Consider the following 121,896-nt stretch of genomic DNA (forward strand, 5'->3'; position numbering starts at 1 on the left):
GCCAATTACATAAATTAACTTTTGAACTTTATTAATTTAATCTTGTATACTCTTAACTTTTACTTTAATCCATCAAACACTTTGATTTATAAGGTTATACGTGTTAAACACTCTAATTAAATGTATTCAATTTGTAAAATTAAATTAATCAAACACTATTTAAAAAGTTTAAATTTATATAAAATTATTATTCTAAAAGTCATATTAACTACATATTAAGTTGATATTTTACAGATAAAAACTTAAAATCTTAAACTAATTAATATAAATACTAAAAGATATGTAATATCATCCAAATTTATTTATTCACGTGTATAATAAATCATCCTCAAAGTTAAGGCTTCGTAATATTAAAATTACACAATTCTAAGCGGAGTTTACGTATTCAGCCGGCTTTTTCTCCACTGCTGTTCACAGAATTATCGAGAACTTTTCAAATTATTGGATTTCTAATGTAAAAAACAAATTTTCTACAAAGGCAACTCTCTCTGATCGTGATGGGAACTTTGATAGCTTTGTTTTGATAGTTAGCATGATATGCCACTTTCTTGCTACATAAATCTACTTCGCTGAACCTGAATATCGGACCACTCAACAGGTTTGTTGAAGAAAACTAAAAGCCAATGGCTCTCTGGCTTCAATTTACAAATGAAGGCTTCATCAAAACCTCCTTGCTTTTCGCCTCCATTTTTATAGTACTGATCATACATCTGTTCCTGTCGAAGAATAAACACAACAAAATAAAGAAACTGAATCTCCCTCCAGGCCCGAAAAAATTACCCATCGTAGGCAACCTTCACCAACTGGGTAACATGCCCCACATATCTCTTTATCGCCTATCTCGCAAGTACGGTCCGATCCTATTCTTGCAGCTTGGCGAGATTCCAACGGTTGTGGTTTCATCCGCTAAATTAGCTAAAGAAGCTCTAAAAACCCATGATCTTGTACTTTCTAGCCGTCCTCAACTCTATTCTGCTAAATACCTTTTCTACGGTTGCACTGATATTGCCTTTTCCCCTCATGGTGCTTACTGGAGAAATATAAGAAAAGTTTGCGTACTTGAGCTTTTAAGCGCCAAGCGCGTCCAATCTTTTGGCTATGTTAGAGAAGAAGAAGTTGCTCGTTTGGTTAGGCGGATAGGGGAGTCTTATCCACAACCCACCAACCTAAGCAAGATGATTGGACTATATGCAAATGATGTTCTCTGCCGGGCTGCGCTTGGAAGAGACTTTTCGGGAGGAGGAGAGTATGATAGAAATGATTTTGAAAAGATGCTCAATGATTACCAGGATTTGCTTGGCGGATTTAGCCTTGGAGATTATTTTCCTTCTATGGAGTTTGTACACAGCTTAACGGGAATGAAGTCAAAATTAATCAACACTTTTAGACGTTTTGACCGGTTCTTTGACAGCGTAATAGCTGAACATAGCAATTCCGAAGGAAAAACAGAAGAAAAGAAAGATTTAGTAGACGTTTTACTTGATATACAGAAGAACGGCTCTTCATCTTCTGATTTGCCTATTACCATGGATAACGTTAAAGCAGTAATCTTGGTTAGTAGGTTATAGTTTTAATTCTTGATAATTTTAATAAAGTCAATTTAAGTATTGTATACTAATTAGTTGCTATGGTATGACAGGATATGTTTGCTGCAGGAACTGATACGACTTTTATAATTCTGGATTGGGCAATGACAGAACTAATGATGAATCCAAGAGTTATGGAAAAAGCACAAAAGGAAGTACGAAGCATTGTCGGAGTTAGAACGGTTGTGCAGGAGAGTGATTTGCATCAGCTGCAATATATGAAAGTTGTTATTAAAGAGGTTTTCCGACTACATCCCCCGGTCCCAGTTTTAGTGCCAAGAGAATCATTAGAAGATGTTGTGATAGATGGGTATGATATTCCAGCTAGAACAAGGATTTATATCAATGGATGGGCGATCGCAAGAGATCAAGAAATATGGGAAAATCCGGAAATTTTTGAACCGGAAAGATTTATGGATAGCACTATAGACTATAAGGGGCAGGATTTTGAGTTTATACCATTTGGAGCTGGTAGAAGAATCTGCCCAGGCATTGCATTTGGATCAGCAGTGGTTGAGCTCGCTTTAGCTCAACTACTCCATAGCTTTGATTGGGAACTTCCTGCAGGAGTAAAAGCCACTGATATAGATAATACAGAAGCTTTTGGCATATCAGTGCACAGAACTGTGCATCTGCATGTCATTGCCAAACCTCACTTTCCACTAAGCCAGAAATGAGAAATGCCAGTTATAATTGTAATTTTTAAAGTATTAGCATGCTGTTAAAATAAAAATGTATTTTGAGCTTTGATCGAACCTCTCTCCTATTTATCTGTACTTACTCCACATTTACCTCTAATTGCATCTTCCACTTACAGAGCTCAATTTCTTCATTTCTTGTCATGTCTTATCATGGATTCTTGTTTTGCTGTTGTATGGCTGCTATATGTCTATATCCAATTTTACTGGAGAAAGCTACCCACACTTGTTAATGTTTTCCTTCAGTATGATAAGAGTATTTTCTTTCTTTCTTTCTTTGGTTCTCTATGCAGTTCTCTTAACTACAGCCACGTGCATTTCCATGTGCTGATAATATTTTCATTTATTGGTCTAAAGTTGCATTTAAAATGTCTTTTTCTATATCCATTTTCTCGTTTCCAGTCTAAGCCTATTATTCAATTTCTATTTAATTTTATAGGCATTTCATTTGGATTGATTAATTTCAATTATATCCATCAGCCAACCATTAAAATTCTCTTGCAGTTAAAAGAAACAAATAGGAAAAAGTTTCAATTTATACCATGAACTTGGGTTAAATGTACAAAATACCCATAAACGAACTTTTGGGTAAAAAAATCTATGAACTTAGGTATTTTGTTCTCACGGGCCCAATTTTTCACTAAGGGTTAAAGTGTGTACCACACGCGATCAACAAAAATAAATAAATCAATTAAAATTTTTTTTCTCGAGTAAATAGTAACAGTAACTATTTCACTTAGCCCAATCTCCTTAGCCAAAATTCCCAACTTCAAACTTATATCCCTAAATCTATTATCTGTTAAACGAAATCTACCAAGTTGGAGAAGGAAAGCGACAGAGAGAAAGAAAATGAGTTATGCTACTCGAGTTTCGAGAGCGAGTAATCATCGAAGCAATCCAATTCACAGCCAGAGTAGATTAGAAGGGAGTGAATCATATTGTATTTGTGGGTCGAAGGCTCGTTGAATTTCTTAGAGCGAGAAGAACATAGGTAGAAGAGTTTATTCCTGCAGATTCTTAAAGCTAAATGTGAATTTGTTCTTTTTGTTAATCAACTTCTTTTGTCATTGATTCAACAATAAGCATAATTCCATACCCTTTTCAATCTTCTTAATCTTCCTTTTGTTATTAAACATTTATTTAAAAAATTTTGTGATTTTCCAGCTAAAGGAATGTGACTTGTTTGAATGACATGACCCAAAAATAGACCCAGAGAGCTACATATATGATTAACCAGCTGAGTTCCAATCAAATCTAGATCCTCCATTCCCTAAGAACGAAGGTCTACCATGCAGCAGAAGTTTGTTATGTAATCCTAATTCAAGACCATGGACAGGGAGATGGAATCACTGACAATGGACGTAAGAGAACAAAAAGGAGTATAAAAGGGCAAAGAAAAGGGAGTTCTGATTGGTGTTTGCTTTGTGTTTTACATTAGCTGTGTTGATAATCATTTTGTTGTATTGAAGCTTTTGTCTTTAGGAATGTTAACAAAATATTGTAGTTAACAAAAAATAAGCTTTTGTGGTAAGTTAACAAGATTAGCTTTCAATCGCTTAGGTTTAAGTTTGCTTTTCACGCATGGACGTGGTGAAAAATTGAGTAAATGAGAATAAAATACCAAATTTATAAATTTTTTAATCCATGGGTTTTTTTGTTCTTTTTAACCCAAGTCGAGGTACAACTTGAACCTTTTTCCGAACAAATATTGGAGCACTTCATGGGATTTTTTTAAATTCTGTACATCAAGGATCAACCGGCGGAGAATTATCTAGCACTTGGATTGGGGCTGGCTGGCCCTTAGTTTTGGAACATGAAACATAGCGGCAGCGCGGCACTTTTTTCCCTCAAATAAAACGGCATCGTTCCGGAGAGAAGCGATCGTTTAAAAATGCATCTCCCAGTCTCAGAGTTCGGTTTCTTTTTCTTGCGCCACCACTCTGCAGTCTGCACCTACAAAGGGTACGGTTATTTGGCTTAGTTTAAGGAAAGAAGAAAAGATAAATGGGAAAGAAAACGAAGAAACCGGGAAAAGGCAAAGAGAAAACAGAGAAGAAAACTGCGAAAGCTGAGGAGAAGAGAGCTCGCAGAGAGACGAAGAAACTCTCTCCTGAAGATGACATTGACGCCATTTTGGTATAACTAATCAATTCCTTTTTAAATGCTTAATTTCCATTTAAATTTAGTGGTTTATGATCGATTAAATTTAGTTACCTTAGCAAAAAGTTGGAGTATGCGGTTTATGGAATATCAATTAAAGGACATTTCTAGGTGAAGACGCTGCGTCTCGGTTGTGGAATAATGGCCTTGTTGAATAATAACTGAAGCAGTTTTAGCAAGTGAAGCAATGGAAAAATTGTGTAGTTTACTCTTTCTGTTTTTTCCTTTTCTTGTTTTTTCTTTCTCCTGCAGTTGAGCATACAAAAAGAGGAAGCTAAGAAGAAGGAAGTCCACGTGGAGGAAAATGTCCCTGCTCCGTCCCCTCGGTCCAATTGTACGGTAATATTCTCCTGTGATTGTTGCAATTCTTAATTGAGATGGTTTATCATTCACTATTGTCCTTATAACTTGGATGCGTTCTTGTGTTATTGTATAGTTAAACATTAATCCATTGAAGGACACTGAGTTAATTCTTTATGGTGGTGAATTCTACAATGGTAGTAAGGTTAGCTCTCAGGAAATTTTAATGTTATTCCATGAATGTTACCATTTTTTTTCTTGAAGTGAATGAGTGTTGTCACTTTTATTTAAATAGATTATGGTGATGTAAATCATTGCAGACATTTGTATATGGTGATCTTTACCGTTATGAGGTGGAAAAACAAGAATGGAAGATGATTTCAAGCCCCAATAGTCCACCTCCTCGTAGTGCTCATCAGGCAGTTGCATGGAAGAATTTTCTTTATATATTTGGTAGATTCTTTAATGCAAAATGGAAAAAATGGTCCCTGATATTTTTCTCTTTGCCTTAGCAATATGCTTATAAGTGCATTTGTTTGTTAATAGGAGGTGAATTTACATCCCCAAATCAGGAGCGGTTCCATCACTACAAGGTGAAACTTGTGTTATCTTCTTCTTCTATGCTTAATTTCAAAGAAGAAATAGTTTGTTTTGTTCTGGGCTTTAAATAGCCAAAAGTAATATTTGCAACCATTACACTTAGAATGAGTTTTTTTTTTTTTTTTTTTTGCCTCACAGGACTTCTGGGTCTTGGATCTGAAAACAAATCAGTGGGAACAGTTAAACTTCAAAGGCAGTCCTAGTCCACGTTCAGGTCATCGAATGGTTAGTACAAGTCTTCTCTTGATGTGCTTATTGCTTGAGTAGAAAGGATGTTACATTTGTGCATCTCCACTTCTTTCCTTTCATTTTATTGATTGATTAAAATACTCTGCCGTTTCTTAATTTATGTGGATTCTTGATATATGCTTAGTACTGGATGCTTGGGATGGTTGGCACTTGGAATAGCCTGTATTTTCATATATTAAGCAAATAGTTCTATCTGTATCATGGTAATGCTGATTGACTAGAATAAAAGATATTGAAAATGGATCTTATAAGAACTGACTTTCAAACAAAATTTGGTTGGAAAAGAAGAGAAAATCGACAAAGGTTAGGAATCTTATTTGATACTGTTGATTTGGTCAAACAAATTAAAAAGTTACTATCTCAGATGATTTAACATTTATCATGGTGAAGATCATTAAAATATATGATATATAGGTTAGAAACTTGCATGATTTTGCTGCAGGTATCCTGTCATTCCTGTGACATTTATCATGGTGAAGATCATTAAATGATATGATATATAGGTTAGAAACTTGCATGATTTTGCTGCTCATATCCTGTCATTCCTGCTTGCTTATCTTCACTGAACATATGACGTTTTACAACTCATTTGAACTTTTCTCCTCCTGCCTTTTGGGTTTTTTTGCAGGTTTTATACAAGCACAAAATTGTTCTTTTTGGTGGCTTCTATGACACTCTTAGAGAAGTGAGGTTGTTGATCAGTTATCATAAAAACGGCTTATTGATTTTTAACCAATAAGTTATTTGCGCATGTCATTTATGTTATCCATCTACTTGAATTATTATCTACCTTGTCCCAAAACATTACGCGGAATTAGTTTCAAGTTTATTGTGGTGTAGTGCTTTCCTGGGCCTATTTACTGTCCCTCAAAGGACTTCTGGTCTATGTATTTGTTAGTCGTTTTATGGTTGCAATGAAGGATGATTCTTACAGGTGAAATAAGTGTAGTTTAGATTAACTATAGAAAAAATTCACAATCTACAAGTTTTAGTTATGGTTAGTTTGAAGCATGTGATATGTTGGACCTAATTTCCCTGGAGAATTTTCTGCGCATTAAGCATACTGGCATCTGAATTAAGATACTAGATGAGCTTTATATTGGAATGCTCATTTAGCTGGCACTGGAGAGAAAGATTGGTAACAGTTGGAGTTAGGGTTCCAGTAAAAAGTTTTGATATGCTGAAGGGATTTTTTTTTCCCCTCTCTTTCAGCCTTTTAAGTTTCATCCTTATTTGAGGAGATTAATACTTATTGGTATAATCAAGTCATGTAATGTCTGTGGGTTGTTTAATCAGTGATGATAGATTGTTCTCTGTAAAGGCCCTCTCCAAAATTGCTGTATTCTTTCATAATAGGAGATTGATTGATGGGTGCTTGCAAATTTGTAACTCAGAAAATAAGCAAAATATATCCTGTTTGCATAAGATTGAAAATTTGTTACTTAACATATCCCTGTAAGCATGGTTTATCTTATTGCTCAAAAAATTGCCTTTTTATCTTTTCTTCTCTCAAAAATTTTGAGCAATTCCAACTTTATGGCATCTTGAGATGTTTGACATAAAATTAAGATTCTAAAAGAAATGATATCAAATCTGGGTTGAAAAATACTTGCTTTTTAGCTTTCATGGTTTAAGTAGTTGTTTGCAATATGATTCACCAATCATTTTTATGACAATTCTTTGGTTTTCTATACTTGTGTTTTCCATGAAGTTTTGCATTTTTTCCCCCTTAAATCTTGTTATTGATAAACTATAATTTGAAAATTGATGAAATTTTTCTTTCTTTGCTTGTGCAGATATTATAATGATCTGTATATCTTTGACCTAGATCAGTATAAGGTGCACATGGTTTGGCTGATAATTTGATGGTCAACTATTGTGATGTTCTGTTGTTATGTCTTAAGAGCAATTTTTTGTTGCATTGTAGTGGCAAGAGATAAAGCCTAAGCTTGGAGCAATGTGGCCAAGTGCACGGAGTGGCTTTCAGTTTTTTGTATATCAAGATGAGGTGAGTTAAAATGCCAATGGAAACTTATGTGTATGCTGGTTCTAATTTCTAACAGAAGTTTCATTTGGTACTTTTAATGTTGGTTTTTTTTTTTCAGTAATCTTGATTCTGTCCAAGATGTGCTGTAATTTGTGGGGCATATAATACACCAATTACTCAAATTTTATTTGAGCTGAGGATGAACTTATTTTATTGAGATTGTACATGTTTGATTGATTTGAAAATTGATGGACAAAAGCTCTGTGATGATAATTTATTACATAGGTCTCAATTTCATGATTCCTATTTCCTAGATTCTTGGAGTGAGAATTTGATACCTGTTGTAGGTCGATTGCATAGGTGATTTGTATAATTTAAAAGCTGTAGCACAAGTTTAAGTGTGAATCAGGATTCATTTTCACATGTATGCTCTTTTATTGCCTCAATAATGAAAATTCATTGATGGATGTCCAAGGTGGTTGTACCCCATTTTAGTATGTGATAAGGATCCATATCTTTGTTGTACAAGTAACATGCAACCATCTGCATTGAATAGTATAGTAACTTCTTCATGGCTTTTAATTAAATGTTTAATATAACTAGGAAATCAAATTAAAGCTCACTTGATTAGGACAAGCTTTAGTCTTTATGTTTGAGTTTGATGTGCGGAAATGAATGAAAGTTGGATTAATTCTGATAACTTTGCTTCATGATTTCTCTGAGGCTTTCCTGAATGAATTGTAACACATCTTACTCCTTGCTTCTCAGGGCAGACGTCACAAGGGGGGCTGTGGCTCCCCCGCTCCAAATTTTTTTTGAAATTTTTAGTGTAAAATAAGAAATTGAAACAAAAGTAACTTGCCCCTCTTAATTAATTAAAATTATTTTTTGGCCCCCCTTAACCATTTGGGTGGGTCCACCTGCTGCTTCTTAACTACAATGCTACTTGGCCGTTGACCTGTTCATTGTCATGCTTGCATAAGGTATTTGCTGACTGCCTAAAAGAATATAGCTCCCAAAAGCAGAAATTTGTTGACTGCTCTGGTCTTTGTGGCACTCTTGCAGCATAGGTCTTATTTTTATTATTTTTCTTAATTCTTAATATATCATCCACAAGTTATGATGGATGTTATGCTCGTTCTTTGACATTGTAGATTTTTTTATATGGTGGCTATTCGAAAGAGGTGTCATCTGATAAGAACAGCTCCGAGAAAGGTATTGTTCACTCAGACATGTGGTCGCTTGATCCTAGGACTTGGGAATGGAACAAGGTTGGTCTGTCTTCGTTTTCTACAGTAATTATCAAAAGTCATTTTCTTGTGATACTTCTATCCTTGTTCTTTATTTTATATGGTCAACATCTTACTCTTACTGCGTTCAATTTGGATGCGCTGTGGTTGTTATTTGATCACATTGTGCTATTTATACTGTCACTATTTTAAGACGTTCTCAATTCTAAAGCTGCAGACACCTGAAAGTGGAGCATTTCTTTTGATAAGCATAACATGATATCTCCTGAAAACTTCTTCTCTAAATTACTTATCTTGTCAAACGCCACTGTACCATTTCATAAAATACAAGAGCATGCCACTTTTTTATCTTTTTTTTAACCTTTTCTAACACCCACCCCCCCCCCCCCCCCCACCCCCCAAAAAAAAAAATAAATAAATAAATAAATAAATTACCTGTCATCAATGTTTTTAGTCTCAATGTAGTTTCCTTGTGATAGGTAAAGAAAAGTGGGATGCCTCCTGGTCCTCGTGCTGGGTTCTCCATGTGTGTTCATAAGAAGCGTGCTTTATTATTCGGAGGTGTAGTGGATATGGAAATGGAAGGTGGGTTTCTTCTTTGGTGTGTTGTGTATATGCATGCCACTGCTTCTACATATATCTTCTTTTAGTTTCTACTGTTTAATGCCTAATATTTTCCAATGTGTCATCATGCTTAACATGCAGCTACATGTTTATGAAATTGTGCACATCTGAAGCAACATGTTATTTAATCTGTGATCACAGAGATGCATTTCATTTTTCTAGATGGATATAAGGTGAACAAAAGAAGTACATTTTGTTTGGCATACCATCCATCATTTCTCTGTTTTTTGGCTTTTTGCATAAGTTGTGGATGTGATATTCCATTGACTTTTTCGTCATCTTTCGTTGTATATCCTGAGGCCCGACTCAATATGTCCTGAGTCAGTTATTTTATTGCTTTAAGTAAAATCATTACTTATAATGAAATCGCCTGTTTGTATCAGTTATTATCCTGCTTTATTTCATTCAAATTGTAATTTATTCCTGTGGCCTCTGCCTCTTCATTTGTTTTCTCTGAGCAATAGTTATTTTATTTACTGGCGCAGGGGATGTAATGATGAGCTTATTCTTGAATGAACTTTATGGCTTCCAATTAGACAACTATCGCTGGTAATCCTGCTCGCTAAGTAGTTGATATGATACTGTCAATTCCTTAAAGATAGAGTGTTGCTTATAAGAATTCACAACATAGTAATGAGTTTTATGTTCATACCAGACTTATTCTGATGATATGTTTCTCCTCCCTATGATTATTTTGGAACATGATAAATGGTGTTTAATTTGGCATTTAGAATTAGAAACTTTGGGTAAGGTATTACATTGTTTCTTTTTCGCTATGGAAACTTATGCTTCATGTGGTACAATACATTGTATCTTTCTTCAATGGAAACTTGTGTGTCTTTCACCTTTTTGATGTAGGTATCCCTTAGAGCTGCGGAAGGAAAAGTCAACAAAAGATAAGGTACATTCATGAATATTTGTACTTGGAGATTTAGTGTCAAGGCTACTTAATATTTATACAAGGGGAAGGGCAGTACCTGAAATATAGTCTTACTATTGATATAAAAGAAAAGGATATTTGCTGGTGTGAAGTCTTGCTCCCCCTCTCTCTCTCTGCTCTTCTAGAATTGCAATATATTTTTCCGTGCTATCTATGGGTATTTTTTACCTTTTTTAAACTCTATTTCTGATGGCTTTTCATTTGATGCTAATTGAGTGCCTTCAATTGTTGCCTGCAGTTAAAAAAGAGTTCTGAACGAAGGTCTAATGAATCTGCTGCAGACAAGATGGATGCAATGGAAATGGTGTGTCCCCCAAATGATGATGATAATCCAGATTACCATGAAGAAGCAGCTGATACAGAAAGCAGCATTGATGCAATATCTCAGAGTATGAAAACAAACATGGTTATTCTTGATGGTTCTTTGGATGCCAAATTTGATGAAAAGCCTGAAGCATCTAAAGCTAAACTAGTTCCACAAAATTCTGTTTCGCCAGAGGTTTGTTGAAGTTTATTAGCTCATGCACTTAGTTCATTGGATTAGTGATTTATGGATCTAGCCTGAACTTGTAGACAGTGAAGCCGTGTGGACGTATAAATTCCTGCATGGTTGTTGGCAAAGATACATTATACATATATGGTGGCATGATGGAGAACAAAGACCAAGAAATTACACTTGATGATTTGTATTCTCTTAACCTCAGCAAACTTGATGAGTGGAAGTGTATTATTCCGGTTTGTTAAATTTTCATCCCTACTTCTAGTACCTTGTTGATTTGTGTTGTTCGAGATTGCACATCTTTGTATTTATTAGCCCTAAAATCATGACCATTTAACTTGAATTCCTCTTTGGAGCTTAAAGCTTGTCATTTTATTGCAAGTGACAATTATGCCCCAGAAGTCTTAAATCTAGCAATAAAATGCACTTTCATTCACTGGCTTTCATGTTAAAAACTTAAAATTATACATACTCTGTACAAGTTCAAAGACAAGGATCAAAGCTTGGTTCCTAGATAATCTTATTTTTTTGAGGAGTAAAAGGGGGCAAGAATGCAGAACCATGATTCAATGCACCTATAAATTTGAAGTTGTTAGATTGGACTCTTTCTCGATTTGAGATAGAAGTTCTTGTCTTCTTTAATTTGAATAGAGAACGATATGGTCCTAGGTAGATTTTTTTTTTCAAATTTGAGATTTTTTCAGTTAGCAGTTCCCAGTTAGATGCTTCCAATGAATATAATGAAAGTTTTGAAGTTGTTTTTGTGTTCAACTGTATTATGTACAATGCTTAATTATCAAATGGATCGCAAAGATTCTGTTTAGCAATATGTCATTTTATTGATTGCATTTTTCTTTCTTAACTTAGGCATCTAAATCAGAATGGGTGGATGCATCAGAGGATGAAGATGATGATGAGGATGAAGATGCAAGTGATGATGAATGCAGCAGTGATGACAACAGTGATGAGACTGATGATGACGACGAGGATGATGTTGATGATGCAGAGGTGTTTCTTCTTACATTCCCATTTTATCAAAATCAAATTTGTAAATGTTAATCCTTTTCACCTTCTTTGAATCTTTTGTGGTTGAGACTTGGGAGGATTACACATTTTCTCTATCTCTTGCTCAAACTTATTTTTTATACTATCCATGTTGCTTCTGTTTTATTTTCCCATCCTCTTTTCTTCCCTTTTTCCAGCTTGAATTTGGAATATGCAGAATTACATTATGAATTTGACATTTAGCTACATATCATAGTATCTAAAATTATCTTTTCCATCCTTTAATTTTCAATTGCTTCATTTTTTATATGTTTTCAGTCATCCAAATAAGCATTGACAAAATAGCATGCATCAAGTGTGTTGTGTTAGCAAGTCTGTCAGACATTTTTTCTATAATGTGCCAGAAACAATGGTTCTCCATTAATTAAAGCGACTTTGACTTTGTTAGCTTGCTTTTATATTTGTGCTAAGTTGGTTTGTCCTTTTCTTTGAATATAGACTAGGAACACTGGTGCTGCATCACTTAAAGTGGGAGATGCTGTTGCTATAATAAAGGGCGAGAAAAAAAATCTTCGTAGAAAGGAGAAACGGGCCAGAATTGAGCAAATCAGAGCTAATCTTGGCCTATCAGATTCACAAAGAACCCCAATGGTACTCTTTTTTATTGTTTTTTGGATTGTGATTCTGGATAGGAAAACCTTGACTTTAGAATTTCTGAGTCTCAAGTTCATGAGCATTTCAAAATTTTGTTCCGACTTATACTTTGATTTGCATTGACATTAATTTGATGAGTGCATATATTGGAAACAAAGGATTCATATAGCTGGCCCCAACTAGTTTGGGACTAACGCTTAGTTGTTTTTGATGTCTTTCACTGTGTAGCCTGGAGAATCTTTGAGGGATTTTTATAGGCGGACAAATTTGTACTGGCAAATGGCAGCCCATGAACACACTCAACACACTGGAAAGGTCTGTTTCCTGCTTAACTTTTTTGGTTGTGTTAATTTTATACTAAAGTTACTAAAAATCAAGTATATGCATATCTGCTTCTCTATAATTCCTATTGGTTAATTTACAATAATTCATATAATCTAAGCTCCAGTCACTCATCAAAGGTTATAATCCCAGCTAAAAGGACATTTAATAAATGGAATTTATTAATTACGTTGAATTTGATTGATTAGGCATACAAACCACTCGAGTTTAATTCACCTATAATTAGGATGAAGTTAGCTTTCCAATTTAGTTCACTTGCAAAGGACCTTTGCCATGCAATGGGGATCCTCATATGTGACTTATTTAAACTATGTTTGGGGAAAAAAAAAAGACAAGAAAGGGATGGGTGTTTTGCTTGGGGGAGGTAAGGAGGAAACATAAAGAACTGAAATAATCACTTGTGAGCTGTTCCCGGTATAATACTTCATGTTTTAGGAGAGGATTCACTGTTATGTGCTATCGTTATCACTTGTATGTGGGAACAAAAACAAAATGTAGAGAGCTGGAGGTGTTTATGAATGTCTATATGTGACATAACTATGGCATTGGCATTGCAGGAGCTTCGAAAAGATGGTTTTGATCTTGCTGAAGCTCGGTATAGGGAACTCAAACCACTTCTGGATGAGGTAATCTTCAGTTTCTATCACAAGGATTATATTATAGAAGCCTTCTACCTAAAAGATTTCAATCTAGTTACATTTGCAAAATTTCATTCTTGTTTGTGTGTACATTGCAGTTGGCTATATTGGAGGCGGAGCAAAAAGCCGAGGAAGCAGAGCCTGAAGCTAGTTCAAAAAAGAGAGGCAAGAAGAAAAACAGGTAATACAAATAGTGTCCAAATAGCTTTAAGCTATCAAATAATGTTGATAATTGTTCATTTAGTAATTTTGTTTACTGATACTAATTGTTTTCAAATCATCGCAACCCATGTTTAATATATCGTGCTTAATTCTACAATTTTAGCTTAAGCTATTTAGCTCCTATCTATATTAATTGCTATCCTTTTTGCCTCACTTCTTTGAACTAGTGTCAGCCTCTACTTCTACTTCTTCAGCTTTTTGTTCCTCTTCTAATATAGCCAACTGCAATGTAAACACATAAAAATGAGACTATGCAAATATACTTAGGTTGAAATTTTTCAGGCGGAAGGCTTCTATAGTATAATCCCTATGATAAAAACTGAACATTAGCTTATCAAGAAGTGGTTTTGAGTTCCCTATACCAAGCTTGTGCAAAATCAAAATCATCTTTTCAAAGCTCCTATAATATGCCAATGGTATATTACAGGAGTTTTGGAAAGATCATTTTGATATTATTCAAGCATGGCATAGGAAACTCAAACTACTACTTGATGAGGTAATTTTTATTTTCTATCATAGGGATTATTACACTGTAAAAGCCTTCTGCCTGAAATTTGCATAGTTTCATTTTTTGTGCGTGTATATGGCAGTTGATTACATTAGAGGCGAAACAAAAAGCCAAGGAGGCAGAGACTGAAATTAATTCAAAAAAGAGAGGCAAGAAGAAGAGCGGGTAATATAGATAGCATCTGAATAGCTTAAACTATAAAATAACATTGAAAAGTGATCATTTAGTAATTTTGATTGCTGAGGCGTTTAATATATCATGCTTAATTCCACTATATTTAAGGGCTTGAATTATCTCAAAGTTGGGAAGGAATTTTGATACATCCAGCGAATTATGGAAGTGAGAATACACTTGTTTATGGTTTACGATGAGTTACGAGATATCTGCAAGAATGATTTGGCTGTGTGCAAGTTGTCGTATTTAGTTAGGTTTGCATCCCTTTGCAAAGATGTGGATTGAAGGACCATGAATTTCGGACGGGTAGAGACAATCATCAATGCAGGATAAATGTCAAGGCTTGACAAGGTCTAAGTGGCTTCCCCAACTTCATCAGTGGATTTCATTGATAGAAAGCTATGGAGGAACCATTACAGTTTAGACCATTTTGGAACCGGACAGTGGAAATGTAAAATTTGGAATTGTATCTAATTTTCAAATGTTATCTTGAGTTTACTAATAAACCTAGTTCTTAAGCTTCAATGTTTTATCTCTAAAAATATCAATGCATGTGATAATGATATGCTCCAATTAACCTAGCCACGGAAATAAATAAGATCCACGTGGGCTTTGTGGCATTGGCAAACAGAAATTCCTTCTGGTCTATAAGAGTCTGTGCAAGACCACAATCACACATGGAGGAAGGAATGGGTGAAATGATGAGTAAAACATAGAATCAGAACTCTTAAAAAGAAGAGCCTTCTCTTCCATCGCTTTCCCCTACTGGCACTGGGAGGCCCTCTGCAGTCTGCTCTTTTATATGAGCCCTTTCTTTCTCCTTACTAAACTAAATAGTGCCAAAATTAAGCGTCTTGCAGTGTCTCTTTATCATTTCTTTCTTTCTCACTCTTTCTTTTCTCCTGTCTCTCAAAAGAAGAACCCACTGCAGCTTGAAGTTCCAACGACACCCATTTACAATTTATATATGCATATACCCTTCACGCATGCAACTTTAAAAATATTTGTATGACATCTGTAGGGTTTTAAAGTTTTCCCATCTGAAACAATTGTCCTATTGATTGGTACATATGGTACATGATACAAGAATTTATGAACTACTTTTGTAAATGGTTAAAAGAGAGAAGAACCAAAAAAAAAAAAAAAACTAAAATAAGGTTTATTTGTCATCGGAACACCCGAAAAAGGCAGTCCAGCCATCTTACATTACAGGCAAAGTTGCCGCAGGCATGCATGGAGCCATCTATTTCTATGGCCAACTTCTTTTTATTTATATAAAGAAAGAAATGAAAAAGAGAGGCTTTTCTTCGAATTTAAATTGTTTACATCATGGAATCTTGCAAGTAACGAGAGAAGAATGAAAGCTTTTGATTAGATCGATATGCATGCGCTTATAAAGTATGTATCTATATGCTCATAGCCTAATTAAGTATTTCATAATCTTGTTTAAAATTTGCACCTAACATACAATTTTTAGCCTCCATTCCACTAGTCAAAGTTCGTTGAATTCGAAGACACGATAATATAGGTGCTCATTGCCTAGCTAGAGCGTCCTATCGTTTTAATCGTGTTCATGTTTGGGACTCAGTGTCTGACTGTTTTATGAATTATTTTTCCTTGAGATAATATATGATACTTCTTCTCTTTCAAAAAAAAAAAAAAAAAACATACAATTTTTAGAGTTCGAATTTTGTTTTAAAAAACAAAAAAAAAAAATAATAAAGAAAACTATAAATAAATGGTACCTAAAAGGCAGTTTTTTCGTAATAATCCTAATGGTAAATAGATAATTGGTTTTCTGAACAAGATAATTAGACTGAGCCATGTAAGATTTTGATTTGGATAAATAGTTAGATGATTTTGATGCCTCGCATACACAGCCAAAAGCCAATGAAATTTAATAGATTCTCTGAAAATATATCTTGTGATTATAAAAAAAAAGTGGTTTTAGATCATTCAAAGATATTGAGTTTGGAAGTTTCTAGCAATATGAGTATATACTAAATAGAATATATTGTGGGTCTAAGCCATTTCCTTCCTTTTAATTACGTATTAGTTGGCAAGCATCCACTAAATTTGAGAATTAAAATTTTCAAAGCTTGAACATACATAATTAATTAATGGAGCCGATTGAATAACAAGACTACCTCCATCTCAGCAGTTGGTGGTGTATATTTATACCCAAGCAAGACCCCCATAAATTTTGGACAATGATGCCATGCCAGCTCATCCAAATATATATATATATATCATATATATTTGTTGATGCCTGGACCTATATGCTCGAGATGACCAAATGTATTTATATCGGTCTCTATATATATAAAAATTTATGGGAAATTGGTACATAGATAACATGTATAAGTATGTGAAAATTGGCTAGTATATTACATTAACCATTGTCAAACTTATCGGTTGGATTCACAGAAATAACCTCTTTATAAAAATAAAGAGATGACAATTTCAAAAATTGAAAGTTAAAGAAAAGCTATATAGATCAATCTTCTCCGAAACTCATAAATGTTGAATGTTTCGTGTATTGAATCACCTTTATTATATTTTAATCATTTGTATAATAATTATTTCTGAATGGGGATAATTATTCATTTTATTTAATAATTTAATTAATATTAGTACATAAAGGATTACAACTCCATCTATGCGAAATGGATTATATTGGATTTGTGTTGCTGTGTGAAAAATTTTCATACCTGATAGATATATATACTTAAGGAATACATTAGATAATAGTCAACCTGTCAAACAGAATCTTATCGAGCATTCCTAATTTATTATTAATATATAAGCTTATGGTAGCAATTCCCAATAGAATATATAATTATGGGAAGACAGGTAAAGAAAGACTAAGGGTTTGCTTTTATATGCCATTAAAAACAGGACTGGTCTACCTGATAAGTCATAAACACTATCCTCCACAGCAAGTAAAACAATCCATATTTTCTCTTCCTAAACCAAAAGAACATGCATCTCCTAAGTTGTAACGCATGCATATCCCTTAAATCCAGTGGATTTGCCCTATAAAATCTAACATATATTCCTTTTTTCACTCCATATAACCTTTCTTAAACACGCATACTCACAAGAAAAAAAGGTAGAGAAGCAAAAATGGGAGCTGGTGAGCTTTGTCCAAGATTATCAAATTCTTGCAAGAAAATAGAGACAACCTTGAATGATACAGTGTCGAAGAGCAAGATTGGTAGATATTTCAAGATTGAAGCAAGAAAGAGCTCTTTTACAAAAGAGCTACGTGCTGCTACTGCTACATTTCTTACTATGGCATATATCATCACCGTTAATGCCACCATCCTTGCTGATTCCGGCGGCACTTGCTCCGTCGCTGATTGCTCTGTTACGCTTAACCAAACGGTTAGTCCAGATTGTGTACTTAAACCCAATGATGGGTATCAAAAATGCCTTGAAAAAACTAAGAGCGACCTTATTGTAGCGACCATATTGGCGTCTATGATCGGGTCATTTGCTATGGGAATTCTTGCAAATTTGCCTCTGGGTTTGGCTCCAGGAATGGGCGCCAACGCTTACTTGGCTTATAATTCGGTGGGTTTTCATGGATCTGGACCCATTTCATACGACACTGCAATGGCTGTCGTCTTAGTTGAGGGTTGTGCTTTTCTTGCAATATCTGCTCTCGGGCTCAGATCAAAGCTTGCTAGGCTCATACCTCACTCGGTCCGCCATGCTTTCGCAGCTGGTATTGGGCTTTTCATTGCATTCGTGGGCTTGCAGGTCCACCAAGGTGTGGGCCTTGTTGGGCCTGATCCATCTACATTGGTGACCGTCACAGCTTGCTCTAGTATAAATCCGGTGACCGGAGAATGCACTACAGGGAAAATGCGTAGCCCAACATTTTGGCTCAGTGTAGTTGGGTTCCTAATCACATCTTATGGGTTAACGAAGGAAATTAAAGGTAGCATGATATATGGAATTCTTTTTGTCACACTAATTTCATGGATTAGAGGCACTTCTTTCACATATTTCCCTTATACTCCACTTGGTGAATCAAATTACAATTACTTCAAAAAAGTGGTAGATTTCCACAAAATCAAATCCACAGCTGGGGCTATTAGTTTCACCAATTTCAATAAAACTGAGGTTTGGCTTGCTCTAGTAACCCTACTGTATGTTGATGTCCTAGCCACCACAGGAACATTATACACCATGGCAGAAATTGGAGGATTTGTGAATGAAAAAGGGAGCTTTGAAGGGGAGTACTTGGCTTACATGGTAGATGCAGGCTCTACAATTGTAGGATCCACATTAGGAGTATCACCAATAGCAACATATGTAGAATCATCAGCTGGGATTAGAGAAGGTGGTAGAACAGGATTAACAGCAGTAATTATTGGAATTTACTTTCTACTATCATTGTTTTTTACCCCTCTATTGAGTAGCGTACCTCCATGGGCAATAGGGCCTTCACTGGTGATAGTTGGGATACTAATGATGAAGGTGGTGAAGGACATAAACTGGGAAAATATGAAAGAGGCAGTGCCTGCTTTTATGACCATAATTCTTATGCCTTTAACTTATTCAATTGCAAATGGGATTATTGGTGGGATTGGATTACATATTGCTCTTAATTTGTATGGTTATGCTGAGAGGTCAGTTAGATGGTTGATCAAGATGAGAAGAATGGTGGTAAAAGAACAAAATCAAGTGTCTGGTGTAGATCATTCAGTTGAAGTTGTTTAAGAGTTTTCAGTTTGTGGTTAATTAGGTACTGTATAATTTGATATTTAGAACTATATAGTTTTGTTAAAACAGTGGATCCCTTAAAGCTAGCTCTAATGTTGGTAATACAATACATGGAATTGGAGAAAGATCAACAGACATGATATTATATAGTATTTGCAGAACTCGTGTCTGGTTTTTTACTCTCTTCTATGTTGCTATTGTCCAAACATCTATGTTTTCTTAATCCAACTGTCTCTTAATTCAAATTCGTTTATGTTATTGTTCTTGGCAGTGCAATGTTTTCTATCTGCTCATCTCTTAATCAAGGAAAAGGGCTTAAATGCAATCCAATGTCTACTTACCCACAAAAGAGAAGGTCAGTGCCAAGAAAACATAGCTTTCTTCCAATTAAGAATGCCAACTCAATCAAATATGATTCCGTCATATTACCCTATCTGCGACTTTTCTAGCTGTACAAGTTTCAGAAATGACAATAACATGGGATATCGATAAAAGCCATGTCCCTTAACATTTATTTCCTATTTATTTTGGTGGGTGTGTTAGTTGATCCAATGCAAGTCAAATTGGGTAGCTTTTGTATAATACAATGCACCTCCATTGTTGGACTATTTGAAGGTCTCTTTCCACATTCTCTTCATTTTCGAAATTGGCTTGCCAAGTAAAAATTTTTTTTTTTTTAATTTAGTATTCAAAAGTTACTCTCCGCTTTACATGGCTCTGCTCCTATTTTAATTAGAATTTAATTTCAACGTTCTTCATTTTCATAAATGGTTTTATTATCACAGAGAACTTATATTTGATAAGGCTCTCTATTAAAGAAAAAAAAAAAAAAGAGCATGCATGCAGAATTATTTTTGTAAGATAAGCAAATCTCAAAAATTAGCTCGATTGGAAATAAATAGGCAGTGATGATGATTACGTAGGTGGTGAAAATTGACTTTGTGGCTTTAACTCAGCCCATCAAGGCCCAATATTAACATTAAATATAATATTTTATTTTAGATGAATATTAATATTAAATTGAATTTTTGAAATGTTAAAAGACTAAAACATTATTAAAATATGAATTGGTGAAGGTGCTGTATCTTCCCCAAATCCTTTGACCAAAAAAAGATGGGTTTTGATTGGAAGAAGTAAGCACCTACTTCATCACTGCAAAACAAAAGCAATGAAAGCAGTCCAAGAACTGAGTCAAAAAGTCAATTGCCAAACGTAACTGTTACCAAGAAATAATAAAAGTAATTAAAATCAAATCCAAACTTCAAAACCCAGATTATGGTGTAACCGTGTAAGTAAGTATTTCTCATACTACCATCTTCTTTGACCTGAAAACAAATGGGCTTTGATTGGGAGAAGAAAGCACCTACTTTATGTTTTTATATAGTGTTTTAATGGGCAAATCATCATATGATCGAGTTGCCTCGTACAGAAGCTCACCCCTTCTAGAATCCAAAGAATTTTCCTTTTCTTGCCTCTTCGTTCAACAAACAAGAAACTTTCAGGGTGGAGTCCGCCAATTCTTTCCAAAACCAGTTCTTATTCCTTCTTTTTATACTTTTCCTTTGATCTTTTTTTTTTTTTTTTTTTTTTTTTGGTATTGTTCTTAATTTTGTTGTAAAAAGAAAAGCTTAAATAAGCTTAGAACCGGAGACAAGGGAGAGAGATGATGGATTATTATGAGCTTGCTGAAAGGGCCTCTTACCAAGACTCTCTCAAGGTTCTCGAGGCTGATATCCATCACGCTAATGTGTTGTGAGTTTTCTTTTTCCCATTTTTGTTTCACTTTCATCAATATATGGTTAGGTCTTTTGATTCTCTTCCGTGTGATTGTGACCCTTTTGGAAATTTGATTGTCACATGGATTGCTTTTTGCTTGTTTTTTTTTTGGGTAAATTTCCCTTTTCTGGCACTAAAACTTGTAATTAATTGGGATTTTTTGGAAGTATGCTTTTGTTGGATTTTGATTTTATTTAAATTTATTTGTGTAATTCTTGCCGTTACAGCATTTCTTTTACTACACTCTTCATTTTGGGCAATTCTGGAATATGTATAAATGCCTGTTAAATTATATTTGATTAATTGCAGGGTTTCTTTTTTCTCTTTTGTCCTTTTTGTTTCTAACATACGAGATAGAAATAATCCAATTCCTCTTTTCATACTAAATCCGGCTGTCATTGTCCTTGTCTCTTCCCTCATTTGATCAGTTAAGCTATTTTTATGCTTACAGTTCAGTTTCTTAGTTTGTTTAGGAGCTGTGTGAAGCAGGATTGGATTGTCGAACTGTGATATGAGTATGTTAAGCTAAATTATGCATTAATTCTCACTTTTGGGTTAAATTTGAATTACGTTTGCAGGGCAGCTTCTATGCCAAGAGGCAAGGATGGTTCTTGTCTTCAAATGAAACTTGTTTATAATCACTTGGCACCTATTTGTTTGCTGTTACTCCAATGGATGGATTGTTCATGTACATGTTTATTTTCAAGTTATTTAAACCTTTTCCACATAGTTTTATATCAGGTTAGTCTCACTTGCCTGCGTATAACTCTTATGAATTGGATGGCTTAGTTTTTTAAAGTTGTCATTTAGAATGATCACATTTGTCTCTAGGTATGCCCAGATGGGAAGCCAAAGATCTCTTCATGCAGAAGGAAAGCAACAATTAAAGAATTCTATGGTGTGTAAAGTCTAATCTACTTGTATCTAATATCAGTTGGTTAGATAGGGACATTTACATGGTCAGGAAGGTGGAAACTTTTTCATTTATTGTTCAATAGAACATTGGAAATCATGTCATTTAATTTTGTCTTCCATTTGGAGAGTTATGCTAGCATTTACTTGAGAACATTATGTTGTTTAATGAAAGAAATGCACTTTCCTTGCTGATGTGAAGTTTTAAATAGAAACACATATGATATTGCCCTGAATCTTCTGGTTTTTGCATAATTTGATTTGTTCCTACTTTGGTTGACTTAAAATCACAGCTGTTATATTACCATCGCTTCAACGTCTTCATGGTGATTCAATGGAGCTGGACTCGACTCAGGAAGATGGTTATTGTGTGGAGATGGTTGTCAAGAGGAGACCAGATGATAGAAAGAAACTTCCAGATATGGACTTAGAGAGGGAAGATGAATGTGGTATCTGCTTGGAGCCTTGTACAAAAATGGTTGTGCCAAGCTGTTGCCACACAATGTGCATCAACTGCTACCGTGACTGGTACAAGACATCGCTTTTCTTTCTTTTAATTTGGTCAACTGTCAGTATTTGATGCTCAATCTTCCTCTCTTCCCTCTTCAAATGTTTCAGGAGCACAAAATCAGAATCTTGTCCATTTTGCCGGGGAAGTCTGAAAAGAGTGAATTCAAGTGACTTATGGGTTCTGACACGCAGTAATGATGTGGTTGACACTAAAACTGTGTTGAAAGAAGACATGTTGCGTTTCTATCTTTATATTAACAGCCTGCCTAAGGATATCCCTGAGGCTTTGTTCCTGATGTATTATGAGTACCTGATCTAACCTGATAAAGAAGAAGATTGGTGTACAGAGTAAAAATGCTGACTATCACTTGTACATGTAGTCTGGTGAGATTTTCATATTGAAAATTTTATTTCTACTTGGTAATTGTTCTGAATAATATATATGCTTTCGGTCTAAGAGACCCATTCTGTAATATATCGAGCCATTGTCAGTTGTGTACAACACTATTTTTTTTTTTTTTCCTTAATATGAATGCACATGGAAGAAGTGAATCTAGGGATAGTTTGAATTATGAATTGTGAATTTGTGATATATTTCGTATATTCTATTGAGAAGCTCATTAGTATTAGTGATCATGGTGTCATGAATTGAATGCTTAAAACTTTTTGAATGGATTTTAAGCAAGTTGCAAGGGTTTTCCGTTTGCTGGAAAATTAACCAGTCTATCTAGTATTTGCTATGGAGTAAGTTTACTTGCACAAATCCATTTGCAACTCCTTTAGAGATATTGCCTGAATGGTATTTTTTTCCTGTATTTCAAATACTTCGTACAGTACCCTGAAGACTAAGAGGAGATTTTGGAGAACAGCTTGTTTACTTTCGTAAATTGTGAACTCTAGGAAACAGCTTTTCAGTTTCATCTTGTAAACATGCTATTGGTTTTTGGTACATCAAAAATTCTTTTAAGGGGAGGGTGGACTGTTAGGGTTTGGTTTGAATTCCTTTTTGGGTTTGGTTTCTTTTGGTATTTTAAGGTTGATTTTGTGGGTTTGGTTTGGTTTTCTTCTGCTCTGGATTTTTGGTTTGTCTTCGAATAAATTGGGACAAATTGACTGATCTCGTGATTTATTTGGCTGTCATATGTGCTAAAAACTTGTACAGACATCAAATGACTAAGTTCTAATTTTCAAATACTACAATGTCAAAATGATGAAACTGCAAATGTCAAAATGTGAAGACCAGTTGATCCATAATGTGCTGTTCCATATATGTAGGAGTAGTGTCTGATGTGTAGGATGCTATCAGCCGAGGAAGTAGTTGAGTAGTTTTATTTCACCAAATTAATGGCTGGCAATTGTTGTTGTGAGTTGGGCCTAATTTATGTTCGGGGAAGAAAAAGGATCTGTCAGCCAGTGACTATTACCGATTTGGTAGTAAGCTAAGAATGTATCTATTTCTGCTGATCCAACCGCTCTCTCTGTTGGTATTATATTCTGTATTTTAATATTCCAGATGAATCATTGACGAATTATTTCTGTTGCAATATGTTTATTAGGCTGGTGACCATGCATGGTAGCTCTCACACATTAAATTGCTATTCCTCAGAACAGAAGTACTCGGGCTGTCTAGAAAGTAAAAACTCTAAAGAGCCATGCTTTAAGAGCTACTTCAGTTATTATGCCCAAAAAAAATGGAATTGTATGGCTTCTTGATCCGACATATTTTTCCATAAAAAAAAAATAATAAAAAAAAAGCATATATATAAGTTTGATAGATGATGGTTTTAAATTTGCTTTGTTAAGGTCTTAGTTTTTGGTCATTTCATAAAAACTTGAAAGAAATATTCTCCATTTCCCTTTTTATAGATTGCTGTCTAATTTGTGCCAAGGTTCTGCAATAAGCCAAGAATATATAAAGTCAAGGGAAAAATGAGGATTCCCATATATATAACCAGTAAATATTTCTACTAATTACTCAACCACGCATGTAGATATCATTTGAAGGAAACACCATCCCGTGTCGAGGCCGATACGGTAGTATCAGAAGATTCATCCTTGACGCTGCTTTTTGTCCACCAAGTACTTAAATGGAGGATTACTGTAACTTCCATTAAGAAACATACCAGCAAGCACCTTATACATGGCTTCTGTAAGGTGAACTCCATCCCAGTTTATATACTGAGCAGGATTTCGACATGCACGTGCAGAAGGCGTGCCACATGTAGCAAACACATTGAAGTTGTAAGGCGGATCTCCTGATCCACAACATGCCTTCAAGGGTTCCATAAACCCATAACCGCCTGGATTCTTCATAACTGCGCGATAAGCACCCCAGTAATCAAGATAGGCAATTGTAGTATTGGGAAATTTCTTCCTCAACATCTGCAATTTGGCTAAGTAAATAGCATTGTGAGTTCTGGTTTGATTGTTTACACTCTTGACGCAGCCTATTTCATCTCTGTCATCTTGAGGAGCTAGTGTCATGGAAAGTGGCAAGCATCCTGAAGGAGGCAGGCCTTGAACAACAACATATTTCACACCTTTGCTCAACAATTCCTGCAAGTTCACAAATATCAAGCTAAGAAAATAACTGGGAAGCTTTGATTATGAGTTTGAATTCTAATTAGAGCCTAACTAATGGGAAAAATTTGTCTTATTACCTGAAGAGATGAAGTGATGCTACTGATTGCAAGTTTCTGAATAGTATCACCAGAAATTGAAGATCCAATAATATATGCATAATCATTGACTCCAATTTCACCAATCCAGATCAATGCATCGTCTAATGCTGCTTTACACTCAGGGCTTGATGATGCGGACCCTTTACACCCTTGCTTCTGTAAGAATGCATTGAACCAAGTTATCTGACTTTGGATAGACTGAGGAGTAATGTCAAGGGTAAGGTTGTTCTTAACAAAGAATGCATGTTTGATCGCTGTAGAGCCAGCAACAGCAAAATTCACCCCATTAGTTGCTGTTTTGCCCTTGAGGTGAAGGTATGGCGGCAAATATGGTAAAGATAGTGCTTCAGCTAAAAAATCAATCACGAGCCGCCCGTCAGAGTATCTGTTGGTAGAATGGTTAAAGAAAGTGCTGCCATATGGAAAGTTAGAGACATGGCCGAAGCCATTAGGACCTGTGACAGACCTAGTGTTGCCTGTGTCAGTGAATGAATCGCCAAAAGCATAGATTTTGTTGAAAGGATGCGAATTTGTTTTTGTTGTGAAAGCAAGTATTGTAGAGGAGAAGATGAATGCGGAAAAGAACCAGATTTGGAAATAGAAAGAGGTAACAGAACAATAAGTAGCCATCAGAGAAGGCTTACTTTCTAGTGTAGCAGCTATTTCCTCTTCTGCTGCATATGCAGCTTTTATGTGTGTGTGTGTATATATATATATATCTATATGAAAACTGATGCTCTCTGTCAAAAACACTAATTAATAGGATTTTACTGAATGTGCCCTTGTGGGTGAAGAGATTAAAAAAATAAATATAGCATGTATAGTTGCAAACAGCATAAAAAATTTGGATCCACAAATAAAATAATAATTATAAAAAAAATTATAATAAATGAAATCCGTAAAATAAATGAAGTGTGACATTGGAGGGTCACGGGTTATGAATTTTGATGGTCCAGTATCTTGCGGGGCCTCAAAAGTAGTTGGGGCCTTAAATCGTATGATCAATGTAAAAAATAGAACTTTCGATGTTGAAAAGAGAGAGAGGTTGGTTGTTGAATTCTAGAGAAATGCATAGATGTGCGGTGCCGGTGCCTGTGCCTGCCTCCATCTATTATTTCAAGTTCTAATCCTTAATTATATTTAGCAAACCTCACTATCTGAGTCTTAATCATTTTATTTAATAAGCGATTTAGATTCATGGAATGTGAATTCATCGAATTTATAATATTTATGGAATGTATAATCTAGAAATTATAAAATCATTTGATAGAAAAAATATTTTTTAAATCAATTAAATTACATTATTAATAAAATTATGTAATTGAAAATTTAATTATGATGAATGTATCATTTCACGAATTGTACTCTCTTCAATGAAACGAATTAATTGGCAAATATATATAATGTATAAGTTAGGTCAATGTTATTTAAATATTAGGTTTTCAACTTCCAACCATAAATTACCAAAATCAGTATGTATAATTAATTCCATTTGATTTGCTTTAATTGTTATTATTCATTAGAATTGTGTATATTATAAACGGATACAAATATTAAAATTCTAAATAAATATAGATACAAATAATTAAAAATTCACGGGTATCAGTACCGCTTCTATCCCTCTGCTCTAATCACGAGCTTATTCAATAATACTATAATACTCCCGGAGTGGAAAAAATTATTTGGGGGTCCAAGCAAAACTTTTTAGAATTTTAGGAGGTTAAATATGATTTTATATATTTTGAATGATCAACGGCCACACTTTTGCGGCTGAGCCCTGAGCTTATAAAGAGTACGAATTTGAGGCCTATTGGGATTTATGTTTCGGACGCAACGCGTGACCCGTAATGGTTCCCATCCCTATGGGCCCTTCGTTTGCTGGAAAACCACCTAGCAATCCATAACCATTGAACATTATTGGAATTGGGCCTAGAAACGTAGGCCAGCCCGCTTCACCTTTATTTATTTATTTGTTTTAGAATGACAACCAAAGTTTCTCCTTTTCCTGTTCAAATTAGTTCTCCTTCTTCGCATTAGTTCCAAGCTCACGAGGACGTAGCAGGGAAAGTGGATCAGCGGTTGGACTGTGATTGGCGAAACTTGGTTTTTGAGTTAAAGAACAAGAACAAGTACAAATACAAAATTTTGGTTTTTTCGAAGTATCACCTAAAATGCAGGGGCGAAAAGTAGAGCTACATCACTGCCTGAAAAGTGGTTGAACTGAGTGGTAATACCTGTCTGAAATTTTATGTTAAATTTGCAAAGCATTTGCTTAAAAGGGCCGTTGCGCTTGAAAAATTGGTGATTGAATTACCTTGTTCCAATGGAAGGCAAAAAGGATGGGTAAATCCAAAGTTTAAGTTAGCTGTTTATTCTAAGCTAGAAGCAAGCTTACCTCCTGGATCTGAATTGGTTGTACTCTGATCTTTGAAAGTTCAACATTAGGAGTTTTAGTGTTTGATTTGTTCATCACACCTAAAAAAGTAGCATTGTAGCTGTTCTTCTTTTTTGTCCAGAGCAAAATGTTGGTTGTTTGAATGTAGAGCAAATAAATTGGTAAATTTGTTACAAATAGTGTCGTAATGTAATGTAATCAAAAATGCATTTTGATTACATTATATTTTTGCTTACGGCTTACCAATAGTTTAAGTTATTCCTTAATAGAAAATAAATTTTACATGACTGTGTTAACCTCTCTCGTGATTTGGGATTTTTAAATATTGTTAATCCAGGTTTTGAAGGAAGGTTTTTTTCCATTTAAGAGGTGTAAGCTTAAAACTGATTAATCCCAGTAGTGAAAGATGTAAATTTTGTTTGGTCATTTAACTAAATAATTGATCCTAATGGTTCGTAAGGGCTGCAAGAGTTGGATTTTTGATTTGAAGTATTAATGATGGTTTGATTGATCCTTTTTTTATCTAATTCAAATTATCAAATTCGTGAATTCAAATATTTAGATCGAGAATTGATTGAATAAAAACTCATGTATCAAAATCATAAATGTGTCAATTGGTCTTTTTATTTATTTGAGAAGTGGAATACGTCCATTTTGATCAAAAAATAAATCATAAATATTAGGTCCATTTCATCTTTATTTAAGGGCCACAGGACACGGATGGTCTTCTAGCCCTTTCCATTTATATGAGTCATGCTTTTTCCTAATCTTCTTCATTTTAATTTTGATTAAAAATTAACAGAAAAACAAAATGCAATTTTGGGGTGTTTGTATACAACGACAACCCCTGTGATTGTCAATGCCGTTTGTCCAAAATATGTGAACTTTTCAAACAATGGCCTGCCGTGTGTAATAACAATAAGTAAAGTAATAACCTTCACTTTTCTTAATATGTAAGTATTAACACGACGACGCTTGCCCATAGCAAAATGTCCTTGCACGCGGACTTCCTCAATCAGGTGTTCCGCGCCCAGAAAATTTAACATAACAAATCATGGTCCACCAAAGCTATCAAACCATTAACCTGATCTCATCCAAGGGTCCAAATAAAATAAAGATCTAACACTACTATTCGACATCCTACATACAATCACTTTTAAGGGCAAAGCTGTAAATTCCACGTCTGTGTTCTCTTCTTTCTTCTCCGTTTCCCGCGATCTCCGCGTTTCATGACTCGTAGCTATTTTTGGGTTCAACCTCATTTTGAACACTCTGTAGATCTAGCTTATCCGTGTAGACGAATTGTTCAATTTGGACTGAATCATTGCCTAAATATTTATTGTTTTGCATGATATTATAGAATTTGATTGTGCGGATACGCTGCCATAGTAATGGCTAGGGTTTACGATAACTGGGAAAGGCTGGTGCGAGCCACCTTGAACAGAGAGCAACTGAGAACTGCTGGCCAAGGCCATGAGAGAACTCCTAGTGGCATCGCTGGAGCTGTACCACCATCGCTTGTCCGTACAACAAATATTGATGCCATCTTGCAGGCTGCCGATGAGATTCAAGACGAGGATCCCGTCGTCGCCAGAATTCGTGAGTTGCATTTTATGGTTTTTTTTTTTTTTTCTCCTAGCTTAGGTGACTCAGATTATTGTTATTATTATTATTATTATTATTATTGTTTTTATTTTAATTAGGTGCTTGCTTTTGAATTGAGAGATGGATAATTATGCAGTAATTGGAAATGTTATTATGTGATAGTTCCGTACCAGTTGGTAATATTTTAGTGCGATAGTTAGCCTGAGTATAGAAAATTTAAAATTTTTTTCCCTCCTGCTCTAAGATAAATTTCATTATTGTAGTCCAAATCCCAATAGATTGTAGTTCCTGTAGTTAATGACTATGCAAAAGCACTTGTTTCTGTTTATATGGTGTATTGGTTTGAGAGATAGATGAAGTAGCGGCAGAGGGGAAGAAGCAGAATGGTTACATTCTTACGATCCTGCAAACTGCAAGGAACGTGGGGCTCAAAATTATTTGTGGCATTAACTTATGATCTTTGTTATTTTAGATTAGCGATTTGATCCTGTCGCAGATGAATGTTTTACTGGTCAATTGACTGGAACTGGTTGCACTTGAGAAAGTAGAATGTAACAAATTATGAATTCTGGACACGGTAAGGAAGAAAATGTTGAGGCTATTCATTACAAAAATAAGCACATGGTACTTCGTGACGTGCTTCAAGCTGTAGGGTATATGAGGGTCTTGTAAGTGTAGCAAGAAGATATATCTGCACATTTTATTAGAGACTAGCTCAAGTTGGTGAGGCTTTTGGTATGCATTCAAAATTAGGTATTTTCTGTTAATGTTCAGAAAAGTTGATCACAATCAAGTATAGACATGTAGATCAAGTTTAATCAAAGTTAATGTTTGCTTACTGCTACATTTTTAAGGTTTATGTGTATTCAAATATATCAATATGGGAGTCATGGATATGCCTTTGAATTTGGTCTTTTCTTGTCAGAATTAATCTTTTTAATTTTATTTTGGGTATCATTAATTTGACATATTACAAATTTCTGGTTATTATTTTCCCATCAAATATTGTATCTATTCTTAACTTTCGGTCAATTTGTACTTGTGGATAACTGGATATGAAAATTTTCTTACCAAACATATGGTTCAAGGATTCTTTTCTTCATGTTAACCTGGTAACTTTTATGAAATTTTACTGTTTCAACAGTGTGTGAGCAGGCATATTCGATGGCTCAAAACTTGGATCCAAACAGTGATGGTCGAGGTGTCCTCCAATTCAAGACTGGTTTAATGTCTGTTATTAAGGTATGGCCCAGCTTTGAATCTTGACATATATAAATTGGGCAGTTTCATTATATTGCCATTTTGAATTCAGTAATCTTAAAAAGTCAATCAGTTCAGTCATGCTGTTTTAATTTTGAATTCTTAGTTTGAGTTTTGATGAATTGCTTGTTTGTTGCAGCAAAAACTCGCCAAAAGGGATGGTGCCCCAATAGATCGTAGTCGTGACATTGAACATCTGTGGGATTTTTATCAACGTTACAAGAGAAGGCATAGAGTGGATGATATCCAAAGAGAGGAACAACAATGGCGGGAATCTGGAACTTTTAGTATTGCTGACCTTGAAGGGTATGGTCAAATTTTCTGAAAAATTTGTTCCCCGTCACCTTATCAGCTTTCTCACATCAACTATATTCCTTTCTGCTTGTGGCAAAACTGTAGTCTGTAAGCTTTGGAACCAATGACCACAAATTCTTTTGGTTAAGCATATGATGTGACTACAATGATGTGTCTAATGAAATTCAAATGATTTCACTATAATGTACCATGCTTATTTTGATTCATGTCTCTTCGGTTTCGTTTCTTAACCTTTTTCCACATTTTCTTAATTTTTTGGTGTTCGGGTGCTTAGAAAAATTAGTCAATGGAAAATATTTTCCCAGTCAAAGGATATAATAGATCATTTTTTTTAAGGAAAGGACTTCCTATTTTAAGAAAAGAAAATATTTTCCGAACTTTGACAAATTTATTATAATGAAACAAGTAACATATAAATACCCTCTTTAATCCACTGATTACTGGTAATCATCATTGTGGGCCACGACCAACCAACACCTCATCATCAGGGATTACCATCAGCAGCCACCACAATTTACCATGTTTTCAATGTATTTCTCTCATATTTAACAATAAATCTTCTTAAAAAATATGTATACTTTGAACAGTATTTTTTGAGGAAATTCTAGACAAGTTATTTTCTGCAAACAACCAGAGCCTCAATGTCTTTTGATGATTGCCTACTAAGGTTGAGTTAAAGTTGCATCACTTGATTAAATATTTTGCATGCAAGAGAAAGTAAAATGATAAGGATGCTGTGTTTATGAGTACACTATGTTATTAGCATATTGTAGGGAAAAAAAGTAACTGTATTGTTAATATTATTACTAGTAAATATCGGTCTAAGTTTTCATCACATATGGATATGTAATTGTTTGTTTTAGGTTGGAGTTAAGATCTCGAAGGATGAAAAAGGTGTTTGCTAATTTGAAGGCCTTAGTAGAGGTCATGGAGGCACTTAGCAAAGATGCAGATTCTCAAGGTGTTGGGAGACTTATTAGGGAGGAGGTAGTGGTCTATAACCTGCCTTAGATTTGAATATTAAGCTGTAAAGTAGTTTGATATTTTTACAGTTGCATATACAGGACGCAAGTTCTCCTTTACACTCGTATATCGTTACTGCTGATGATTTATATTTTTATTATCGTACCATTGGATCATAGTATAGGCATACCTAGTTGAATTAAAATTCTGAGCCTATTATTGATGACCAAAAAGCTTCTCTTTACATAATTATTTTTCACCTTTTACTGCTTACACTGCATTTTGTTTCTAGCAAAAAAAAAAAAAAAAAAAAAAAAAAAAAAAATGAAGATCATGTCCTTACATTCGGAGCCTATTATTAACAATCAAAAAGCTTCCCCTTATGGAATAATTTTGACCTTTTACTGTTTATATTGCAGTTTGTCTCTAGAAAAAAATAAAATAAAAAAAAAAAACTAAAAATGAATATGCTCAGGGTAGGACTTATTATAGGGCTTGCGGTACTTGTTTACTTAACTTTTGTTTTGTGCTTTTCTAGTTGCGAAGAATTAAAAAAGCTGGGGAACTCACCCCATATAATATTGTCCCTTTGGAAGCACCATCATTAACCAATGTTATTGGAATTTTCCCTGAGGTAAGCAGGTCATTAATATATGTAATCTTTTATTGCTGATATCTTTTAGCTGCACTGTTATATTATTTCTAGCTGATACTACCTTTGCTTCACATTTTGTGCCACTGAAAGATTGATAATTATAGATGTATCGATTAGGTCCAAATTCAATGTCAGTCTTCAGAAAAAAATCTCATTCTTCTGCATTGGGGTTGGGTGATTTTTCTAGGTTAGAGGTGCAATATCTGCGATTAAATATGCTGAGCACTTCCCCAGACTTCCTGCTGATTTTGAGATTTCTGGAGAACGGGATGCGGACATGTTTGATCTTCTGGAATATGTGTTTGGTTTTCAGGTATGGATAAATTTTTGTTTATTAATCTGCTTTGAGATAAGTTATTATTGGTTTTAGTTTATGTGAAAATATGCATATAGAATTTAATTATGCATCTGAACTTGATTGCTCTTGTTTTATGTTGTTTGTTTGAATTGTCTAACTACTTTGTCGCTTCACTTATTTCCCGTCTTTCCTTCACCCTAATAAATTTAACTGCTTTTGTGAATGTTAAAAAGGCATGACGCTGGCACAACTCATTATGCAAAAATCATTTGTAGATAGAGATCTTCAAGAATGATAGTTTATTTGATGGGCTTCTTCCTCATTAAGGTTGATTGAAACTGGGTTGATCCTACACTTTTAAAATCATATATTGGTGTGGACGATGCATTATGTCTGAAATAGCATGGCATGAGTGCATTGCCAATTGTTCTTATGCATCTTGCTATTGTTGATGGGTTGTGATTATATGTTTAGCTGAATTACCTTTCATTTCTTTTGCACATATGCTTGTGTTTGTGGGTGTATATTTCTAATGGAAGGCATTAAGAGAACTTGCAGTTACTATTGTGAATCAACTTTAATGGCGTCTAGAACAACAATAACAACAACTAAGCCTTAATTCCGTACTAGTTGAGGTCGGCCATTTATATGGTTTATATAAAATGAAAGATAATTTAACAACATTGGATCTAGTTTTTCTGTAAATTTTGAGTTAGTGAATTAAATAACCTAATGTTTTGGCTGAAGATGTGAATAGATAATTGCTCCCTTATCATTTGTGGTTGAATGCATCTTCATATGGTAAAGGACCTTAACTTTTTTAATGTTTTTGTTTCTTTATCAATGACTTTTTCTCTCTCTTTCTTGCAGAAAGACAACATAAGGAATCAACGTGAAAATGTTATCCTCACAGTAGCAAATGCACAGTCCCGACTTGGCATACCTGCTCAGGCTGATCCAGTGAGTCTTTTCAATGATCAAACTCAAACGTATAGCTGGTGCTTTGTTTTTGTCAATGGGCTTGTACATATATTATCATTTATTAGAAGGAATGACTTTGGTTGCTCTTACCTTTGACAAATACTGCGTTGAACAAATCAACTTGACTTAATTTGGTTAAGTATTTGTCCTGAACTAGCTGGGGTTGTCTGTTTAGCTCTATTTATGATCAAATTTCCTATCAGATATGCTACAAAATAAAATGTTGGCCCTTTTAGTTCATGCTGCATATGGTCTAACCTTCATTTTTCTTCTGGCCTACTGTTTGGATCCACTCAACTTTTCTGTACTCATATTCCACAGATTCACATTAATGACAATAAATCATCTTATCGAACTCCTCTGTGTATGAGTGTATGAGAAATTTAAGCCAGTGTTTAGGGCTATAGTGCTTGATTGGAACTCGTATGGGTGTCAACACCAATATTTGGTTTGTCGGTAGTGTATGTTTTGCCCTGTGAATGCTTCATGAATAAATTTTTGGAGGTTGTGCTTATTTTGAAGTTTACTGGGACAGAAACGGGGTTTCTTGTGGAAATTTCGAAGGTTAGCATGAAACAAAATTGGTTTAGCATAACTGCCAAAATATCCTGAGTTTTAGATCAATTTTCAAAATCATAAACCTTTCAGATTATAAAAATTTTAGCCTTTGGATATTTTCCATCTGAATTGTAGCCAAAATCAGACGAGTTGATATAAACTGTTAGGCTCTTTTAGTAAACTGATTAAAAACTATTGTTTTTTGTGGCTATTACATGCTCTATCTGTTGGTTGGAGGTTTTGTACTTTGTGTGGTTCATATTTATCAGCTAGGACGAAAGTGGTTGCTGGGATTCTTCTGGAAGTGGGTTTAACTGATGCACTCTTTATAACCTTTTCTTTTTGCATAGAAAATTGACGAGAAAGCGATCAATGTAGTTTTTTTCAAGGTGCTGGATAACTACATTAAATGGTGCAGATACTTGCGGATACGCCTTGTATGGAATAGGTTACTTCTGCAACCTATTTTTATTCTTCAGTTTTATTTTCACTTCCTTTTTTGATAAAATTTTTGGCACTTATTTTAGTGTTTAACCTTTTCAGTATTGAAGCAATTAATAGGGATCGGAAGCTTTTTCTGGTTTCACTGTACTTTCTCATATGGGGTGAAGCTGCAAATGTCCGCTTTCTTCCTGAATGCATTTGCTATGTATTTCACTATGTAAGCCTGCTTCTTCCCCTATAAGTTTCTTTATGTTAAGATTGCGGTTGGATTTCCTATTTTGCTTGAATTGAGCTTTAAAGTAGCTACAGTACCTTGCTGTGTGTAATTTTTTCTTTTGCACAGTACTTGTGTTCCCCTCACTGACTACATGCTAAAAATAGCTGGTTACTTTACTAAACCATCAGTTAACACCATATTCAGAATTATGCCTGATGACTTCTCCACTTGTTAATTTGACATTATGGGCACGTCTAAATGGCTGAATCTTGGATTTTGTGTAGTAAAACTGAAGGTTTAGCACTGAAAATGATATAACTAAATTGTTTTAAGAGCTAAAATTGCAATTTAAGAATTTCTATAGTAAATCATAAACTTCATATTATTTTTTCGCCTCACCAACATTTTTAAAGAAAAAAAATAGAAACCACAAAATTCTTTCAATAACCGAATTAGATAGAAAATCATAAGAAAAAAATCTCAACTTTAGAAGCCAAATCACAAAAATATATATAAAATAGAGCAAAATGATAGATAAGTATGAAAAGGAAGGAGCATAGAAAGAAGTTAATGAGACCCACAAAGGACAAGAAAACAAAGAAGTAAAAATTTTGGGGCTTGCAGGTGTCAAACCTGCAACTTTTAGTTATTAACACATCAAGCAAACCAACTGAACTAAGGCGCTACTTAGCATTTAAAATAAAAATAACAGTATAAAATGGAAAAAGGTTAAAATTGGTCCCTAAATTATTAGTCAAATTAACATATGAGACTATTTTTTAAAACTAACTATGAGGTTCTAAGTTATGATTCCGTTAGCACTTTGTCTTTCCATCCAAAATACCTTCTTTGACTGTTAATTGACTGAGAAATTGGTCCCAAATTATATTCAAACTAATTATGAGGTCCTTAACTTATGATTTCCGGTAAAACTTGGTCCCTTTGTTTTGAGGCGGAAAGACCAAAGTATCAGAATTAGTTTTTGAAAACAGAGGTCTTCATGTGGCAATTTGACTATCATATTTGTGTTGGCAAGGGTGGGACCACGGTTACCAAGTTCGTCATATGGTTGTGCATTCCTATGTCAAGTTTTTAATATTTTTTTCCCTATGAAAATATTTGTGTTGTATGGTCCCACCCACAAATAGTGTAACTCCAATCCTATTTTAATGGATTATATAACTCTTGGCCTAATTGGGGAAACAAAAAATTCCAAACCTTTGAACAGATTTTCTAATACAAGGATCTTCTGGTAATATGATGCAGTGTCATTTTTTCTCTAAGGATGTTTTACTGATATCTCAATTTATATGCACTTTCTTGTCTGCTATGTGTTTTGGATATCAATGGGAATGAGAACGTTTTCAATGATGCTTTTCAGATGGCCAAGGAGTTGGATGCTACATTGGATCACAGAGAAGCTAATCATGCTGCAAGTTGTATAACTGATAGTGGTTCTGTTTCCTTCCTCGAGCAAATAATTTGTCCTATTTATGAGACAATGGCAGCGGTCAGTAGAGCCTTATTTTGATGTTCTGTTGATCAAATTCAGTACTTCCATATTTAAGCCTACATGAACATAAGATGTTTTAGGGGTGTGGTTTTTGGAGCAGATATGTGAACTTTGCTTTTCCGAAATTCTGTTTTAGATTTTACTATTTGGCACTTAATAAAGTTTTTTAAATATTAATGGAGATTTGATGGCAAAAGTTTGATTCATAGCTTGTAGAATTGAACTTCTTTGTTGTGATCTTATGCTGTTGCCTATGGCAGGAAAGATGTAAAGTTATAGTTGATTGGCATCTGAATAAAATTATGTTTATTTTGTTCCCTTTTAATGGCTTTGATCTTCTATGAGGACCTTGTTTTCCTATCTGTGTTTCTTCTTTTTTCTTTCTTTTTTTCTTTTTTTGAAATTTTTCAATGGACTTTTTGAATCTGGCTTCTGCTTGCTTTAGCTCTTTAATGCCAAAATTTCATTCTGATGTCTTTGTACTATATCTACAAGGGCTCATCTATGTGAGTGCGTTTTGATGGCCTGATTGTTAAATGTGTCTAAGTGAATTGTGAAGTGAAGTTTTTTTTTTTTTTTTTTTTTCTTGCTATTATGTTTCTGCATTTTCAGTATGGATTGGTTGGTCAATCTATCATTGTTGTCTTGTTGATATGCATGCAGGAAGCAGAAAGAAACAATAATGGAAAAGCTGCACATTCAGCATGGCGGAATTATGATGACTTCAATGAATATTTTTGGTTTGTTTTTACGGGTGTTTCATTTCTACTGCTGCCAAATTCTTCTTTAATGGAGGATCTTCATCATCAAATTCAGTGAAGACTATATCACTTTTTTTTTCTTATCTGCAATATGTTATGTAGGTCACCTGCTTGCTTTGAGTTGAACTGGCCTATGAGAAAGGATTCATCATTTTTGTCTAAGCCTAGAAAGCGGAAACGGGTATGACCTTATTTTCTGTTATGTTTTGAATTTTCTTGTCCCATTTCTAATATTTTGTTGCTGAAATTAGAGTAGAGGAAGTGGCAATTCTCTGATTTTTGTGCTTGAAAAATTTAAATGAGGAATTCATGTGGAAGTTTGTGATCTACATGGACATGCATTGTTCAGCATCAAATCATTGTGATAATCAAAATTCAAATTAATTTGAGATGTATTTAGATAGATCACTGTAGGATAATGTTTTCTTGTAGTTAATGTAGCTCTATGCTCCACAGCTGATGCCTTTTCTTGGTATTGAACTTTTAGCAGATTCATCCCTTGCTTTTAATACTTTTGATGTTAATTTTCAGGATTTTGTGAGTATGTCATTCTTGTATAACTCCTGTATTTACAGTTTAATGACCTGCTTAACAACTTATCTTGATATTGGAGTCTATTTCTTTTCTGAGGACATTTTGAAATGGTAGTAGTTGAAGCATTCCATTCAGAAATAGCTGTGTTGAGTATTGTGCATGTATGCTAAGGGGGATTGCTTTAATCAATACCTTCACTAATAAAATTTTCAATTGCTCTCTTGAGTGCAACAATAGTCAATCTTTTATATTATCACTAGTTGCGGCAATTGTGACAATGCAATCATGAAGTGTCCTAGTTAGATAATTGGGTACTGCATGCTGATTAGATCTGATTTCACTTTTATACTAGTGATATTTTTTAGGCTACTGAAGTATGGTTGGCAATCACTAATTTTGTGTTAGGAATTGCTGACAAGCAATGCTCTAACTACAATTTGTTCACCGACAAAATGAAAGAATCACAGAGAAAAGAGAGGGGGGGGGGGGGGGGGAAGAGAGAGAGAGCAGAAGAAAGGATAACTATTGATGGTGAAGTTACAATTCTGTCTTCCAATAGTGAGAGTTGCTCATTTACACTGACTGAGCAAACAACACTGCCACACGCACATTTAAAACAACCTCAGTGAAAATTACAAATAAACTGAGTGAAGATTACTATCCACTCCTAACTTTTTGTTATTGGATAGTTGAAGCATATTGCTAATCTTGTTCTGCACAAGTGGCAAAGTTGGCTGCCTGCTATCCCCTATTTACAGTTCTTTGGAAATGATTGTATCTTCTAGACTCTTATCTCCATTAGGTACTATTTTGCTTATTTTATTTCATTTCTCAAATTGACAGACTGGTAAAAGCACTTTTGTTGAGCACCGTACATTTCTCCACCTATATCGGAGTTTCCATCGACTCTGGATCTTTTTATTTTTGATGTTCCAGGTGAAGTTTATGCTTTCAAATTTCAGTTATATATGCATAACATGCGTTTTTCATCACTCAATTTAATGTGCTATTTTCCTTATTGACACACAGGCATTGACAATTATAGCCTTCAACCATGGGCGTATCAATTTGGATACCTTTAAAGAAATACTTAGCACTGGACCTTCATTTGCTATCATGAACTTCATAGAAAGTACTTTTTCTCAACACCATTCTGGAATGCATGAACCTATGCCATCCATGCAGTACTCATTTCCTTTTGTTTGTTCGTTTGGTCAATTGTTGGTTAAACAGGCTGCTTAGATGTCCTGCTTATGTTCGGGGCTTACACTACAGCGAGAGGCATGGCTATTTCAAGGCTTGTTATTAGGTTTTTCTGGTGGGGCTTGAGTTCAGTGTTCATTATATATGTCTATGTGTAAGTTTTGTTATCTTTTTTTAGGATGCTTTTCCATGGACTATGTCTATTGTCTTCTTGTCACATGGAAATGTATTTGTTCATAGTTGTGTTAAATTATTGCAGGAAGGTTCTGGAGGAAAGACATCAACAGAACTCAGATTCATTCTATTTTCGGTTATATGTACTTGTGTTGGGTGTTTATGCAGCTTTGCGCTTGGTCCTTGCACTGTTACTGAAATTTCCAGCTTGCCATACTTTGTCCGAGATGTCTGATCAATCATTCTTTCAATTTTTTAAGTGGATTTATCAGGTAACCTAAGTTCATTTGCTTCTTCAAGAATGATTACCTAATTTCTTATAGATAGGGAATAAATACTGTAGATCATGTTGATTGATTCTGTACTTAACATGGAATTAATTGTTTATGTCAGGAACGGTATTTTGTTGGGCGTGGTCTTTTTGAGAAAATAACTGATTATTGCAGGTTTGTTTTAATGTTTTACAGTCATAATGCTTTGATGACAACGTCTTGTGACATCCTTTCTTCTAGTTTTCATCGTTAATCATAAAGAGTGTCATCAGCCAGCCTTTGCTTATCTTCTGCAGCACTTAATTTGAGCTATTGCTATCTCTGAGGCTAAATTAAATGCATTTATACTATGTTGCACGAAAACTTTCTTTGGCTGAAACGTTTGGAAAATCCATGGAAACGTTTCGGGGCCGTTTCCGTAAATTGAGTAATTTGGAAACACATTTCCCCTCTCGGAAATATGTTTCTGTAAACTGAAAACTCTCAAAAACTTCCCTCCATGTGGTTCTAGGCCTATCTCTTTCCTGTTTTATTGGTCTTAAGAATGTTATATAGGTAACCACATAAGCAAATAAGTGAGTTTCAAAGCTTAATGTCTTATACTCTCATTAGAGAGCACCAATCATTAGAACTTTTGCGATTTGCTATACTTGGTAGGATTAATATTTATGATGGAAACATGACTTAATCCAACATCTATTCTTAACTACTGCAGGTATGTCATGTTTTGGTTGCTAATCCTCGTTTGCAAATTTACATTTGCATACTTTCTCCAGGCAAGTTATTATATTTCAGTTCTAAAATTTAATTGCTTGAGCATGAGATTATCATGTGCTTTTATTTGTCATATGGAAGTTGACAGATTATAAATATTGTTTAACATATGATGTTTACCAATTCGCAGATTAGACCTCTTGTCAAACCCACCGATACTATCATAAACCTTCATAGTGTGGAATACTCATGGCATGATTTGATATCAAAGAGTGAGTTCATCATTTTTACCCATAATCTTGTTCACCTTCCTCACCTTCCTCCATTGTCGCTGGATAATGCCACTGCATGATTATATGACAATGGATCCTTTGGTTTGATTATTTTGCCCTTATCTATTATCATGTCAAACTCAAACCCGGTCTTGTCAATTGCTGCAGCATCTAAAGGTGGTTCCTTATGATTTTTCCAGTTTGTATTTTACTGAAATTTTCTAATTAGTGGTTTCACTACATAGGATGTTTGTTAGCTCATGCTGTATTTGTAGCAATGACAGCATGGAATTCTCTGAAAACGACAGAAAGGGAATGGTTAAAGATAAAAATGTTTTTGTAATCTCCTTCTACTATTGGGGTTGGGATGTGCCTTCTGTGAGGAATGCTCACGGTTGGGAAATGAAGACCTATGCAAACTTGTTAGCTTTTGTATAAAATAGCAGTGGTTAGAATAGGGAAGGTAAGATTAGACAGAAAAGATCCAAGAACGATTTTTGAGTTGAAAACCAATGTTGAGTCATGCATATGACAGCTGTATTGGAGGATACTGAAATTTTCCTTGGACATGTGCATCTTCCAGGGTTGCGGTCTTTGCTTGTGATTGTTAGGAAGGGTTGCAATGATTTTTTCCCTTACTGATTCATTGTAGTGAAGCTACTTTGAGTCTTTTGAAGTTCAAAAGCACTGTCGGATGCAACTTCCTGTTTGTTGGGGGTTATCACATAGTTGGTGGAACTTTTTGTGAATGCCAAATTTTATTTGGTTCTTCGATTGTTTTGTAATATATGACATGACCTACAAATGTCTGCCTATTCATTTTAGCTACTCCCCTCCCTGATGAAAAATTTTCCTTTTTGGGTGGTGATTACTTGAAAAGGTTGGGATCTCTTGTTGACTCTGCCTAACTTTTTTGCAGAGAATAATCATGCCTTGACCATTGCTAGCCTATGGGCACCTGTCGTGGCTGTGAGTACTTCTATAAATTTATTATTATTATTCTTATTATTTTAAGTTTTATGCTCCCGGGAAGGAGTTTGGCATTAGCTTGCTTAGTGGAAATAACAAACCCTTAAATTTGTTGAATCTGGATTGCATGTTAAATAAAACAGAGCATGTTGGGGTGAGACTCGTCTTGCACTGGTGCAAGACATTGATAACTAGCATGATCAATACTGAATTTGAGCATGCTGACTTGGTAATATCTCATTCTTCTACTGTTTTCCAGATTTATCTCATGGATATCCACATATTCTACACTGTCTTATCAGCAATTGTGGGAGGCATAATGGGTGCACGGGCTCGTTTAGGCGAGGTATCAAATAGTCTGAATACTTATATCAATTTTGACTGCATGTTCCCCTTTCATCATGGTACTTCTTTGTGGCACTTGCTCAATGCTGATGACAGATACGCTCACTTGAAATGGTGCATAAACGTTTTGAGAGCTTCCCAGAGGCATTTGCTAAGAATCTTGTCTCTCCTCAAGCAAAAAGGTGGTGATTTCCTGTTTATGAATTGATTAGGAATTAGTGTTGTATAGGCATAGAGATTTGTCAAATTTCTGGGCTTATACATCAAATACTGGTTGTGCTCAGGAGTAATGCAATCCTCTTGTAAATGCTGCCCAATTTTTCAGCCATAATTAATACTGTCTCAGAATGTATTACTTGGAATGCAATCCACTAGATATATGCCATCAATATCTCACTCAATTAACAGAATAGGATTAACTAAGCTGGCTCCAATAATTTCTGGAGTTTGCTAAGTTGAGTGGCCTATATTTGCTTGTTGGTTCCTATCCTCGTTAGCTCACTTGTAGGGTACTGTTAATTAAATTTTGGGTTGAACTATATGATTAAGCATAAGTTCAGGCCTGATTTGATACTTCCATCTATAGGGATATTCTACCAACTATAACAATACTATGGCGTATGCAGTTTGTTACTTGATGTCCTTATTTGCTGTTGGAGTTTTTTTTAAGGTCAATTTTTTTCCTCTCCTATATTCTAGTTTCTAAATAGTTTGGTGTCTTAAATGCTGGATGTTTTTCTTTGTGAATTGATATTGTATTTTACAGTTTGATGTCTATGCTTCAGTGGGCTGAATTAAATTTTTGCGATTTTATCTATCTTCTCTATTTTACTAACTTCTCAATCAATGTATTCTTACAGGATGCCATTCAATAGACATGCATCTCAGGTAAACAATGTTTCTCATTTGTTGTTCTGAGTTTCTTATTTTTTGTGTTTCTGGAAAGTCTCTCATATTGTTTGTTCTAGGTTGTTCAATTTTGCAATTATTTCTACTTCTGAAGCCCTTAATCCTTTGGACACATGCTGTTTTAATGTGATAGCACTGAGATCATTGGTAACAAATACAAACATGATAAGTATTCTGTAGGACACGATTACCACTTGAATCTGCTGCTTTTAAGCTGAACAAGCCATTTCATTTCTCATCATGTTATAGCTGGATCAAATACTAAATTTATCCTTTCCCACGTTTAGCTTCTAATTTCAGTAAGAACGGAGCAGCAGCTTTTCTTTTAAAAGTTTTTTGATAACATCAATTGCAATTTTTTTTGAACAAAAGATTTGCTTGCTCTTTCAATTTGAGTGAATGTTGTGTGTGCATGCATTGCTTTTTGAAATAGTTGCATATGGCATGTGTTGCATGTGAACATTGGCACAATTTAGGCAAGTATCAGATTGCAATCAGAAACTACGGTTTGCTTCTGTTATTTTTTCTTGAGAATATTTGTGGTTATGTGCTCTTGAAGGCATATTTGAACATATGTGAACTGTGTTCTTTGTGCACTATTTGTGTCTGGGTTTATTTTCTGAGAAATTTTCAATGTTGTTCAATTATATTTTTGTTTCTGCTTGGAATTTATCGCATTTTTCTTATCTTTTTCTGGCTAGAAGCAGAATGTTACTACATGAGATAATTTTCTGCCATTCATGATCTAAATCTTTGGGATGTAATGATTCTGGTTTTCCCAGGACTCTCAAGATACAAACAAAGAGTATGCAGCCATGTTTGCTCCTTTCTGGAATGATATAATCAAAAGCTTGCGTGAAGAAGATTTTATAAGCAATAGGTAGATGACAGACATATACTTTATAATATTGCTATTAATATTTTCATTTATTCTGTTATATTCATAGGTTACTGGCTGCATATTTGTTATGTTTTCAGGGAGATGGACTTGCTTTCAATTCCTAGTAATACAGGAAGTTTGAGATTAGTTCAATGGCCTTTGTTTCTTCTGAGTAGTAAGGTGCAGCTTATTCCTGGTCTTGAACACTTACATCACTAATGGACCTAAGTAGATGACTTATTCTGTTATGATCTTGCAGATCTTGTTGGCAGTTGATTTGGCTTTGGACTGTAAAGATACTCAGGCAGATTTGTGGAACAGAATATGCAGGGATGAGTACATGGCATATGCAGTTCAGGAGTGCTACTACAGTGTTGAAAAAATTTTGCACTCTCTGGTTGATGGTGAAGGGCGACTATGGTACAAATCTTTCTTCCGTAGTCGCATTGACTAGATTTTTCTTTCCTTTTCTTGTGAATTTTTTTTTTTCCGTTTACCATGTTGGTTGGCACAGTAACGGATGATTATGTACTTATTTTGCCTTACACTTCTCTTATATGATAGGGTTGAAAGGATCTTTCGTGAGATCAACAATAGTATATTGGAGGATTCACTACTTGTAACTTTATCACTTAAGAAGCTTCCTCAAGTGGTGCAGAAATTTACTGCACTAACTGGACTCCTGGTATTTTTTTGTGTGTTTGTATTTCTAAATTAATGCATTATCATTATGGGAATAAGTTTGCTTGGATGTTTCACTAAAGTTTTGAACATGACAATTGAGGCAACCTCAGTTTGCAACATCTGAGTTTGCTTACATTCATGTTATCTGGGCATGCCAGGAATTTATTTATTTTGTTTTAATTTTTTCCCTTCAATTCATAAGGTTTTGGGTGTTGGTCATGATGTTGAGATTCTGTTTCTGTATCTGTTGATGTTCTCAATGACAACAAATTACTTGTGTCACAGATACGAGATCAACCTGAACTAGCTAAGGGTGCTGCAAATGCTTTGTTTCAGCTATATGAGGTTGTAACGCATGATCTGATGTCAGCTGATCTGAGGTATTATTGGTATCACACCCTTACTTGAAAATTTTATTTGAAGTACATTTTAGTTTATCATCAATTTAGAAGTTCTGTTTGTACTTTAATGATGCAGAGAGCAGCTTGATACGTGGAACATTGTGGCAAGAGCAAGAAATGAAGGGCGCCTGTTTTCCACAATTCAATGGCCTACAGATTCAGAAATTGTAAAGATCTTTGAAGTACCAATTGTTTGGTCTTTGTTTGTGGTGCTGTGTGCATTTACATGTGTAGTTTTATCTATTTGTTGGCACAGAAAGAGCAGGTGAAGCGGTTGCATCTTCTTCTTACCGTAAAGGACAATGCTGCCAATATTCCTAAGAATCTTGAAGCCAGAAGAAGATTACAGTTCTTCACAAATTCACTATTTATGGATATGCCTCAAGCAAAGCCAGTTTCTGAAATTATACCTTTTAGGTGTCTATGATTTAGCCCCCTAGTTGGCAACTGTGCATTAATAGTGCGATATATATATTTTTTTGTGTGTCTTTGTGCGTTTGCATTTAACTATTCATTTTCTTCTGTTTGCATATAGCGTCTTCACTCCGTACTACAGTGAGACTGTACTTTATAGTTACTCTGAGTTGCGAGATGAAAATGAGGATGGAATATCAATTCTTTTCTATCTTCAGAAAATTTTTCCAGGTATCTTTTTTTTTTTTTTTTTTATTCTGTTCTGTCAAATCTCAGTAGTGAATCCTTCTGCATCTCGAATAAGGACAAACATTAAGGAGGATTGTGAAGGAGGAAGCTTGAATAAGAATGATATGCCCTTGAAGAAAGAACCATCTTTACAGACTTTAGCAATTATTGTGTCATGAGAAGTGGTTCACTTTGGATTATCATCCAAGGGGCTCCAAATTTAATGGTCAATCTTGAACCTACATCCTGATAAAGTGGCAGCATAAAACATCTGGGTGCAAATTAACACCTACCGAGCCACTTTTTGATGTATTAATCTCCAAGGTTGACACTTCTAAAATACATGCAAGCAAACTAAAACATCTATGAAACTATTCCCTAACCTTTTGACACTATACAAGCTCCTCTACCTTTCTCAATAAACTTGTTGGATCATTAGCTTTGGAATCCAACACATTTAAGCAGGCTTCCTCAGTTTGTGTCTCTAGTTAATGTTAAGTGCAGGGAGGTCTGAAAAAAATAGGAAACATATGAACAGTCGTCGTGACTCATGTTTGTTTATCTTTACTCTAGTTGCAGACCTGGCTCTTTTCCTTCTCTTATGTTGGCATCCTATTTCCTTTTATTACATTCTTCGTACATGTGGAAATCTTTTCTACACTTGAGAGGGTGCTGTTTGATACTCTACTAAGTGCTTACATTCTTTCTTCATTACTCATCAATGTTGTTCTAGTTGATAGCTGTGTATATCTATTCCTTTTTCAGATGAATGGGAGAATTTTTTGGAAAGGATTGGTAGAGGAGAGTCTACTGGGGATGTTGATTTTCAGAAAAATTCTGGTGATACTTTGGAACTTCGTTTTTGGGCATCCTATCGAGGGCAGACTCTTGCTCGAACTGGTTAGATGTTGTTTATTTAATTGTTCCTTGTGTCTTCATTTTGAGTTTCGTCTCATTGTGTTATATTGCTCATAGGATAATACTATGTTTAATTTTCCTCTGATAATTTTATTTTTCTTGGGGAGGCAGTACGTGGTATGATGTATTATAGAAGGGCTTTAATGTTGCAGAGCTTTTTGGAAAGGAGATCATTAGGAGGTACTTTTTGAGGCACCCGTCATGTTCTCTTCTATAAAGGGCAAGATATCAATATGTTCACTTAATTATCTTGTTTTTGTAGTGGATGATTATTCTCAGACAGAGTTCTTCACCACCCAAGGTTTTGAACTATCACGTGAATCAAGGGCTCAAGCTGACTTGAAATTCACTTATGTAGTCTCATGCCAAATTTATGGGCAACAAAAGCAACGGAAGGATAAAGAGGCTGCTGATATTGCTCTTCTGTTGCAGCGGTATAATATTTTCTTTCAATTATTTGATCTCTAGAATGGATTGATCCAGTTTTCTGGTAACTATCGGTTTCTTTGTGTTGTTTTTTCTTCAAAATGGAATAGTGTCTTTATTGATGTAATGCTTTACATTACACAATGTTTATGTGAGTACAAGGATGGGTGTGAAGTACCTGTTAGTGGAAGAAAGTTTCCGGATAGGAGAGCTATGCTTTTGTTTCTTTTAAAACTTAATTAGTTTCTAATATTTCTTATTTGTGTGAACTAATATTTAATTCAATTGTGTTCCTTTAGAATTCTTTAATTTGCTGTTGCTTATCCAGTGGAGGACTTGGAAATGTGTGGGTAAACTAAAATAATAGTTTGAGTATGAATAATTATTAACAGATTTGATAAATGTTTAATGAAGACAAGGAGAGGCATTGAAAAGTTAATTATCTGTTAACAATCTTAGGGGTCAAGGTGAGACAAAATGTGCCAAGTATTCTGTATGAACATGTAAAGTTTGATATCTTGGCCTACTTTTGACTGTTTCAAGTTGTCAAATTCATTTATTTCTTGCTTTTGTGTTTGTTACTTCGATTTTTTGGAATAACAACGGGAAAATTTGCAATTAGTCAGTAAAACTGTTTACTTCATATTAATGCCTATAGGTCATAATTCTAAAGTCATCAGGCGGCATGACTTGGTAATGTAAGTCATTGAGGTTCTGTTTACATGCTTATGCACTTTAGTTTCTGCTTTTAGGAATGAGGCACTTCGAGTTGCCTTCATACATACAGAGGAGAGTGGTGCTGCTGATGGAAAGGCTTCTAAGGAATTTTATTCCAAGCTTGTTAAAGCTGATATACATGGAAAAGATCAGGTAGATAATTATTTAACTAATATTTTGTAATGCTTAATTTTCTGCACAGAAAACGTCTTTTATCAATCATACTTTCTGTAAAATGTTATTTTTATTTTGTGTTACCACACAGGTTTCTGAGTGTTTTTTCTCCCAAAAGCAATATAGTGACAACTTAACATGACCAAAAATGTGATTTTTCTGCTATATTTTCCTTCTGAAATAAACACTAGGGCTCTTGGAGTATACCCTGTGTTTAGAGGAATAACTTTCTATTTTGTTTGGCAAGTTTTCTGAAACTGCCGCGCTGGATGGTTGTGGTTTTGTTTTACATTTCCACTGGATTTAAGCTTATATGATATAGGCTTATGGCTGCTTGGGCATTTCCACTATCTATAGTTTTATATAATTTGATAATAATTATTTTGCATGATCATGTGTTGACCATTATTCTTGAAGCTTCTTTGTAATTGCCATCTCTTTTTTCCCGCTAATATTGGATATTGCCATTTGCTTAAATTATTTTTGAGGTATTTCTTGTTGTTTTGCTATGTCATAAAGTGGTTTTATGAATGTTTTCTTTACTTACTATCTGCTTTATAGTGGTGATCTTATTTTCCTTTTTATCTTTAAATGTAGGAAATATATTCGATAAAACTTCCTGGAGATCCGAAGCTTGGAGAAGGGAAGCCTGAAAACCAAAACCATGCTATAATTTTTACTCGTGGGGAAGCCATTCAAACTATTGACATGAACCAGGTTATATATATATCTATATTCTCCATCTACATATTAGACAATGTATTAATTGGTATTATTTCTGGTGTTGATTTCATTGCAAATCTTTTGCAACATTTTGGAACTCAACTAAGCCTTAATCTGAAACAATTTTAATTGACAAAGTACTTTTACACTTGAAACACATGATGTTCGTGTCTTGAAGTCCCTTAACTGATGGGTGTGCTTCTTAAAGGTCCCTTAGAAAGTGTTTGTAGTGTGTTATATCTAGGCTTACCACTTACATTATCAATATCTTTTTCTATTTGCGGCTGGAGTCGCCTAGTGTTTTGTAGGTTTTAATGTTTTTGCTAGGAGCAATATTATGCTATCTGATGCATATGCCATTGTATAGGATAACTATCTTGAAGAGGCACTGAAGATGAGAAATCTTCTTGAGGAATTTCAAGCAAAACATGGCATTCGACCTCCCACTATTCTTGGTGTAAGGGAACATGTTTTTACTGGAAGGTTTGGCATGCACTTTCTCACACAATTGATTACTCTTATTTTGTCACTCTGATGATCTTACCACTCATTGTTTCGAATGTGTTTATGCAGTGTTTCATCTTTAGCTTGGTTTATGTCCAATCAAGAGACTAGTTTTGTGACATTGGCACAGCGCGTGTTAGCAAACCCTCTCAAGTGAGTAGTTTACAGCCTCTTTGATATCCTTTTAAGATAAAATTTAGTTGGTGACTTATTTTTTAAGATAAAATTTAGTAGTTTATTCAAGGGCTTAGTTTACAGTGTTAGTGTTCAATCATTTATTTATAATCTTCTTAGTGGAATTGGATTGAATGATGAAATCAGAATATGATTGAACAGTTAGGTTTGAGAATATATTATTTTGTGTAAACTCTATTATGTCTTTCACAGCAATAACCAATTTTGTAAACAGAAACACCAAATGCCATTGCCCTCAAGAAGGCAAAAAAAGAAAAAGATGAAAAGTATTGTTGTGTAAATTGATTCACAAGGCAAAAATATCTGGTTAAAGACCATCCTCTTATCTGGATTCTTAATGATCCTGTTAATATGACAAGCATGTTACTTATTATATGTGCTTCACATTGCTTTGTGAATTGGCAATGTAAATATTTATTAAAGGTTGTTGACTTTTTGTTACTGCAAGAAAAATCAGTGGAAAATTCGGTGAGTACATTCTTTACTAAATTGACTGATTAAGGTGCTTTTACTGTCATAAAAATATGGATTTATATTTCAGACTAAGCACTCATATATTTCATATATGTTTGGCTCAGTTTATATTCTTCTTAATTTTTTTCATTATTGCGAGCCAGCAAAGTCGTCCTTTTGATAAGGAAAAAAAAAAATCAGATAGTCTGTGGCAAAATATATTCCTTTTCTATTTCAGTTTGTGGGTTTGGTTTAGCTAGAAACAAATTCTTTATTCTGGAATGTACCATCACTCTTCCATAATTGTATAGTTGCATAGTCATCTTCATGCCTCTGTGTGTGTGCCTTCATTTGGCTCTGTCATAATATTGTCTGCAGGAGCATTAGTGTTTTCTTCTTCTCTTAAATGAATCTTTGATGAGCAACTTTTGTGCTGTTAAAAAAAAAATCTTGCAGAGTTCGCATGCACTATGGCCATCCAGATGTTTTTGATCGAATATTTCACATAACTCGAGGTGGCATTAGCAAGGCATCACGTGTAATTAATATTAGTGAAGATATATTTGCAGGTAAGTGTCATAGATGACAATTGTTTTGTCCCCTTCTCTGTGTCCATTCTTCTATAATTTATTAATTAAAATTTATTGTTATTCGCGATTGTTGTATGGCTGTCTTTATTAATGACTGAATTTAAAATATATAGATATTTAGGACAATTGATTTGTGGTGTTACAATTGATTTGTGTTGATGACTTGACTATCTACTTGTCTTTTGAATATCCTAGTCTTTCAAAAGGATATTGAACTGATAAGTATGACGCATTTGATCAAGGCATCCTTTGGTTCGAATTTTGCCTTTTGCCTTCTAAAAAGTAATTTTTATAAATTGATTTCGCAATTGAGCAAATTAATAATAGAAAAGTATATTTACTTTATAAATTACTAAATATATTAATTTTACTTCACTTGAAAACATAAAAAATACAATTGTAAAAAAATAAAAATAAAAAAGGCCTTTCTGAATGCAGCCTTTGCTTTTAGATCAGCGTAGATAGAACCTCTTCAAGCTTAAAAAGTGTGTTTTGCTTATCCATCCAAACCTTGCTGTTTGCTCTAGAATAGCAAAAGCAGAAACAGAAATGAAAGCTAAACTAATTAATAAAAGTCTTGGCTTGGAACATAGATATATTATCATATTACAAGACTTACCAACTCCCTTCTTGTTTAGCACCTGAAACACATTACTCAAACTATAATTGTCATGTCTGTGTTCTCATGTATTTTGGACATTAGAGTACTGGGAATTTTAAGAGCTTCCTGAAATATTTGAAACAAATTTTTGTTTCTTCATTTTTTGATACAATAATGCTAATTTTTTGTTCTTTTTTTTTTTTTTTTGCCCCTTTTGGGGCCTGCATTAGAATTTTCCTTTACTTTTTCCCCTGCCTTGTCCCCTTTCTTCTAGATCCCCTTTATTACTTCATTGTCGGTGAATCTTCTGATTCTGAACAAGGAGTTGCTTATTTATTCTGCATAATTATGTATAAAAGAAAGTAAGAGCTCAAGGATTAATCAACTTTCCTGACTGTGCTTATTTCTGAGTTTTTTCCTGAAATATTTCTGAAATTCTAAATTCTTCTCAAAGACTTCACTCTTGGGTTGGGTTAAGGGAGTGATATTTTATGTGTTGCTGCTTACTCAAGTAGTTCCGAACTATTTTTCATTATATAAAATGGAATGCTGCAGGGTTTAACTCCACATTAAGGCAAGGGAATGTTACTCACCATGAATACATTCAGGTTTATATTCTAGGTCATATTATTTTTCTTTATCTTTGGTACATCATATTCTTGGTTTCTTGATACCCTGCTTGATGTAGGTTGGAAAGGGAAGAGATGTTGGGTTGAACCAGATTGCTCTTTTTGAAGGGAAAGTGGCTGGAGGAAATGGAGAGCAAGTCCTTAGCAGGGATGTGTATAGGCTCGGACAACTTTTTGATTTCTTCAGAATGCTTTCTTTTTATTTCACAACTGTTGGGTACTATCTTTGCACAATGGTATCGTTACGTGGACTCTTTGTTTTTTTGTCACTTCAAATAATTTGATCTCCTTTAATTAACATATCTCTCAAAACATCCAACAAAAAATTTGCTTTATTGCAGATGACAGTCCTTACAGTGTACATATTCTTGTATGGAAGGGTCTACCTGGTACTTTTAACTACCCTCATTTTTTCCCTCTTAATTTTGAGCGGCTGTCTCAATTGTTGTTTTTGTTTTTATTTTGAGTTTTACTATTTTCCCCGTTCATTTTATAGTTGCTGAGATGTTGGTTGGTTAACAAAGATTGTTTATTGGTAACTGAGCAGACAATCTCTGCTTTAGTGAATTTGCAACCAAGTAGCTGGACTAGAGTCATTTCATTGCAATTGACACACCTTTCTAAGATTATTCGTACATATGGATGGAATATTTTATTAATATGCTATCAAAATTTCAGGCTTTCTCAGGGCTTGATAGTGCAATTGCAACTGAAGCGAAGCTATTAGGTAACACAGCTTTAGATGCTGTTTTGAATGCACAATTCTTGGTCCAGATTGGGGTTTTTACTGCAGTCCCCATGATAATGGGCTTTATACTGGAATTAGGATTGCTGAAGGTGAGTAAATGTATTTCTTATTGGTGTTTTGCTAAGATTAATTTCTCTTCAATGCAGTTAAGCTTCTTCCATCTTATAATTCTTTGTAATTTATTTTATGACTTGTTCTTAACATACTTATCTAATGATTTATTTTTCCAATGAAACAATTTTTTGTGGTTGCAGGCTGTGTTTAGCTTTGTTACAATGCAACTTCAGTTGTGTTCAGTCTTCTTCACATTCTCTTTGGGCACTAAAACTCATTATTTCGGACGTACAATCCTCCATGGAGGTGCAAAAGTATGTCTCTCTCCCTCTCTTTCTATTTAAAAAAAAGTACATGCTTTATTTGTTTTGGAAAATGATATCTGTCTAATTTCACCAACAGTACAGAGCAACTGGTAGAGGCTTTGTGGTCCGTCACATCAAATTTGCTGAAAATTATAGGCTTTACTCAAGAAGTCATTTTGTTAAAGCGTATGTGATGTCCACATGATGATTGATTGTGATTTCGTTTGTCTAATGCCAGTCATTATCCTTTTCCTTGCTTTCATTAATCATTTATTTGTCTATATCAGGAGTCTCAAATTGACAAGTCCTTTTGCTTTGAATCTTCCAAATTGTTTCCTCAGGCTTGAAGTGGCATTGCTGCTTATAGTTTACATTGCATATGGATACACAAGAGGAGGTGCCACATCCTTCATTTTGTTAACTTTGAGCAGCTGGTTTCTTGTCATCTCATGGCTTTTTGCTCCTTACATATTCAATCCGTCTGGTTTTGAATGGCAAAAGTAAGATTTTTTTCCCTATTGTTTATGTTTTAAGCTTTTAACCTGAAGAAGTTGTTGTGTGCGGCATGTCATTATATAACTTACCTCCTCTCTATCACAGTCTTCTGATGCTGATGGCATATGGTTTATTAAACAGGACGGTTGAAGATTTTGATGATTGGACCAGCTGGCTTCTGTACAGAGGTGGGGTAGGGGTAAAAGGAGATGATAGCTGGGAATCATGGTGGAATGAAGAACAGGTCCTGCTTCTATTCTATTATTATAATGGGGTTTTAGCAACATTGTGCTTTTGATACGGAAGTCCTCTTGCTTGAGCTGAATCCTGTTTCTCATTTTAAAATGGATAAGAGTTTGTGCTGCTAGAGTTTGTTTGTAATTTCATTTTCTATCGTATGCATCACTATATGTTGTGGCATGCCATCATGCTAACAGGTTAGGAGAAGTTTCTTCTGAAAAATGTTTTATCATGTGGGTTGGAGCTTAATCTGCTTATCCTATCTCTAGTGACTTTATCATTTGTTTTTTCTGAAAAATGTTTTATCATTTGTTTTTTCTGCAGATGCATATCCAAACTTTGAGAGGCCGCATATTGGAAACAATATTAAGCTTACGGTTCTTCATGTTTCAATATGGCATTGTATACAAGCTCCATCTCACAGGAAAGGACACATCTCTTGCGGTAATCATCTTATCCTTTTTTTTTTTTTTAACAGTTTCTTTTTAGCATTTCCAAAGACAATTTTAGTGAAACTTGCAAATGTGAAAGTGGGAGTGTATTCTTATTATAACAATATTCGGGTTATGCTAATTTGTGACCAGTAGTCTATTTGTTCGTTTCTTTTCTCAATTAAATAACTAAAATGAAGAATAATTTAAAAGAACCATTATTATGCTAATAAGTGTTCTTACTATTTCTGGTGCTTGCTGGTGGGCATGGTTGCAGAGATCACATTTTACTTAAAAGGCAATATGAAATTTAACAATTTAGATTTAGCTAATGAAACTTTCTGATATTGACAACGTCCTTTTTTGTCTAGATCTATGGCTTCTCCTGGGTTGTATTGATTGGCATAGTCATGATATTTAAGGTTTGTATCAGTTTTAAACTGACTTCTGATCTTCTATCCACATGCTAATTGTTTATGTTGTACTCATCATGTGTTCTGTGTTGCATTTTCTTGCAGATTTTTACCTTTAGCCCCAAAAAATCAGACAACTTCCTTGAGAAATATGTCAACTTTAAGCTATTCATGCGATTCATGCAAGGAGTCACAGCACTAGGACTTATTGCTGCCGTTTGCCTTGTTGTTGCCTTCACCAATCTGTCGATTGCAGACCTTTTTGCTAGCATACTGGCGTTTATTCCTACTGGATGGGCCATGTTATGTGTAAGTTGAAGTGGCCCTTCTCCAATTTTGCATAGTATGATGTGCAAAAAACAAACCGCACATATAGAATTCTTTTTCTGAATTATACTTTAACAAAGAATTTTGTATTTTGGAGTGGCAATAGAAGTAGCAACTAGCTAGCTGTTTTGAGAGTGAGCTGAAAAGAGATTTGAGAACATTATCCTTCCGCTGCAAATCCATGCAATGGTAGTTGCTGCCAAATCTAGCACTATTTGTCTCAGCCAGGATAAAAATTGTCCAACTCTCTCTCTTTTTAAATGACCATAATGCTCCTTTTAGGAGCATGGACATGCTGAGCAATGGAGGATTGACTTTCTGATTGCATTTGGAAGAACGCCTTTCTTCCTTGATCTAAATGTTCCTTATTATCCAGTTCTAACCTACATATGTTTCAAATATTATTTTCTGACTGTTGTATACCTTCTGTGCTTCTTTTGAAACAGTTGGCTATCACTTGGAAAAAGGTGGTATGGAGTCTAGGGCTGTGGGACTCGGTGCGGGAGTTTGCCAGAATGTACGATGCTGGGATGGGTGTCATCATTTTTGCTCCTATTGCTTTCTTATCATGGTTTCCATTCATTTCTACCTTCCAGTCTCGCCTTCTCTTCAACCAAGCGTTTAGTCGTGGGCTGGAGATCTCTCTTATCCTTGCTGGAAACAAAGCCAACGTTGATGCCTGATTTTTTACCTTCCTATTTGTTGTGGATTCTAGATGAAACAGCTCTTGCTGCTTTTTTTTCTATTATTATTAAGTAGGATTCTGTATGGCTGTGCATATGTAAGAAATGGAAATGTACAAGTAAACTAGAAAAGTTTCTTTTTTTCCCCCAATTTGGTTGAAGATAAATATTGAGTCTAGCAAAACAAGCGCATATGACGGAATATTACCTATTCAGGTTTTTTTTTTTTTTTTTTTTATTTTTCTTCGAGGAAAAGTCTTTTCGCAGTTGTTTCTAGAAGACTTGGAATAAAGAACAGTGTCAAGTGAAGAATATAACGGTCCAATATCGATCTGGTAGCTTGGTTCAAATGTGAGAGGGTACATTTATTGATTACATAAGCTAAAGAGGAAGACAACTCATTTCGTGTGTGAGAGAAATTATAAGATAAACAAACGTCGTATATGGTGTGGCAATCTTTTATGTTGGGTTAGTATTTCCCGTTTTGTTGATCTTTTAGCAAAGGTTCCTGTTAGTGGCTATTGAAACTTGTAAGAGACGTTTGTAAAAGAATTAATAAGAATTTTATTTTAATTTTTCACTTGTAAGGTCAAGGTGGAAAACTAAAATTTCAAATCCAAATGCCACTTTACTCCAAGTGTGGAAATATGTCTGCAAACTAAAATACATAACTATATTACAATTATTATTATTATTATTATTATCATTACTACTAGTTCTTACTCTCTCTATGTAACTCTAATCTTAGTTAGGCTTATGTATTATGTAGTTTCAAACCCTTGTAGATATCTGCCCACCCTGTTTTCAATCTTTGATTGGTTGCTTTAGTTGGTTAGGTTACTTCCAGAATTAATAGCATTGCTTTTGCAGCAATTTTATAGTCTCGCGAATTTCGGTCCCATAATAATATTGCAAGTGGATGCTTTAAATGACCTGGGAAGAACTGAAGATATGTGGGGATTATAATATTATGAAAGTGAGGAACAAATGGTTGATCCACAGAGATTGCCCGTGCTTGCTCTTGTCAGATCATCGTCATTATTATATTCAGTATATGGATAATACAAATATGCTGTGTTACTTATCCACCATTTATTTTTGTTGGTTATTTGTCGGTATATGGACATCACACTTCACCTACCCACCTGAATTGACAAGCTTAGTTAAAACCACTCGAAGGGTACTTCAAATTCTTTTTGCCCCGTTACATTACATGAACAGAACAGGTAGCAAATTTTGCAGACCCATTTTTCAAGCAATATTTTGTATTTCAGATTGTAATTTCCTGGGAGCGTTCAAATTTTTTTGATCAACAAAACAACAGATCCCTTGGCTTCCTCAATTCATCAAAACAGGGCAGAAAGTAGCAAGATCAACATAACTCAGGACAAAGTTTTTTAAGAACAGATGTAAGAATGATAGTTTAAGCAAAGCTGCTTGTGCATTTGTTGGTAATGACAAGGTTAATAAACAAAGCCGGTAAAGAACATAAAATAGAGAATTTACATATCCGGATACCACTTTGGCTGGTAGTAACACAACACATGATAATATATAATGCCACCATTCCAAAAGCTCGTGGCAGTTGAACCAGAGTGAATGTTAAATAAAAGATCCACTTCCATGGAGAAAACTTAAAATCCTCTGTATCGCTTCGCCCTAAAAAGCTAGACTGATTGATGCAAAAAGTTCTACACAGACTTATCACTTCCATTTCCGGTTTCAGTCATTCTAGCTTCTTCTTTAGCCATTGAGTCACCATAGAGAGTACCCTGATCATCAGCAAGCCCTGTTGTCGAAGCTGGTTGTATTGAATGGTCAAATTTACAAGCAGGTCCAAACTTGCAAATGCCATAGCGCTTGTAGTAGGAGCAAACGCTCTGACCCTGGATTGGAAACACAAATACAATCACAAAAGAGAAAACGAAAATTTAAATTCCAGTTAGTGCTCATGGCTTAGAAAATAAAACCACACAGAAATATCTCTTCTTGCTATACGAACCAACAATACAGCAGCAAATGTATCATTTCCTTTCAGCTTGTGCTTCACTAAGGTTTATTTGCTCAATAGAATCCTCACGAAAATCAATTCTATCTATTTAGTAAGTTCCATTTCTACTGAAAGAGACACCTAACCTTTGTCAAAGGTTAAGTTATATTCTGGAAATTTTTCCAATAAGTTTCTCCAAACATCATGGCGAGGCATCAAAAAAAAAAAAAAAAGAAAAAAAAGAAAAGAGGTAAGCACTTGTACAGGAGGTGATGTTACTTCTGACATTGGTGTTGCATCTAATATATGAGTGGAAATTATTAAGTGCATTCTTGGTTGTTTTGGAAAGCCATGGGCTACTCCTTGATATGCTGTCTATTCTATTTTGTCTCATCAATGGGAAGAACAACAATTTTGAAGCTACTTCAGAAGATTATCTATCCTTCACAAGAAGAAGGCAATAAGGGGAAGGACAAACTTACAGGTCTCAGAGGAAGGCCCTTGTCACTAAGTTCACATGGAGGTGATTTTGATATCTGATTCTTTGGATGATGATATTTGCAGTTAGATTTAAACTTACAGTCCCCAGTTTTCATATAATAACTGCACTCTGGTTGACCAGGACGTTCGGGGAATTCATCAACTGGCATCTGCAGCTGATGAGCATATACATTGGTGTCTGTAGCTGGACTTATAACATATGCTGGAGGTGGATGTAGACTTCTTTCCGGTGGATATAAAGGAGCCTTGGCAAACCGCAAAGGAATTCAATTAATGGGAAAAATAATTTCAATTAATAAAGTATACAATTTATTTAAAGAATGTAATAACTTCCATATTAATAGATATAAAAAATAAAAAACAAGCTCTACTAACATCACAATTATCTTCAACGACTACATCAAAATGGAAAAGAAAAAGGATAAAAAATGTTAATAAACTCTGAACACCATCTTGAACATCTTAAGAAACAATTACAAAATTAATATCAAGAACAGCAAAATGTGAAACCAATGAGAACATTTAATACTTTGATAGCTCTAAATAACAAAAACAAGTAAACAGCACTGCACCAAGGAAGATAACATACCTGATATCCATTCCATTCTGGGCTTTGTGATGGAACCCCTTGAGTTGGTGGAAACATAATTGGCACAAAGGGGGCAGTCTCATTTAGTCCTCTTGGTGAAGACCAAGATGCTACGCTCGGTTGTGACGATTGCTGTAAAGAAGCAGACCCACCATTACTGTATGGAGCATCATTTCCTCCTACAGCTGTAGGATCTGGATGATTAAACCGGCAGTTAGCTCCATACTTGCAGGATCCATTACGCATATAATATGGGCACTCTTTCTCTCCCTATGATGAATGAAACATGTCAGAATCTCCAGTGTACATAGCTAAAAAAAAAAAATAAATCCCTGTGGACGATTAAACAAATATATGTCGAACATTTAATGCACACATAGAAGACATACTGGTCGGATTGGGAGACCCAGAAAGTTTAGGTCCAAAGCAGGGAAAACTGTTGTTTTTGCTGGAAGCACAGGAGGTTTTGCTCTCGAGTGATTGTATCTACAAGCTTTTCCATACTTACAGCCTCCTGTCCTCAAGTAATACTGCAGTAACTCAAGAAAAATTATAGGACAGCAGAAACTGTTATTCATGAGCAATGCATAAAGCCTACACATGAACTATTTGTCTTAAGTTACAAAAGATAAAGCAGTGCCCATGATAAGCACTACCAATTGAGTTGAATAAAATCTATCAAATCAGCAAATCTCAGTTTTCCTATGATGCAAATTAAGTTCAAGGAAATCCTACTCAAAACCATAGCTTGGATCAGGCATTAATCCTTTTTGGTAAGTAAGGCTATGAACCAAAGGGAATTTAGGTCGATCAAAAGGGAAATAAAATGTTTGCACGTGTTGTGAAGCTAAACAAGAAAGGTAGTTGCAAACACTCGACATGCTAATAAATGGAATCTTTTCCTCACGAAAGGTGATGCAGGCCATGCTTTGTGCGGGATTTCCCTATACTTTCACTGACAACAAACAAATCCTTTGGAAAAAGATAATTAATGGTTCAACTCAGAAAAGTCAATTGCCAGAACCAGCAAGCGTTTACTTCATGCATGACAAAGCAGAATGCAGACAAAGAGGTCAAACGCATACTGAAACTGCAAAAAGACCATTAAAAGGAGTAAACATTAAAATGTACGCTTAACTCACAAAATAGCCCCTTTTATATGTAGATTAATAATGCAACATATTTCAAAGATAACCTTGCATTCTGTCTGGCCTGGCCTCTCAGTTGGTTCTTCCCTTTCCTTCACCTTGTCCTTGGTAACCTTATAAAAGTGAGATTTAAAAAGAGAACTTAAAAGTTAGCACAACTTATACAATCAGAAGCTTTCAACAGAGGAGACAAAATTGCCATACGCTTAAAAAAGAAGAAAAAAGAAAACAAAAAACAAATCCCTTGTGCTATCTTAGTAAAATACTTAGACCCAAGAATTACTTTCCATCAACTAGAGCAATTGCACCAGATAATAACTGCACAAGCCACTTTTACCATTAACAATAAAAAGCATACAGCCCAGTCTTTCATAATTATATTTCTTCCAAACTCAGAAAATCCCTCCACAAGAGCACAATAACAACAAAATAAGGCCCATTAAAAGGAAAAATCCCCGCATCTATATAAAAAAGCATAAGCAACACAAACACACATTTTCTCATTCAAAGAACCGAACTTTAAATAACATATAGACAAAACACAAAGAAAAAATGCATATACAGTACCTGGTTTTTTCTTCTAACGGGATGATTAAACTTGCAATTAGATCCAAACTTGCAAGTCCCAGTTTTCATATAATAGGAGCAATCTTCAGCTTCAGGTCTGACCGGATATTGATACCTTCTATTACCATTACTTCCCTCATCCTTCCTCTCCATCTCATCACTGAACTTGTCATCACCATTATCCTCTTTATCGTCCATGTTATGTTCTTCTCCATCATTGCTGTCCGCACTCTTAAAGTCGTCATCTTGGTTCCATTCTATCGAATGTTTGTCCTCTTCATCCTCTTTCAAATGGAGCTGCTTTTCTAGTTGTTCTTGAACTTTCTCCACCACCACCGCTGTCACCTTATCAGGTTTAGTCTCCGCATCCCCGCCGTCTTTCAAATACAGCTTTTTCCTCCCCTCTTTGCGTAGTTCCACAGTCTGATCAGATGGCTTAGTATCTGGATCAGCATTGGAAGCGTATGTGGGCGATTGAAACCCTATAAGAGCGTTTGTACTGACTAAATTGGATGTTTCAGAGAATTCCATTGTGCCTGCACATCTCAATTTTGAAAAACCCTAATTCCAGATGTGAAGTTGAGAGGGACAAGGATAGAATGGTAAAGGACAAATTAGTATTTCGCCAAATCGAATAAAAATTGTAGAAGAAGAGCTGGGAAAAGAAAAAGTATATAAATCCGTCAAATGTATATTTATACGATGTGCGCCTATACGTTTATTTTGTCCAAACGTATATAATTTACACCCTCCTCCAGTAAACTACAAAATTATAAATTTTGCATCTAATTTTATCAATAATCTATAATATCTTGTTTAATTAAATAATACATACTAGTAATTTTTTTTTTAGAAGCATGGTAAATTATTCTTAAAAATAATCAAATTTTAATTTTTTTTTTAAAAAGAATCAAAGCCATAAAGGATGTATTGTTAAAATTGATGATAATAATAATAACGATGATTTTATCATGGAAATTACATTAAAATCGAAATAAAATAAAAAATTTGAAAATTTATTTTCTTTTAAAAAAATAAAAATATATAATTATAATTTATAATAAATAAAAAAATTTGTAGGACAGATGAGTTTCGCTAATGAAGTGGCTTATAATATAAATTATTTAAATTAATAAGTTTGTTTTTTCAACTAAAAATATTTGATCTAACCATTGGGATAAATATTTCCTCTCTCATTTATCTAACTTTATTTCTAAATTATTTACATATTCAACCAAGATCACTTCCATAAATATGTAAAAAGAAAAAAACACAGTGGTTTTTTAAATTAACAGATAGATTCACAATTTATAGAACTGATAAATAGTCTTAATTTCACTATTTCATAGTAAAGAAAAATCTGATTATTTATATAAATATAAATATATATATTTCTTCCTTTTATCTTAAAAATAAATAAAAGCATTTAACAGCAAGACATTTCTTTTCTGCGCGGAAATGAAAAATGATTGATGTTTGATTTCGTAGGCGTCCTAAAAGCAATACAAAGAAGCAGAAGAAGAAGCAACTTTCTAAATTTTATGCTCCATAAAGCACAAACGCAGAAACAAAGGAAAAAAAAAAAAAAAAAAAAGGATGCAATGCACGTGTCTCCCCTTTTGATTTTTCCCTTCTAAAAGATTATTACAGACCATAGTTTGCTCTTCCGTTATGTAGATTGTAGTCATCAAATCTATTTTGCTTTTTCTTCTGAAAGGGAAAGGAAAAGTTGAGCTCAATAAAAGATCTAGCTAAGTTGTAAATCGATCAAAATATTGAAAAAGTAATAAGCTTTTTTGTATCAAATTGTGGTGATTGTGTCTTCTTTCCTCTGAAGGGGAGCTCGACTAGGTTAATTGAAGATTATTCTTTTTCAAGATTCAAGCAATAGGGTCAGCTAGAAGTGAATAAATGGGTCTAATTAAGACCCATGACAAAAGAAGGATAATTAAATGTTAAATCAGAATGACAATTACAGGGATAATGATCTACACCTATCTTTAAACCTAAGCGCTACCCTGTCAATTGAACAATAGTTCCATTAGCAATGTTAAATTGTACATTTCTCAAACTACATCAACCTCTGCTTTTCTTCACCGAATGGCCTGTCTTCCTTTTGTGACGACTGAAATCTGATACAAATCTGAATGTCTGCCCGCAACCTTCCTCTGCACACACGTAAGGACGAGCACCGGTGTGAACCCTGATGTGTTCAGTCCGAGCCCATGCCCATTTGAATGCCATCTTGCAGCCCTTCCAGGGGCACTTAAGGGGGCGGTCATCCAAGTGGACTCTGCGGTGCTGCACTAGATACTTATGTGAGAGGAAAGTCTTTCCACACCCCTTGACTGGACAAATGTTTCTTTTATGCAATGCTAGCTCTTGTTTTGAGCTAAAACTCATGGAGCAACCCTCAATGTCACAATGATATTCTGCATCCTCATCCTTATTTCTCACATTCTTCCGGCTAGTCAGAGGCTTCATAGCTGAAGCATTCTTCACCTTTTTCTTATTGTTTTGCAGCTTCTCTTTTGGCTTTGTTTCAGGATCTTTTGAAGGCTTTGAAGGCCTTTTTCTAAGGCGTGTGCTAGGTCCACCATCTAGCTCCTCTTCAAAATGTGACTCGACCTGTCTGGCATTCCGGAGCTGAGGAGTTTCTTGCTTCATTTGCTTACCTCGTTTGATTGATTGGGAATTCTCTTTCCTTTTTGGCCTAGCAGTCCCTTGTCTCAGTTGCCGAGGAGTTTCTAATTTCATTTTGGGAACAGCCACTGGTTTGGTCTGCTTGCTTCTCAGGATCTTACTCTGCTGCTTATTAGGATTATCCTCCAGCAAGTCATCCGAAACTACATCTTCCCTCTCCATAAATTTGGCTTGCTTGCCTCTAGTAGTCTTACTTGGCTGCCAACAAGTATTGTTCTCCCCCATATCATCTGAAACATCATCTCTCTCAGTATGTGTTGTTTGTTTGCGTTGAGAGGTCTTCCTTGGCTGCCAATATGTATCCTCCTCTGGCAGATCATCAGATACATCCTCCCTGTCAATAAATTTGGCTTGCTTGAATCTAGGAGTCTTATTTGGCTGCCATTTAGCATCATCCTCCTGCATGTGATCTGAGACATCTTCTCTCCGCATAAATTTGGCCTTCTTCCTTCTAGGAATTCTCTTGCGCTTCAGATGAGCATCATCTTCCAGCGAATCATCAGAAACTGCATCTTCACGCTCAAAAAATTTGGTGCTTCTGCTTCTAGGGACTCTTTGCCGCTGAATACTGTCCTCAAAGGAATCATCTGAACCAGCACCAGCAAATTTGGCTTGGTTGCTTCTGAGAATCCTCGTGCACTTCTGATGAGTATTTTCCTCTTGTAGTTCATCAGATACCTCACCTTCCATGTCCATAAATTTGGCTCGTCGGCTATGGGATGCTGCATGCTGCTGATAGGTACTTTCTTCCAGCATATCATCTGAAACTTCATCTTCCCTCTCAATATATTTGGTGTGGCTTCCCCTAAAACTCCCTCTGTTCTGCTGAAGAGAACTATTTTCCACTGAATCATCTGAAATTGCATCTTCCTTATCAATATATGGGCCTTGTTGGCCTCTGTGAGCCCTCCCTGGTGTCCTGTGAGAACTCTCATCAAGTGAATTATCTGAAACTGTGTCTTCCCTGTCAAAATACTTGGCCATTCTGCTTCTAGGAAGCCTCCCATGCCATTCATGAACTTCAGCTTCCAGCGAATCATCTGAAATTTCATTTTTCCTCTCAACATATTTCACTTGCTTACTCCTAGTTCTAGGATTTCTGCTATGTTGCTTTTTAGAATTATTCTCCACAGAAGCATAAGAAACATCATTTTCGCTCTCAATAGACTTGGCCTGTTTACTTCTAAGAATTCTTTTATGATGCTGATGAGAGTTGCCCATAAATGAATCATCAGAAACTGCATTGTCCCCATCAAAAGATTTAGCCTGTTTGCTTCTATGAATTCGGTCAGGCTGCTGATGAGAATTATCTTCCAATAAATTATATGAAACATCTCTCTCAATTCGCATAGTTTGCTTCCTACTATAAACTCTTGTTTGCTGCTTATGAGAAACATCCCCTTCTGGATCATCTGAAGCTGCACCTTCTATGTCAGGACATCTCACTTTCCTAAGTGGCCCACTCGCAGCTGTTATTTTCCTCTTCCTCCCAGATTTTCTAGCAGCTGATGTGGTTTCAATTTTGTGGATATATTGTGGTTTTCTATCAAGCTTCTCATCTGGCATTGTCAAACATCTGAAGCTTCTTTCTGGTTCCTGTTCTTGATCTTGATCCTCAGAATCCCGTTTTGCTAGGAAAGGATGAACTTGATTAGACATCCAAACTTTCCCACACCATCTCCCTGCCACAACTTTTCTCTGCTTCACAGTCCTCCTTCCATAAACATTTAACTTTGTAGGCGAGCTAGTTGGAGAGCTACGACCAAAAGCATTGTATATTACAGAATTGTATGGCATCTGCTTACTGTAAAGAGGGGACCGGCTAAGATTGGCACTATAAAAAAGATTGATCCCCAACTTTACAGCCCAGTCCCCATTCCCCGGTATGGCTTCCTCACTATCCAAAGCAGACTGGATATTCTCCTCATCCTCTTTGGTGGCGTCCCTGAAAGTAATATCATTCCAGACACAATCAATTCCCAGTTCTTCTGACACTAATCTTGCCGCAGCTTCTATCCTGCGATACTCTGCAAATGAATACATAGAAATTACAAAGAAGCAGATAAACCATAACATAAATAACATGTGAGAAGCCTAGAACACAACCATGGATGTATAGATCTGCCAGAAAACTGTTTCGTAGAAATTCCAAAGTTTTTGTATTGATTATAATCATGATTATGGTTTACCAGACTTTGTTGAGTAATTTAATAAGAGCTTTCACTGCAGAAGGCTAGCTCATGGAGCTCTTTTCTTTATAATGTTAATAAGTATAAACTCAGTGTTTCCAATCACGACCGACGACAACTAAGCATTTATAAAATCAGAAATTCCTCTTAATCCACAGTAAAATGGCGCCTTCTAAATGAAACACTCTCCATTACACGCCATTCTCCCTTCAAAGAAATAATTTTCAGTGTAAACAAAATGTGGAGCCAGAAAACCAAAAGTGGAAAGCACATTCCTCTTGTACAATTCAATTGAAGTTTATGGGAACTAAGTGTAACATGCAATTCACCATATGGTAAATCCCTGAAGTCTAAACCATGGAGAGAAGACGTGACAGTAATACAGAGAACTAATGTAGATTCACTTGAAAAAGAAAAAACAAGTGCAATATCCCTACACAAGTGGGAAAACTTCATTAAATCAACATATTATTGGGTGTGCATTTACCACACTCAATTATCTAACAACTAAGATCATACATGCATAATCCAATGTCAATGCTGCATAAATTCTGCATTGATTTTGGCCATTGAAAAGCATTAGTGATCCTCCTGCATCAATTAGGAAAGAGAATATGGAAAAAACAGGGAGAAAAAGTAGAAAGGCAGTCATTGTTGAGGTAGATCGTATTACAATATACCTGGATGACAGAGTAGCAATATATGCACTCCTCCAATTGGACGAAATTGCTGCTCCACTTCTACAGCATGGTCAAGACAGAAGACATGCATACGAGAAGAATCTTCATCAGATCTTTGAGCAAATGATGTATCTGTATTCTCTCTTGGAGCAACTCTGCCAAACTTTGCTTTTTCAGTATCATGGACAGCTGGTGAACAATTTGAAGTTCTGCGTGGCATTGATATTGGATCTCTAAATGTATGCTCCAAACCATTTGGTTCCATAGAAGCAAGATTATCAGTTTCAAACTCAATGGAACAGTCTAGAGTTTTATCACTTCTGACCTCAAAATTGGCTGGTCTAAACCCATGTCCATTTTCTACATGGCCTTCCACAGTTGGAGGAACTTTATCTCCACAATCGAGTCTTGATGAAGATAGATTATGACTGACAGTTCCACCATGATGACACTCTTGCTTGAAAGAAGACAAAGCAGAATTCCTATAGTGATATTTACTTTCTAATGAACAGTTTGTCTTGTTAATTTCATCTGCATGGTCTGATACATCTGGTTCAACCTGGTCTTCCTCCGAGTCAGATGAATTTCCATAATTCAAAGCTAACAGGTGAAGAGCAGAAGAGTCTCTCTCTGTTTTGGCATTGGAAGCCACTTTATTTTGATCTATCTGAATTTGATAATTAATAGACTGAACAGGGACATCATATAAACCATCTACAATATTCTTTTCCGCCAATTCTGTATTTTCAGAAAGAAAAAAAAGCGTTTAAAACGACAATCTCAAATAAGAAAAGCAGAACATAGTAAGAGAATGTACATAATTAAAAAAGAAGGGACAACAGTACTTTCAAAAAAGAGAGAGAGAGAGAGAGACAGACAGACAGACAGATGGATTAAAGCCTTTGTATATTTTAGTGACCATAAAAGCTGCAGGTCAAATTGAAAGTTTAGCAGCTCCAAGAACTGATTACATATGAGAATGAGTTTAGATAGCACAAAATATATTCTGTTGTATATATTCTTGTATCAATAATCCCCAGGTTGAAATAAAATCCATACTGATAAACTCATGTCAAGTCATCCAATCCTAATCTACATGAACAAAAAAAAAAAAAAAGTAATACTGCATGAACACCAGCCTTTCAAATAGGCCAACTACATAATGCATGCATAAGAATATCAACATAAAAGAAAAATGTGATCTTTAATGCAGCATCTAGTTTTACAAAGGGATGAGAAAGCACTAAAAAATAGACAAGGGAATTCAACCTGCCCAGACACCTCATTCCTAACTTTCAATATCAATTCTTAACCAGTGGGATTCAATATTAGCACACTGCTTTTTAAGGGTTAATATCAGCCAATTCAATAAAAATCCTACCAAATACATTCATGTGGCAAATCTAGTAAGCATGGTTCAGCTAAATATGGTTATTGTCAGAATATAAATAGAAAACACTTGACTTTGATCTATATGTGATATAATATTATCATGCAATAAAGGCAAGACAACATCAAATGAAGACCATTTAAAACATACTAGTAGAGGAATTCTGCTCAGAAGTGTTTGTGTCTCCACCAGCAATAGAGAGCCCACCATTAGTCACAGCAGAACCAACAACCCAATCATTAAAGAAGCTACAATCAGCAGACATGAGGTATCTAGCAGCTGCTTCTCTTGGTTGAATTACAGCAACGCAATCAAAGCTCAAAATTCCACAAGTAACACATGAAAACAGTCGCTGATCAGACAACTTGTCACCATGAACAGCAAACCCATTTTCAATGCCTGTGTCCATAGTATGTGCCTTGTCATTTCCATTCAACGAGGAAAACCTATTTCTTTCAGACAAAGGAGAAAACTTATCTTTAACCGAGAAAAGGCCTTTTACTTGATTAATTCCATTGTTCCTTTGTAGCATGATTTCATCAGGAACAGAACTTTTTGAGGATTGCATGATCCCCTTGCTTCTGCATAACCCAAGTGAGGAGCTCATTCTTAACTGAGATCCAACGCGTAAATTTGAACAAACTGAAATGTCTGAAGAACTTCGAGGAAGAATCACAATAGAAGATTCTTTTCCAAGAATATGAAGCAGATCATTATTATGAAGTGCATTCTTTACAAATTGTTCTTTAACCAGAGTTTCTCCTTCACCCCTTTGTTTATCTTTTAGCCTAGAACTCCGAGGTTTAGCATTGTTGTTATCAGGTACTCTGCCAAAAAAAGATTAAAAGAAAAAAAAGGATGGCTTATAATTACAGCAGCTAATTCTACATGGACAACATCAAATACCCGTACCATCAAAGCAGAGTTCACCAAGGATCTATTTTTCAGTTTATGCATAAAAATACGGCTGAAATGACAAGTTAGAAAGGGAGCACTGATGACAATAGTCTATCCTATCACATGAAAGCAAATTTCCCATGAATGTGAAATGAATTAGTTTTCCCATGAAAATCTTCCCAGAAGCAATGTAATTGACTACTTCAACCTCAATTAAAAATTAACAAACATTATCTTTTACGTTTCAATTTTTCAGGAACTTCAAAAGTTTCAGTTTGAATAATCCAATCTGAAAAGGCAGAATCCCTGGGAAAGACTATTAAGGAAGTTACTGAACATAATAACATTGCTAGTTCAGCAGCCAAAAGGAAAGTTGCAATTCTCAATAAAGCATACCTCGTACATAGTTCTAGTGCAAGATCATAAAGTAACTGGAAATGGGACACCATTGGAGGATAATTAATTGAAGCTCTTCGAATAGCTGCATCTTTAGCAACCCTTAACCATTCAGGAGTAGCAATATTAGCTGCCTCCCCACAATTAAACCCTAAATGTCAAAAATCATGAATGAAAACAGCATCAAAATTAATCAGTAGGAATGATGCCAATTAGAAGAGAACGAAGAAGAAGGAATCATTTTACCAATACATGAACACTAGGCTGAAAAACAAAGGTTCTTACCATGACTGAACCCTGAATGATAAGCTCTTGGGAAAGTGACAACAAATTCCCCAGCATTTTGCACTAACCTGATTCAGAGCATTTAGAATATTAGATGAACTCCAATGCATATTGAAAAGATAGCCATTTACTAACTGTGACTATTCTAAGATAATTTCCAGTGTAATTGACAGCTTCCTGTTTGCGAAGGGAAGAGAAAAGGTGTTATGAACTTTTAGGTCTAACTAGGCCCCTGTCAAATGACTATTTCTCTTTCAGCCAATTGTTGTACAGTGACACAAGTTCCACCAAATACAGCTTCATAAACCCCAAAGGTCATCATAAACAAGTTCCCAACAGAGTGAAATATAAGCAAGTTACCAAAAAGAAAAAGGAGAATACTGAAGAGCATAACAGGACAGAAATGAAGAGGTCACCTGCAGCATGGCACACCAGCACTAATAAATACTTCGGGTGACATGACAGTGGTTTTCTCTCCAAGAACTTGAAATGTTACTGCAATGAAAGTAACAAATAGTTAATTTGGAATTATCAATAAGACTATAAGCAAAGTCAACTATCGTTCTATGAATTTTCAAAACTTAGTAGTTTTTCAGTTAAACCAGAACATCACTCCATGTAACCTTTATTTATAAAATAAAAATAAAAAAAAGAAGAGGCAACCCAAAAGAACAGTCAAAAAGCCAATAGACAAGCAATTGTCTCATCAAGTCATAGTTATTAATATCCCCACCCAGATTGTAGGATCACACAATCCTACAATTCAAATTTAGTTAATCAATTCAGATCTCATGTGGAATCCTTCCTTTGGTAGAATTATTGTAGGATCATTACGATTGTGTAGATTCATATAAGACCATTTCAATATTAGGATCCCAAGTAGGACCTACCAAATTTGCCAAATACTAAAAACAATGTCATTTTACTACTGGTTGAAGATTCAATTATTTCAAATACTAAAACCAAATATCTAAGGCCATTAAACAAGTCAACAATAACTAAGTCTTAGTTCAAACTAGTTGGGGTCGTTTATATGAATACTTTGTAACCAATATCCGAATTGTAAAGATTAAAAGCAAAGTAAAATAGGGGAAAATATTGAAATATTGTGGGAAAAAAATTAAAGTAATTTTTTTCTTAAAATTAATTTGATGTGTTAATAAATAAAGCAAGGCACAAGACAACTAACAACTAAATAGAGTTTGCTATATGAATCTTCTGTCTACATTCTATTTTGTTCGTAACTAGATCCTCACTAATATCAAAAGACTGAAGATCCTTCTCGACAACTTCTTTCCATGTGGTTCAAGTCTGCTTTTTCTCCTTTTAGCACCCTTTACTACTAACGTACTACATTTATGAACTGGGGGCATGTGAGGTTCTACGCAACACATGGTTGTGCCATTCAAACCTCCTCCTCTCATTTTATTTCTAACTTCAGCTACGTGCACCTTTTGTCAAATATGGTCATTCCTAATCTTATCCAACCTTATGTGACCATACATCTACCTTAGCATCCGCACTTCTTCAACATTCACTTTATGAACATGTTGGGCATTCAATGCCCAACATTCACTTCCATCAAACATTGTCGGTCTTGCAACTGTTTGTAGAACTTACCTTTCACCTTATTAGATATCTTCCTATCATAAAGTACACCTATTGCACTCCTTTATTTTTCATCCATACTACTTGAGTTCTATGAGTAAAATCTTATTGAACAAGTCCGTAGAGGTTATTAGAGGTTATTAATAATAAAATGTAATTTTCCATCTGTTTGCTCCATTTTTTAAAAAAAAAACTTTAACAAGCAAATTCTAAAGGAAAAAAATGATGAAAATAAAATAATGGCAAGAAAATTAGATTTTAATTATCCAAATTGAGGCAAAGATTATGCAGAAACTTTTTATAACTTTTTATCTTTCCATCTCCATAGACACTAATAATGTTAATGAGACCATTATTGTTGTATATCTAAGAAAGGTGTTGGTTTGATGATGTATGGAGAGACATAATCTTTAACTTTGGATTACGAAATTTTGTAGTGTGAAATATATTTACATTGTTTAATAGAGTAATAAAAGTGGTAGATGGACATTTTTATATTGCTAGTATAAGCAACTTATGATCAAAATTACAGGATAACATTTGATAATAAAGGCTTATGATAATGAATATTTAATATTTTAATTTTTTTTATTTATAATTTGTAGGATCTTATGATTCTTGATCTGATCCTATAAATGCCCCAACAATTCAATGTAGGATCCAATTTTATCAATCTTGTATTAAGTGATTAGCAGCCACAGAGAAGTGTCCTCTAGTTGTAACATGAATTCCATGTCTTCTAGGAGAAATAATGAAGGAAAATGTTTTTTGAATCGCAAGAAATAGATAAGAAAAAAACAGCTACTACTGCCTTCATTTTACAATAAGAGAATCTATTCTAATAATGAAACTGAGGAGGTAAAAGAAAGCTAGACACCTGCCCTGACGTTCAAATACGGTTGCAGGGATGATCCAAAAACTCTGAAGAAACTAAGCAGGAATTGAATGGTGGGAGAAAGAAACTAGAACTAAAGTTCTTGTTTGCAAAATCAAAACTTTATTACAAATTCCATCAAGAATGCCTGTTTTACTTTTCTGAATCTTCTTGATTAGTACTTTATAATCATCCAAGCTTCAATCTCCATTAAAAATCAAGTGACAACCTCATTGCCAAAGCAGCTATTAAGAGTTACAACTAAGATACATACAATCAACTAGGTGGATAAAGGTTAATATAGAAAGCACTAACATTTGAACAACTAATCATTCAGCAAGAAATCCTGTGCTATGTCCAAAGTCCTCCTAAAGTATGCTGAAGACATCTACAAATACAATGCTCCATGTTTAAAGCACAAGAGACCTACAGTTCTCATAAACTAGCTGAATCACACAAGAACACTCAATTGTTGCCATTGTCATAACTTACACTGTTCAATAGCTAAGCTTAGTAAGTTTTCGTGCTCACTAAAAGCATTTTCAAGTCTCAACATCTTTGAGATCATACCATTATTCCATCTAGCATATTAATTAAGCAATGCTACTAAATGCTTTTGACAATGCTACTCAACATTAGCACATAGTGGACACAAATAGACCTGAAAACAGGAAAGCCAAATTCTAATTTGTTCTCTCGCGTAATTTAGTACAAGGAACTTACCAAGCGGATTTGTCTCTCCTCCATATCCATGAACCCGAACCACCTCCTCAAAAGCCACTGCAGCCTCTCTCGGTACACCATACCAAGTCTTCCCTGCCCCCATATGCAAGTAATTCAAGCTATGCAAATCGTGATCCTCCACATGCCAAGCGAACCAACTAAACAACATCGCTACATACACCATAGGTGAAGTAACCCCTGGTATCTCTTCCTTCATAAACCTCAACAATGACCCTTTTGACCTTGAAACTCCCCTCATATTCCACTCCGTTTCCCCCACAGTAACCCCCTCCCCTAGCTCCTTACCTCCAGTCTTCTTATGTGAGAAAGCAGAGCCCGGCATGTCGTTTGCATACTCAACAGAGAAAGGCTTATCGACAGTAGCTTTCCAGTATAGGGTTTCGATCTCTAGAGGAGAAAGAGCACCCTTCTTAGAGCCTTTCTTAAGGTAGCTTTTCTCAAATGATTTGGCTTTAGTTTCGAATTCTTGAAAAGTATAGTTTTCCCCACTCTGCCACACGGGCTTCTGCACCGGACGGGGCTTTCGCGGGCAGAACCCGATCTGCTGCTGACGGGTAGTGAATGTGGGTGGGGATTTGGAGTTGGGGGAGCCAGCACGAGCTGCGAGAGAGCGGTTGAGGTTAGAAATTGCAGCTTTCTTAGGAGCTGCAACAACAGGGGGCACGATTTTGCAAATACCATACTTGGCAGCTTCTTTCTCGATTTTAAAAATGTAGGCAATTGGATCTTGAAATTCTGCTGGAGTAGGATGGTACTCTGGTGCTAATGGTAGGTTTTTTAGCCATTGAAACACTTCTGGTTGTTGTGATGTTGGCTCAGAGACCAACCCAGCAGAAGCTGCCATGAAAAAACAGAGAGAAGGTGAGAAATTGGTAACGGCAGTTTTGGATTTGTGGGTTTCTTTCTCATACAAAGTCCATTGTGGACTGAGAAGAGAGAGAAACAGAGGAGGAAGAGAAGGTAATCAGATTCTTTGCTTCATTTGCCTTTTTTATTTATATATAATTTATGTATATGTTTGATAGGTTTGGGGGCTTTTTGTCTTTGTCGTTGGGTTATTTTTTTTGGGTTTGCTCTGTTTATTACAGAGTGGTTAAGTTAAACTGCAGAGGGGCAGAGTATCTCCATGAGGCAAGTGAAGGAGCAGAGTAAGTGAATTAGTGGGGTTTTATCGTGGGTTTGGAATAATTCTGTAAATGACACCTTTTTTATTGTTATTTACAGTTTCTGCCAGTTATTTTTATTGTTACTATGAATTTCCACCCCAAAATTTAGAATCCTTTTACCTATTATAAATTTGACCCTTATAGATATTAAGCATAAATCAAACGAATACCATTGATGTGCTTTTTACAAATAATGTTAAAAGGTCATATCTTTAGACTCACGAGGAATAACTCAAGTCAACATTTGAGTTTAGCAAATAATTTCTATAAAATTTAAGTTTCAATCCGTATAAAAAACACTTATCAAGAGAGTGAAAATTAATGAAAACAGAAACTGATATTATTATAAACAACTCAGAAATAAAAAGCAAATCAAAATCAATTCAGAAGAAATCAACTAATTATCCACCACATACGAGGATTGAAATTCTTTTCTTTCAAATTTTTATTAAAGTCTTCAGAATGCTTACTACTCGATGGGTCTCGCATTTTCAAATTTTAGAGTCGAAAAATTTTATAAATTAATTAATTAAAGCTTAACGCTTAAATTTTTTTATACAAATAGGTTGAAATTTGTTTTAATACACTGAAACAGTGGTGAATCACATTGTAAAAAGAGAGGTCGATCTACCTTTTTAAAATTTTTTTAATATATATATATCTAAATTAATTCATAAAGTTTATTTTATTTACGTATTTGATCCTTTTCTTTCGAAAAATTATATATTAACCCCAAAAAATATTTTTAGAGCCATTACTGCGCCAAAATCAAACCTATACATAGTACTTTGAGTAATCTCGAGAAAACACTCTACATGAATCGGATGCACTTAAAAATATTATAGTAAAGTAATTAAAATTTATTTAATAAAAAATATTGCTGGCGACTCTTTTCTTAGTGCTTTGTCTAGCTTTTTTTATGCTCATACGACCCATCAACTAGTTGAGACAGTAGCTCTCCGTTAATATTTGGTATGGTTACAGGAAAATCTCCATTCACATGGATGTTTCTATTTAGACTATCAAAGTAATTTTTTTGCTTTAAACTCTAGTAATTTTGATTTATCTAAATTTGATTTGGTTACTTAGGGTTGTAAAATGTTATTAGCTTTTAGGCCAATTGTGACTATTAGATAGATTCAAAGACAAGCTAACACATGGGTTCACATCTTAACTAGAACTTTCTATTTACATACTCGTCTTCAATGATAAACGTCGGTTCATACTGTTTATTACCCTTTTATGAGTATTAATGCAAGTTTTTTTATTTGCTTTCAAAAAAAATTATATTGTTGGTGGAATTTAATTTAAACGACTGCAAAAGACAGATCATCCTCTGCAATTGGCCAAAGCTGGCCTGAATTTTCCATTTCGGGATAAGTGGCAAAGAATTGGGATGCAAAATCAGATTATCATTTTGCATATCTGCCCTTATCTTTCTGTATTTAAGACATTTTACCCGTATATTATTCCCGTTTTGCCTTTTTTTTTTATTTTTTTTAATTTAATTTCCTTTCCTCGGCAAATTTTACCAATCTTCTTCCGATTTGACTCGGACCGCGGTCAATCAGAGTCCACAAGTAGACCCAGCCAAAGCGTGACATGTCAAATGACAGTAATTAAATGTCAACAGCCGCAAGAAAAGAAGATAAACCCCAAATAAATACAGAGAAGGGCGTGTCCTGTTTTGATTGGCTGTCAGAGCGACTGTGGTGGGCCATAGAATCGTTTGGCACTGTAATTGGCCCGTTGTACTAAAACAGCGTCGTACTGCGCAGTACAAGGCATGAGCTTTACCTGCTCTAATTGCGATTGAGGATTTTGCAGATATTGATAAATTTTGGTTCCATATACGAACAATTAAGGTGTCAACCCTTTTTACAGGACTATAATTATTATCGCCTTTTTCCAAGTAGTTGTAAGTCTTCGAAACGTATAATTTAAATATTTTGCATTGGATTAAAAGTTTTTTTTTGACAAAAAATAAAAATATATTTATTTTTTTATCTTTTTCTTTTATTATAATAAATATTAACTTTTAATATTTAATTTAAATTTATATATCTCGCTTTTTATTAAAATATTTTTAATATTTATATAACTGATTTTAGATAACTATTCCAATGTTCAAATTTAATTTAATAAATATAGTTTAATATTTTATAAATTGTAATTATGATATTAAATTATTTTTTAAAAATATATGATAGAAATAACATAAAAAAATATTTATTTATATAGTCAACTAAAAATTTATAATTTTGAAATGACTATTTCATTTAGTAGATAAATTTTTATTATACGAATTATTTATCTATTCATGTATTTAGTCAAATGATTACTATTTCTTATATTATGGATTATTATATCTGGATATTTATATATATATTTTTTTTGAATTTATTAACTAAGTAATTTCAATTTACAGTTAGATTGTTATCAAAAATGTAATTGTCTCCCTTTTATCCTAATAATTTTTTATGTGAAATAAAATATGTTACGTTAATAATCCACCAATGGAGAAAATTGCAGATAGCAAATATCTGTCCTTATGTGGATTTCTCTGTAAATATGTAATAATTAATTATCTTATAAAAATTAGTTAAATAAATTTAGAAAGTTTGAAATAATGTGCAAATATTAATAATCAAATTGGCATATAAATTTCAAATAAATTAGATTTTAAATAAATTTAAAAATAAAATAATTAAATAGGTTCAAGTATGGGATATTTTTTTGTCTACATTCTGGGTGTCATTTGATTTTTATCTCATTTACATTATTTCTCAAACCATGGGCAGAACTAAAATATAAAATATTGAAGGGCCAAATATAAATATAAAAAAAAAAATAAAAACACAAATATTAGCTACCAAACTAAATTAGATGTATTGTATTATATTATATTGCATGCATCATGTGGTACAAAGCAATACTGTAGAGAGCAGAAACAGATTTTATTATGTGAAGATTCCATGACAACTGCTCTGCCCCAATCATGAGCAATAATCCTTTCTATTCCTACATCAACGTGATGCTCCATCAAAACGGTCCCACCAATAATAACTTATTTTCCCTGCATGTTAACTATAGATATTTTTATGTCAATTATAATCTGATTGGTATTTTCGCTCATAAAAAAGAGCCACGACTCCCCTCGCATGAATAAAAGAAAACTATAGATATTTTTGTCACATCAGACCAGTAGAATAAAGTGTTTCTTTAAATCTAGTGGAGTAATCCAAAGAATTTGTACAGCAGAGGGCAGAGGCAACAGTCAATTTCAGCAAATGCATATTTTCTTTCTTGCAGATCAATTCTAAAGTTTTCCTGAATCGTATCATCCGGGAGTGGACCAAATTTCAGTGTATATCAGACAACACACAAGTTTAACTAAAATCCATGATTCCAGATTCCTCCAGCTATAAACAACATAATAAGCACCCTGAAAAGAGATTCCATTTAACATGTCTAGAAATTAGATAACTGAATCATCACAAAATGGATAAATATGAAAATTAGCTCTCTTTGGAATCAGAACTAGCTGGAGAAAGCTCAAGAGAAACTGGACAATGATCGCTTCCGTAGAAACCTGCAAAGAATGAAAGATTAATTGAGGCATTAAAATTTGTACGGTGAGGATCTGAGAATGAATTTAGGAAAAGGGCAAAAACCGAGGCACACATTCATAATAATGCAAATTTTTTTTAAAAGCTTTCTTGCATTTTCCTTTGATTAGCTAAAAGTGAAAAAAGCGAGTGGAGTGAAGACCAGGACAATGAGAATGATAAATTTGTTTCACATTTACCAATGGTTTGCCAATGGGTTGAAATCTCAATCCAAAAGCAAACTCAAGTTGCACTGGGATTAGGATTCAAACATCCACGAGAACATGTACGACAAAAAAAAAAAAAATACCCCCTTCAAGCATTTAAGACCAAGAAAATAATCAGGCACAGATCATTTACAGAGATTAGGAGCATTGACGAATGAAAAAAACTTTCTCCTTTCATGTGCTATATGCGACAGCTAAAGCAAGTCATCAGCAAAACCAACCAGATGTGCTAAATGACTGAAATCTGGTGGCCATAATTAGAAGCTCCTAGTTCCCAAGGCCTTGTCTAAAATTCTCTACAACCATACCAACACTTCAATGGCTCAATCATTAGATGGATGACAAAAGGGTTCTCTACTAAAATCGTCAGAATAATTTGCATGGCATGTGGGAAATGGATAGGATATGAAAATACCTTGTAATTCAATTCCTTGCCCATGCATCTCACATGAAACAATCCTATCTTTAAATTTCTCTGAAACCAAGAAATAATCAATTCGCATCCTTTTCCCTCGATACCTACAAAAAAACCACCCATCAGGAAATATAACACTTGCTGCAAACAACATATGCACAAAAGATTTCCATAATTACAAAACTTGAATACTCATAGCATATGTTTTATATGTATGCTAAACAGCTGATGATACTTATTTCATACTTCCCAATTGGGTGACCAGACCATGAGAAGCCATGCTCCATGTCCTTTTCCTTGTGTAAAAATCTATATGCATCAATGAGCTTTCCCCTGAAGCATATTCCGAAACTCCAAACTTTATTAACAGGCAAAATTAGGAAATAATATTAAAAAGCAAAAGAAAGTCCATTAATTAAGAGCAAAGTGCTTCAAAATCATAGTAGCATATATATTTAGTGGAAGCACCAACTCTCTCAAAATGGAACCAAAGCGCTTTCTTTCATTCAAGGTGAAGCCAGGCTGCCCACAATCCTGCAATAACAGAAGGTAAAGGCCAAGGAAACTGTTTAAATGTTGAATTGAAAGGAATGCTAAACAGTTGAAAATCAAAACCACACTGAAAATAAGGACATTAACAACAGCCACATCTGCACATGCCCATTCACTCGCACACACATACACACACATAAAATGGTAACCCTCAGATAAATGGAGACCTTTCAGCTCACATCACTGCAAAAAGAAGTTATTCAATAGCATCCATTCTTGCACTACCTCCGGCAGTATGCTAATGACTCCTTCTGGACCACAGGATTTATACCTCACACTTTAAATGTGCAAGACAATGAAACAATGCAATTTACAAGGACCAAATCTTAATGCATAATGTAAAAGATGTCACAGGAAATTTCTGCTTTCATTTCAGCGGCTTATATTTTCCCAAGAGTCTTGGTTCCAAAAGCAATTGTAATAAGAGGATGCATGTATCAAGTTGATTAGAAATATATCATGTCAGAATATATGCTCAGAAAAAAATTATTGACACCTCTTTATTTGGAGGAACATAACCATTTTGCTTTGCTGCACTGAAAAATTCAGGATGACTCACGTCAATCTCTTCATGGCTGCACATTAGAAATTAACTTTTTAAGTCTAAGACCATTGATAAGAATCATTTGCCTATTTCAAGAATTAGACACATAAGAGTAGATCTCTTTGCAAGAAAACTTTCTTAAAAAGTCAAGAACAATTTTCTAAGAGTAAGGTAATCTAATCATAAAACTAATAAACAAATATCAATTCATCATTTGTGTAGAAGACAGTTCCACCTTTTATTTTTCATAGTTTATCAATGATCATCATCAGTTCATGAAACTGAAGATATGTGGAGAAAAAATTGCAAATGGTATTTGACCATCTACATGTGGTGTTGACCATAAATTCTGGAGAAAATACTAATCATTAAGCATTAGTGCATTACCATCTTAGTAGAGTTAAAACAGCAATTTGTATGCACATATGTCAAGTGCCAACTAAATCAATTCTATGGTTTCCAAGTTACTCCATAGATCATAATAGCTTGGGTGATGCTAAAGTCAATATGTAACAAGAAAGCAATTGGAAAGGGATAATAACACAAGTTTTCCCACACCTCCATAAAAGAAAGATAAAAGAAAAAGGGAAATACTAACCTAACATTCAGATCGCCACACCATATAAGAGGCTTATCTGATAATTGTACAATAAACTCTAGCATTCTTTTGTCCCATTTTCTTCTCCTTTGAAATGAGTTCTCCTCCTCTTTCCAGCCATTGTTTGGTGCATATGTATTCAATAGTCGGAATGTCTCAAATTCAGCTAAAATAACCCGGCCATCTGGTTCATGCTTTGAAGCTAATGACAAAGGAAAATTTACAAGTGACTATCACTTCATACGCAAATGTGAGGGGAGAAGAAAAATGATAGATTTTCCATCAAGTACAGCAGGTATGTCCAGATTATACTGTACAATTTTTCTTGTCCTTAAGAGAGAAATATTTCATGCCAATTGTATGAACCAATGAGTTTGAACCAAATACCTGTTCTGTCTAGAGAGAAAGAGACCTTTATTGGTTGAACACACTTCTTTACTAATAATGCAGTCCCTGCATACTTTGAATCTGCAAGGGACCACCAAATGCGATAGCTTCCAAATGGTGGGCTGGAAAGAGCACGTAATAATATCTGCATGATTTTGACAAAATCTATAATAGGTTTTAAGTAACCATTAGAAGTTTGATATTTATACACATCAATTATATCTCATATGAAACTGCTCTTAATGCAAAGACTTCCAGAAAGAAATATGAACTGTGAAAAACAGACCACATTTTCTAGAGAACAAAGAATTTTACCACATAGATCCAGATTGTATCAATATCATCTCCAACAACTCATCACTTAAGATATAACAGAGAGATCACATGAACATCTTTGTCATTTTTCTGAAGTTTCTGGTGACAGTTAAAATATGAATATAAAAAAATTTTTAAGCTTGAAAGTCTTAGGACTCACAAGAGCCAATTCCAAGCCAAGTTGTATTTCACATTATAGATCATGAAATAAACTACCATAGCAGAAGATTTTGTGAAATTCTTGGAATATTGATGCTAGACGAATTATAATGGATCCATATCTAGGGCAAAATGCTATATATACTTGGTCTCCTTAATTAAAGCTTCTCACTGAAAATGATCAACTAATAACTACCAGCTCCAGTCACATTGTGTTCATTTAAGATAGTTATCAGGACACAGCTACTGTTTTTATATTCAAGACAATTCTCATGACAAATTACAATATTGAGGATCATTAAAGCCTGTTACTTAGATAGAACAAAAACTCCTAACTTTAGCCATGAAAAATCAGAATATCAGAAAACCAAAAAAATAATAATAATAATAAATTAAATTAAATTGAATACAAAAGAGACAAGTTTTAACAGTTGTCATTTGCTATTTTACTTGGAACTTGCATATAACATCAAATCTCTCAAAGTGGACAAGGATTGGGAAGACATATAACAAAAATATATACGCATTTGTTACTCAGAGTTGTTGTTAGTAAAACACCCCTAGCCAAAGCTACGCACAATAAAACAAACACAAAATTCATCAACTACAGGGTTACATAAGTTTTAAAGAATTTCTAGGTCACAAAATAGGTCCTGAATTCGTGAGATTGTCCACTGTGTAACAATAAGAGTAAATGTTACCTGCTTTTCCTCACGGGATGAGCTTGTATCATCTTTCAACTCTCCAGGGTTTTTAGGTGTGCCCTTTGAACCAGCAGCAGGCATCCTTACTTCCTACCATTAGTGTACTTTTATTAGATGCTGTCTTGCTTACATGGTTAGTGAAGTTAACTCAGCTGATGATTTAGTATGCGACAAAAATAATAATTATGTGACATGATTTATGTTTGCAAATACAAAAAACACCATGCAATAAATAGTTTTAAGATGACAAAATAAACCATGATATGCACCAATGAAGTACACCTATCAGAAAACAGTTCCAAATAAAGTCTTGCAATGTAAAGTTATTCCATCTATTACTTCAGTTGGAAAAAAGAAAAAACATTATTTGCAGTTTCTTCATCAGTGGCTATCTATATCTGGGATATGACCTTATGTTTCAAATTTCACGATTATTTCTCAAGCAAAACAAATCTCCCCCACCCCCACCCCCCTCTAAAAAATAAATGATCAAATGGATGAATGTGATCTTAGCACTAAAACTAACACTGCAACTTCCTTAATTTCCTCACATACAGACCCAAGTAACATCAACGTGAACAACATTGAGCCCCTTGAATCAAACTACAAAGAGAATAATTCAAAACACAGATTTCAACCTTACAGCAGAGGGAATCATTATATCAGAACGCTAAACATAGCACATTCACAAACCTCTTTGCACCTATATTAGACTATGTCTACTGTGTCTATTGCTCGTATTCTAGCTAAGGGTGACTCAAATTCAACAAAATCGAAGAATCAAAGTGTAAGTGTTGAATCACACAAACTTTCTTTTCCTTTGGCTCCATTGATGCAGTAATTACATTCACTTTCACAAAGCACTACACAAAAAAGGGGAACTAAAAATAAACAGCAAATGGATATCTGGTTAGTGTTTTTGACAACAGAATCGACCATAGTTTTAAATGCTACTTTCTCCACTGAAAAACACACTGCTTGATTCAAATGCATGCAAACGAATTCAAATACATAAACAAAACCAAAACAGTCCTACTTCGTTAAATACCCCCATGTCATTATCGTTACATAAAAAGTCAATCTTCAAAATACCAATCATGAAAAACCCACTTACTGCGAACATTACCCAGCTGAAAAGAAATTACTACACATCATAGTGTCATAATATAAACATATGGGTAACGCAGCAGAGAGAGAGGGGTACCTGTATGGCAATGACATCAGGATCAAGTGCAGAGACGAATTTAGAGAACTCAGGCCAATTGTTCTTGACTCGAAGAAGCAAGCTATTAGCATTCCATGTAACGAACTTCAAAGGCTCCTTCTTGTTCCCACCATTGTCAGCATCTTCTTGTTTTGCAGAGAGCGCGGGTTTCTTTGCAGACCCATCCTTTTCTATCGGCTTGAAAAAGCGCTTCATGGCAAGAACTCAAAGTTAAAGAACTTTCGGCTTTTCTCCAATAGAGGCCGAAATGCAAAGGAGTAAGTAATAGGTAATTTTCTTTTATGCCATTAACAAAAAGACTACCGAGCCATACACAGAGTGTACGCCGTGAGGAGGAGGAACTCCAGGTAGAAAATATCAAAAGTTACAAGCAGATGTAATTTAATTTGTACATATAATTTTTTACTAATTCATTATCTATATATATAAATTATAATATTACCAACTCTTGATATTATTAAAAATCTAAAAAGATTTAGAAAATAAAAAAATATATATTTTTTATAAAATAAAAAAAATTAATATTCTCGAAATAAGAATTAGCTTAACTTTATTTATTATATTTTGATTTATATTATAGATAGATAGCTATTATAATAATAATAATTAATTAATCTTAGAATATCATTTATAATTTTTGTATTTTTCTTGTTTTTTTATTTTTTGCTAAAGTCTGAACGCATTAATTAATTTTGTGGTTGGTTTTTTAGAAAAAAAATCTTTCTAATTTGTTATTAATATAACATCTTATAGTGAATTTTTTTGTGTTTTTTATACCAATAAATATTATATATTATTTAATAAATAATAATAAATTATATTTATTTTATAAAATAATTATAACCAATCAAATTAAATATTAATAAAAATAATATTATTATTATATTCTTACCAAATATATATATTATATAATATAATATATCCAATCAAATTCTAATTACTTTTATTTTTCCAACCAATAAAATTAAAATCTTTAAAAATATTATATATTAATATATTTAATAGACACTTATAATTTCTTAGTTCATCCAATAAAATTTAAATTTAAATAAAAAATTAATATAATCAATCAAAATCAATTTATCTTTATTTTTCAACCAATACAAATAAAATCCTTAAATATATTATATTCTTATCATATTGAATATATACCTTGTTATTTAGTATATAATATAATTTATTATTTTATTCAATAAAATTTAGATTTAAATAAAAAATTAATATGATCAATTAAATTTAAATTACTTTTATTTGTTCAACCAATAAAATTAAAATTCTTAACAATATTTTTGTCACTCTATAAACTTAGTAGTGGCGTTTTTTATGATTTTCATGCTTCTCCTTCCCATTGCTACTCTTGTATATCTTCGATATATATACAGAGAGAGAGAGAGGGAAAGAGAGAGTTAGATAGATAAATTGTCTATAAAATAAGTATTAATTGTTTGAATTTATATTTAATTTCTTAGATTAGAGAAACTTCTTCTTAATCATATTTTTTATCAAAATACCATACCATTATCCTAACAGTATTTGTATGAGTTTGTGATGTCGTGAAAAACTTACGTATAAGCTATTTGTGAATGATAGAACTCATAAATTTTGTATTACAAGTATTTTTAGGCATGTTCATATCCTCTTTATAAATACACACAATCACATGATAATGTTATTAATTTGTGGATGTCTATGGTTTATTAATTAATTAATAAAATTTATTTATTGAGGTATTGAAGTAAAATTAATAATTACACAATAAATATAGACATATGATGATGAGAAGTAATGTCAATAACCAATACGATGATTTTATAGATAAAACCTCTAAGAAGATGCCTCATTGTGATCGTTGTATTTCAAAAGATTATTTGATATGTCATAGAGCTTTAAAAATTATTAATTTTAGAAACCGGGATTTTTTTTTAATGATATTTTATTAATTAAATTAAGTTTAGGGACTAGATAGTAATTTATCAATTATTTATTTGTGGCGATGTGGCAGAGGATAAGTTGGTTAGCCAAAACCGTTAAAAGACACCAAGCAAATTAATAAAATTATTAAAAAAAAAACAAAGAAAAAACGAAAGGAAGTGTTCGGAAAGGAAGAGAGACTCTAATGGCTTCAACGACTTTCTCTCTTTCCTTAGCCACAGTTTCTTCTTCTTCTATTTCTTCAGCCTCTCATTCCAAAGCTTTTCTTGTCCAATCTCATCAAACTAAATTTTCATCCTCACTGTTGGGTACAAAATTATGTGTAAATAAGACACTAATAGCAAAATCAACGAGCAAGAGAAGCACTTCTAGTGGGTTCACTTGCTTAGCTTCCTCTTCTGTTCTTCCATCAGCTCTTTTATTCGACTGCGATGGCGTGCTTGTTGATACTGAGAAAGACGGTCACAGGGTTTCCTTCAACGATACTTTCAAAGAAGTAAGTAGATATTCATTCTTTTGCTTTTATTGGTTTGATAATGTGGCTCTTTAGTTAATTTTGGTTCAGTTTGTTTTGAATGAGCAACGAATTTGGCATATTTATCGCATTTTTTAGCAAGTGGATTTTGCTTTTGGTGAGGTTATGGCGAATCCGGGTTTCATTGTACTTTTAGTCTTATACATTACATATGTTTCATTGATTGAATTAATTAACCAAGCAGAGGCAAAAGAGAGTGAAGAAACTGCGTATGTACTAGTAGTTGCTGCATTGGAAAGAAATGTTATTTATGTTCCTTTCAGTTCATTGGTTGATTTCAGCTTTAATTTTTTTAACAGAAAGAACTGGGGGTCACTTGGGATGTAGAGTTGTATGGCGAGTTGCTCAAAATTGGTGGTGGAAAGGAACGGTAATGTTTTCCCTCAATAATTTCCTTGCCTTTTCAACTATATATGTGCCTTATGAAATCTTCACAGCTTGATTTATGAACACCGAGGCATACTTAATTCATTTTGTTTAATCCTAAACCTATTTCTGTGAAGTTTGGACTAGGATGTTAGAAAAATACATGAATGAATTTTTTATTAGTTCATTCTCGTCTTTGTAGGATGACAGCCTACCTTAACAAGACTGGTTGGCCAGAAAAGGCTCCAAAGAGTGAAGAGGAACGAAAAGAATTCATAGCTTCACTTCATAAGCGAAAAACGGAGTTGTTCATGGCTCTAATTGAGAAGAAATTGCTACCTCTTCGGCCAGGTGTTGCAAAGTGGGTGATTATTGAATGTTTGCTTATCCATTGATATTAGCACTTGATGCTTTTGTTTAATTAACCGTATATGTGAGTGGCAGTAATTATAATTTCATTTGATTTTGTACTTTAAGCAGCTGGGTTACTCTTGACATCATAAATGGAAACTACAATTTTTGCAACAATACTTTTTCTTTTCATGTATCAATTCTTTTCTACAAATATGAATGTGGTCATAATCATGAGTGATGGCTTCCTTATCCAATTTTACAGGCTGGTTGATCAAGCTTTGGGAAAAGGAGTAAAAGTTGCTGTCTGCAGCACTTCCAATGAGAAGGCGGTATGCACAACAAGGTTCTAAAATTTGCTAATATAATTTGTTAAATTTGATTGAGAATGATAGGCTATGGATATTAAAATCTATAGAACTGTTACATGTCATAAGTCTGAGATTCATTTTCTTAAGAAATCAATCCCTCGTATATTGTCTGGCAGTATTTTCAGTAACCGTGTTACCTTCTGTAAAATACATGTGATAGGACTGATCACTTTGGTTGCAACACCCTGAAAAAGGCCATGTAGCCATGACTATGACTCGTAGATTTATACCCTTGATGTATGGTTAAATACTTAATTAAATACCCTTGTCATTTTGGTGACGCAATCAGACATTTGGTTTCAGGTCTCTGCAGTAGTTTCATTTTTGCTGGGACCTGAGCGAGCAGAGAAGATCCAGGTATTTGCAGGAGATGTGGTTCCCCGTAAAAAGCCTGATCCGGTATGATGTATATCCCTCTTGTTGTTGATTCAGTGCATTTTCCAAATGCTGTGTGGGATCTAATGCCTTTTGATTTTGGTCTTATGTGCTCTTAGCCTCAAATTCATCATTTATATGTTCACTTCCAAGCAAGAGTTTTGAAATTGCATGTCATTATATCCTAAAAGAATCGAGTCCAGCTCCTTGTAATCATAAAAAAGCTGAATAAAATATTTTCAGTTTCTTTTTAAGCTATAGTTTATAGAATATTTTTTTCCCTACATTTAGCATGATTTTATCATCAAGATTTTGTAGTGGTTAGGAAGAATGGGTTCATTTGCTGATCACAAAGATGTTTCATTCTTCTAACAGGCCATTTACACATTAGCAGCCAGCACGCTTGGTGTTGATCCTTCAAGGTACTCTTTGATGTATTTTATATCACTGTAAGCAATAAGGTCAGATTAAATTTAATTTATGTATCAAATAATGTTGAAAGAAATCTGTCCACTGCGCCTCGAATTACTCTGCAAAATCAACGAAGCAATGCTTAGTCCAAGACTAACAAGTCCTGCGGTTTGATTTATGTTATGCAAGTTTATGTCCCGTAATCTATATTCTGTAGTTGGCATTCAATGAGAAATTAGAAGTTTCTATTCACTAAGAGCAAATGCACATATTCTTGATTTCCGCAGTTGTGTTGTGGTAGAGGACAGTGCAATAGGCCTTGCAGCTGCTAAAGCTGCGGGAATGAAGTGCATAGTAACAAAAAGCGGGTAAGTTTCTGTTCAACTGCATAAACAGACTGCTTAGGTCCCTTTATTTTGAAGGGAATTTCATTAGTGAGGATACATTCTTGTCATGAAAAGTATACATCAGTTTAAGTTTTGAGATGGGGTTAACCATTTTGGTTGTTGGACTAGGAATCACTTTAGAACTGACTGAAATGTCTTTCTCCACATTGCAGAAACTCCATTAGCAAATTAGTTCGATTTCATTTCAACTCTTACTAGCCTCTCATCTCTCAATGTCTGAATCTTGATTTACAGTTACACAGCGGATGAGGACTTCTTAAATGCAGATGCGGTGTTTGATTGCATTGGAGATCCTCCAGAAGAGTGTTTTGACTTGGCATTCTGTGGAAGTCTTCTTGAAAAGCAATATGTCAGCTAGATCATCTCTCTCTCCCTAGCTCCATTGCTTTTTGTATGTCTATTTCTTGTTTATTTTACCTTTATTTATGATAAACAAGTAAAGAAAACTTGAAAGCTTATATGCTGTTACAATTTCTTATTTGAGTAGGTCCTATCGTTATTATGCAACATGCCTCTTCCTATGGGTGAGCAAACAGGCGAAAACCGAACCGAAAATTGATTTTTACTGAAACAAACTGCACCTAAGCAAGTCCGGTTTTATAATAATCGACTCATGAATCCAACTAAATCGGTTTGAATGGGCTTCCGGTTTTTACCAAACTTGGCTCTGCCTCTAAACAAGAACCTAATTGCGTCCAAAAAGGCAAAAATTGAAGGCCCAACTCTTATATACATATAGCAATTGCAAACCTCATGTCTCAAAAGAAATGGACCTGAGCCCATTTCATGGTTCACTCACTCTGTTATGCGGTGATTGGACGATCTGTCGTTCGAGACAGATAAGTCGGTCAGTATCAAATCACTAGCCACGTCAATTGTTTATCATGAAACGCGCAGTTAGTCGTGCGACAATAAGCAACGGCGTTTGTCGTTTACAATTGAAGATCACCATTTGAACAATAAACGACAAGTGAAGATGTAAATCCCAATGCTGTTTGTTTCCCAAGAAAACAAAAGATAAGTTGGAGGCTTCAACTTATGCATTTAAAGCTCTAAGCATGGAGGAGCTAATTAAACTTGTGCATAAGTTTTCTAGCAATATCTATAATTATGAAGAGAATTTGAAGGCTGATTTTCATACATACATATATATATTCATATATATATATATATATATATATGTATGTATATTTCAGTGTTTCTTATCCCTTCTGTGACCATATACGTATTATCCCTATCCACAATATTCCTTCTAGTGATCGTGCATATGGTAGAAAACTAATGCCATTACATTGAAACATATGGCCCTATCCCATATTAATTATTAGAATATGATGTGTTTTATGGTATACATTTAAAGAGTAGGTTAGCTGTTCACATGTCGTGTATTAAAGCATGGAAACAAGTATGCAAATAATACATATATAGTCTCTTTTCTCCAATGTGCTAAAAAAAAAAAAAAAAAAAGAAGAAAATAATTAAATTATTAATCTAATAACTTACATAGATATGTAGAAAGAACTTGAATTATTCCTATAATGATTTATCAATTATTGCCATTAACTTCTTTATAAAGTAACTTTTCTCCATGTGCATGGTTGTATAAAAATGTATCTGATACATATGTAGCTAGCTAGTTATTAGGCAATGTGAATTGTAGTTGTAGGGTTGAAGGTGTCCCCCGTTCCTTTGGCTTGCAGTTGCAGCAAGCAACGGAAAGAGAAGCTACAAATTTAATTATACACACAACGGCTACCTACTCATCACACTAATGGTCCCCCACTATCTCCTAACAAAGTGTCAATCTTCGTTTTCATTTTCAATTTAATTAAGTTCTTCGTCCAAATTCTTATTGCTCCTTGTCTTTTGTTAACTGTCTTCTTGGAAACCAGTATGTGTATGTATATATGTGAAGCGTATGTGTATTTATACATGTGAAGAGTCACATGATTGGCACTTGCAGAAAGAAGACTTGTTTCTTTCAACTTCAAAGGCTCTTTCCTTAAAAAGACAAGATGGCAACCGAAGCAAACTTTGCTACCGAAGAGAAAATATCTGAATAATCAATACCATAAGTCTGCGTATATCTTTTGGCTACATATCCATTTACATCCAATAGCTGTCTTCCGAGCAAGCAAAAGCACAATGAATGAACCGCAAAGCTATAGTTTTATATGTGCACACATTCTCTTTCAACTACTGCTATTAATTTCATTTCAATCAACATCCATATTTTTTTTAATACCCTGTTTTTATTCTTGACCAATGACTGGGTAGAAGGGAAAGATGAACATGGCACATGTCACAGCTAGCATAGACATGCATGCATAATTTATAAAATATATTGGTTTAAACCATCTTAGTTGTTTCAAACTGGCTGTCATCAACCTCCTCATTCATCATTATCAATTATATTTTCAACCAAGAAAAGGAAAATTCATATTAATTTTCAATAAAGCAATAAAAAGAATTCAATTAAACCGTTAATTGCGCCTAATCTTTTACATCTTTTTTTTTTTCCTGAAGACCACCTCAGTGTCAAGCCCAAATCCATCAACTCTCTTTACCTCCACCAACTCCGACTCCTTAAACAGCTCCACTAATGGCCTCACACTGTACAAATCATTCGCCGAATACTTATCGGCCCGTCGAAATAGTGCCACGTGTAGAACGCAAACTCCACCTGGCTTTAATGTCCGTTCGATCTCCCCAACAAATTTCCAGGGATACAGCGCGTGGTCGAACACATTGGAGAACTCGAAGTCAAAAGTTTCATTCTCGAATGGCTGTGCATGGAAATCTCCTTTTACAACAAGAGGCGGAGACGGCACCAAGTCTATTCCGATAGACTCGGAGACACCTACGCGACGAAGCGCCTCCACTTCCTGGCCTACGCGAGCGCCAATGGATAACGCCTTTGAAGCGTTAGACAAGAGGTTTCTTTGCTTTAAGGACTCGAAGAAATAGGAAAACACCCGAACTTTGCGTTCCCAATCTCGGGTTTTCCAAATGTTCCGGAGTTTCGGATTTAGGGTTTTGTTCAGTTGGTGCTGGATGTATGCATTGTAAGAAGAGTAACCGGGCCGGATACGGAGGTCAAGTCCGGTGGAGTTGGTGGTGAAGAGGGGCGTTTTGGTGGTGGTTTGGCGGTGATGAGGAGTTATGGAAGCGATGAATATTAGAGCTGAAACAGAGAAGAAGAGAGAGAGAAGGAAGGGCTTGAGGATAAGAGGGAGTTTTGGAAGAGGTGATAACATCTTTGCATGTGTTCTATTATGAGTGAGAGAGAACTCAAATACCTAAAAACTCTCTTTCTTTCAACGAAAATTTAGCGATATGTGTGAAGCATTACAGCTTTAGTGGTGACTGTGATAGAGCTTTTGCCTTTGGAGTTGGTTACTTATTAGAAGAAGTTGGCGGTTTGATTTGGTTTGGTTTGATTTTATATGGTAGAGACTGGAGAGAGAAGAGAGTGGTTAGCTTTTATAAAATAAGGTGGTGGTGGTAGTGGGGCTAGGTGCCAAGTGCAAAGTGCTAACATATTTTATGCTAGTAAAAGTTTTGCGGTGTGGACCCGTGATGAGGTTACAAGACTGGTGATCACTGATCAGGTGGTCAGTGTTTGGGACCCAAAAGCTATTGGCCTCTGTATGTATCTGCTGGTTATAGGTTATAACTATTGGTTGAAGAAAGGTTAGCTTGCAAATAGAAATTTATCCTCGTGACTTAAATATTCTAAATGTGCATAACTTCACGAGATCTTATTGTTCTTTGTGTTGTTGAGTTAGTAGGAGTCAGGACTCGTGATGGGCTGTGTACAGGGGTTTAGAAATGGCTCGGCTAATTTGGTTCGTTTAATAATTCGATTCTTAGCGAATCAATTTTTTGTTTGAAAGATAAAATTTAATTTATTCGTACGATCGGTAATAAATCGATTAAAACATAATTTATCGAGTTAATTAGATCAAAGAAAATAAATGTTAGGTCTAAGTGATTCAGCTAAATTGGCCAATTTAATTAAATTAATCAATTTGGTTTGATTAAATTATAAAAATTAATTAATTTGATCAATTTAATTCGATTAAGTATGTTATTAGGTTCAATTGCAAAAATAATTCTATCAAAATTTCACCGAAATTGATTGAAACTGTTGGAGTGATGAACCCTAGCTATATGCTTGTAAAATCTGCTCTAAGAGAACCATATCATGTGTATCCAGTAACTCACTCCATTCTGCCATTGTAAGAAAAACAATTATGGATTGATTCGATGACAACCAACTCATAACTATATTCTATCTCGAGTAATGGAAGGTATAGCCTCCTTTATTATATTGAAAGATTAGGAAGAATTTATTCTTGTGATAACGTAATTGGATGCGTCTGGCTTGGATTGAATTGAATTGCTAATTTAGGCATGAAATGGAAGTAAGTGGGTGTACCCCCACCTCAACCCATGCCAAATTTGGTAACAGTTAAATAAATTCGAAACAGGTACAGATATAAAACTTTTCGGTTGAGTTATGCTTCGACTTGAAGCTGTGTGTGTACACATTATCCAAATCCATTTTAAATGTAGAAGGAAATTTACTACAGCATTAACAAGCTGATGATTCTCTTCAACTGGTTAAAACAAGATAAAGCAAAATGAGGCACAGCTATACAGGTACAAACATTTTTCTTAAGATAATCTACTTCTAAACAAATGATATACATGATGGTTCATGCCCCTTATCTCAGGGTTGAATAAACCTACCTACATTAATAATTATCCTCAAGGCACAAGGACTAACCTGCATACAATCTGGACATGGCCACTGCTTTAATCATGTTGGACTTGGCCGCATCCAGCAATGGGTCGGACTGAAGTGCTCTATCGAAACAGAACTTGGCCTCCTCTAATCGACCTTCAGCTACGAATACAAGACCAAGGTTGTTATATGCAGGAGCATAGCCAGGCTTGAGTTCCAGAGATTTATTGAACATTGCCTTAGCACGTTCATATTGCTTTTGCTGCCGGTATAGATTTCCAAGGTTAGAAAATATTGCATGTGCTTGTTCAGAAGCTGCGAATGACAAAGCCCGCTTATATACATCTTCAGCTTGAGATGATTCTTCTGATAATTGGAGTGAGATACCTAGATCATATAAATGACTGTAAGGGCAACACTGCAAAAGATATTTTAACTGCCAGAAGTATAAAGACAGGGAAGGAAGTTCATGAATCTGCCATACCAAGATTTGACCATGCATAGCTGCATTCTTTTAATTGAGTGACTGCAACCTTGAAATACTTCTGTGCTGTTTCAAATTGTCGGGAACAGAAACAATGCAGGCCAAGCTGGTGCCACTGAACCCCATCATCCGGATCCTCTGCTATTGCCTAATTCACATGCATACAAATAATGAAAAGGACAAATATAAGCGACACATTTACATATTAGCAGTCAATGACAGCAACATCCGCAAGATAAAACTTAATTCTGAAGCGAGGATAAATTTAGACTTTTGGACCAAATTAGAAGACAATGTTATCCCCCCTTTGATTTAAACTGATTGCACATTTCGGTCACCCCAGATTTAACAATCACATGCAATAGAGAGATACCGAGTGAAAACAAGAAACTGCCATCATAAAAATATTTGCAAGTATCAACAATCAATAATTCACTGAAAAGCAAACCCTAGAAAAAAAGCATCTTCTTCCTTTCTTTGTTTCCCTTTTCAAAAATGATATTACTCTACTTCATAATTTTATTGACTAAAATAATTAAAACCACACATTTCTATAGGGATTCCAAGAAAAAAAATTTATCAAAACCTTATCATTGTATTTATTATGGGAAAATATAAAGCATCGACTTCAAGCAAGACGGAAACGTCTGCAACCATGATTGAATTGTAGAGCTAAATAGCTTTCAAATTCTATTGAAGAACAACTATGGAGAATGAAAATATCTTCTTGCATTATAAAGTCATTTGAGTTACTTTTTGTTTAAATGGAAGGCACAACTAGTTAAAAATGCCAAATGGACTCCCTCTCTTCCCAAAACGTTACCTGCTTTAAACTGTAGAGAGCACGCTCTTCGATATCCACCAACTCACTATGTTCTGTTTCAAATGCTGCAGCAATCTCATGTTGAGCCTTGTGAACCATGGCAAGTCCAGCCCATGCAGTGGGGAGTTCAATCGGAACAGAATCACCTTCTCTCAATATTGAAGCCATTTCATTTCCAGCCCAGGAAAGCTGTTCATTGGGATCTTGAGACCTTTCTGCATCCTTTATTCGATGAATTGCCACAGCATATCGAGTAGACATACAGTTCGGCTCCAATTTTGCTGCCTGAAAAGCAATAAACATATGAAAAGAAAACTACTTTAGCTTTTAAAACAAAGATAAGAGTAGAAAAAATGCTGACATAGAACTCATGCATCCATAAAGCATAAAATATAAAGGAATTTCGAAATTGTTCATTGCCAAAAAGGAAAGAAAATTTCTCTTCAAAAGATCAAGGAAACTAATGAACAACCTCAACAAAGAGGCAATAAATGACTGTATCAATGAACCATAAGCACCTTCTCCAGACACTTGCTGGAACTTTTATGGTCACCCATCAAGTAATATGCATTTGCGAGATTTGCCCATGTATGTCCAGCTTTAGGGTCCACTTTTAGAGCAGCAAGTAAACACTCCTTTGCAACATCAACAGCTTCAAACTGATCTCTGAAAGCACCTTCACCGGCGTTTGCTCCAGCACCTGAGAATTTAATAAGGAGAGCTGTAGTTGTGCAAGTTCCTTAACCATATCGTATGATTAATAAGTGACAACATCTCAGAAGATTGATGAAGAATGTAAGCAAATGGCCGGTAGAGTTTAAGAATTATGGATCTAAACTCAACCCAAATCATACCTGCAACAAGAGAACCATGTTTACAGAGGAGGAGAGCAGCATAGTTGACAAAGGCAGCAGGATGGTTTTGATCTTTAAGGATCAAATCTTGAAAACATTTTGCTGATAGCTCTATATTTCCACTGCAAGATCATTAAATAATGAACTAATCATGGATTAATTGCTTTAACTCCTAAAAAAATACCACTCAAACCACAACCATAGTACATATTTATTTCACAAGTTTTGGTAATAAAGATTGATCTAGAAACCCAACAAAAGAATGAATGAGAGAAACAGATGATCACAGGATAATCATAGCACAATTGTAATATAAGATTCCTCACAATAAAGAATGAAATACAAGCAATAAAAACCTTAATTTATATCAGTTATCACAATAAAGAAAATGAAGATAGTAAAATCTGGAAGAGAGCAGTTAGATTCATTACTCATTGGACTCCATATAAGAAAGCCCGCACACAAATTTTGCACTTTTATCAAGTAAATATTAATTTGATGAAACAACTTCCTGATATTGAAAACGACTAGTATTACTATGAGGTTGAGAGAGAATTGCAGAAGCAAGATTGCAATATTCTTCAAGTCTTTTCAAGAGAAGGTGAAGGCACTTCAACACTGTCCCAATAAGAAATTGCCAAATAGTAAAGATTGTTCAAAAATCTTCACTAATATTAGATGTTATAACGTTTATATTATCTAGATTATTATTGCATCACTCTTCTGCCAAAATCAGATGATTTCTATTTCTCGCTTTCACGCATGAGTCAGATAACAATTCTACAACTTCTTGTCTACACTTTTCTTAATGATTCCAGAACTCCTTCTATAATTGTTTGAATCAATTGTCTTACCTTTGAAGGTATGCAATCCCCAGATTTCCAAGGCAATCATAGTTGTTAGTGTCAATTGCCAATAAAGATGACAAAACTGAAATAGCACTCTAGAAAGAAAATTAGTTAGTCAACATGAGGCCATAAACACAGAAACTCAAAATCATTACAACAATATAGCATGTTATTGTACCTGCAGACGACCAGATTTAAGAAGTATCAAACCCAGCGTGTTCCACACGCCCGCTTGTCTTATATCTAGTTGCATTGACTCCTTTAATCGAGAAATGATTTCCTCAAGCTCTTCAGCCTCAAGTTCTTTATCCAAACTATTATCGGCAGAATACTCAAGGAGAATACACTGCATAGTTCACAATGCACGTTACGAAATCAGAAACCACAATACAAAATGTGAATTGAAAAGTAAAACACCATACAACATGTACAACACATAAATGCACCTATGAACTATTATTTCACCTGAGCATGGTGAATTTGAACTAGTGAAAGTAACTCTGGCCTAGCAACCTCAGCATCACAGCGCAGCAATATCTCTTCTGCCTTCTCATAAGCAAAAACTGCCTAGAAGAGTTCAAATAACAAAATGAAAACTATCATCATTTGTATCAACCAAAACACACAGAGTTAAACAAATTTCAAAAAATCTACCTTCGGAGGTTGGCCCAACCTTTGATACATAAGACCAAGTATAAAATGAGCGTGAGCATTTTTTGGCATCTTCCTTGCAACATGGAGCAAGCCCTAAAAGCATTTCATAAATTATATCAAACTAATGGAATACACATATCCAATAGAAAAAGCCACATAATTTTCCTTATTTGTTTTTTCATAAAAAATTAACCATCAAATGATGATATAGGAGAACTGACAGTTTTAAGGCTGCTGACTTTTTCTTCGCGAGAAGAGGGAGGTCCTTGACCAGGTTGATCAGCATCTATGTCAGGTCCATAGTCAAGAGACGCATCTACCTTACTGTTTCTCGAACGACATTTCCCCAACTTGTTCAATTTTTTACCTTCAGCTTCCGCGGTATCCACCTCTTTGCATGAAAAGTTAGTTTTATCTTGACTTTCATCATTTGTTAATCTAAATCACGTACCAACCCTTAGTTCACGCTTAATCAGAAATCAACAATTACATTTGTAAAACCCAAACAAAACTAAGAGCAAGTCAATTATTTGGTAGCTCACTTCGAAACAGATTTTCCTCGAAGTATAAACACTTCAAACTTAAAATCAAGTGAAAAAGAAGCACGATTATCAAGATTTCACAGTTATCGATCACTAAAGATAAAATTACTCTACCGCCGTTCTCTCAGCAACCAAAAACCAAGAAATTAAGCTATAATAGCAAAAGAATTGACGTATAAATTGAAATGGAGGTGAGAAAGGCTGGATGAAAACGGAATTGAACGGACCTGGTGAGTTCTGGAACTGAAAGGTGGACAGAATCGGTAGCGTCGGTTTCAGGAGGATTGACGTTAAGGTCAGCTAAAACAACAACCTTGGGAGGCTGAAGCGTCTTGCAGGTCTCTTCCATGGAGCCGTCAGCGGTATCGACTTCAGTTTTAATAGACAAAGTAACTGCCTGCTGTTGAGGCTCTGGTTCAGACATTTTTAGTGCTTCTAAGTTTTAATAGACGATAGACGACGAAGACGAGAGTTAAAATAATTGCCAGAAGTTAAATATAAAACTCTGTTTGGTTCGTTTAAGTTAGGTTTTTTAACGGAAATGTTTAGATGTCTTTGGGCTGGGCTAGAATTTGGGTATTGCACTTTCGAAACATAACGCATTTTTGATTGTCGCAACGAGCCCGTGAGTACAGTAGACCTTCGGCCGCTGCAGGGGAAAAAAAAAAAAACTTAACCGTATTTTACTGTTCGATTGCGATTTAATTCTAGTCTCTGACTCTCTGGGACTAGGAGTCCAAGAGCGTCTATATAAACCAAATGGATTCAGTGTTAACAAAACGGAGAATATGGTTTAAAGAACACGAGAAAACCAAAACCAGAAGGTGAAAAACAAAGCTCTAAAGTCCACCCCATGAAAATTGAGTCCTATACTCCTTCCTGTATTTTCGCCAAACACGCCAATCACTTTAGGGCGAAAGGAACTTAGGCAATTCCAAATTAAAAAAGCATGAATTTTATTAGTCCTATGGAATGCAAATCCAACGGAAATTCCCCAGAAATTCTCGACGTTCTGATGACTGAAGAACAGGATAAATACTCAATAAAAAATGAATAGCAATGTGAAAATGAAGGACATAACCAATAACGCTTCCGTGGGGAAAAAAAACTACCAACCTAATCATCATAATGCATGTAATAGCAGCATCATGTCATATCCCCTTCTTCAACTTACTTCTTGATGCAAGATACTCCTAAAGCTATGTTAACGGTAATAACAAGGAACCAACTTTATACATTGGCTGGGATCACATGAATCTCCATCAGATGATCACTAGATAACGAAAGACCCAAAAAAAAAAAAAAATCAGAAGATATTCAAACATCATATCTATCTATCCACCTTTGAAGCACAGAGAAGATTAAACAGTACAAAGAGGTAATGGGCAACAACAGACACGAGAGAAACTAACGGACATATGTTCATCTCAAGTAGCTTTTGCTAAGGTTGAAGTTGCATCTGCAACAGACAACCCGAAAGATGCTTGGAGCCACCCTTTCTTCTGGGCATAGTCCACATAGAAACTGAATTTCTCCTTTGCATTTGGAATGTCAAGAGCGAGATCATCAAGCCCATCCTTGATGCGGGTAAAGCCTTTGGTCATCTGATTGATAGTAATCAGACCTTCATTGAAACACTCCTGTAGCAGATCAAGTATCCTATCGTTCTTCTTCTCCATGGCCATAACTAATGCCTTCTTCACCACCTCATGATTAAAGAAGGGCATCCCAAGATCACGGATACACTGGCAAGCCTCACTGACAACCCCCCCACTTTCATACTCCTCTAATAACTTCAATATCTTGTCTTTTGCATCCTCCACAGCCCAACCAGTCCCACCTCCCCAACACCTAAGGAGTCTCTCGCCTGCATGTCGAGCAGCAATAAGTGATCGAGCCATATGCACTGTCTCGCTCCCACTGCAATTCGGCGGCAGCTTGCTACCTATCTCCTCCAAATTCAGTGGAGCCAATACATCATCAATCACTGCCCTAGCCAGAAAGAGGGCAAGTTCATTTGAAGCATCCAAAATATCCAGCGCTGTATCTTCTGCGGATTCCAGAAGCATAACAAAGCCATTAACTATATCTTCAGTTGAAAAAATCTCAATGTGAAGAGCTGAAAGCAGAACAGATGCCATTTCTTTTTCCCTGTTCTTCCTATCCATAGCAAGGGTGATGAGCTTTTTCAGGAAAATTGGGTTAAACTCAGGCATGCCAAGATCTTCAAGACTCCGTATAAGTTCTGGAATGTCATCAGAGAGAAAATACTCATGAATTATTGTTACAACCTCCTCCTTATATTTTCTAACCTTTTTGTCTTCAGCTAGTACTTGTCCATCTTCACTAGATGACCTCATGAATGAAGCATCCAGCCAACCCTCAGAAATAGCCTTGGGAACAAGGGATTGGAACAAGGCTTTTGCAGATGGAATATCAAGGGCAAGGTCATCAAGGCTCTCCGCTAACCGAGCAAACCCCTTCACCATTTGACTGGAACTTATCAGGCCTTCCTCGGAAGCCTCCTTCAGTAGCTTTAATATAAGTGGTTCTGCAGTTCGAATCTCCATGGCAAGAATTAAAGCCCTCTTAACAACTTCATGATGGAAGAATGAAACCCCCAATCCCCTTATGCACCTGCAAGCCTCAAAAGCATCCCCACTTTCCACATATTCCCTCAACAGGTCAGCAATCTTCTTCTTTACCTCCTCAACGGTGATGTGAGTACTACCACCCCACCTCCTCTCCACAAGCTCAGCATGGTGTGGGGCTGACAGATAGCTCTTCTCAGCAGTTTGGAGAACCTGAAATCCCTTTGAGGACTCAGGAAGGGTCTTCTTTGCCCTAGTGAGGAAAGCTGGAGGAAGAATATCATCTACCACGGCACGAGCTATGTACAGAGCAAGGATGTCAACTGCATCTAGTATGTCTACTGCAAGGTCATCAGCTGACTCTAAAAGTATGACAAAACCATCCCTAATCTGGGATGGGCTTATCACGTCAGCATATAGTGCAGATAGCAGAACAGAAGCCATTTCCTTCTCCTTATCATGCCTGTCCATGGCCATGGAAACAAGACGCTTAATAAAATAAGGATGATATTCACTTGAGCCAAGTTCTCTGAGGTCAGATGCTGCCACTTCCACATCACCAGTACTGAAGTACTCCTCTATTATGGAAGCAACAGCCTTTTTGTACTCATCTAAAGGATCTGAAATAGTTGCTCCGACAAGCTGATATGGCTCCTGTTAAATGAAGGTAGAAGAAAGCAATATATAATTCATAGTCGAACCATTGCCAAAAAAATTTGCAAGTGAAAAGGCAGAGAGGGACAGAACACAGGAGTAAGATGTGAACACAACGATTGCCCACAGCCTGAGAGCAATACTCTTTAGACCAATAGAATATATCAAAACCAAGAATAAAATACAAATCATATTGCAAAATAGCAATTACCTCTCCACTGTCATAGTTGGGATCATTTCGATCAATATGGGATTCACCATCTGTGTCAAGCAATTTTCCCCATGTGCCCTTACCACCAGCGCCATCTGCCAACGTTAATTAAAGAGGAAAATTAATCAGCCTGTAACTGACATGAAGTTTAATTTACAGGAAGTTTAATGTCATACACTCTACAAACATGAGTTTAAAGAACGCCAGGCATGTACAAGGTAAGTAATTCAGCATTCAATCAACAAGCAACAACTGGAAGAAACAAAGAAAGATCGACCAAACAATTTAGCAAGCCCATATACCAGGAACAATTAACGGAAACAATTGATGGAGGCTGCTTGTGGTAACCTCAGACAGCAATGAATCATAAACGTAAGTTTATGAAGTCAGGGTAAGCAAAAAAGTAACATCAAGCGTGCTTCATACAACTCCTTTCTTTTTATTTATGGAAAAAAAAATTTCCCCAATTCCCCATTTATCTTCTCAGTAACAATCCCTTATGTTCATCAGCAAATGAAATCAATGATTCTATTAGGGAGAAAAATTATCCAAGAATTGGCATCCAATGCAACAGAATGGACAATGTAACTACTCCTAAATCAATTATTGCCAAACCATTTATAGGTTGCTGGTGGTTTAATTGTATTCAGAGCTTCCTAGCACTGAAAATTTGGCACAAAGTTCTCCTCAATTCACTTCAAATGCAAACATCAAGAAGCACACAAATAACCAGAGCGACCTAGATATTCACACATGAAAAACTGCAGAAACATATGCATACGCATTTGAGCTTTATTCTTCCAGCTTTAGTTAGAATGAGGATTATGTTGCTTCATTAAGATAAAAACTTGTTGATGCAATAAAAATAGAGTACTGAAAAGCGATGATTATTGGCAATGCTTCCCAGGCCAACTATCCATTGTGAACTATCAATGCTATTTTATGAGTGACTTGCAGTCAAGCAAACATGCATCAGGCCAATTTTCAGTCATCCAAAAGCCAAATGAAAGCCAGAACTTCCCTAGCAGTGAAGATAAAGCACTAGGATGCAGTCTTTTTCCACCCAAAAATCGCCGTATCATCATTTCAAAGATACAAATTTCTAAATACAATCAATTATGAATACTGCCAACCAGTGAATCATTTAGGGCCTAAATTCACAAAATAATATAACAAAAACATGAAGATAGATCTAGGTTGCTTGCTCTATGAAAATCAGACTGCTCAATTAGAGATCACTGACAGCACTAGACTGTCTGAACTATCCAAACTTGGCATCTTGACTGGCAGCTTAAATATGATGGCTGACATACGATGCACACTTTGACGGCTTACAAAACTATACCCATAGGGCAAATTAGTAGATCTCTTTAGCCAAAAGTTGGGATTCTTTTCCATTTGAATACCAAAAAAGTAATAACATTATGATGGATGCAAGGATAAAATCTCATCCACAATGCACATAGAAGTAACTTCATTGTAACTTCCAAATAGCTATGTCTACATCAAAATGGAGAATCCATGAAGACTAAAATACTAATCACTAAACAATCACAATTAATGAAAGTTAATGAGGTTTCTCATGAACTAATTCATTAAAAGGACAATGGCAAGTTTTCCCATTAACTAAAGTAAAACGATAAGATTGTTGTAGATCAGAAAGTTCATTGATATAAATCAGAAGAAAATGCTAAATATGATAAAATGATCAACCAACCATATGAATCAGATGATCAATTGACAAACACTGAATTATTAAATGCAAAAGATCACCAACATAATTTTTGTAGTAACAAAAAAACTAAATATGTAAGAGTCACCACATACTATTACTGTCCCAAAATTTTCTTATGTAGCTCACGATCATGATACGCATAAATAACCAAATATACTCACCCTTCTTCACACGCACATATTTGCCCGAGTGCGACCTTCGCACGTGCCTCACTGCAATTCCAGCATTCGTTGCCTCGCCAGAAGCAGGAACTTTTAACGGATGTTCAGAAAGTAACATTGACGGGGATTTTGGCGATGATGACGAATTCTTCAGGGAGGATGATAAATTATCCATATTTATACTCGCTATTTTCATCATTTCCCTCTGCTCTTCCGTCAGAAATCCCTCACTGGACGCCATTTGAGCTTTGCCAATTCTATACAGTCACTAAACCTAACCTAGAAGAAGAAAACTAAACAAATTATCAGAATAATCTGACCATAGAAAAGTCTTGACAATTAATTAGAAATGTAAAGAATGCCAGCACGGATAGTTAAGTAAAAACTTCAACTAAAAAGAAAAATAAGACTTGGACAAGCATAACTCACAGTACAGAAGGAAACAATGAATTTTAAACCATGAATTACGAAAACAAGATAGAACTGATTAAGATGCTAAAACTTAAAGCAGAAGCTATGGTATTCAAACAATAGTATCATCTTCTAAGCATAAAAGTCACTCTCTGACAGTAAATTGTTTAGGTAAAGTTGCTGTGTTTTTTGAAATATAAAAAAATGCGAAAACCTAAGATTCAAAAGCTCACTTTCCTTTCCTTTCCCTCCTTTTCCCAGTAACCAAACATACCACCAGTAAAAAAAAAAAAAATCATATGGTAGAGAAAGAGAAAGAACCTGTACGCTTACGCAAGTATAGTTGAGGAGGATTCAATCGAAAAACCGGAATCCGACACTCCTGTGCTTGGCCCGGATCTCGAGCCAAGAACAAGAGAAGCAATCGGATCTCCAAAACGGGGCGTCCGATCCGAAACTGAAATGAAGAGAGAACAGAGGAAGTGTAGGATTGAATCTGAAAACCCTAGATCAAAAGGAGTTCCCGGTTGGCCAGAACCTTGGATCCCGAATTCAGGTATGTGTTTTATGGGTCTGTAAGTGTCTCTATCTGTTATAAGAAGAATAAAAGAACGAGAAAGACAAATGGATGAGAATGAAAAAGATGAGAGGAAGGAGTATTTATAGGGAGGCTACGGTTACTGGTACACGTCAAGAGGAGGTTTTGGCCTTTTGGGTATATTATCGCTTTGTGTGTCCACGTGGCACAGGCGATACCGTTGTTGCCCGTCTTTGGCTTCCACCCGGCACAGTGGCAACCGGTTTAGGGTTTTTAGTTCTTTCTACATACGACTTTAATTACGGAAATATCCTTCTTTTTCCTTTTTTCCTTTTTTTTGTGTTGTCTATTTTTAACACCGATTGGATAAATAATAGCAGAGGGATGGGGGCTGTTTACAAATGACAAAGCACGATGCTTCTTGCATGGCAAGAAATTTGGAAGCAATTATTGATAATCGGTAAAAGGATAATTTGGACATAAATTCTTTCATTGATGACGATCTTTTACAATTAGATTCATTTTAAAATGTAATTATCTCCTTCGATCCAATCGCGTTAATAATAAATTTATTTTATAATAATTCATAATTTGTTGGGCAACTTTACATACAAATGACTTATATTGGAACGTGAAAGTGCCAGTTGAAATTTTAGCTTCAGCCAATTATTAAATTTAAAAATAAAAATATCTTATAAAAAATATAAATTGGATCGTTAAATTATTAGCAAATAAATAATGAAAGCTCTTTTTTCAAAATTAATTATAAGATATTTAAATCGTGATTTCATTAACATTTTGAGATACTTCCGTCTGCAGTAGTATCTTTTAAGAAAAGTTAAAATTGATCTCTTAAAAAAATTAAGGTGGAAAAAATATGAATTGATTCTCAAATTATAGTCAATTTAATACATAAAAGATCTTTACTTTCAAAGACTAATTATATTATATCTAACTTATGATTTCGTTAATATTTTGGAAGGAAAAACGTGGTGTTAACGGAAATTATAATTTAAAATTCTCATAATTAGATAAAAAAAAACTCATGTATTAATTTGAAAATAATCTAACAAACACTTTATATTTTCTTTTTACTATCTTACATGTCCAACAAAATAAATTGGTAAATTGTATTATGAAATTTACATATACGATGTATTTTATTGCATAAAAGTGCAATGCTGTCGTGCATAGTGCTAATTAACTAATGTAAATAGAGTATTATCCTTTCATGCGTTTCATTATATACCAACAAACGACAATATGATATGAGGTGAGCTTGATCATAAAAAATTTAAAAACACAAAAGAAGTATGCTTCTTCTGGGGCAATAAATGAAATTGTCTATAAACATGTAATTAGGAAACACATCTTTCTTGTTTTATTATTATTATTATTATTATTATTATTAATGTCCATTATATCATCCAATTAAAATTTAGTATGTAAAATCAAAATATTAATATAATTACCATATATAAAATAAAATGCCGAGGTAACAATAGTGAAATGGGTTGATTATTTTTTAAGGCAACTTGTTACTCTCCTTTTTCAAATCCTCGTATTCAAGAGGGTTATTTATGTTGTATAACCAATCGTGTTATTTTGGCCCATCAAGCCTTTTAATGAATAAAAGAAAAACTTTTTTAATACCCTTTACATTAATAGATTTGCCTGTTTTAGAAGAAAATAAATTACCTTAAAAAAAATAATAGAGGCATGTCAATAAGTATTACACAATTACTCTTAAATAGCAACTGTAGCTAGCATTCCTTTACCTGAAAAAATTGTATCATCTATTAAAAAAATATTAATGAAATTATTAGATATAGAGCTACATCATGTATTATACACCAAAAATGTTTTCTTCACATATTGTTTTCAATGATAACTTATTATTTGTTATGTATGAATTTACAAGTAAAATTTATTAACAAATGTTAGAATGTTTAACCATGTTAAACTCGCATAAACATTTTCTCTGACACCAAACATGAAAAAAGGAGAAATTTCAAATAAATTTTAACAAAATCTATAAAATTTATTTTAAATAAGAAACAAGAAAAAAATTTAACGTACAAATACCTCTAGTATAGAAAAAAAAAAATGAGTCATTATCATTAATTAAATGTCTCTCTCATTTGAGAAAATTAAGAAAACATAATAATAATTTGCCTGACAAACAAGTTAAATTCGTCCACGAAGCCCTTACTGGCAGCCATGTTCTTGGCAATTTATAAGGTCTCCTAGTAGGGAGACATAGTGCTGTTGCTATGATCAGAAGAAGCTTGTGAAACAATTATTAAATTTTAAATATAAAAAATATTTTTTTTTTTTCAAAAAATTTAGATGATGACATGAGAATGGCGATGAACAAATTACTTCACATATACATATACATATATATATATATATATATATATATATATATATATATATACATATATTAGATTACTATCTACTGATTAATGATTATCCTTAAAACTGAAATTTCGATCTCATATTCTCATGTGATGGAACTAAGATATGGTTAGTCACAGTGATACTGACTATTGCTATGAACAACCCAGTCAACCGCTTCACCCTATGAAATGGTGACCGTTTCTGATATATTCTCTTCTCTATTTTCTTTCAACAATTATGACAAATAACTGATCAGCCAACGATCAAACTTATACCATTAGTACAGGAAACAGTATTAACACAAAGAAGCAAATTTTAGATGTTCATAGAGTTTATATTCTAATATTACAAAGATTTCTAGACCAAGGATTCATCAAAAGAATGAAAATTTTGTACACAATGAAATATGGAGAGAGAATTACCTGTAGCATTATCTGGAGACTTGAAAAAATCAATTGTAGCCAAATGCTCTTGTAATGTTTCATATAGGATGATGAAAAATGCTCCATTGTAGTTTTTCAGTGTAAGCATGTTCATGTGGTTAGCTGGATTTTTCCTTTCTCTATTTAATAGCTAAGACCATGTTGAAATATCACACTCTGGAGTATAGGTTGTTACATGAGCAGAAGATAGATATTCCCTGCAGAACTCCAATACAGGTCACTTGAGCTTTCTCACATTATAGAGCTACGCAAAAATCATAATCACTCTCCATCATGACTCATGAGCAGCATTATGCATTCCTGGATGCCTTTTCTTGTGCTTCCAGAACTCGTCTTTCTTTCCTTTCTTCTTAACTTTCAACCAACCCGTTTGGCTATTAATTATACCAAGTATGGCACTTCTATCCTTCCTGTTCTTTATTTTCGCTTTTTCTTCCAATATTGCCCTAAGCTTTTGATAAGACTTGGCATCTGGTACTTGCCCACTTTTGACCATCTTCTTGTGATAGGTGAATGCCCTTTTGAAATCACGAACACGAATATATGCATAGATCATGGTTAAGTAAGTAACAGAATCAGGTTTTAGACTCAAAGTTGCCATTTCTTTCAATAGCTGCGGCAATTTCGAGTGTCTCCCTCCCCGTCCATATGCATTCATCAGCATATTATATGTCATTACCGTTGGCTGTAAGCCCAACTTCCCAAATTCAGATATCACATCCCTTGCTTCAATGTATCGACCTTGTTTAGCAAACCCATCAAGAAGAATGTTGAATGTCACCCTTGTCCCTTCAACCTTTTCACTTATCATCAGTTTCCAAATTTTCATCAGCATTTGGGTGTCACCAGCACGCCTAAATGCATCCAGTAGAGCTGTGTAAGTTTCTACAGAGGGTTTGATTCCTTCCTGTTGCATATGCTCAAATGTGATGTAAGCTTTCTCATGCCATCCACCGACAGAATAAGCATGGATAAGAGCTGTATAAGAATGGGAAGTAGGCTTTATACCGACTTTCCTCATTCTCAAGAATGCATCTGCAGCCATGTCACTCATCTTCTTCTGCCTCCCATATGCACTTATTAGGCATGTATATGATTTGACATCAGGCTCTAATCCTGCATCTTCCATGTCTAGCAGTAATTTCTCAACTATCTCTGGCTGCATTCTTCTGCTGTAAGCATCCATAAGAATGTTAAAGGTAGCAGTTGTAGGTTTGAGGCCTTTTCCTTTCATCTCAGTAAAGAGACCTTCAACTTCTTCAATTTGGTTGGATTTATTATAAGCATCCATTAATGTGTTGTACACAATTGTATTTGAAGTTATCCCTTTCCTTGCCATTTCAACTTGGATAATTAGGGCTTCGCTCTTTAGTCCCTCATCACAGAATGATTTTATTAGAGCACCTAGGACTTCTGGACTCCATTTGACTCCTTTACGATTCATTTTCTCAAAGAACTCCCAAGCCTCTTTTGCACTGCAGCCTTTTTTCCTCATGATGGTAATCATTATAGAACATGTCACATGGTCTGCAGAGATATTGTTTAATTCCATGGCCTCGTACACCTTGTAAGCATCATCATACCTGATACATTGCACTAGATATCAATAATGAGCTGAGCACCCATGAGGGAATAAATTGAAATTATTAATTCCTTTAGTAAAGTAATCTAGAAACAGAATCATATGGAGCAGATAAGCTTTGACACCAACAAGATTAGAGAACAATAAACTGCATAAAATAATCAGGTCCAAACTAATTGCTAATTTGCTGTAGGTATCTGGAAAGGAAAGACAAATGCTTACAACATAAAACATTTTGCTAAGAACACCATACTCTAAAAAAATTGATCAAATTGTCAGAAGCACCAGGCAGCTCATCTTTGTTATTGCGTTTCTTGTTAAAGAATTCAAACCACCCGATATGCATTTTACACAAAATCAAATAGCAATTTTAAGGTAGTAAAATACTGCCAACAAGAAACAGCTGCATATGAATTCTGCAAGAGGAATAGACACAGTACACCATAGATCTCCGATGGAGATCACTGGTTAACTCAATACTTCATTAGCCAAACGATAAATTAACTTCATGTACACCTAATTCACACGACAGATTAAACTTCATGCATATATAAATCCCTATTAAAAAAAAAAAAAAAAGACAGCCATTATAAAAAGCCAAACTGATAGAAAGGTGTGAAGAATCTAATACCTTCCACAACAAAGAAGACCAGAAATAGCAGAATTATAAACATGAACATCTCGAAATTCCTTAGTCTGCGGCAAGTTCCTAAATAGAATCATCAACTTATCACCCATCCTTGCCCTTCCCAATATAGGAAACAGAACAGTACAAGCACGAGGCGTGACAAGAGATGGCTCCTGCAATCGCATCCACTCAAAGAAATATAAGCAACACGTGATCATACCCTCCTCGCCCATCAGCTGCAAAACCTCTACACATTGTATTGCATTAATCCTCCCTTCATAAGCGCTCAATTGCTCTCCCAATGTTGTATTCTCTTCCAAGCCCCTTGCAAGATTGATTATTTCCCCTACAACTCCGTCGGGCAATGAATTTGAATTCGAACCCATTTGTTGATTTTCATCTTTGATAAAAATGTCTTCAATATCAGGTTCGGTGTCGGATTCGATGTCAGGGGCAAGACGCCAAAGAGTGCGGCGGTTTTTCTGGAGGGAGAACTTGCCTGGACGCGGCGGGTCTTCGGTTGAAGTGCGGGACTTAAAGAATTTAACGATTGGGTCTGTAAGGCACTTCTCATCCTTTTCATTTTCTTGCTCTTGTTGAGTTTCTGCTTTCGGTTCTTCTTCTTCTTTTTCTAGGAAAGGGAGAAAAATGGAGGGTGAAGAGTGATGAGGTGGAGTGGATTGAGCAGCGAACAGAGGCAACGATGGCCTCACGGATTTTGAGCAAACAAAGGGATGAGGTTTTGAAAATTTTGGTTTATGAAAGGAACAGTGTGGCAAGGGTATAGCAGAGTGGCAGGCTTCGCGTCCGAGAACAACCATGGCTTTGGGAAGAATGCTGCTTCATTTCCGATGAGCTCGTCCTGTATCTAGTCATACAGTGACACGATCAATTGCACACGACGTCGTTTCCTTTTCAAATGATTTTCATTCCACCTCCTCAACTGTTAATTTGATCTAGTTTGAAAGCAAGATTTAATTTTTCTAATTAATTGTATTTTGGAAGAATTTTACAAACTGACTGACATTTTATAGAATTTTAAAAGAATAACTCTCATTTTGCCCCTTGAATTTGAAGACAATATATAATTTGTCCAAAAATTTAACTTGTTATACAATTTGTCTCAACTTGCACCAAGTTATCAAAAAGAAGAAAAATAAGCATAAATCCAATTTTAGAATAAATTCATAAAATATGCATTTTTTTATGACCACGAAACTTGTAATTTTTTTAAATATAATTAAATATTGATTGAACTTTAACTTTTTAAATATATTTAATAATTTGTAATAATTTATATTTTATATTTATAAATATAACCTTATATTTTTTATATTTATGCATTTTCCCTGCATTTCCATTTCTTATATCTTAAAAAAATACTGTTTCTCCGTGTCTTTCCGTTTCTTATATTTTAAAAAAATACTGCTTCCCGTGTCTGCTTCCGCGTGTCTACGCTTCTGCGTTTCCGTGCAACATAGATCAACGGTTTTAGCATGGTCATCAAACAAGTTAATAGTGGCTAATAATTTCGGCGGGGCAAAACAACCAGGCTAAAATAGATACCAAATAAAGAATAAAAAATATATTGCTCAGCTCGCCACACAATCATAATTCATAAGCCAACTTTCTCTTAAACCAAATACCAAACAACTGTAGAGAATGGATGAACAAGCTCAAGCACTTTGAGGAAGGCATTCACAAACTCTTCTTAAGGGAAAAACTTAAGGTCTTATCTTCTGCTGGTGGCCTTAACTACTAAAAATTCAAAATTTACCACTTCATGCAAATTGCTATGAAGCTTCCCTTTTTTCCTATTAGATCATGTTGGGCCTCTGTGGCAGCAGAAGATTATAGAACTTGTCATGCAAGAAGAAACTCTTTCCCTTGCTATCAACAGCCTTCTTCCATCCACACCATCCCCCATTTACAATTCTCCTGCGCTCATCACTGCCAGTATAATGAGGATCGAGTATTAAAAACGCACAATCTCCATTGCTTTCATTGTAATCAACTCCCAGAAGGGTATATGCAAGAACTCCACCACCTACATTCATGTAACTGCGATTAGAGACTCATGGTTTTTCTGTTTCGATGACTATTTTTATCCTTCTCCCAACTAAAAACATCATACAAAATTCTGAGGCTTTTTTTTTTTTTTTTTTTTTTTTTTTTGTGTGCGCGGAAATCTGCAATAGTACATCTCAAATTGATTATCTTCGAAAGAGCATTTAATGTACAATAATTGGAGGCAAGTTCATAATTCTAACTCACCTATCATAACAGGTGTTCCTTGATTCTCAAAGTGCAAAGCCAGCTCTCTACATTTTTCTGGAAGCTCAGCTCCTGATCTAACATTCATGATTTTACAAGTTACCTATCAAAATAGCAATTTATCCTGTCAAATCCATTGGCAGAAATTTGGCATTTCCAATGTATTCTATGCATATTTAGAATAGAAAGATTAATGCGGAATATACTCAATATTCATCGGGAAGGAAATAATGAAACCAAATGTCACACTTACACCGAGGAGTTTATCCAAAACAAAACTCAACTCAATGGCACCGATCCAATCACGTGAGCCAATAAAAGAAGGATCTTTATCACCAATCTCCACTAGTGATTGTTGTATTTCCCTACAGACAACTATGGGTTAATTGGATAATATTGATACCAAAAACAAGGACTTAAATTATATGATATTTATATTTACTTTATAGATAAACGAAAACATAGTACACTCTTGGATAACACAGATAACAGTAATCTAGAAATCTTGTTACATAAACCCGTCGTGACCCTTTCATACCTATGGGAAGGAACTTCAACAGAGGTATAGTGCTGGAGTCTGAACCATGAAATGATAGTTTGTAGAGAGCGATAAGCACAACCCCATCCCTAACAATTCATACATAAAAGACATACCAAATTAGAACTATAATTTCAATGACGATCAATGATAGAACAAATTAAATTTCATTACCAAGTCATCAATGCCATCTTGAAGATAGTGATGGTACTCATAAGAACCCTGAACCAAAGATGCAATGCCTCCTGAGACTGCATGAAGATCACATTTTTAATGAATTTATATTAAGGAGACACATGACAGGAGGAAAAAAAGAAAAATAAATAACGTCAACACTAACCCCCACTACTTGGGATCCCAATATGCACATCTTTAAGCAAAGAAAGGCCTGACATCAACAGAAAAAAGCACAAAGTTAGTACATAAAATACAGACAGCAAGAGAGAATTAGGAGTGGGAAGATTAAATAGTAGATGCTGCTGCTGTCTAGAGAGTTTCCAGTTTAAAACTCAATGGTTACCTTTTTGTCTCGCACTGCTCCCTGAATTATCTTTCTTTACAAAGAAATCCAGTGCATTAGCAACTCTTAGAAGAGGGCGATCAAAAGGTAGCCCGAGCCTCAGGTGCAAGGATCTTCTGACTTCAACTGCAGAGAATGAGTTCCAGTGAACCAAGTAAATTCAGAGACTCACATACCATGGTATCCAATAACTTAAGAAGATATCAAACTACAGTAAAGGCTTCTTTTCCACTTCCTAAAATTTTCCAACAACCAGACAAACTCCTTTTTTCTCCATCGACAATAACTCAGATATGCTGACATATTAACTGGTGACTGGCTCTTTTCCTCACCATATTAACCAAAAAGAGAAGAGTATTTAGCTGTTTCAGATTTTAGGTGAGCTACTTAAATGGGATTAGAAACAAAAAATTTTATGTTAGTTGAAAGACCTCCTAGAGTCTTTCCAGAATAAATTTTTTCACACCAAAATATTACTTTTCTCATCATAACAAGCATATGCTGGATGAAGCACTTGTACTCTTAGGCCCAGAAAGTCTGTAGTTAATACTGCTTAGTACTTACCTTGTTTCAATTCAGTCTCCCCATAACTGAGCTCATAGGTTACAGTTATTGGATGCAAAAGCCCAGGTGGATTGACATGATATGACCGTAGCTGCAAAAGAAAAACAACTTACTAGAAAATCATTGGAGTTAATAGATCAAGAACTAACAGTGACAAGGGCATGTAGGCTTATTGTTGTAATAAAAGTGCACCACTATCACTTATTTCCATATTGCATCCTTTCTCATAAGAGTTTCAAGCAGTTGCTACTTTTTAGAAGCATTATCCTATCTGATTTTCTAGGTTAACGCTCCTTAATGTTGCATTACTAGTATCCAAGCCTCCAAAATACCTCAACACCGACTACAATCTAGATGCATCCTGCATTTAGTCGTCTGAGAAGGATAGTCAATAACAAAAAAGCACATAAATAAATCTATACTATTTATATTTTATTACCTGTGAATGTTGTGTTAAAAGGTTGGGAAGGATTGCTTTCTTCATTGAATTTAATTGGTCAATTAATCCTGGAATTATCAGCTTTGAAACAGCATGCATCAGTGAAAGATCCTTGGATGCATAGCAGAGCACATCTAACTCAAAATCCACTACCAGCAGTCTTGCTCCTTCCAGAGCTGAAATCAAAAAGTGGAATATCTGATGGGATTAATAAAGATATAGATATATTAGAGTAACATTATGAAGTAATAACAATCATATTCCAAATAGTAGCAGTTTAAGTGTTAGATATTGAAGTCAATACCAGGAAAATATGCAGCAACAGGAGCCGTGGTTTTTGCAGACTTTCCTGATTTATTAAGCAGAAGGCTCACTTGGATAGTGTCTGCATTCTAAGCAAAAAAACTTCTTAAAAAATGGATTGTATTGCAATTTCTGAAAGTTGCTCATGAAAGCAATGCAAGACAAATTTCCAAATAAAGATGCAACAATTTAAATTCCCCAACATCTCCAACATGCAAATTATGCCTCCAAGGAACTACATATCCTTTCTTTTACCTCTGCAGAAGTCACTGTTGGAGCAGATATGCTTTTCAAACAGAAGCCTCTGCATGTTGATATTTTTGCAACAGAACCTTGAGTAGCTTCCTTATCCAGGTACTTGATATCAGAGAGCTCTGCATTAAAATCCAATTCTGTACCACGGACAATGACAGGTTCAGGTATTTCTACAGTCTCTTTGCTTAACCTCTCTACCATAAATACAATATGTGGATCTTTGATTTGGGAAACAGCTCCTTCAGCTGCACGCAAGTACATTTTCTCTGCATCTGAGAGACAATGATTGAATCAATCCTCTGTGATTTAGCATTGTCCACAAATAACATATACTTCACATCCTAGCAGAAATGACCTATGTATAGATTTAGCTGCCACTTAAATATAGAAATTCAGGAGAGGCCAAGAAGCAAAACAAGCAAATAAGAAACAAACAAATTAACCATTAGCAACTAGTTCGAAAGTAGCATCCCACTCAATTCACAAGCCTTAAATTATAATGACTTCCAGTCACTCATATGGCCTTTATCCGGAGTAATCTCCTTCTTCAAATAACCAGTAGCCCTGTCATTTTGTTTTTCACCAACAAGTTCAATCCATAATCTTTTCATCCCCCTTCATCTTGAATTAACCCACTTTTTGTTGTGTGTGCTAATTGGTACCTTGAACACGCTTATTGTATTAAGTGTTAATGGTTCTTTCAGCATTTTTTCTAAGTTCTCTCCTTTTAGTTTTGATGCTTTTGCAGGTTGTTTCCAGCTTCCAAATCAAATTACTAGGAGATAATGCCTCGAGAATATAACACATTATTGTTCTGACTTCTGAGAATAGCAAAATGGGTTAAAGCATGCACTTTTATTTCTTCTCTCTCCTCGTATTGGTTATTTGAATTCCATGCAGTTTAATGCTAGTTGAGGTTATAAACGCTGAAATAACTAGGTGAGCCATAAAGCCATGCAAAATGAAATCTCTGTGTACCATAAAATTTGACCATGTATATCTACTACAAAGGACGTGAAAAGTACTAACCTAACACCGAATAAATATCCCTGCTTGTGAAGTACACCCTTCATTTTTTTTTTCTTAAAGAAAAAGAAAAAAGGTGACTGTATGAGGACAAGCGACCACGAACTACACTTACCAGATCGATCAGTTACAGGAATACAACATGGCAGCCTAATAGGAAGCTTGCATCGAATCAAACAACCCCTCTCCCAAATATACTTCTCGGGATGATCTTCGTAAACAACAGAAGCAAGAGATTCAATGATCTTCAAATTTCCAGTTCTTGAAACAAAAAATTGAACGTCGCCACTGTCTGAATCCGCGACTGCTCCGATAATTTCTTGATTCCCCAATTCTCTTCCATCAGAAAGAAGTTTCCTCAATTGTAGAGCAGCATCGATAGCCTCGCGAGCAGTTTTTTGAGAATCAGAGCTAGAGTTTCCAGAAATTAACGCACCGATCACATCAAATCCTTTCAATAGTAGAGTTCGAATATCGTCTGCTCAATTACCACTAAATGCTTCAATATCTGCTCCACATATAAAGAGATCCAAATGCCAGATAAAATAGAAAAATTAAGTCTGTAATTTCCTCGGAAAAATACCTGATTCTTTGTTATAATCCGGGAAGGAAGAGTTCTCCATGTTGTGAATACATCTGAAGGTGGATACTATTGTTAAAGGCGGGAAAAATGGGGATCCAATCAGCCATTGAAGGCCCGGCCCTTTTCTGGTTATTTGAAGTTTGGGACACAGAACTCTTACGCTTGCGTTCTCACTCGCCTTCTCCATGGCTCCTGTTTTCTGATTAAACAACGCTTCTCATCTTCCTTTGATTACTTATGGTCAGTCTGTTACTTCTTGCGGGTGTTTGTTGGTCATTACAATTCGGGCCTCAATGATAGGTCATAGGGCCCAAATGAGGCCTTTGGGCTAAAAATCTAGATTAAGGCATAATGTTGGGCATATTGTAAATTTTTTGTTTTCTTTGACCAAAACATGAAGTAGTAGTGTAGATTATTTTTTTTAAAAAAAAAAGTAATTAATAAATAGTAGTGTGGATTGATTGGTTAGACATTCAGTCATTCAGACTATAGAGTCCACAGTAACATACAAATAAATATAATAACAAGAGAACGGGGTGAGGAAGGATTAGGAAGTATTAGAAATTTAAAATGAATATTAGCCGTTCCATTCTCTTTTAACCCGAATGGAGTAGTTTAATAATAAAAAGCACTTTCTACGGTGTAAAATTTCTTTAGCTTGAGAGCGAACGGAAATTAATTAAATTTATTTTGAACTATTAAAACGAATATGAGTCCAAACACTCCGTGCAAATAAAAAAATTTTTCATTATTCTTTTTTTTTTCCCAAAGTACTAGGAAGAAGACTTAATCCTAAATCTATTATCAAATAACAAAAAAAATTTCATTTTTTCTTTTTTTTTTTTTTTTTTTTCAAAGTATTGGGGAGAAGACTGAATCCTATATCAAATGGTTCATGCATCTACCCCTAAATTATACCTTACTGAGCAATTTCCATTAACTTATTTCACCAAGAGTTCATTGCAAAATTTCATCTTGATTTCAGCTTTATGATACCTTAATTTTATAATGAAATCACCTAATTTTATTTTCTTTGATTGAGTGAACAATTAACAATTATCAATTTTTTTTTTCCAGAGAACTATCCTTTTTTCTAAGTTTACCAAGAAATTTAAGTACTTACTGAAACTGAAATGAATTATGGCACAGAAATTGCCCAATTTGCCCCTAATAAGATACAGCATATTGTCCATTGTAAGCTCTAATGGAACATTAAATAGCACAAAATTCTGCAAGATTTTCATATATACAAACAAAAAATATATGAGCGCCTTTGACACTCCCATGCAGTGAACACAAGATTCCTGATATCCTTCCCTAGCAGAGGAGAACTATTTCGCAGAGGCACAGGGAAGAACCCACCCAACTAATGGAAATCTTCTTTGCTGATGCGTCAACTGCCAAGCCTGTATTTGACACACTATTTAATGTAAAATTCGAGCCAATAAATCACATGCCCAACTTTATAGCGATTAACAACTATATATTTATCCGCTTTATGATTTCATTTTCTTATTGTTCAAAACATGAAGCCATATTACAGATTTATGCATTGTTACCTTAACGGGAAACGTGGGGGTTCTCCAACAAAGAGTCACAGAGTTCTTCAGCCTGCCAAAACAGAGCTCAAGGAGTTCAGAAAGGACTTCAAGCAAAATGGCAGATGCAAAAGTACTTCCAAAGACATGGGATAAGAAATTAACTGGATCAAGAATAATTTGTCAAAAAAATGATTAAATTTTTAAGGGGCAACCTCTCTTACACTTTAAAACTTGAAGGTTTAACCTGACTTGATGATAAAATGACCAAGTTATAGAACAACAATAAGAAAATCTTCACTTCAAATTTCACAATGGGCTCCTTTTTATGGGGAGGAAAATTAGAAAAAAACGTTTCCTTATTTTCTCCTATTTTCCCTGATCTAAAGGTATATACTTCTGATAAAGTCAACCAAACTATTGAAAAACAAGATTTTTGCTACATTTCCTTTTAATGGCTCTTCCTTTGCACTATGGTCTACAGCACACAGATGATGTCTGCGTCATGAATTGTAGTATGATCTGCATCCCACCAGAAAAAGGAGTGGTGCAATGTAAATGAAAAGCACTTACCCATCCTCACTCTCAGAGTTGTTGGTATAATCTTTGCTGCTGAATATATAAGAACCATTGGTGCTGTTGCACGTTTTGAAGGTTTGCTTCCCAGGAATAGATAGTGCAAGCTTGTCCTCTTGTTGGTTACCCATCCAAATAACTCGAGAAGTCTCAGAAGAATGTAACCTCTTCTGGAACCTCAGACTTCTAGGAAAACAGTTTGGCTGGTCTTCAGTCTCCTGACTAGAGGAAATCTCATATTCAAGGCTGCTTCCCTCTTCTTTTGAAGAATCAATTCCATACGCAGGGGTTTTTGATGCATTATCTTGCAATGATCTATCGGAAGAGGTTGTCCCCATGCTCAGGACATTCCCTTCACTATTTCTCAAAGCTCTTACCACTTCCATTCTGGGATAGCTGTCATGCAGCATTTGAGATCCACAATTAGAAGGACAAGTTAAAAAAGCTGTCCCACTTATGATAGGCTTTTCAGATATATCTGAATCACTTCTGCATTCCATAGGCAATTGTGACTTCTGATACATTCTGCGGGAACAACTAAACAACCTAAAAGATAGTTTCCTCAGTTTTGTGCACTTTGACTCATGAGCACAGAGTACTAGATTAATTCGGATTTCCACATTTCGACCCAAAATTGATTGCAGTGAACTTGCTATCATTTTCCATGACTTCTCAGCCTTGGACGCATAGTCAGGATGGTGAAACTCCAATTCAGCAACAGCCAGATCTGAAATTTCAGTTGTTGCTCAGTCATTGCTTGCAAAACAAAAATATACATTTTTTATATTCAAATACTCCAAGACTGAAATTATAAGGGGAGAATACTTCATGTATACACGCAATAGTTTCAGCCAAAAGGAACAAAGAGAAACTACAATTGAGAGAGAGATGATATATGTAAAAAGCCAATCAAATTTTGAGATATATTACCCTGCCCTCATGACTTTTGTTTTCTCAACTGATCCAGATGAAGCAATCTCATGAAACTAGTCATAGCTATAAGTCCATTAGATTGTCAATTCCCCAATGAGTAATTATTTGGATTAGAACTCCTTGACTTTCATGGTAGCATTTGGGCTCAGTGACTGAAACTAAGGTTGGCTATGAATTTCATTGTTGCTTCTTACTCCCTATGTTCACTTTTACTATTCTTCTTTCCTAATTTCTAGACTTTTGCTTCAAGTGGTATGTGGTTGCTGACTCACAATAGACCACTTATTGTTGGCTTCTTAAGCTCTGACTATTTTTTTCCTGAGCTGACTTTCTATATTTGACAATGTTTTGTTCGAGCAATCTGGAAGCCTTAAGAAAGATGCTTACCTTGATTAACACAAAGAGAAGACAATTTCCCTTGTTTCCTCAGAAAATTCCTGAGTGAATTCGATTCGCACAATTCTGTAGCTTTCTTCCAAATGGATTCCAATGTTGCTTTACAATCTGCCTGCATCATTAATTTATGTGACTTGCTGTCTTCACACGAACAAGGGAAAAGAACTTTCAAGCTCTCCCCTGTGGATGAGGTACTGCAAAAATCGACATCTGCATCCATTAAACATGGACTCTGTTATGGTTTTGCCAGCAGCTATGGAAAAGTAAAATGTATTGAAAATAACATAATAGGGTGAAGAAAAATATCACTTATTAGCACTATTGATCAATGTCCTAACCTCTGTCCCGCACATTTCTCAAAGTAGGCTTTTGATCATTTGCATCCAGGGAAGGAGATTCTAAAGAGCTCAACTGTAAAAGAGCTACAGTGAGCCATGTGCTTTGATTTTTGGACATCCTCAATTGTTTCTCAGTTTCAGAAAGTATTTTCAAAGCACGACTCAGCCTCTGCATATCCACCTCAGCTATGAAATAAAACTCAAAACCTTTAGTATACAACTGATAACAAAATCAAAAAGACAACGTGAGCAGAAATATAAGGTGAATATGTACAACATTTTGAAGACAGCATGAAGTCCAAGTATCACATGTTAAATGATCAAGCACCAAGTGTGTAAATGATATTACTGAATCACTAGCAGACTCTAATATTGGCAAACAACCCTATGTCTCTAGTACAAACACCACTGTGCATGAGTATACAAGCCCAATTTTTGTGCAATAAATGACGAGTCAAGCTTAACCACAGCAAGTAATATGACCTGATGGGCACTTTAGATTACCACTCAACTGTCATTAGCATGATCTAAGACCCCAAGCAACGAATCTAAGTTGAACAGATAGTTCTGATCAAATTTTTTTACATTTCCAAACAGTAGCATGAATGATGATTCAAAAAGGCATTTCAGTCAATTATACAAAAAATAGAAAAGTTAATAAAAATAATGAAAATTGTTTCCGAAGTTTTATAACAAACATATATTGATTATTGAAATATATTTTACTTACATGCATGCCTCCTTGAAAATTTTCTTCTAACTTCAGAACCGTCTCCTTGGCATTTACCAGCAAGTATGTCCATTATGAGATTTGCCAGCTGTGTTACAAGTTGCATGGGATCTATCCTGGACCTCATTAACTCCCTAGCCCTTATAACGGTATTTGAAGTGTCAGATGACAATGCAAGATCCAGCAAATCAAGCAATTCATCCTCAGAAACAACTCCAATCTGCATATTATAAGGAGCATATTATAAGGACAAACTTCAGTTATTTGGATGAGAACAGACACACAATAAGGACATTTCTGAAATAAAAATGTAAGCACTCACAAGCTCGTAGGCCAAGGACATTGTGATTCTTTTACCAAGCAAACTCAGTTGATCAAGCATCATTTCCGCATCTCTAACTGAGCCGTTTGATTTAGCAGCAATGAAGTCCAAAGCAACCTGATCAAAGTGAATACCCTCTTCAACACAAATATTTCCCAATCTAGTGGCTATATCAGCATCTTTTATCTTTGGAAAATGATATCTTTGAGACCGAGTTATTGCACTTCTTGGCAGTTTATCCAAATCAGGTGTGATCATCACAAAGACGGCATGTTGAGGAAGGTTCTCTAGGCTGTTCAGAACAGTTCCCCAAGTCTCTCCATGTAACAAATGACATTCATCAACAATGAAGACTTTGAAATGCGATGAAATTGGAGGAATTGATGCACTCTTAATAAGGGATCTAATCCTCTCTGTTCGATTAATTCTTACTGAATCCACTTCTTTGACATCCCTACTCCTTCCAGAAAAGAAAGTAACACATTCTCGGCAAAGACCACACGGTTTATACTCCTCTAGTGAGAGGCAATTTAACGCAGCAGCAAAGATTCTTGCAGCAGAGGTTTTGCCTGTGCCACGGGGACCATGGAATATATAAAAAGAGGTTACCCTTCCTTTTGAAATAGCACTCAAAAGAGACCTTGCTACCACATTTTGTCCCACCAATTCATCAAAAGATTTTGGCCTGAACTTCTGATTGAAACTCCTAGGACTTTCACTGGTAATGAGCTTCCAGTTCCTCTGCCCATGAGATGTTGTCTCAGCAACATCCTTGAACAACAAGGGGTGACCTTCTGCATCAGAATATGGATACGATTCTCGGAACCTAGGGGTTCTAGTCCAGCAGCAGCTTATCCCACATCCACGGTCATTCTGAACCGTGAAATCAGGCTCTTCGTTTGCAAGAAATGATATGCTATGGCTTGATAAAGCATCACTTACTGATAGACAGGGACTACTTAGACGACTCAGAACATCACCCATCATACCAGATGATTTGACTTGATTTTTATATTGGGATTTCTTTCTTGATATCTTCTGGTTGACACATTCTACTTTTGGTGATCCTAAAATCAGTTCATTATTTGAATCCACATCCTCCAAGCAATTACTCAAAGGCATAACACATGTCAATTCCAATCCTTTGTCCCTATAGTTGCAATAATATCTTTCACTCAGTGACTTGGTTCCGTAAATATCTTCCTGATTTAGGTCACAATTATCCAATCCTTCAAGCTTCTTGGTCCTAATAGGAATTCCCACATTATCTACTCCACCGGAATTCTCATATGAGATCAACTCAGGCTTGGATGATTGCAAATGACACTGCAATTCAAAATCGTCAACTCCTTCATCCTTCTTTCCATTAAGACCTGAATTTTTCAATCTTGCAAGACCATTATGATCAGAACCACCTTGTTGACATTCATTCATGAATTGCAAAGAAAACTCATTACTAGAATTGGATTCCCAGTTCATATTTTCTAGTAAAGCAGAGAATTTGCTCATCGAGTTAGTTGATGGATCCCTCAAAGACCTTACTCTCCTAAGCGCTATAAGAGTCTTTGAGATGGGAAGGTCAACTGAATGCCGCCGCCCATCCATCATTTTAAAAAATTAAGAATCAAGGGAATTCCTTTTGCACTCTGCAAAATCAAGTTTCAGAATCCACCACCATAAGAGAGCTGCATTTCCAGCCTGAAAGAATAAACATCCCAACAAGCATTCTATATAAGAAAAAACATTTGAATCTTATATCACTTAAATTTTATGTGTTCGTGCATGTGTTTATCTCTTCCAATTTCCACATAGTCCAGATTGAGAAAAATGTGGAAAGTTCAGAGCATTTCAAACACCAATAGAACAGTTAACGCTGTATATTCCATTCAGAACAATACCCAGAATCCTTGTAGAAATATGAAAGTGTAATATATTTTTGACAAGCTAATAAACTAAATTTTTTCTTTAAAAAAGAAAAATCACTGCATTGTCTTCTAATTCTCAAAACATACTATGCAGGATTGTTTAAAATAGAAACTAAAATGACATTCAATGTGCTCAATTTTGCCACAATAACAGTCTCCTAATATTTCAAAAACTGAAGAACAAGAAAAAAAAAAAAAAAAAACCTTTTGCCTCCACAACAATACTACAATACAGTAAAAAGTACCTTTTGTCTCCAATAAAAGCACAACCAGAGAACTACAGAGCCATTCCTTACTCTAATACTTATAAACAAGACAAATGCAGCTAAAACTCAATCAACTCCCATCTCTCCACATTCCAAGCAGAGAATGACACAAACATGGAGAAAGAAAAACGCAAAACAAAACTATAAACAAGCAAAACAGAGAGAGAATACAAAGAATTCAAACTCCAAACATTAAAAATACAAAGGTAAGAACAAAACGAATGCGAAACGACAAATTAAAAAAACCGAAACCTGCAAATAGAAATGTCCATATCCCAGCTTCGAGGTTAACGAAATTTGAAAAATTAACAACGTAAAAAGCGGGATACCAGAAAATATAATAAAAACAAAAATCCCAAGCCCTAAAGCCCGGGTCTCGATGGCTGAGCTTTGAATGTCGTTTCAGCAGGTTAACAGCAGAGAAATAATCGTAGGAGAAAGTACTGAACACTGATGGGGGGAAAGATAGAGATAGAGAGAAGAGGTGAGTGGCAAATAAGTAAATGCCATTGATGAAAGAGGGTGATAATAAACAAGGGACCATTGTTTGTGTGACAGGGGGGGGGGGGGGGGGGGAGAGAGAGAGAGAGAGAGAGACAGCGTGTACAGAAAATAGAGAAAATTTAATGCAGAAATTCTTGTTTCTTGTTGCAGAGATGCTGCAGAGAGCTGGTCTCGGCTTATGAGCCTAGTTGGAGGGCATTTTGGTCATTTAGATATGCGGACGGTTTCAGTTAGTTGGTTTGGGTTAATAGCGAAAAGCTGTAACTGTGGTCCGGACTAGTTCTTATATTACATATTTAGTATTTACTCTCGCTTTTGGCGCGTCAGACTACGTCTTAGAGTCAAACAATAGAGTCACGTGCCTATCACCGAATACGGTTTCTGACCGCCAGATTTTTTTTCCTTTTGATTGACAAGTTAACGTGACTACTTGTCTACTTGAAGTTCCAATTACCTGTACACAAGTTTTATAAAAATTAAAAAATAATTGAATTATAAAAGTAATTAACTAAATTACGTGTATATATAATAAAACTTAAAAGCTTGTACGATAATTTGTCTTTGAATAACAAATTTTATATCACATGGAGCAAGGAAATATGAGGTTATACACAAATGTAGGTTTTTTTTTTAATTATTTTTACTTTATTAATAAATACTTGAAAGTACATTTGTTTGAATTAAAAAATTATTTTTAATTTTAATTAATTTAGTGTATTAATAGAACCATAGAGGCAGGAGCTTCCCGACCTGGGTTATAGGTTTCACATGCCAACCGCTTAATTAATAGTCACGAGTATTCCTTCACAGAGACATTAAAGGCGCGTGGCTATACAAGCATTCAAAGAAAAAAATAGGCAAGGAAAAATATGTAGTCAAGAAGAGTCCACTCCACTTCATGGCAAAACTCTTTTGAAAGATTCGTGAAAAACAAATTACAGAAAAAAAAAAAAAAAAAAAAAAAAGGTGTTAAAAGGCAGTAACTATCAGCTTTCGCTGCGCGATGCAAGCTCATGCATAGGCACAGCTTCAGCTTCTTTACTGTTTTGTTGTGTACCTTTTTACTAAATACTGTACGCAGCAGCGTACATTCAAACCCCACGCCTGAGCGGCGCTGAATACGACTAATCTTCCACTGCCCCATGGTTGTTGCTGTTGCAGAGCCACCGCAGAGAAACAGATATACTCATTCACGCAAGTTGACAAACAACAGGTCCAGCCTCTTGGATTTTTTTACTCTTTTTACTTGGCAAATGGACCAATTGTAATAACAACAGTGGCGTTTTATCATCTTCTTTTTTTTTTTTTTCCTGCATTGCTAATAATTACACCTACGAAAGTAATAGCAGTAAATTTCAAATTTGATTTATGCCTCTCGAGCAGTAACACGTTACTGCTAATTATGTAATTTAAGCCCTATTCTGTAATAGGGCATAAATGACCAAACCAACTAATTTCTTAAATGCAAGATCAGAATTACTAAATGCTATTCTGTACCATTTCTTAGTATTTGGAGAAAGAAATTAAAACTTTTTAATACGGAGAGATGTATTATTGTCATTAATAACTTATTTTAGTATGCATGAATTTCATAAAATTTCTTGAATTTTTTTATAAATTTAATTTTCATATTTGTGTTAATTTAGAGAATGTACCATAAATTGAAATTTTCCACTTATTATTAATAATTAAAACTTACAAATCAT

At 34.9% G+C, this 121,896-nt stretch overlaps 16 protein-coding genes across 22 annotated transcripts; 6 read left to right on the plus strand and 10 right to left on the minus strand.

Annotated features, from left to right (window-relative positions):
• The first annotated feature begins 378 nt into the window (after nt 1–378).
• Nucleotides 379–2,418, plus strand: LOC149492954 (cytochrome P450 71AP13-like). Its single transcript, XM_089726590.1, has 2 exons — nt 379–1,553; nt 1,640–2,418. Exons 1-2 carry the CDS (start codon nt 624–626, stop codon nt 2,261–2,263), a joined length of 1,554 nt encoding a protein of 517 aa, XP_089582716.1. The 5' UTR covers nt 379–623; the 3' UTR covers nt 2,264–2,418.
• A 1,421-nt stretch (nt 2,419–3,839) lies between these two features.
• LOC105640253 (Galactose oxidase/kelch repeat superfamily protein) lies at nt 3,840–14,961 on the plus strand. 2 transcript variants are annotated; one of them, XM_012224523.4, is made up of 21 exons: nt 3,846–4,420; nt 4,697–4,783; nt 4,881–4,949; nt 5,065–5,197; nt 5,291–5,337; nt 5,483–5,569; nt 6,222–6,283; nt 7,390–7,432; nt 7,521–7,601; nt 8,735–8,851; nt 9,310–9,415; nt 9,940–10,003; nt 10,313–10,355; nt 10,633–10,893; nt 10,968–11,129; nt 11,761–11,901; nt 12,397–12,549; nt 12,781–12,867; nt 13,452–13,520; nt 13,631–13,713; nt 14,545–14,961. In XM_012224523.4, exons 1-21 carry the CDS (start codon nt 4,289–4,291, stop codon nt 14,549–14,551), a joined length of 2,034 nt encoding a protein of 677 aa, XP_012079913.1. In that variant the 5' UTR covers nt 3,846–4,288; the 3' UTR covers nt 14,552–14,961. The 2 variants fall into 2 exon arrangements, with proteins under 2 accessions (XP_089571486.1, XP_012079913.1); XM_089715360.1 differs by lacking the exon at nt 14,545–14,961 and having other exon boundaries at nt 3,840–4,420; nt 13,631–13,717.
• Nucleotides 14,962–17,293: 2,332 nt separating this feature from the next.
• On the plus strand, nt 17,294–19,513 carry AZG2 (Xanthine/uracil permease family protein). The gene is made up of 2 exons (XM_012224525.4): nt 17,294–19,192; nt 19,442–19,513. The coding sequence occupies exon 1, from the start codon at nt 17,563–17,565 to the stop codon at nt 19,165–19,167; it is 1,605 nt and encodes a 534-aa protein (XP_012079915.1). The 5' UTR covers nt 17,294–17,562; the 3' UTR covers nt 19,168–19,192; nt 19,442–19,513.
• A 742-nt stretch (nt 19,514–20,255) lies between these two features.
• Nucleotides 20,256–22,872, plus strand: LOC149492955 (E3 ubiquitin-protein ligase AIRP2-like). Its single transcript, XM_089726984.1, has 5 exons — nt 20,256–20,922; nt 21,525–21,687; nt 21,778–21,844; nt 22,152–22,386; nt 22,477–22,872. Exons 1-5 carry the CDS (start codon nt 20,834–20,836, stop codon nt 22,685–22,687), a joined length of 765 nt encoding a protein of 254 aa, XP_089583110.1. The 5' UTR covers nt 20,256–20,833; the 3' UTR covers nt 22,688–22,872.
• A 1,328-nt stretch (nt 22,873–24,200) lies between these two features.
• On the minus strand, nt 24,201–25,748 carry LOC149492956 (GDSL-like Lipase/Acylhydrolase superfamily protein). Its single transcript, XM_089726985.1, has 2 exons — nt 25,029–25,748; nt 24,201–24,924 (listed from the first exon to the last, which is right to left on the minus strand). Exons 1-2 carry the CDS (start codon nt 25,677–25,679, stop codon nt 24,418–24,420), a joined length of 1,158 nt encoding a protein of 385 aa, XP_089583111.1. The 5' UTR covers nt 25,680–25,748; the 3' UTR covers nt 24,201–24,417.
• A 2,862-nt stretch (nt 25,749–28,610) lies between these two features.
• Nucleotides 28,611–54,790, plus strand: GSL8 (glucan synthase-like 8). The gene is made up of 51 exons (XM_089715518.1): nt 28,611–29,043; nt 30,194–30,291; nt 30,449–30,615; nt 31,488–31,611; nt 32,126–32,221; nt 32,430–32,555; nt 33,411–33,500; nt 34,430–34,527; nt 34,623–34,740; nt 36,122–36,250; nt 36,917–36,993; nt 37,117–37,195; nt 38,392–38,484; nt 38,578–38,680; nt 38,782–38,905; nt 39,011–39,197; nt 39,319–39,371; nt 39,913–39,973; nt 40,102–40,183; nt 41,103–41,152; nt 41,412–41,498; nt 41,594–41,679; nt 42,358–42,385; nt 43,189–43,286; nt 43,385–43,466; nt 43,546–43,706; nt 43,851–43,971; nt 44,256–44,350; nt 44,448–44,538; nt 44,628–44,788; nt 44,907–45,016; nt 45,779–45,913; nt 46,043–46,111; nt 46,194–46,365; nt 47,110–47,227; nt 47,846–47,965; nt 48,339–48,454; nt 48,545–48,628; nt 49,580–49,692; nt 50,870–50,922; nt 51,003–51,179; nt 51,285–51,332; nt 51,622–51,780; nt 51,946–52,059; nt 52,148–52,236; nt 52,392–52,550; nt 52,687–52,789; nt 53,110–53,229; nt 53,588–53,638; nt 53,735–53,938; nt 54,403–54,790. The coding sequence occupies exons 1-51, from the start codon at nt 28,836–28,838 to the stop codon at nt 54,637–54,639; spliced, it is 5,724 nt and encodes a 1,907-aa protein (XP_089571644.1). The 5' UTR covers nt 28,611–28,835; the 3' UTR covers nt 54,640–54,790.
• A 1,376-nt stretch (nt 54,791–56,166) lies between these two features.
• On the minus strand, nt 56,167–60,079 carry LOC105640259 (zinc finger CCCH domain-containing protein 67). Its single transcript, XM_089715599.1, has 6 exons — nt 59,435–60,079; nt 58,915–58,980; nt 58,109–58,249; nt 57,720–57,989; nt 57,112–57,375; nt 56,167–56,525 (listed from the first exon to the last, which is right to left on the minus strand). Exons 1-6 carry the CDS (start codon nt 59,963–59,965, stop codon nt 56,331–56,333), a joined length of 1,467 nt encoding a protein of 488 aa, XP_089571725.1. The 5' UTR covers nt 59,966–60,079; the 3' UTR covers nt 56,167–56,330.
• A 1,259-nt stretch (nt 60,080–61,338) lies between these two features.
• Nucleotides 61,339–72,290, minus strand: REF6 (relative of early flowering 6). Its single transcript, XM_012224531.4, has 7 exons — nt 71,180–72,290; nt 68,391–68,469; nt 67,975–68,042; nt 67,690–67,840; nt 66,547–67,223; nt 65,007–65,744; nt 61,339–64,164 (listed from the first exon to the last, which is right to left on the minus strand). Exons 1-7 carry the CDS (start codon nt 72,042–72,044, stop codon nt 61,511–61,513), a joined length of 5,232 nt encoding a protein of 1,743 aa, XP_012079921.1. The 5' UTR covers nt 72,045–72,290; the 3' UTR covers nt 61,339–61,510.
• Nucleotides 72,291–75,571: 3,281 nt separating this feature from the next.
• On the minus strand, nt 75,572–81,433 carry LOC105640261 (DNAse I-like superfamily protein). Its single transcript, XM_012224532.4, has 9 exons — nt 81,080–81,433; nt 79,873–79,965; nt 78,698–78,842; nt 78,311–78,512; nt 77,665–77,743; nt 77,089–77,150; nt 76,863–76,949; nt 76,617–76,720; nt 75,572–75,958 (listed from the first exon to the last, which is right to left on the minus strand). Exons 1-9 carry the CDS (start codon nt 81,293–81,295, stop codon nt 75,885–75,887), a joined length of 1,062 nt encoding a protein of 353 aa, XP_012079922.1. The 5' UTR covers nt 81,296–81,433; the 3' UTR covers nt 75,572–75,884.
• A 1,715-nt stretch (nt 81,434–83,148) lies between these two features.
• On the plus strand, nt 83,149–86,355 carry LOC105640262 (Haloacid dehalogenase-like hydrolase (HAD) superfamily protein). Its single transcript, XM_012224533.4, has 8 exons — nt 83,149–83,528; nt 83,867–83,937; nt 84,136–84,294; nt 84,550–84,616; nt 84,959–85,054; nt 85,406–85,452; nt 85,729–85,809; nt 86,083–86,355. Exons 1-8 carry the CDS (start codon nt 83,217–83,219, stop codon nt 86,204–86,206), a joined length of 957 nt encoding a protein of 318 aa, XP_012079923.1. The 5' UTR covers nt 83,149–83,216; the 3' UTR covers nt 86,207–86,355.
• Nucleotides 86,356–88,294: 1,939 nt separating this feature from the next.
• LOC105640263 (S-adenosyl-L-methionine-dependent methyltransferases superfamily protein) lies at nt 88,295–89,344 on the minus strand. Its single transcript, XM_012224534.4, has one exon. It carries the CDS (start codon nt 89,103–89,105, stop codon nt 88,350–88,352), a length of 756 nt encoding a protein of 251 aa, XP_012079924.1. The 5' UTR covers nt 89,106–89,344; the 3' UTR covers nt 88,295–88,349.
• Nucleotides 89,345–90,433: 1,089 nt separating this feature from the next.
• LOC105640264 (tetratricopeptide repeat (TPR)-containing protein) lies at nt 90,434–95,303 on the minus strand. The gene is made up of 11 exons (XM_012224535.4): nt 95,031–95,303; nt 94,483–94,699; nt 94,262–94,354; nt 94,073–94,174; nt 93,786–93,953; nt 93,614–93,702; nt 92,760–92,881; nt 92,424–92,605; nt 91,906–92,190; nt 91,083–91,230; nt 90,434–90,985 (listed from the first exon to the last, which is right to left on the minus strand). The coding sequence occupies exons 1-11, from the start codon at nt 95,225–95,227 to the stop codon at nt 90,636–90,638; spliced, it is 1,953 nt and encodes a 650-aa protein (XP_012079925.1). The 5' UTR covers nt 95,228–95,303; the 3' UTR covers nt 90,434–90,635.
• Nucleotides 95,304–96,007: 704 nt separating this feature from the next.
• LOC105640265 (MA3 DOMAIN-CONTAINING TRANSLATION REGULATORY FACTOR 1) lies at nt 96,008–101,208 on the minus strand. 4 transcript variants are annotated; one of them, XM_089726750.1, is made up of 4 exons: nt 100,900–101,208; nt 100,156–100,434; nt 98,260–98,354; nt 96,008–98,048 (listed from the first exon to the last, which is right to left on the minus strand). In XM_089726750.1, exons 2-4 carry the CDS (start codon nt 100,394–100,396, stop codon nt 96,231–96,233), a joined length of 2,154 nt encoding a protein of 717 aa, XP_089582876.1. In that variant the 5' UTR covers nt 100,397–100,434; nt 100,900–101,208; the 3' UTR covers nt 96,008–96,230. The 4 variants fall into 4 exon arrangements, with proteins under 4 accessions (XP_089582876.1, XP_089582877.1, XP_012079926.1 ...); XM_089726751.1 differs by having other exon boundaries at nt 100,156–100,448; XM_012224536.4 differs by having other exon boundaries at nt 100,888–101,208.
• Nucleotides 101,209–103,656: 2,448 nt separating this feature from the next.
• On the minus strand, nt 103,657–107,165 carry EMB1006 (Pentatricopeptide repeat (PPR) superfamily protein). The gene is made up of 2 exons (XM_012224540.4): nt 106,164–107,165; nt 103,657–105,533 (listed from the first exon to the last, which is right to left on the minus strand). Exons 1-2 carry the CDS (start codon nt 106,979–106,981, stop codon nt 104,222–104,224), a joined length of 2,130 nt encoding a protein of 709 aa, XP_012079930.1. The 5' UTR covers nt 106,982–107,165; the 3' UTR covers nt 103,657–104,221.
• A 558-nt stretch (nt 107,166–107,723) lies between these two features.
• Nucleotides 107,724–112,903, minus strand: LOC105640268 (Peptidase C78, ubiquitin fold modifier-specific peptidase 1/ 2). Its single transcript, XM_012224542.4, has 13 exons — nt 112,663–112,903; nt 112,195–112,557; nt 111,054–111,325; nt 110,800–110,887; nt 110,496–110,671; nt 110,057–110,147; nt 109,493–109,618; nt 109,313–109,360; nt 109,147–109,223; nt 108,973–109,061; nt 108,688–108,799; nt 108,435–108,537; nt 107,724–108,207 (listed from the first exon to the last, which is right to left on the minus strand). Exons 1-13 carry the CDS (start codon nt 112,847–112,849, stop codon nt 107,978–107,980), a joined length of 1,962 nt encoding a protein of 653 aa, XP_012079932.1. The 5' UTR covers nt 112,850–112,903; the 3' UTR covers nt 107,724–107,977.
• Nucleotides 112,904–113,781: 878 nt separating this feature from the next.
• Nucleotides 113,782–120,250, minus strand: LOC105640269 (AAA-type ATPase family protein). 3 transcript variants are annotated; one of them, XM_020681881.3, is made up of 8 exons: nt 120,016–120,250; nt 117,496–119,193; nt 117,174–117,393; nt 116,444–116,629; nt 116,097–116,315; nt 114,774–115,503; nt 114,222–114,273; nt 113,782–114,068 (listed from the first exon to the last, which is right to left on the minus strand). In XM_020681881.3, the coding sequence occupies exons 2-8, from the start codon at nt 119,101–119,103 to the stop codon at nt 113,994–113,996; spliced, it is 3,090 nt and encodes a 1,029-aa protein (XP_020537540.1). In that variant the 5' UTR covers nt 119,104–119,193; nt 120,016–120,250; the 3' UTR covers nt 113,782–113,993. The 3 variants fall into 3 exon arrangements, with proteins under 3 accessions (XP_020537540.1, XP_012079933.1, XP_012079934.1); XM_012224543.4 differs by having other exon boundaries at nt 119,939–120,249; XM_012224544.4 differs by lacking the exon at nt 120,016–120,250 and adding an exon at nt 119,666–119,930.
• Between the last annotated feature and the right edge of the window lie 1,646 nt (nt 120,251–121,896).

The sequence above is a fragment of the Jatropha curcas genome, chromosome 10, assembly GCF_041381405.1.
Source record: "Jatropha curcas cultivar XTBG-Jc1 chromosome 10, XTBG_Jcur_1.0, whole genome shotgun sequence".
NCBI lineage: Eukaryota > Viridiplantae > Streptophyta > Magnoliopsida > Malpighiales > Euphorbiaceae > Jatropha > Jatropha curcas.

Bases quoted from the DNA above. Each gene is read 5' to 3' on its own strand.
- LOC149492954 (XM_089726590.1), top strand. From the start codon at position 624: ATGGCTCTCTGGCTTCAATTTACAAATGAAGGCTTCATCAAAACCTCC. The intron at 1,554-1,639 runs GTTAGTAGGTTA...ATGGTATGACAG, and splicing joins ACGTTAAAGCAGTAATCTTG to GATATGTTTGCTGCAGGAAC.
- LOC105640253 (XM_012224523.4), top strand. From the start codon at position 4,289: ATGGGAAAGAAAACGAAGAAACCGGGAAAAGGCAAAGAGAAAACAGAG. The intron at 4,784-4,880 runs GTAATATTCTCC...GTTATTGTATAG, and splicing joins CCCCTCGGTCCAATTGTACG to TTAAACATTAATCCATTGAA. The intron at 5,570-6,221 runs GTTAGTACAAGT...GTTTTTTTGCAG, and splicing joins CACGTTCAGGTCATCGAATG to GTTTTATACAAGCACAAAAT.
- AZG2 (XM_012224525.4), top strand. From the start codon at position 17,563: ATGGGAGCTGGTGAGCTTTGTCCAAGATTATCAAATTCTTGCAAGAAA.
- LOC149492955 (XM_089726984.1), top strand. From the start codon at position 20,834: ATGATGGATTATTATGAGCTTGCTGAAAGGGCCTCTTACCAAGACTCT. The intron at 21,688-21,777 runs GTTAGTCTCACT...ATTTGTCTCTAG, and splicing joins TCCACATAGTTTTATATCAG to GTATGCCCAGATGGGAAGCC. The intron at 22,387-22,476 runs GTACAAGACATC...CAAATGTTTCAG, and splicing joins ATCAACTGCTACCGTGACTG to GAGCACAAAATCAGAATCTT.
- LOC149492956 (XM_089726985.1), bottom strand. From the start codon at position 25,679: ATGGCTACTTATTGTTCTGTTACCTCTTTCTATTTCCAAATCTGGTTC. The intron at 24,925-25,028 runs GTAATAAGACAA...GTGAACTTGCAG, and splicing joins GCATCACTTCATCTCTTCAG to GAATTGTTGAGCAAAGGTGT.
- GSL8 (XM_089715518.1), top strand. From the start codon at position 28,836: ATGGCTAGGGTTTACGATAACTGGGAAAGGCTGGTGCGAGCCACCTTG. The intron at 44,789-44,906 runs GTGTCTATGATT...GTTTGCATATAG, and splicing joins TCTGAAATTATACCTTTTAG to CGTCTTCACTCCGTACTACA. The intron at 45,017-45,778 runs GTATCTTTTTTT...TTCCTTTTTCAG, and splicing joins TCTTCAGAAAATTTTTCCAG to ATGAATGGGAGAATTTTTTG.
- LOC105640259 (XM_089715599.1), bottom strand. From the start codon at position 59,965: ATGGAATTCTCTGAAACATCCAATTTAGTCAGTACAAACGCTCTTATA. The intron at 58,981-59,434 runs GTACTGTATATG...CACTTTTATAAG, and splicing joins CCGTTAGAAGAAAAAACCAG to GTTACCAAGGACAAGGTGAA. The intron at 56,526-57,111 runs GTAAGTTTGTCC...TTTCCAATCCAG, and splicing joins AGGGCCTTCCTCTGAGACCT to GGTCAGAGCGTTTGCTCCTA.
- REF6 (XM_012224531.4), bottom strand. From the start codon at position 72,044: ATGGCAGCTTCTGCTGGGTTGGTCTCTGAGCCAACATCACAACAACCA. The intron at 68,470-71,179 runs GTAAGTTCCTTG...CTTTCATTGCAG, and splicing joins AGGAGAGACAAATCCGCTTG to TAACATTTCAAGTTCTTGGA. The intron at 68,043-68,390 runs GTGACCTCTTCA...GCTCTGAATCAG, and splicing joins GCTGGTGTGCCATGCTGCAG to GTTAGTGCAAAATGCTGGGG.
- LOC105640261 (XM_012224532.4), bottom strand. From the start codon at position 81,295: ATGAAGCGCTTTTTCAAGCCGATAGAAAAGGATGGGTCTGCAAAGAAA. The intron at 79,966-81,079 runs GTACCCCTCTCT...CACTAATGGTAG, and splicing joins CTGATGTCATTGCCATACAG to GAAGTAAGGATGCCTGCTGC. The intron at 78,843-79,872 runs GTAACATTTACT...AAAATCATGCAG, and splicing joins CATCCCGTGAGGAAAAGCAG to ATATTATTACGTGCTCTTTC.
- LOC105640262 (XM_012224533.4), top strand. From the start codon at position 83,217: ATGGCTTCAACGACTTTCTCTCTTTCCTTAGCCACAGTTTCTTCTTCT. The intron at 84,295-84,549 runs GTGGGTGATTAT...CCAATTTTACAG, and splicing joins CTTCGGCCAGGTGTTGCAAA to GCTGGTTGATCAAGCTTTGG. The intron at 84,617-84,958 runs GTATGCACAACA...ATTTGGTTTCAG, and splicing joins GCACTTCCAATGAGAAGGCG to GTCTCTGCAGTAGTTTCATT.
- LOC105640263 (XM_012224534.4), bottom strand. From the start codon at position 89,105: ATGTTATCACCTCTTCCAAAACTCCCTCTTATCCTCAAGCCCTTCCTT.
- LOC105640264 (XM_012224535.4), bottom strand. From the start codon at position 95,227: ATGTCTGAACCAGAGCCTCAACAGCAGGCAGTTACTTTGTCTATTAAA. The intron at 94,700-95,030 runs GTCCGTTCAATT...TACGTGATTTAG, and splicing joins TCAGTTCCAGAACTCACCAG to ATTAACAAATGATGAAAGTC. The intron at 94,175-94,261 runs GTAGATTTTTTG...GAACTCTTCTAG, and splicing joins GGTTGGGCCAACCTCCGAAG to GCAGTTTTTGCTTATGAGAA.
- LOC105640265 (XM_089726750.1), bottom strand. From the start codon at position 100,396: ATGGCGTCCAGTGAGGGATTTCTGACGGAAGAGCAGAGGGAAATGATG. The intron at 98,355-100,155 runs GTGAGTATATTT...TAACGTTGGCAG, and splicing joins ATATGTGCGTGTGAAGAAGG to ATGGCGCTGGTGGTAAGGGC. The intron at 98,049-98,259 runs GTAATTGCTATT...TTCATTTAACAG, and splicing joins CCAACTATGACAGTGGAGAG to GAGCCATATCAGCTTGTCGG.
- EMB1006 (XM_012224540.4), bottom strand. From the start codon at position 106,981: ATGGTTGTTCTCGGACGCGAAGCCTGCCACTCTGCTATACCCTTGCCA. The intron at 105,534-106,163 runs GTATTAGATTCT...GCAATGTATCAG, and splicing joins GGTCTTCTTTGTTGTGGAAG to GTATGATGATGCTTACAAGG.
- LOC105640268 (XM_012224542.4), bottom strand. From the start codon at position 112,849: ATGGAGAAGGCGAGTGAGAACGCAAGCGTAAGAGTTCTGTGTCCCAAA. The intron at 111,326-112,194 runs GTAAGTGTAGTT...ATTGTCTCTCAG, and splicing joins TCCTGTAACTGATCGATCTG to ATGCAGAGAAAATGTACTTG. The intron at 110,672-110,799 runs GTATTGACTTCA...TTTTGATTTCAG, and splicing joins TGTTGCTGCATATTTTCCTG to CTCTGGAAGGAGCAAGACTG.
- LOC105640269 (XM_020681881.3), bottom strand. From the start codon at position 119,103: ATGATGGATGGGCGGCGGCATTCAGTTGACCTTCCCATCTCAAAGACT. The intron at 116,316-116,443 runs GTTAGGACATTG...TAATGGATGCAG, and splicing joins GAGAAATGTGCGGGACAGAG to ATGTCGATTTTTGCAGTACC. The intron at 114,274-114,773 runs GTAAGTGCTTTT...CTGTTTTGGCAG, and splicing joins AACTCTGAGAGTGAGGATGG to GCTGAAGAACTCTGTGACTC.